The following is a 111,446-nucleotide window of genomic DNA, read 5'->3' on the forward strand; positions in this document are numbered from 1 at the left end:
CCCACCATGCCATCACACTGCCCCCACCATGCCATCACGCTGCCTCCACCATGCCATCACACTGCCTCCACCATGCCATCACACTGCCCCCACCATGCCATCACACTGCCCCCACCATGCCATCACACTGTCCCACCATGCCATCACACTGCCCCCACCATGCCATCACACTGCCTCCACCATGCCATCACACTGCCCCCACCATGCCATCACACTGCCTCCACCATGCCATCACACTGCCCCCACCATGCCATCACACTGCCTCCACCATGCCATCACACTGCCCCCACCATGCCATCACACTGCCCCCACCATGCCATCACACTGCCTCCACCATGCCATCACACTGCCCCCACCATGCCATCACACTGCCTCCACCATGCCATCACACTGCCTCCACCATGCCATCACGCTGCCTCCACCATGCCATCATACTGCCTCCACCATGCCATCACACTGCCTCCACCATGCCATCACACTGCCCCCACCATGCCATCACACTGCCCCCACCATGCCATCACACTGCCTCCACCATGCCATCACACTGCCCCACCATGCCATCACACTGCCCCCACCATGCCATCACACTGCCCCCACCATGCCATCACACTGCCCCCACCCTGCCATCACACTGCCCCCACCATGCCACCACACTGCCTCCACCATGCCATCACACTGCCCCCACCATGCCATCACACTGCCTCCACCATGCCATCACACTGCCATCACACTGCCTCCACCATGCCATCACACTGCCCCCACCATGCCATCACACTGCCCCCACCATGCCATCACACTGCCTCCACCATGCCATCACACTGCCCCACCATGCCATCACACTGCCCCCACCACGCCATCACACTGCCCCCACCATGCCATCACACTGCCTCCACCATGTTTTACAGAGGACGCGGTGTGCTTTGGATCATGAGCCGTTCCAAGCCTTCTCCATACTTTCTTCCTCCCATCATTCTGGTACAGGTTGATCTTAGTTTCATGCGGTTCCAGAACTGGGCGGCTTCTTTACATGTTGTTTGGCAAAGTCTAATCTGGCCTTTCTATTTTTGAGGCTGATTAATGGTTTGCACCTTGTGGTGAACCCTCTGTATTTCCTCTCATGAAGTCTTCTCTTTATGGTAGACTTAGCTACTGATCCACCTACTTCCAGGAGAGGTTCTTCACTTGGGATAAAATTTTGCGCAGAAGTAACTTCAGCTTTTTTATATATATATTGTATCCCTTCTATTATTCTAAGGCCTCATGCACACGACCATAGCCATGTGCACGGCCGTGATTTTCGGGTCGCCTGGCAGCGGAGTGTTACCCGCTAGCCGCACGCAAATTTCGGGCCGTGCACATGGCCGCGTCCATTATTTCCTATGAGCCTGGACCGCAGAACACGGCCGTAATAAGACAGTTCTTTCTGCGGTCCAGGCTCCTGGGTCATGCACGGACCGTGGAAACCACGGTCGTGTGCATGGCCCCATAGAAATGAATGGAGCCGCAATTCTCCCGTGGATTTTCGGGGGAATTACGGCCGCAAAAGCACGTTCGTGTGCATAGGGCCTTAGTTTAGAAAATCCATTTTCAAATGTTAGGAAATTCTGAGCTAATAAAGGGGGAGTCTGACAATTCAGGACCCTCCTTTTTTAGCCAGAGTAAAGAGTGTCTCTCGCCCTGGAGGACCCAGGATGTCGATGCATTACACAGATAGCCCATTGATTTCAATAATCACCATGTAATGCTTCATTTCTCCTGTGGAGGTGCTGCAGGAGATTTTAATAATTGCTGCCAGGTTCCTCCACGGATTACAGCTGATCGCTTGGGATCCCAGCAGCAGGACACCCTATGGACAACTCATTATTGCGGGACTCGTCTAACAAAAAAGGCATTTTCTAAAGTAGACAACCCCTTTCAGAACAGATTGAGCTGGAGAATACGACTATCTAGTGAAGCCTCAGTAAACCGCTAGTGAGATTGGCCTACAAGATATGGGAGCGGATATAACAAGACTTTCCATCAGACAGCCAGGGGGCCGGTGGGGGAGGGATAACATTTCTATAGACTTTTTAATGGAAACTGGCAGCAATTACATTTTGTGATTGCTGCCCTCTGGCTTCTTGCTTTTTATCCTCACATGTTCTATACGGATATCTCACCCTGCAGCTTCCTTCTTGGTGACTTGCAGAGGAATTATCTTTAGGTCAGGTCCATTTACTAACAAAGTGGGGGGGGGGGGGGCTCCGCGCTTTCTATGTTACCTCTGTGTTATTTCAAGCCTGACAGACAAGTCAATATGGAACAATTAATTCCTGCAAACCTAAAATCTAATTTTCCATTAATACGTGACAGCAACGTTCACGGTATAGAAAAGGTTTAAAGGGACTGTGATAACGCTTTTAGTGTGGGGGAAAACGCGCCGAACTAACAGCTGGTTTATCTTTTTATGGTGTAAGGATACGAAAACTCGCTACATTGCAATCGGACAGTCGCAGGTGGACAGTTGCAGGGCGGACCTTGCAGACTCAAGATTATGGTCTGGGATATCCGGGCCCTTGGGCAACCGAGTAAGGCCTCATACACATGACCGTAATTTTTATCCACAATTACGGACCCATTCATTTCTATCAGCCACAGACACCTTCTTGTATATTTACGGTTGTGTGTCCGGGCCATAGAAATGACCCACAAAAAATAGTACATGTCCTATTTTTTGCATTTACGGACCATGCTCCTATACTTTAGGTGATGTTCGCGTCGGCGGACCGCTGACTTCTCTTACCTTCCAGCGGGCGCGGCTACAGACCTTTAAAGGAACAGTGTCATCACATTTTTTTTTTTAATATGTTAAAGATGTTAGTGCTTTATTAAAAACGTTTATATTTATTTGTGTGTTTGTGTTTTACTTTTTCTTATTTTTACACTTTTTCTTCCCTATGGGGGCTGCCATTTTTTGTTCCATTTCTGTATGTGTCGATTAACGACACATACAGACATGGAATACGGCAGCCACAGTCCCATAGGGACTGCGAACGGGTCCCGTCCCATCCAGTTCTGTGTACGCCGTCTGTGTGGGAACTGCGCATGCGCCGCTCCCACACAGTCCAATTTGAAATGCGCGCCGTCCGGCGCCATTTTCCTGTGGACCGGAAGTCGCGGCCGGACAGTAAGATTACTACTTCCGGTCGCGGCTTCCGGACTTGTGCACTTGGACCAGCGGCAGCAGACGGAGCGGACGGGCCGGAGGGAGCCGCGGCGACAGGAGCAGGTAAGAGATTTCTATGTATGTTCGTGTTTGTGTGTGTTTACTACTGTATGTAAACCTACTACACTGTGTGTTAGCTCAAAAAATGGCGACACACAGTGTAGGAGGTTACACCGTTCGAAACCCCTCGTTTATCCCGGCACTAGCCAGGATAAAGGAGGGGGGGATGCTGAGAGCTCACTAGAGCGAGGGCTTTTTACCCAATTTTGCAATGCTGCAATTTTGGGAATAGCTCCATCTAGTGACCAGCAATGGGAAATATTATAAATTAGAATCTAATTTATAATATTTCCTGACTCGTGAAAAAAAATAAAAAAATGTGAACAATGTTTAATCACCTACACACTAATTGTTTAATTAAAAAAAAAAAAAAAATGTTTTTCTGGCAACACATTCCCTTTAAACTACTGAAGGCATCTCCCTTCTCAGAGATGCCAGAACACGCGGCTGCACTGCCCTGTAGTGTTTTCTAAGGTGCGCACGCGCCCTCGTCCCCCGGCCTTAAAGGAACAGCGCGCACCTGTAAATGTTTCCTACCCAATCCCAACAACACCCTGAATTATAAAAAGGGCTCTGCCCCTTCCTCCTTGCCTGAGCGTTGTTGTGACTGCCCATGTTCGTTATTGCAAATGGTCCCTTAGTTGTATCCTGTATCCTGTGTTCCTGTATCCCGTTTCCAGTAATTGTGTTTGTTCCTGTGAGAAGTCTAGTGTTGGAGTCAAGTGTCATCTGTGCCAAGTGTCATCTGTGCCAAGTGTCATCTGTGCCAAGCGTTTGCTATGCCAAGAGTCTGCTACGCCACGTGTCTGTCGAATCTTGTATATAGGTACTCTTGTCCTATAGACAATCATTGACTCTTGTTTGGCCAGCTGCAACTCTGCTACGGTGGAGTGGCCCGTGTGGGTCCAGATACCACGCAGTCGTTACATTTTATAATTTGAGCTCGGCGCGCAAATGCGGGTGACAGTCCGTGGCGCCTAAAAGTAGGCTCCTTGTCTACCTCACCTACTTGAAAATCATAGAGAATGCTGCCCCCAAGTTCTGTGGCCCCTGGCATCTGCCCACCTTTGCCTGCTGCTAATGCCAGCCTTGCCTTTGTAGAACCTCAGATAGTTTACATGTTATTACATTTGCTGTGGAGCGTGATGTGTGCTCATTTTTCCTGGTATCCGTCATATCCGTCATATCAATAGATAAACAAGGAATGTAATTCCGTAGTATCACAAAGAAATCATATGAGTGGACATAGAAACAAAGGGTTTTATTATCTGTTCAAACAACAACTCCATGTTTTCTACATTCCAGGCACAGTAGTCGCTTCCCCTTAAGGTGCCTGTACACATTAGATGAACGTTGGCCAATTTCAGCGGGACCGGCCAACCATCTGATGTGTATGGTGGTGTCTCGACCTTTCCTTGACGGCAGATGTCGGAGGAAAACAAGGATTTCAGTAAGTCCGATCCTTTGTTCCCGCAGGAGATAAGCCGCTGCCAGCGGAGTCTGACAACGGGGTACTCCCCTCCCCCCACTGAGAACACATGCACGCTCGGCCAACCTAGCGTGAATCTGTATGGTGGAGTTCGGAGGAATTGTTGTCGGCTGAACAAGCGTTTGACCAACAGCTATCTGAGGTGAATAGCCACCTTCATACTTTCTTCCACCCCCAGGCTGGATGAGGACTTTAGGTACATGTTGTCCAGCTACCTTTGAGCTGTATCTATAGGATTGCATGAGATTAGAAAACATGGCTGCTCACTTCATCACTCTTGTCCAAAGGCTGAATCTAATATTGCAAATCAGCCCCATTGCAAACAATGTATTTTGGGTTTCAATTCCTTATCATGGACACGAGAGACGGAGAGATTTGTGCTGCTGTATTTAGTTCATAGAGGATTGTCTAGACTGATACATTGTTACAAACAAATTTGAAAATGAAAACCAATATGGCTGCCAAGTCAGGATACATTGAAAACTAGGCTAAAAATCCTGTGAGATCTACAATGGTGTCCATATAAATTGTAATCCAGATATATTTGAACAGTAAAGAACTAATATAATTTTATGCAACCTGCGTTTCAAAAACAGTTAACCAAAAATATTCCATGTCGGGCATTGTTACATCCAACTAGGGGTGAACTCATAGGCTCCTCCATTGGCCCTAGGCCTTGATATAATAACTGATCTATGAGATTCAACAAGGGCCAAACCCATCTGAAGCAGGATTTGGAGAAGATCACTTTACCTCTAGGGCCAGTCATTTTACACACGTCAATTTGCACGTGCCGCTGTATGGTGCACCACATTATGGGGGAATTCTCCTGTAGAAGCAATGGTTATAGGGGAAAATACATCCATAGTACGACATCAATTGGAACATGGATTTTATTTTTCTTTTGGATACAGTATTAATCCCCTATGTTTGCCTCCATATGAAATCTGAGGTACAGTATGATGGCTCAATACATTTCTGGTATTGCAGCTGTACAACTTGTACGGAGACGTAACACCATACCTCCCAACTTTCAAGAATCACAAAGAGGGACAACCGATGCGGCGCGGGTAGCCTCACCTCTAATCCCCCCCCAATCCCCGCCCATACACACATGGTTCAGCCCACACAGTATCATGCCACCATAGTGCCTCCCACACAGTATAATGCCCCCACCCATACGGTATAATGCCCCCATAGCTGCCCCCACACCATATAATGCCCCCATAGCTGCCCCCACACAGTATAATGCCCTGTAGCTGCCACCATACAGTATAATGCCCCCATAGATGCACACATACAGTATAAAAACAACACAGATTCTCCCATGCAGTATAATGCCCAAACAGATGGTCCCATACTGTATAATCCCCACACAGATGCCCCCATACAGTATAAAACCCAAACAAATTCCCCCCATACAGCATAATGTCCCATAGCTGCCCCATGCAGCATAATGCCCCCATAGCTGCCCTATACAGTATAATGCCCCCATACAGTATATGCCCACACAGATGCCCCCATACAGTATAATGCCCCCATAGCTGCCCCATACAGCTTAATTCCCCAATACAGCATAATGCCCCCATAGCTGCCCCTTAAAGTATAATGACCCCTAGCTGCACTTATACAGTATAATGCCCCCAAAGCTGCCCCTAGTGCCAGAGCCCACATATAAAGTGCCAGTGCCCTTGTAGATAGTGCCACAGTGCCCATGCAGATAGTGCCCCTATATAGGGCAACAATGTCCATGTTGATAGTGCCGCACCCCCCCGCCCCTTTAAGATAGCACCCCCCCTGTAGATAGGGCCATTGGGACTCCCTCTAGGAGCGGAATCCCCAGCGAGCGCATAGGCCGGGGATTCCGCTCCTAGAGGGAAGCCCTGATGTCACTGTCCATATATGGACAGTGACGTCAGTGGCTACTGCTCGAGCAGAATCCCAGTTGCCGACTCTGGCCGGGGATTCCGCTCGAGGAGGAGCCCCTGACGTCAGTGTCCATATATGGACAGTGACCTCAGGGGTTTCCTCCAGGAGCGGAATCCACGGCCAGATCATCGGCAAAAGTGGATTCCGCTCATACAGTAGCCACTGATGTCACTGTCCATTTGTGGACAATGATGTCAAGGGCTTCCCCGAGCACAGCGCTAATAGTAACGCTGTGCCCGGGGAGTCCTCGGCGAGCGGAGGAGCTCCCTTTGCTCCTCCACTTTGAACTAATTCTGAAGCAAGGAGCTAATGATTCCCTGCTTCAGGATTGGGTTCAACTGTATCTGCGTCCTGTCGACATAGATACAGTTGACAGCGGGAGAAACCACCCAGAATCCGGGACTGTCCTGATGAACCTGGGACAGTTGGGAGGTATGTGTAACACAGCTATGTGCATAAGATCTAAAGGTGCCCATACACTTTAAATAAACGCCGGCCGATCATCTAATGTGTATGGTGGTCTCCAGACTCTCCACTGATGGCAGATGTCGGGGGGGAAAGAGGGATCGATCCTTTGTTCTCATGGAAGATAAGCTAGCTGCGGCTTATTCCCTCTCCCCATTGAGTTCACATGCACACTCAGCATGTTACCCGCTGTGCCACGCTGTTTCCATAACGTCTATTCAATTCTCTGGGGGTTACAGAAATAGTCAGAAATGCCCGCCTCACCAGGCGGAATGAAGTCAGGGGACCCCTGTTTAGGAGATCGGTGCGATCCCAGAGGTGGGACCTGCATCTATCAGACATTTATGCCATAATTAGTGGAATACCCTTTTAGTCTGGGGTATTTCATAACGGTATATTTCCGACCATGACAACTTGAACTGTTTCTTATTGGACAAATGACTTTGCAACTAACACAAACATTTCAACACAATAAGACATTTTGTCACAAGGTTGTTTGCAACTTTTTATACCATAGGCAACAACAGAAACCAAATCGTGACCATGACTTTACCGCACTGCGCACGTTACTGATTCATCGTGTAGCACTTGCCTTATTCCAGCGTGTTTGGCCGGGTGTGAATCTCTCCATTGCACATCTCCTCAGCTTGGTGTTATATATCTGCATGTAAACACCTACGTTCTTTAGAGTGTTAAATAGCGTGTCATTGTGTGACAAGTTGGATAATCAGATCATCGCTCAGATGAATCACAAAGTAAACTTTTCCTAAAAAACACTGCAAACCTTGTCACCCATGATTGCTGTATTCAACTGAACTTGAAACAATTCCTTTAAAATATTTTACTCTATTAAGGAATGGTTCCATAGAAGGAAGTATAACTGCAGGATCAGACTACAGACAGGGTTTATTTGTAGTCTGTAACTATGGAGACACATTGCTCTGCATAGGAGCTGTAGACACAAAACAGTAGGATATATTTTATCAGGACTATTTGCAAAGTTGCTTCATTTTTATTTATTTTAGATGCATTGGAAAAACTTGTCTCCCTCTCCTCATGTACGAGTGGCCGAGCTGAGGCATCATGTGTATGGGGAGGTCGGGGGAGCTAGCTGCAATCGGCCAGCAGCTATCTTATGTATAAGGTCAGCTTTACAATGGACTGTGAGGGTATGTTCGCACGACCTATTATCAGACGTTTTTTGGGCCGTAAGCGCCCGAAAAACGGCTGAGAATACGTAGGCTTAGTGCCTCCAAACATCTGCCCATTGATTTCAATGGGAAAAACGGTTTTCCATTCCCACGGGGCGTTTTTTTATGCACCGTTTTTAAAGAAGTAGAAAAGAAGTGCATGTCACTTCTTGAGCCGTTTCTTGGAGCCGTTTTTCATTGTCTCAATAGAAAAATAGCTCCAAAAACGCAGCAAAAAAAGCAAGTTGGTTAAAAAATAGGTTGAAAATCAGGAGCTGTTTGTCCTTGAATACAGCTCCGTATTTTCAGCCGTTTTTTGTTAAGCGTGTGAACATACCCTTATAATCACATGACATCAGGACAAATGAATATGAATCTTGGTTATTACATAACACATTTAAAGGCAATAATTTCTTTGCCCTCGAAAATCTTGTCTTGGAAAACAAAGAAAACTAGAGAGAAATATAAGAATCCACAGAAATGATCAAATCTAATTAACACAAGTTACGAGATACAAATTAATTTGTTCGAGCTGCATCATCAGTCATATCATGTAGCATATTCTTTCCATAAGTAATCCAAGTCAGTCGTTTTGGATTGAGTTTCACAAAGCCGCGTTGTCTGTAGGGAGCAACCACAAAGTGATTATCGGACATCTAACTTCATCCAGTACATTCTCCAAAATTAGTAAGAGACAAAGAGACAGTTCACTGAAGCCAACCGTTGTTATACGCCACGTCCGCCTTTAGGGTATGTTCACACGGCCTATTTACGGACGTAATTCGGGCGTTTTTGCCCCGAATTACGTCTGAAAATAGCGCCTCAATAGCGCTGACAAACATCTGCCCATTGAAAGCAATGGGCAGACGTTTGTCTGTTCACACGAGGCGTATATTTACGCGCCGCTGTCAAATGACGGCGCGTAAATAGACGCCCGCGTCAAAGAAGTGACCTGTCACTTCTTTGGCCGTAATTGGAGCCGTTATTCATTGACTCCAATGAATAGCAGCGCCAATTACGTCCGTAATTGACACGGCGTTCTAGCCGTTACGGCTGAAATTACGGGGATGTTTTCAGGCTGAAACATCCCCGTAATTTCAGCCGTAACGGACGCCCTCGTGTGAACATACCCTTACAACTAATGTTTTCTATTGCTCCAACGTATTTAAAAGAAAAAAATGAAACAACACTGTTTTGTGTATACAGCTCCTTTGCAGGTCTATGTGTTTCTTTGGTTGTAAACTACAAGCAAACAAAAGAGAATATCTCACCGTTTTGTGTATGCAGCGCCTATTCAGTCCTATGTGTCTCCATGGTAACAGACTAGAAACAAACGATGTATGTAGTTTGACTTTGCAGTCATGTGTTACTCCACCACCATGCCACCTCTACTTGTAAACCTGCAGACAGTAGAGGAGGAGTTACAGGGAGGGTAGTAACACATGACTATAGAATCCGACTACACACAGGGTTTGTATGCAGTCTGTAACCATGGAAACACATAGGTCTGCATAGGACATACTTACTAATTCTCCCAGAATGTCTGGGAGACTCTCATAAAAAAAAGCAAGACTTCCCAGACTCCCGGAAGAGCAGACATATCTCAAGGGTGCCACGTGTCCTTTAAAATATACTCACCTCTTCCCGTTCCTTTGGGAATTAAGGGACTGCAGGATCGGTAAGAGGTGGACATTTGCACTTTTGGTCCTAGGCGTGTATTTAGGGTGTCTAGTGTCTATATTTATTTAGGTGGCCTGGTCTGGGGATATAAAATTATTTAAGGTCAGTATTTAGGGGGCCTGGGGTGGTCTTTATTTATTTAGGGAGTCTGCTATCTGTATTTTGGGGACTGGGGCCTGTTTTTGTTTAGGAGTTCTGGTCTGGGGTTTGTATTTTTTTTAGGGGGTCTGTGTTAGTTTGGGGGGTCTATATTAAATTTGGGGTGTGATAAAGGTGGGTCATATGCACTATTTTTTAATGTAAATGCTGTCGTTTGGGGGCATATCTAAGATAAATGGGCGGGGCTTCGCATGGCGCTTTTTGAAATATTCCTGATGTCCCTTTTTAAAAGTTGGCAAGATTAAGGGCTCATTCAGACGAGCGTAATACTCGTCCATGTGCTGTGAGTTAATATAACGCACAGCACACGGACCCATTGATTTCAATGGGGCTATTCAGACATGCGTGAGTTTTCATGCAGCGAGAGTCCGTGGCGTGAAACTCACTGCATGTCCGATATTGCTGGGTTTTCACCATCCGTGTTTCACACAACAGATACATAGAAAAGCAGAGAAATAAATGTAAAAAAAAAAATGAAGCGCTTGCACGGACATGACGAACGCATGACACACGCAAAGCACACTGATGCCAATACGCAACGCACACGGATAAGAAATGTAGGAAAAACACTGCGTTTTTTTACGTGCGCAATTCAGACACGAGCCTGACATAAGAGCTGGAGGCACAAGCCCATTTGCAAAGTTGTTTCATTTTTATTTTTTTTAGATGCCTGGGAGGAATACATAAAATTGGTTGCATAGATGGACATATCCCATTTTACCTTTTCGTTGGACCCCTGGGTGCTTTACGTCCTCATCATTGTGTGTTTTATTCAGATGCGAATACAAAGGACTGAACATCAAGGGACATTCCCCAAACAATCAGATTCAATAATGAGATTTAATAGTTAATTTGTAAACAATCCAAACTCCCAATACTGAATATGTATATGAAGGGGAAACCACGGAGAAACTGGCAGAGCTGACACATAGAAAGTGGAAGGTAAAGGGGAGGGTAGAGATTGTCAGCGTGTGAATCACAACGTGACGTCAGCGTCTTCTTCATCATCATCATCATCATTATTATTATTATTATGGGTTTGTTATAGTTTGTTATAATTATTTAGGCTTGGCTATGTGCAGGTTTGTCGCCATAACATTGCACCCCCAGGCCGGCCGACTGAAATACATGTTTGGTGGCTCATCCTGTTCACATCATGTTTAGGGCCATACAATAATAACAGGTCATTGTCCCGAAACTAAAATACACGATGTGAACAAAGCTACAATGTAACGGCTGCTCAGATGTATAGTTGAGCGCAGGATTTGGACGTCAGTGACCCCATAACAGAACCCCCATAACAGTGCCGGAAACTCTCTACAGTATTATGAAAAGTTCTGCAACTTTCTATTAAACTGTGTTTAACACCATTGTAATATCTCTGCTTGTTGTCAATGGACGAGAACATCTTACCTATAGACCTAAGACTTCTCACGGCTGAGGGTTCGCGACAATTGTATCCAATCTGGGAAATATAAACATCAGCACAAATCTCTCTACTAGTTTGCTGCAATGTATCAGTGCAGGTAAAATGTATATTGTAGACTGGAGCAGGACTAGTTCTGTACAAATCTCCAGCCTTTTCATTCACTGATTACAAGCAGAGATCTTCAACATGCTGCAAATTGAGACATAAAGCAGATTAAGCAGCTGCAGATTTTTTTCTCTGTACAATAATTAAGATATCTATTTATAATGGAAAAACCACTTATTAATGGCAGAACATCATTTTAATAAATTATCTTTTTTGATATATAGTTCTAGACTACACTGTAGACTCAAGACGTCAGTTATGGTCTAGACTAGATAAAACATCAGTTCTAGACTACACTGCATACAAAACGCCTCAGATCTAGATTACACTGTAGCCATTACACGCCAGTTCTAGACTACTCTGTAGACATAAGATGTCGGTTCTAGACTAGACTGTAGATAAAACATCAGTTCTATACTATACTGTAGACATAAGACATCGGTTCTAGGCTATACTGCATACATAACGCCTCAGATCTAGATGACACTGTAGATATAACACGTCAGTTCTAGATTACACTATAGATATAAGACATCAGTTCCACACTAGACTGTAGGACTAAGACGTCGGTTATAGGCCTTGTTCACACAGTGCAGATTTGCTTCAGATTTTGCATGCATTTTTTTTAAGCCAAAACAAGAATAAAATCCAGGAGAACAGACCTATAAGGCCTTTCTTTATATATTTATTCTGTTTAGGTTCCGCTCCTGGCTTAAACAAATACATGCAAAAGCTGCATTAAATCTGCACTGTGTGAACACGGCCTTATACTCAGCGCTCCTCTCGTCACTCAGCGTCTTAACTCTGCCCCGCCTCCTCTCTTTTCATTGGTTCTCTGTCACGGACATTTCACAGCCCCCGTATCCCTGGTAACAGCTCTTCGAAGTCCTCCCACTGCGTGACGCAATGCATGCCGGGCACGTCACGCACCGACCAGGCGCCGCGGTGTATGCCGGGTACAGAGAGGCGGCCTGACCGAACCCGGACACCGAACAGGGGATCCCGTGCCCTGCTGCGCTCCACCCCTATACGGGACAGCAGGGAGCACCGGGGCCGGCGCAGGAAGTGTCTGTGGGATTCCCCTGCTCCCTCGGTGTACGGACCCCGGCATCCCCCCCTTCCCCAGCTCCTGTGTGCGGCCCCCGGGATCCCCCCCCCCTCCAATTCCACCGGCCCGGTACATGCAGAACACAGGTTAACACGTTAGTGGACGGATACCGGGAGGACACAGCAAGGTAAAAATCGCGAATGTCCCTACTTCTATGCGGTGTATGTATGATTGTGCGTTATATTACACGGATACCCATGACATGTATTATAATGCGGTTATTAATAGTCCCAGCACTATTATAAGGTTATTATTGTATACAGTCCTCAGGACTAGTCTGTGGTCAGCTCCAGCCTGTCATTGGTGTCTTTGTTATTTTACTATATGGCTTGTTATATGTTCTGATTTATTTCGCACTTTTTTGCCGTGTGCGTTCCGCTGATACGTGCGTCCTGTGTGTACGTGTCTGCGTTGTGTGGCTGGCGCACTGATCATAGTGATGGTTTATTGCACATTTTGTTACTTTTGCTATAAAACAAAGTTTACAAGTTGTTGTTAATGTTGCGTTTTACAACGTACGTTCATCGTGTCGGAGGATCTGTCCGCAAGAGATCATGTATCCGATGCCCCAATAATACCAGTCTAGGGGGTCACCCAGTAAATCACCCCACAGTCCTGATAATAAGGTGTAGAGCGCTGTTTGCAGAGCATCCTTCTGATCTTATTGGCTGATTGACGGGTACTGTGGCATCACACTTCTATAGGAGCCTGGCAGGTGATTCCTCCTGCCATTCCGCTGGGAGGAATGCATTGGTTTCCTGCACCTTCCGTTATTCTCTAAATCCTTGTCTTCCAGGACTACAACTCCGAGCATGCTCTGTAGATGGGCATGCTAAGAGTTGTAGATCGACATCACCGCTTTTGTATAGAATTGCATATAACGTTGCCACAGACGTGAGATAGTGCCTGGTCCCCCAAACAGGTGACATCAGTAGAGAACCCCACTATTTCCAACATTTAAAGAGGACCGGGCACCACTCCTGACATCTGTTTTAGTAAATAATTGTAAATAACAATTCGGGAGCGTCTGCTTAGAACTATGTTGTGCCGTTCCTCTGTTGTTCCTCCTAGAACTGTATGAATACATTGACAACTGGGTGTTACCAGTTGGGGGTGTGTCCCTACACAGACAGACCATGTCCAATCAGTGCTGACCGTGACTGTAGGAACACGCCCCTTTGACCAGGGGAATGGTAACACCCAGTTGTCAATTTATTCATAAATTTCAAGGCGGAATAACAGAGGAACGGCACAACGCAGAGTTCTTAGAAAAGATGTCCTAGAATTGTTGTTTCATGGGGAATACAAGTAAAACAGACATGTCAGGAGAAGTGAAGGGTCCTCTAAGTCTATGGGAGATGCCATGTGCCCCATTTTTGGGATTCTGGGGTTGCAACCCCCACCAGTAAGGCATTAACGGCCTATCGAGTCACGTTTATGACCCTGATGTGACCGTGTCGGTCTTGGGGACAGATCCCCCTTTATTCTGCACAGTACCTGTCAAATATTACCCTGCGGGATTGAAGACTTCTTACCATTGTACACCAGTCCTATATAAATGTCTTCTAGTCCTCCCCATATAATGACCCTATAGACTTCTCATATATAATGACGCAGGACTGTGTCTTGTATGTTTTTGCTCGGTGCCACTTTCCATGATATAATTTGTGTAGTGTGAGCTGGACTTTTATCCCTGTGTCTTCGTATCGGTCGTTTGCATCTCCTCACCATGCCATATAACCATATTGTAGGAATGGTCTGCTGTTTATGTGGATGTGCTGCGTACATTGATCTCCTTTGTATACGTGGTGTCGTCCATCTTCACGCTATTAGTAAATCCGGCCACATATCTTTACACTAATGGAAATCATCGAAAAATCCCCAAGTGGAAGTTACATGGTCAGAAGCGACATGATGCCAAGTGAGATGCCGACGTCACCTGTTGTAAATGCTTTTTCCTCTTCTAAGTCGTGAAATAGATAATGACCTATATTGTTATTGTAGTATTCTGATTTTATGAATGTTTTAAGAGTAGATCATGTATAGCTGCTGGTCATCTATTGTTCATTTGTGGTCTCAGCTTTTTGACTTAAAGGGGTTCTCCACTTTCCAGTCCCTACTTGTTACACTGTGGACAATAAGCTGATCACAAAGTATCCCCCTGCTGAGACCCCCAGCGATCAGCTGGAGCACCCGGGAAGTCCATGCATTACACGGATAGATCATTGATTTTAATAGGGACTATGTAGTGCTTCAATTCCCCTGCGGTGGCGCTGCAGGGGATTTGAGCACTTGCTGACAGGTCTCCACACAGATTACAGCTGATCACTGGGGGTCCAGGCAGGATTTATGGGTGACTCTTATTACAAAATGTGATTTTCATAGGTGGATACCCTCCTTTCTGTTCCCATTTTGTTACAGAGCTTAGTACTCTAGTTAAACTAAATGACAACCCCTGCGGAGCTGTATGGCATCCATAATGTTAGGCTGGGTTCACACAAGCACATTAACGTCCGTAATGGACGGACGTATTTCGGCCGGAAGTCCCGGACCGAACTCAGTGCAGGGAGCCGGGCTCCTAGCATCATAGTTATGTACGACGCTAGGAGTCCCTGCCTCTCTGCAGGACAACTGTCCCGTACTGTAATCATGTTTTCAGTACGAGTCAGGGACTCCTAGCGTCGTACATAACTATGATGCTAGGAGCCTGGCTCCCTGCACTGAGTTCGGTCCGGGACTTCCGGCCGAAATACGTCCGTCCATTACGGACGTTAATGTGCTCGTGTGAACCCAGCCTTACCCAGCATTCCCAGTAAAAGATTTTACTAAGGCTTTGTTCATATCTTCTCCGTTGCAGATCCTGTCACAATTAGCGCTATTCTCCCTATCAAATATAAGCCAATGGTGTCTGTCGTGCGCTGGTGATATGTCACACGACTAAATGGAAACCAGGACGCAGATGTGAACAGAGCCTAAAGCTGGCCATGCTTGTACGGCCGACAGCTATTCCTCCCAACTCCCCCCATACACGCGCACGCTCGGACCGGCCAAATGTGAATGTTTTCTTAATAGGGAGAAAGCCGCTGCCGAACTCCTGGTTATCTCCTAACAATCAAAAGGATCGGACATGTTTAAATCCAACGTGCCCGACTACGCTTTCCCCTGACACGTTAAATGGTCGGCCGGTCCTGCTGAAATTGGGTGGTTCAGCCGTCATTAAAGGGTAGCTAAACTTTTGACATGTCATAAGTGTTAATTGGTGGGGGTCTGAGCAATGGGACCCCCACCGATGGCTAAAACGAAGTGGCAGAAGCGCTCGGGCCGATTCATATCGGATCAGAAACTAAGAGGCACAGCTCTTCTGCTGCTACGTTTTTAGTGATTGGGTTGGGATCTCACTGCTCGGACCCCCACTGAACAAAACTTCTGACATGTCAAAAGTTTTTTAAAAGTTTAGTTACACTGTAATCTAATTTGTATGGCCACCTTAAGAGAGACCAATAGAAGTTTTAAACAGCAGAAGAGGACGGCGTTAGTTTTTTTTTTTGTTTTTTGAAGGAAGTGTTTTATGAATATTTAGCTTCACGTGTTTGATGAACGCCAGTAATCTTAATGCTGCCACTTTCTCTTTTTAGATGATGTGCGAAGTGATGCCAACCATCAGCGAGGCTGAGATGCCTTCGGGGGGGAATGGTAGCCATGGATCCGGCTCTCCCGTACAGACAGACTCTGATTCACACTTTGAGCAACTCATGGTTTCAATGCTGGAAGAAAGAGACCGGCTGCTGGACACACTACGAGAGACCCAGGAAACTCTGGCTTTAAATCAGGGCAAACTACAGGAAGTCACCCATGAACGGGACTCTTTACAAAGGCAACTCAACACAGCGCTGCCTCAGGTATATACATCTGATCTGTCCTTTTATTGCTCTGTAGGTCATTGAATCGTTTCTCTGTAGTGTGATAGAAGTTCTGACTATAAAATGATAGTCCTCGCTGTACTACTGTGGTCCTTCTTATGTTGAGCAGAAGGAATTGTGGTTACTATGAGGATTTCTTGCATAGTAACCTAAATAACGTTACACTGTATGTCAGCCTGTCTGTATGTTGCACCCTTTGATTAACCAGAAGAATTTGATATAGCACTTGGCTGTTTTTAGACATGCTATACAATCTTGGGGGACGAGTTTGACCACAAAGGGGCAGATTACGCACACAATACTGCAATGGGCAAGAAATCTGCCCACCTATGGTTGCCCTCCATGTAATATTGGGTGTAATAGTGAGTGGAAATCTCTTGAAATGCAAAGGAATTGTGGTGAAATACGCTATAATAAGTCTGTCATGTGATGTCACTAGGTGTCCGTCATGCTGTCATATGTCCTTCAGGTAGGAATAATGGCGGAAATATACTGAGGTTATAGTGCAAAACAAAAGTGGAGGTTCTGCACGTAGCAACCAGTCAGATTCGATTGCAGCTCTCATTTTGGCAAGTGAAAGCTTTGATCTGATTGGTTGCTGATATCAAACTTTTACCACCATATGCGATTTACTCCATTGTCTTTCTATAGGACTGTAGGGTTTTCTGGGTTGGGTACCTACTGCGTTTGTATCATAATATTGTCGATTATCGAATGTTTTCCACTGTTCATACTTAAAGGGGTTGTTTTGTGAAGATAACCCTTGTCCATGTGCCCTATTAGGACATATGGGCAGCATAAAAGTGGGTTTGGCTTAGGACCCCCTTCTATGAGACAAAACAAAGCGCCGCTCTGAACGAGCCCGAACCGTTCTGGTGGACTTGTTGCTCATCTGAATGGCTGCCATGTAATACTACATCTTCCCTGCTGTGGCCTCTACATGGACAATGCCTAGCTGGCCGTGGCTTCCCCTGGCAAAATCATCTGACCCGCGAGGGTCAGCTGATCACCCCAGTGGGCCATTTCTGAGAGGGTTTGTTTCCGATAAGAAAACACTTGAACAAATCTGGAACCAACTTTGGTCTGAACGTTTTACTACTAGGAAGAGTTGAATGGTAAGGGGGTACAATGGATGTTAAATTCCTGTTGACAGATTCTGTCAATTACACTAAGATCTGCCAACAGAACATCTTTGGAGCCTGTCAGTCACCCCCCCCCCCCCCCCCAATATCTGCAATTGAAGCAAATACATGTTTCTATGGCTGGATTTTTACCTGTGAAACCTGTTGTCTGGAGATAAATAAGGGGTGCCAGTGGTGACTGGCGGCCACTTATGCCTCCTAGTTGGTGTTAATGCTGTCGGCTGGGTGATAGTCAAGAGCTGTCTAATATCTTTGGCAAGTGTAAGGATCTGATTTGGAAACACAAGCTCCATTCTGGACTGAATACCATAGACTTTATAAACCAGTTATAAAACTTCTGGATCCAGTTTGACTTCTTTTTTTTTTTTTTTTTTTTAGCAACCAGGCAATAAAACTTTTATTAACCACCAGTAGCAAATCTGTAGTAGTCTTCGCTACCTGAGACCTGTTCTAAACTGATGACCTTGGGTGTGGGGAGCATCAGTGGAGGCATGGCGTGGGCAAGACGCTACCTAATAAAGATGGTGATTATTCAGGATGAGATCTAGGTTTACTGTACCCGAGTGTTTCATATTTGCCAAATACACCTTTGCTTTTTATCTGAACACTGGTGTGTTTCTACCTTTATAATTGGTGGGGGTCTGACTTATGGGACACCAGCCGATCCCTAGAATAAAGGGGCACAGAGCAGTTTTAACACGAAGGAGAAGTTGGGAAATACCTGATGTAATGAATTGTGGAGGTGGGGTTTAAAGGGTTTGTGTGTTTTTATAGACCATATTAGGGAATTCTGAGTTAATAGAGGGTGGGGGCCCTTGTTCAGCATCCTCATCTCTTGGTCAGAGGGGAGCGTGTTTACAGAGAGCGCGTTTACAGAGAGCGTCTCTCGCTCTGGAGGACTTGTCCGGTCCTGCATTACACAGACAATTGATATGAATGTGTAATGCTTAACTTGCCCTGTGGTGGCGCTGCAGGTAAATTGAACACTTACTGTCCGGTTTCCCCAAAGATCAGAGCTGATCGCTGGGGGTTACGTTGTGATCTGCTTACTGTCGAGGGTCCCTTGTAACATGTAAGGGATTGTCCAAAGCGTAGAACCTCTTTAAGTTTCAGAAAATAATCCATATAGCAGAGCTGGACTAATACCCGGAGTCAGGTATCGTCTGTGCGTGTTGTCTGTTTTTGGCTAGTCATGGACGTCTATGAGTGTTCTTGCAGTTGGGCCACCAGAAAGTTCAGATTGGCTCCTGGACTAGTATCAGATGTCTACAGTATGTTTCTGCTTTGGAGGACTTGATGACTTGTTGCTGCCGGTATCCTCCGTTGATTTGCTGGCACGGGTTTCTTGGAGACAATAGATTGTGCATGGGAATGTCTCAGCCGTCGTCTTCTGCAGAACTGGAATGCTGCGAGGGCTGTATACGGTTTTTCGTCTCGTATATACAGTATTAAGCTGAAGCAGTGCTGGCCTGGCATCTTTCCTCCGCAATGTAGAATTAGCAGCGAGGACGCCTCCTTAGAAGAGGAGGAGGAGGAGGTCGTCTTCAGCACTCGCTGCATATGTTCTAGTCTGAGTTTTTCCTTTGTTCAATTATCCAGGAGATTACAGTGTGGTTTAGTGAAGGAAAAAAAAAAAGTCAAGGTCCATGTCTATAATAAAAAGCGAGGAGAACAAGACCACTTCATAACGTTCCCGCTGTAGACCGCATGGATTTAGCTGGAAGATTATGCTTTTATTTTTGGAAAATTTCTCACCATCTCATTGGCTGCACGTGTACTTCATTGGGATCTTTTTGAGGTCTGTAGGAAATGTGTTAGGCAATTGCTTAAATAGCACCTCCCTCGTAATGGAAGCAATAGCAAGTCATCAAAAACAGTAGAGGAATTTGGGGAGGGGGCTTTATCCAGAACATCATAAAACATTGTGTAGTCTATGGGAAACCACAAGGAACTGGAAATTTTTCCTAGCGGCCCGGCTGTCGTTTTTAATCTCCCCATGCTGCTAAAAGGATCATTCCAGAATTCTGGTCTTATATATAATTTCATCCTGCTCCCCGAACACTGCGCCTAGAATATTGGTTATGATTTGATAGCTTAGATTCTGGGATTTCATATGATGCCAAGATCTGAGCTCTTGCCCCTATATTCTAGTGTAGAGCATTTAAAGTCATGCCGTATAACATAAGGGTTAGGAGCTGCAATACCAGACACCACCCACAGACAGGTGTGGTGCTGTTTCTAAAAGAAAGCTTTTCTAATCCTGTAGAGCACCTTTAGGCCATGTTCACACACACATTCAGTGTTTGGCTCAGTTGTTTTTTGTTTGTTTTTTAGCTAGAGCCAGTGGATTAAAAACGAAGGAAAGGTATGAAGAAAAAAACTGATGCATCTCCTTTCTTTTGTGTCCATCCATGTTTGGTCAAAAACTGCATCAAAACTGTGTGTGATCCTGGCCTGCAAGAAATATTCTAAGCAAAGCTTAAAGGGGTTGTCCATGATTAGGAAAACATGGCTGCTTTCTTTCAGAAACCGTGCCACACCTCTCCACAGGTTGTGTGTGGTACTGCAGCTCCGCCCCCTTCCCTTTATCGGAGCTGAGCTGCAATACCAGACTCCACCTATGGGCAGATGGGGTGCTGTTCCTGGAAGAAATCAGCCATGTTCTTCTAATCATGGACAGCGCTTTGCCTAGAGTCCTGCTGCGCCCCATTTCTGGTCTTCCTTGGTTCCACCAATTTGAAAGTAGGGGGTGTAGGCTGAATCTGAATGTGCAGGGCTAAAGAGGGAGGAGCATGACACAATGTATACTTCTTCCTTACCCAACTGAACCACTGGTTTTCCTATTTATCTTCTCTTTTTGAATATGGATTTCTGTACATGTAAGCCGGGCTGTAAAACGCAGGAGCGTTTGGGGTAATGATATTACGTGGCCCTCACCAACGGTTTCACGGTCCGGCGTTCTGTCTGCCTGCAACGTGCCTGATCATTTTTCATAGAATATTCCCTCTGCCGTCTGTAATCGTAACTCTGAAGGAAACCTGCGACTGCCGGAGTCTATTCTGGACAGAAGGCAGTGAGGTGTGATAAAGAAATCCTTTCAAGAGAAGATGGGAGATGTCTGGAGGAGAGAACGGGGAAGGACGGGGCCCGGGGCCGCTCTTCCACCACTATGTCAGGGCAATCAGCGGTTATGTTCAGTGACAGAAGTCTAGAGGCGGCTGAAGGGTTTTGTCAGATATTCCGCGCGTTGCTCCTGGGATTACACGCTGCTGTCATCACATTCTTATTCTGTCGGCTGTTTGTGAAGTGTAAGGTGCTTGATCATCCCTCAGCCATTATTTGTGATGCTGCTGAGCGGATCTTGGAACATTTTAAGTCACGTGTTAATGAAAATTAATTCTGAGTATGACTATATTGAGAGGTGATGATGTAATAGATGTGACGAGTCTTGAGTCATCCGCACATATTCCCAGTGAAGGAGTTTTTTTTTTTTATCAACATGATGTTTTTGTTTATTTTTCCCCGCAGAAATTGTACCACTCTTCTTCAAAGGCTGTTTCTGGTATTGCATTAATATAAATGGGACTGGGCTGCAATACCAGACACAACCATAGACTAGAGTGGTGCTGTTTTTCGATTGAAGCCCTTCTTTTTTTTTTTTTTTTTTCGTACTCTTCTTTTAAAATCCTAAAATACATTTTGAAGGAGATGATTGGGCAGAGTAGTCTTCCATTGCCCCACTCTGTAGGCAGCAGCACAGAGTATTTTTGGCCAGGTTGTCTATGACCGCTATCGCTCTTTTGTGACATGCACATTCAGCTCATCCACAGTGTCTACGGATGAGGGAAGAGGAGGGTCTGCTGGTTACCTCTGGCACCCAACTTCTGCAAAATATACTACCCCTGATTAGAGCTGTCACATTCCCTGACATGTCTGTTTTAGTAAATAATTGTATTCCCCATAAAATTACAATTCTTGAGCATCTTTTCTTAGTACTCTGCATTGTCGTTCCTCTGTTATTCCTCCTAGAAATCTATGAATAAATTGACAACTCAGTGTTACTATTCCCTTTGTCAAAGGGGCGTCGCCCTACAGTCTCACCTGTCGGCACCGATTGTACATTGTCCATCTGTGTAGGGACCCCCCCCCCCCCCCAAACTGGTAAAGCTCAGTTGTCCATTTTATTCCTTTCTTTTTTTAAGGGGAATAACAGGAGAACGGCACAACATAGAGTTCTAAGAAAAGATGCTCCAGAATTGTTATTTCATGGAGATTACAAGTATTTACTAAAATGGACGTGCCAGGAGCAGTGACGGGTCCTCTTTAACCCCTTAATGACCGGGCCATTTTGCACGTTAATGACCAAGGATTATTTTTTGTTTTTCCACGGTCGCATTCCAAGAGTCGTAACTCTTTTTTTATTCCGTCGACATAGCCGTATAAGGGCTTGTTTTTTGCGGGACGAGTTGTATTTTGTAATTGCACCATTTTTAGATGCTTATAATATATTGATTAACTTTTATTAACTTTATTTTAGGAGAGAATTGAAAATAAGCAGCTATTCCAGCATTAATTTTCACGTTATAAATTTACGCCGTTTACTATGCAGCGTGAATAACATGTTAACTTTATTCTATGGGTCGGCACGATTACAGGGATACCAAATATGTAAAGGTTTTATATGTTTTTTCTACGTTTGCACAATAAAAACCCTTTTAGAAAAAAATTACTTGTTTTTGCATCGCCGCGTTCCAAGAGGCGTAATTTTTTTATTTTTCCGTCGATGTGGCCGTACGTGGGATTGATTTTTGCGGGACAATGTGTAGTTTTCATTAGTACTATTTTGGGGTACATAGGACTTATAGATTAACTTTTATTTTATTTTTTATGGGGGGAATGGGAGAAAAGAGAGAATTTTGCCGTTGTTTTTTGCGTTTTCTTTGGACGCCGTTCATCCGGCGGTTTAATTAATGTGTTCATTTTATTGGTCAAGTTGTTACGATCGCGGGGATACCATATATGTGTATGTGTGATTTGTTTTGACCGTTTTATTAAATAAAACCACTTTTTGGGGCAAAAAAGTAGTTTTATTTGACTTTGACTGTAATTTTTTTTATTTTTTTTTTCACAAACTTTATTTAACGGTTTTACTTTTTTTTTTTTAGTCCCACCAGGGGACTTCACTATGCGATGTGCCGATCGCATATATAATGCTTTGGTATACTTAGTATACCAAAGCATTATTGCCTGTCAGTGTAAAACTGACAGGCAACCTGTTAGGTCATGCCTCTGGCATCGCCTAACAGGCAGATGCTGAAGACAGACCTGGGGGTCTTTGTTAGACCCCCGGCTGTCATGGAAACCCGACGGCGACCCGCGATTTGTTTGCGGGGGCGCCGATCGGGAGACAGAGGGAGTTCCCCCCTCTGTCAAACACATTAAATGCCGCTGTCACTGTTGACAGCGGCATTTAATGGGTTAAACTGCCGGAATCGGCGCGCGCTTCGATTCCGGCAGTTGCAGCAGGAGCCAGGCTGTGTATAACAGCCGTGCTCCTGCCGCTGATCGCGTGGGTAAACTGTCAGTACCCGCGCGATCACAGGACGGATATATCCGTCCTCCTGCGCGAACTAGCAGCTGCTGAGGACGGATATATCCGTCCTTCGGCGTTAAGGGGTTAAATGTGGCTTTGGGCTGTGTTCAGACATTCAGGTAATTTACAAAGAATCCGTTGCAGAAATCTGAGGCTGACACTCAGACTTCTGCCGCGGATGTGCCGGCAGATCCGCATGAGAATTGACCCCATTGAGGCTGAATTTGTGCCTTAAGTCATCAAATACTGAATACGTCAACGTAGCCTTTAAATGGGTATTTCAACCTCCAGCTTCTTTCACCTAGAAAAATGCTAGATCGGTGGGGGTCCGACTGCTGTGATCCCCACTGATCGCCAGAACGGGGGATCCTGATCTCCTATCCCCCCCCCCCTCAGCCGCAGGACAGAGGCTGGGAGGAGTTTGATTGGAGCTGGCCATGTGCGGTGCCGCTACATTTAAAATTAATAGGGCTGATGGAAATAGCCCTGGAGTAGCCCTTTAAGTCATGTGTATTTAAGGCTCTGTGCTGGATCTGTCAATGCCCCGATGCCTGATGGACCCCACTGACATAATAGGAACCATCGGGTTCCGTCCTGGCATCCATTGTTTTAGCGGAAACAATAGTGCTGCATGTTTTTCTATTCTTCCCGTCGAATCTGTGACAGAGACTTCAACACAAATGTGAACAGCGCCTCGGTCAATGATGTTACTCGTCTGGCTCCAAAATTCTTCTACAGTTTGGTGACCCCCGTTCTGGACATAGAGAGCTGTCTATGAGAGAGCAGGGATCCGCAGCTATCTGATAAGTATGGAGTGTTCTGCAGATGTGCCATAATTGTTTAAGTTGGGATAACCCTTTAAATCAGGAATTTTGGAGATCAGGTAACAACTACTGCCCATAGCGGCCAATCGCAGCGCAGCATTCATTTTTCCAGAGCAGCTTAAAGAATGAAAGCTGCGCTGTGATTGGTTGCTATGGGCAACAAGGCCTGTTTTTCTTTTTGGGGCATTTTGTGCAGGTTATTAGTGGCATTGACCACGTTTGGGCCGGTATTTGTCTGCCTGCGTAAAATTTCAGTGCTGAAATTCACCTGTGGTGCGTATTTTTAGTTCCTTGTTCCGCATCATGTCCATTCCTGCTGCGGAAGTGGATTGAATTCAAAATCTGCACCATTTTTGCAGTAAAAAAAAAACCACAGGAAATGGTGCGGTTTTTCCGCAGCCGACTGTCCGCTAGTTTTAGCGGAAATGCTGCAGAAATTTTCTTCAGCAATTCCGTTACGTCTGGACAAGCCCTTCGCATACAGGGACATAAAGGCTGGATCTGTTTAGTCAAGAATAACAAGAGGCGTGTGACGCAAATCAGGCTGACGGGTCCATGATGAAAATTAGGACGTGACTTTTTAATTTTACTGCCCCCCCTCCCCCGGTGTTATTGGCCCGGCCCTAAACATAAACCAGATTATCCTGAAATATGATTGTTTTTCCTGTTCTGGTAAAATGAAGGAAAAGTGTCCTCTACCTGTGGGATTATCACCTGCCATCCCCACATCAAAGATCTGAGGAGAATTTGTTATTGTTTGGCGTCTTTTTACCGTTTAGACTTCGTATTGTATTAATGGTTGGAGGGGCCGGGGGTGGGGACAGGGTTAAAATTCCCTGAAATGAGCAGACACCAGAAAATGATTAGTGAGGTCTGGGTGTTAAGTCGGCTTCAGAGACCATTTAATAGAGTCCATATGTTGCTGCAGCGGCCGAGTGAGACTGAGGTAAGCCCGTCTGTAAACCATTGCCATTTTTTTAAATATTTTGTTCCGTAAAAGAATTTCAGGACTCCCGTCTCTCGCCCCCTCCCGTTATTTTAGCTGCATTCACCGTTTTAGCTAAACATAATGTCTAGGCGGGTTAAACGCCACATATACGCTGTCGCGTTCAGACGTGGTGACGATATTTGCGGTTCACTATAGGAACTTGTAATGTTTTACTTCTGAATTGTAAACTTTTGTTTCTAGTGTGTGGTTTGCAACTTCAGTTCTGTTCCTGCCTCATGTTCTCCGCTTCATTTCCTGGAAGCCATGACGGCGGCCATATTCTACGATGGGAATGCAGGATTAATGACATTGCTGAGGTGTGAGGCACTTGGTGCCTTAGGGCTTATTCAGACGGATGTATAATAGGTTCTTGCAACGCGCGTGATTTTCACGCGCTTCGCACAGACCTATGTTAGTCTATGGGGCCGTTCAGACAGTCCATGATTTTCACTCACCGTGTGTCCGCTGCGTAAAACTCACGACATGTCCTATATTAGTGCGTTGTTCGCGCATCACGAACCCATTGATGTCAATGGGTGCGTGAAAATCACGCGCAGCACACGGAAGCAGTTCCGTGTGACGCGCGTGATTCGCGCAACAGCAGTAAAAAGTATGAATGAAAACAGAAAAGCACCACGTGCTACAAATATACAGTGTCATAATGATGGCGGCTGCGTGAAAATCACGCAGCCACGCATCATACGCGTCTGACACACGGAGCTGTTAAGTGCCTTTTGCGTGCGCAAAACACCGCGTTTTTTGCGCGCACAAAATGCACACGCTCGTGTAAATCCTTAGGGTGACACTCGTGCTGTTTGATACTAAGGGTGGATCTGGTCATTCAATGTAAGTTGCAGTTATTGGATGATCTGTTTTGTGAATATAAGTTAGGCGTCGTTCACATCTGCGTCATCGCTCCGTTTAGGCGTTCCGTCAGAGCTTTCCGTCAGAACTGAACCCTGACTGAAAGAAATGGAATCCATAGGTTTCCGTTTGCATCACCATTGATTTCAATGGTGATGGATCCGGTGCAAATGGTTTCCGTTGGTCACCGTTGTGACAAAACGACGGAACCCTTACACAACGGTGACAAACAGAAACCGTTTTCACCGGATCCATTGCCATTGATATCAATGGTGATGCAAACGGAAACTATGGTTTCCGTTTGTTAGTTTGGATTCCGTTCATGGGTTCCCCCGACAGAAAGCTTTGACGGAACCGATGAACGGAGTCCTGACGCAGATGAGAACGAAGCCTAAATGGTCTGAACAGATCTCTGTAGTCAGGAACGATTATTTTGTTATTGTATGTGCATGGATTACTGGTGTGTACGTTCGGATCAGTTAAGATGTCTGTTGTATCTGTGTTTTTTAGAGAGGTGGCTTTACTTTAAATTAAAGGGGTTGTCCTGGATTAGGGCCTGTTCACACCTGTGACAGTTTTTTTTTTTGTTTTTTTTGTTCTGCTTCGTCAGAGGAGCAGAACAGCGAAAATCCTGGAAGTGCTTCTTCTGTTGTGTGAGGGAAACGATTGGCGCCCGACACATCCCAATCACTTTATTGGTTTTGGTCGGGTTCCTGTCATGGTGTTAATGACTTTACCAGAATAACTTTAGCATTTTCAGCCAGATCTGTGATGAAGGTCCCAAGCGGAGCCTCCAACGGAAATGCCAGCAGGCTCTTTGGAAAAAATCCCCTCCCCCCCCCCCCCCCCCCCCGCCCTGTAAATCAGTGCCACTCCTGCTCATGGGTTCTTTCTGGTATTGCCGTTTTCAAGTGAATGGCGTGGAGCTGCAATACCAGAAACAGCCCATGTTCAAGAGCGGCGCTGTTTCGAGGTGGGAGAGAGGATAATTTTTTCCTAATCCTGGACGGCACCCTGTTTGACGCAATTGTCAAAATACTTGTTAGTAGCCGTGCATCGTCGTGGGTGAAACGTCTGTTTACCCACCAAATCTTGCGGTCATTAATGAATACGCCCTTTATACCTGCACGATTTTGCATTGCATTTCTGTCAATGCTGTTTTGTGGGGCCTCACACTTGGGGTATGTTCATACGCTGTTTTTTTCGGGACGAAAATGCCTCAAAGTATGCCTGAGAAATTTCTAGCTAAACGCCTACAAACATCTGCCCATTGAATTCAATGTGGAAAAACAGCGTTTCTTTCAGATGGGGCTTAAAATCAGAGGCTATTTTCTCTGAAAACAGCTCCGTAATTTTCAGAAGTTTTTGACTCTGCGTGTGAACATACCCTTAGATGGGAAGGGACATTGTTGGGGGTCCAGAAGTTTTTTTTTTTTTTTCACCAAGTGCTGGAACCCCTTTGTTTAGGGCAATGGTTTGTTTGTGGGGGGTCCTAGGTCCCTCACCCCCTCCAGTGTGGAGCACAGACCTAAGGATAAGCTACTAATATCACCTATGTATGTTGGGCTAGGGCTACAAAGCAAAGCGGCGGTAAAATTGTGAGACCACCACGACCGTGCCAAGTCGCAAGCAACCTCTCGGCAATTGCAAACAGAAAAGTGTAGGAATTTTTTGTTATACCCAAAAGGTCCCTTGTGACTTTTCCGCATCGGGAAACATTCAGGACTTGAAAATCCTGTGTTTTTAATTTTTTTTAAGCAGGAGATGCGTGGAGCCCTAGCCAAAATAATTTTCGTGTTCGGATGAAGACTTTTTTTTTTTTTTTTTTCCCCTCCCCCCATCAGTAATCCCAGTGAAGAACAAACACTATATAATCTTGTAATGGCTGATAACAGAGAACAAAAGATTGCATTTCACAGAAAAATAAATGTAGAGAAGTTAGACTTTAGCTTTAGCGTCCCTTTAAAACGATTTTGAAGTGTTTGTTGCCTGTATTTTGTGCGTGGGTGGGCGCTTCTATTTATACCAGTGGATGAACAATGCTGCGGCTACATGCGAGCTCTGCTGCATCGCTGCCGTGTGCGTCCGCTGCGCTGTTTGTGTCACATTGTGTAATACAGCGCTCAGCGACAAGACCTGAAACAATAGGGTGACCACAAAACTTTTGCTTTTTGTCGGAGTTGTTCTAACGCCTGCCGTAGTATTATCAGGATAGGTGTGTAAATTCCTACGTGACAGCCGGGTCATTTTATTGCCTGTAGTACAGACAGATAACAGGTTTTCTGCAGAATCCCGCAGCGCTCCCCATAGGTTATTAGAGGACTTGTACAGTAGTGCCTTTGTTTTGCTCTGCGGTAAAGTAAATTCTTTCCTGGACTCTGTGCCAGACGGCAGACAATTATATCTGGCAGAGTAGATTTGTCTGTGCGGTGACTGAGAATGCATTGGGTTTATTTTCTGTTTTTGTGCATTTGTGTGTTTTGTAAGAGAGTCTCCCACCAGCGAAGGGGCTAATCCCGTTATAACGGCGCGGTGTCCGGACGGCGTCAGGCCTTCTGCTGAACAGATGGTCACAGGATTGGCTACTGCAAGAATACAACTAGCCTTTTGAGTCTCCTGTAGATTCACGTATTGGAATAGGTGCTGCTTTTATACTCCGACATAACAGACTATATAAAACACTTGCTCATACATATAGGTAGAAGACGTAAATGACCCCCAGCCTCCAATCAAATCGCTGCAAAGATAAATTAGGGCTTATTTATATTTATTTATTTTTAAATTAATAAAGTTTAATCTTTGTGTGATGAAAAATTATACGGCTTTCTAATATACTGTTTCAATCCTGTCATTATTTTTAAGATCACTGCTTGCTGTCAGCGAACGGGGTCCTTGTGGAAGCTGTTTTCTCCCCACAATGAACATTTATTACGTATCCTCAGGCCAGGGGATAAATATTTAATCGCTGGAAGCCCCACTACTGGGACCCCCACTGATCACTTGAAGAAGAGTCCAGAGACCCCGATCGTTGTTGTTCTTCTTTTCTGCACAAACGCATTGAGGAGAACTTTGGATGCACCACGCATGTTCGACTACCGCGTCATTCAAAGTCTATAGGACTGATAGAAACAGCGCTGAACTCCGCTGTTTCTGTCAAACTCGTAGACCTTGAAAGCGGCTCAACTGCGTCTCCATTCAAGCTGCTCCTCACTGCGATCGTGCAGTTAGGAGAAGCGGGGGCTCGGGACCCTGCTCTAGTCATCAGTGGGGGTCCCAGCGATCGACTGTTGATAATGATAAAATCTCAGTCCTTAGAAATTGATGGCCTATCCTCAGTATAGACAATCAATACCTGATCGGTGGGGGTCCGACCCTTGGCACCCCCACCGATCAGCTGTTTTAAAAGGGACCTAGGTGCTCATACGAGCTCTGCTTCCTGTCATTCCTTATCTGCTCGCCCTGTGAATCACTGACACATTTGCAACAGCGGTTCACAGTATTTCAGACTTCTCCCATTTACTTGAATGGAAGAAGGCTGCAAAACTGAACCACCGCTACAAGTGTGACAGCGATACTCCGTACGAGCAGGTTTAAATGAAGGGGAAGCAGCGCTCCTACGAGTGCCCTTGGGCCCCTTCAAAACAGCTGATCGGTGGTGCTGTGGATCAGACCCCCAGCAATCATGTATTGATGGCCTATCCTCAGAATACCCCATAAATTTCTAAGGAATGGAAAACCCCTTTAATTCTGGGACAAAAAACACCCTTTAAAGGAGTTGTCCAAGATTTATAAACATAACTGCTATCTTTCAAAAACAGCGCCACACCTGTCTGTGGGTTGTATATGATAATGCAGCCCATCCCCATTCACTTTAACGGATCCCAGCTGCAATATCATACACAACCTGTAGACCGGTGTGTACGCTGTTTTTGAAAGAATGTTGTGTTTGATTTTTTTCAATTCTGAACAGCCCCTTTAAGGCCTGAGGCCCGCCACCTTGTGCGTCTAGGCTTGTAATGTAGCATGCGTTATGGAACTGTGTGTGAACATTGTGCACGTATAATTAGTCTCCGTAGGCAAGACCCCATTGAAGAGTATTACTATGTGGTACGGATCCGAAATACAGTTGTGCCTTACATCCAGTGGCTGACAACCTGTACGGATCTAATACTTCTCACATCTAAGCTACACTTGTACACTGTCTTGGCAATCCTCTGAGTCCATGCTGATATATTTTATTTACACCAATACATTATAGCAAATTCACGGAGGCTTGTGCCGTTAATCTATTTCGCTCATTGTAGCAAACCTTCATATGCGAGACGTTTAAGCTTTGTATGAGATTTTGGCCTCTTGAATTAAACAAGATTGTTCCCATTCACTGACATCAAGCAGAGATCTTGACAGTGCTGAGGAATTTAGGCTTTTGCAACCTGCTCGCTTTCCTTGCAGAGACTTGACCAACCTTCCACTCGATCTTGGAGACTGGAGATTACACTGGTATAGGGGAGATGGGGGAAGGTTGGAATAGATGCACAATGTTTTATTTAAAAAAATATTTTTGGCAGCAGTGCTCATAGAATCCAGTGGTCCCCAACCTGTGTCCCTCCAGCTCCAGTGAAACTACAATCCCCAGCATGCTCTGGCTTTGGCTTCTTGAGCCTGCACTTCCCGTTGAGTCGTGTTACTGGATCAGCTGTAAAACTTAGTACAGCGTATTTTTAGCTGTGGAGTTAGCAGACGGTAATCCAATCTGTTGTATTTGTGTCCCCAGCATTGTTTGCCAGCATGTAAAAAAACCAAATAAATTACATAAAATCTGTTGCAAGACAAGCATCTGGCTCTTGGGGAAGGGATCACCTCGTGCGACCCACACGGAACAGTCATTGGGTCAGACGAGGAGAGGACCACCCTCGGACAGATGATGTTGGGGCAGCCGGCTGCTCTCCGTTCTCATCGCTCCCCCAAGAGCCGAGTCTGTCAGTCACCGGCAGTAACACTTTCCTGTCTGTGGCGAGAAGTGAATGGGAAATGTTACTGCATGTAGCCCGGATGCAGGACGACTGGAATACATTATAATATATTCCGCTTTATTAGGAACAGGGCTGCACGTGGTGTTCACTCTTGGATCAGGATTGTTGTTTTTTTGGCACGCTTTTACTCCTGTTTTTTTCGGAAAGCTACATTAGGGAGAGTAGCCATATCTGCTAAACATCGAGCACCTCTGAGTTGGCTGTGATCTTGGTGATCGCTGAGAACATCCTGCAGGGTCCTAGTGCAGGAAAATATCACCTACGACATGGCTGCTCCGGCGCTGTCCAACACAAACCGAGGCCTTCGTTGTTCCCCAAAAAAATGTGTTCTCTTTGTACTGTTGGGTGTATTCTGTTGGCACAAGAAGTCCGATCATGAACGTATGAGATAACACAAAGCGCTAAACAGGTCCAAAATAAAATCCATGGGAACACGGAGCTTGTAATACTCAGACGTGGCCGATCTCTCACAGATTGTTGGTACAGATTTTGCAACGAAAATCCGCAATAGCTATACAGTACCATGTCAGTGAATGGGGATTTTACCAAAACCCATTATTTTCAGCTCCACAGAATGCCTGTTATGTCGTGGATTTGCAGCACATTTCGTCCTTTGCAAGTGTGAGACCACGGCAAATCCGAAGAAAAATCTGCCACGTCTGTATTTAGCCTAATGTTGTGCGGCGTGACTGACTGTATCCCAATTGTTATTTATAATGAAAATGCATGCAAATCCCTGTGTAATATCTTGATCTTCTACACCAATGTGGCCAGTGACTTACTGCCGGCAGTTTATTTTTTTTTTGGGGTTGTTTTCCATTGATGTCTGTAAGGGCTCGTCCACGCGTAGCGGAATTGCTGCGTATTTTCCTTCCAGAATTCCAGGAAATACACAGCAAATCCATTGTGTGGACATGCCCTAAAAGTTCTCGCCTCCAAGCCATGAAAAAAAAAAAAAAAAAGTGCACCTGGCTCTTTAGTACTTTGTCCGTCCCTTGACCTAAAGCCATGGAGTCTACATTTCGGCTGTCAAACTCCTTCACATGCTTGTTATTTTTATAACGGAAGCTATGATGCTGTGACTGATCCCTTGTCTGGCAGATCCAAACGCACACTGACGGACTCCATTGAATTTAATATAGTCTGTCTCGATTTCCAGTACTTTCTGCGACAAGGATAGTGCTGCAGACTGCTCTCTGCTTTGTCTACACTTGCATTGTGACTGCCAGAAGCTGCAATGCACTGCGGGATCTGATGTACAAGGGACCCCATTGACTAATGAGGTCCGTCTTTGCGACAGGAAGAATAGTTCTGCATGTAGCACTATTTTCCCCGTCAAATATGACAGAATATTGGACGGAGTCTCCAACCCAGATGTAAACAGAGCTGACACGTTTTGGGAGTACCTACTTCACTCATAGCGGTTGTTCATCTTCGCACCTAGATATATGGCACTTGGTCCGGGGTGACATCATTGTAAATTCAGATTCGCACTGTTTGATGTATAGAAGCTCTGGCGACCGAACTGTATTGCAACAAATAAATATAAAGTTGTATAGTCCCCCGAAGTTCACCAGAAACTGTACATATCCGTCATCAAAACAAACATAACAATAAGGGAAATCTATTTTAATACTCTTAAAGTGTCGCTAAAGGTTCGACAAACCTCTGACATGTCATAGTGACATGTCAGAAGTTTGGATCGGTGAGGGTCCGAGCACTGAGATCCCCACCAATCGCTAGAACGAAGCAGCTGAAGCGCTTATGTGAGCGCTGAGCTGCTTCGTGTCTATTCGGCTCTTTCCGCAAATAAATGTATCTGTGTACGGACTCAATTAAAAGTCTATGAGCCTGTACTCCGATACATCGGCTTTCCGGAAAAAGCCGAACAGAAACTAAGCAGCTGAGCGCTCACGCGACCGCTTCAGCTGCTTCGTTCTAGCGACTGGTGGGGGTTTCAGTGCTCGGACCCCCACCAATCCAAACTCCTGACATGTCACTATGGCATGTCAGAAGTTTGTAGTACATTTAGCTACACTTCCAGTCGTACTAAAGAAAACAAAATTGTTTTTTTTTTTTTTTTTGGGTAATTTTTTGCAAACTTTACAGGTTCTTGGCCTATTTTATTGAAAGGGCTCTGGATTATCTAGACCAGGGATCTCAAACTCGGCCGGGTAAGTGGGTCGCATATAGAAAAAATGGGTAGTTGACGGGCCGCATTACTTTCAAATATGATACAATACAAAATTATTGTTAATCAATTAGTTATTAGAACTACTATAACACTATATTACTAGAATAATAACACTACATTACTATAATAATAGCACTAGGTTTAAAATTTGAGATATTTCTCCACGTGCTTATTTCAACAATCCAGCTTTCCAGTTTAAGTGTCGCTAAATGCAGTCCGGCGGCTCAGTTAGCACACATGTCAAGATTGGGCAGCCCCTTTTTAGATAGTGCCGCAGTGCCCTCTGTGGATGCTGCCGCAGTGCCCTCTGTGGATGCTGCCGCAGTGCCCTCTGTGGATGCTGCCGCAGTGCCCTCTGTGGATGCTGCCGCAGTGCCCTCTGTGGATGCTGCCGCAGTGCCCTCTGTGGATGCTGCCGCAGTGCCCTCTGTGGATGCTGCCGCAGTGCCCTCTGTGGATGCTGCCGCAGTGCCCTCTGTGGATGCTGCCGCAGTGCCCTCTGTGGATGCTGCCGCAGTGCCCTCTGTGGATGCTGCCGCAGTGCCCTCTGTGGATGCTGCCGCAGTGCCCTCTGTGGATGCTGCCGCAGTGCCCTCTGTGGATGCTGCCGCAGTGCCCTCTGTGGATGCTGCCGCAGTGCCCTCTGTGGATGCTGCCGCAGTGCCCTCTGTGGATGCTGCCGCAGTGCCCTCTGTGGATGCTGCCGCAGTGCCCTCTGTGGATGCTGCCGCAGTGCCCTCTGTGGATGCTGCCGCAGTGCCCTCTGTGGATGCTGCCGCAGTGCCCTCTGTGGATGCTGCCGCAGTGCCCTCTGTGGATGCTGCCGCAGTGCCCTCTGTAGATAAGGCCACAGCGCCCTCTGTAGATAAGGCCACAGCGCCCTCTGTAGATAAGGCCACAGCGCCCTCTGTAGATAAGGCCACAGCGCCCTCTGTAGATAAGGCCACAGCGCCCTCTGTAGATAAGGCCACAGCGCCCTCTGTAGATAAGGCCACAGCGCCCTCTGTAGATAAGGCCACAGCGCCCTCTGTAGAGGCTGCCCCAGTGATGTCAGGGGCTTGCCCAGAACTGGAGTCCCAGGCAAAGCGCTAGAAGGCTCTTCCTGGGACTCCAGCTGTGCTCCTGACATCACTGGGACTCCTGCTCTGGGGAAGCCCCTGACATCATTGTGGATGTATGGATAGCGATGTCTGAGGCTTCCCCAGAGTCCCGGAGCAGAGCCGATAATAGCGCTCTGCCCGGGACTCCGCTCTGGGGAAGACCCTGACACAGCGATGTCAGGGTCTTCCCCAGAGCGGAGTCCCGGAGCAGAGCCGATACTAGCGCTCTGCCCGGGACTCCGGCTCTGGGGAAGCCCCAGACATCGCTGTTCATATGTGGACAGTGATGTCAGGGAATTCCACAGAGTCCCGGAGCAGAGCCGACACCAGCGCTCTGCTCGGGACTCCGGCTCTGGGGAAGCCCCAGACATCGCTGTTCATATGTGGACAGCGATGTCAGGGAATTCCACAGAGTCCCGGAGCAGAGCCGATACTAGCGCTCTGCCCGGGACTCTGCTCTGGGGAAGATCCTGACACACTGTCCATATATGGGCAGATATGTCAGGGAATTCCGCAGCGTCCCGGAGCAGAGCCTATACTAGCGCTCTGCCGGGACTCCGCTATGGGGAAGACCCTGACACACTGTCCACATATGGGCAGTAATGTCAGGGAATTCCACAGTCCCGGAGCAGAGCATGTACTAGCGCTCTGCCCGGGACTCCGGCTCTGGGGAAGCCCCAGACATCGCTGTTCATATGTGGACAGCGATGTCAGGGAATTCCACAGAGTCCAGGAGCAGAGCCGACACCAGCGCTCTGCTCCGCTCTGGGCAAGACCCTGACACACTGTCCATATATGGGCAGCGATGTCAGGGAATTCCACAGAGTCCCGGAGCAGAGCCGACACCTGCGCTCTGCTCGGGACTCCGGCTCTGGGGAAGCCCCAGACATCGCTGTTCATATGTGGACAGCGATGTTAGGGAATTCCAGAGTCTCGGAGCAGAGCCGATACTAGCGGCTCTGTGTCCCGCGGGCCGCAGATGACAGCCCCAGGGGCCGCATGCGGCCCGCGGGCCGCGTGCTTGAGACCCCTGATCTAGACATACAAAATGCAGGTTTGCTGTAAGATATTTGGGTGTTTAAAGAGCTTTTCAGGACAAGAAGCGTTTATTCTACCTTCAGTAGGGTCAGTTCACAGAGTTTTTTGATGCTGAAACCGTGTCGGAGAATGCGCCAAAAAACGTCCAAAATGACTCCCATTGATTTCAATGGGAGGCGGAGGCGTTTTTTTCCCGCTAGCGGAAAAACTGTCTCGCAGGAAAAAGAAGCGACATGCCCTATCTTCGGGCGTTTACGTCTCTGACCTCCCATTGACATCAATGGGAGGCAGAGAAAACGTATTTCGCAGTGTTTTTTGCCCGCGGCGCTCAATGGCCGCAGGTGAAAAACTTAGCGAGAATCAACATGCAGACAGAGCAAAATCTGCGTCAAAATGGCAAACTTAATTTTGAGGCAGATTTTCTGCCTGTAAAAAATCTGTGTAAACCCAGCCTTAAAGGGGCAGCTTAAAACTTGTCTCCTTTCATGGGTCGGGTCCAGCACTACGATGCAGGTTCACAGTTTGCGTCCTTTAGGATTCTCGTTTACCATATCGTGGGGTCGTGGTTAGAAGTTCATCCTCTATTTTAGAATCTCCATATCAGGGAGTTTGTTTGCTGTACCCGGGTGTAGGCGGTGCCAGCTGCTGCCTTCTCTTTGTACATAGGGCCTGGTGACCATAGGGTCAGTGACCGGCCTATTCTCCTGGAATTCCTCTCTCCTTGTTACCCTGCAGTTCGATCCTTTAGAAATAAGCGGAGACTGAAGACAAATTGTCATTCCTTTCTTGTGGTTACAGTTTGCCTAAATCACGTGTCGCGCAGACCCTCGGCCCTCCGTTCCTACATGTTCTTAGGAGGCCGTTTTCTCCCTCAAATGTGTAAGAAGCGAGGAAACATCTGCTGAATGCCCGTCCCCCGGACTTGATATTGATCTTTGTAATCATTAACCCCCGTCAGCGAGGAATTTACTGCCGCAGTGGAAAGGTGTACCGGTGAAACTTCTTGCAGATTATTATTGGAGGTTATACGAAAGTTTTTGCAGCTGTTTTTTGTTGTTGTGAGATTATATACTATAAGAGTGTATTTATCTGTTAGTGCCCATATATTCCTGTCCGTCATACGAATACCCCATTGGAGCTCACAATCTAGTTTCTCTAGGTCAAGTATAAACGCAGACCAGGACCAATTTCATGGGAGGTCCGTTGACCAGACATAATGTTTGTTATGTAGAAGGAAACCTCAAGGGTTAAGGGGAGAATTTCCACTCCATGGAGATGGTATCCTGGTTTGTGGTTTGGAAAATTCTTGTTTTTCTCCAGAGGCTGAGAACCAATACAGCGCTAAGGGCCTGTTCTCATCAGCGTTCGGTTCCGTTCATGGGTTCCGCTAGATCTTTCCATTGGAGGAACCCATCAATGGAAAGGCAAACGCAAACCATAGCTTCCGTTTGCATTGACCATTCGTTAGTCGCCTAGGCTATTGATTCAGTAAAAAAAACGGTAATCTTATGTAATGGAGACAAACCATTAGCAACGGAAGCGTTACGATTGAAATCAATGGTAATGCAAACGGAAGCTATGGTTTCCGTTTGGCTTTCCGTTCGTGTATTCCCGCGATGGAAAGGTCTAACGGAAGCCTCGCGCTGATGTGAACCAAGCCTTAGAAAGGTGTAGAACTTTTCTTTATACGATGATTAAGCTTTATTTACTTAAAACCAGAAGGCATTTATGGTGTATTCACACGGTGCGGCTGAAAAACGCCTGCATTTTTACCACAATTTGCAAAATGACATCAAATTGCTGTAAAAACGCATGCGTTTTTTTCAGTGCGATTTTTCTTTTAAAAAATGTTCAAAATGTGATAAAACGCAGTATTCGGTGTGGATTTTACCTACCGAATTACCTGCGTTTTATCTTTCGCTTTTGATGCAGATTTTCTGCACCAAATTCCGCCATGTGTGCATGTAGCCTTAGGCCGGGTACCCACGTAGCGTAAACACTGGAATTTCCGCAACGGAATTCTGTGCGAAAATTCTGCAGCATTTAGAGTACCAGCAAAGTGGATGATTTACAAAGCCTCATGCCCACGCAGCATAAATGTTAATAAATTGACCTGCAGTGCAAAATTTAATTCCGCAGCATGTCTATTTATGCTGCGTTTTTGTTGATTTCTCTTTTGCGGGTTTTCCCCATTGAATTCAATGGGGGTGCGAAACCCGCAACGGACAGCAAAAATCGCAACTCAAGTGAAAAATAAAATAAATAAAAATTAAATAAAATCATACTTACCCAGAAGTCCCCACTTCTTCCTGCAGTCAGGCCCCCTGGGATGACGTTTCATCCCATGTGACCGCTGCAGCCTATCACCGGCTGCAGCGGTCACATGGCCTGCAACGTAATCTTAGGAGGCCGGACTACGCACAGAAGAGAGGGAGGAGGTAGGTATAAACGTTTTGTTTTTTTCAGCACTGCTTTCCGCAGCAGAAATTCCTCCCGAAGAACGGATGGAATGTGCTGCGGGTTCCAGGTTAAATATGCTGCACAGGTTTAACGCCGCGTATCCGACCCGTGGGAACCCGGCCTTCGACCCCCTGAAAACACTTAAGATTTTGCTGTAGAAATCCATACGGAGCAGAAACCACGTACAGACGAATGGAGCAGATTTTCAGTCGCAGAAATTTCTTCAAGAAAAACTTTAAACATAGAATAGATGTTGAAAACTGTAACTTTTGGTCATGATTCTTCTTCCATTGAACATGTGTTTTTAGTCGAGCAGGAGGGATAAGCGGCTGACAATCACCCTTGGTGACGATTATCTCCAGAGGAACCAAAAGGATCGAGAAGGAAAAATCTGTTGGCTTCTTGTTTACCCCGACAGGCCCTATAAACATTAGAATGATGGATGATTGAGATCGGTGGTTGTCACCCCATGCACGCGTGAACTGTTGCTATGCAACGGACCAAGCAAATTTCACCGTATATTTAGCTGCGCAGAAAAGACAGTGGAAAAGTTTTGGTCCACATGCACACGATGCTTATTATGTGCAGATTTGCACGCCAAATTCGCAGCGTAATACAGCCCCGGCAAAGTCAATGAGACCTCAATTTCATGTACATGTTGCAGAATTTCTCCTCACGTAAATTCACCTGCATTGCAAATTTATAAATCTGCACAATGTCCATGTATCTCGCGTTTTCATCTCAGAATTGTATTTGATAAGTTTATAAAAAAAAAAAAAAACAACAAAATCTTCAGCAATTAATCCGCATCTGTTTCCGCATCAAATTCTAAAATCCACGTCTATAATCGCATTTAAAAAATGCAATATTAAGTGCAGATTTTACGTACGGAATTACCTGCGTTTCTCTGCGGTTATGATTTTCTGCATCAAATTCCGCGTGCATGTTGCCTTGAAGTTTCTTAATGCCATTCTCAGTGTGACTGCGTGCGCTATTCATATTCCAGATGATTCACTTATTCCTTGGGTCGTATGTAAAGCGCGTGTCGTCTATTCATGGCTTGCACGTTACAGCCTGTGTGGTTTCTTACATACTCAAAGGAAAGGACTTTCTACACAGTTTTAATGATTTATTATAATATAAATGGCCATTTTTTGGGTCGGCAGACAATCCGGCGTTACAGCTTTTCCATTTATTTCCACCTCACATTTTTATTTTTTTTTTTTTTTTACTGCAGAAGAGAAAAAAAAAAAACTATCCATAGCCTTATGCATACGTCCCAACAATTGCATCCTAAATTGTGGCCCATTTTAGGACTCTCTCCCAGTCCATATTGAAGAGTTAGGCTGTGTTCACACTGAGTTTTTTTGCAGGAGGAAAATTCCTCCTGCAAAAACTGCTCCAGACGGTTTTTGCACAGTGGTTTGACAAAAACTCGTCAAAACACTCGTCGAGGCGTTTTTTTTCCCCGTTTCTGACTGATTGAAATGGGGTTTTGGAGGCGGGAACCGCCTCAAGATAGGTCATGCCGCTTTTTACCGCGACGCGGTTTTTCCGCTCGCGGTAAAAAACCTTGTCCGCCTCCCATTGAAATCAATGGGAGGCATTTTCGGGCGGTTTTTGACGAGTTTTGCGGAGCGGTTTCCGCGCCAAAAAAATTGTCAAAAAAACTACGTGTGAACAGGGCCTACATTAATGTAAAACCGGAAACAACCCTTTATTGTATTGGTGTTAGTTCTCCCACCTTCACCTTCTATACTAGCGATGTATTTATCATTTATTTATGGGGCTAATAAATGAATGTTCTGTTTCTCTTAAAGGAGTTTGCGGCACTCACTAAAGAGCTGAATATCTGCCGGGAGCAACTTCTGGAGCGAGAGGAAGAAATTGCAGAGTTAAAGGCCGAGAGGAACAATACTCGGGTAAGAAGTACATGTGCTCCGGTGCTACATGACCGAGGTTTCGGGGGAAAGAGCGCAAGGAATGGGCAGCACAGCCTCTTGGGCAATTTTTCCCCATTCAACGGCTGAACGACTTCCCCATTCACTCTTGGCTCGGCCGAGCATACATGTCTAGTCAATGGGGAGAGGGGAGTAAGTCGCTGCCAGACCCCTCTGAAACCCAACATGTCCGATCCTCCTTTTCTCCAACATCTGTAGGGACACCCCCATACACATTAGATGGTGGGCCGTTCCCGCCGATATTGCCACGTTTGGCTGACGTGCATCTAATGGGCATGGGCGGCTCTAGTTGTGGTTACAAGAAAATGTCCAATTTGCTACAGATTTTTGTTGTATTTACATATAATCTTTGCAGCTACTTCTAGAGCATTTGGAGTGTCTCGTCTCCCGACATGAGCGCTCTCTCAGAATGACCGTGGTGAAGAGACAGGCTCAGTCACCAGCCGGAGTCTCGAGTGAAGTTGAAGTTTTGAAAGCACTGAAGTCTCTATTTGAACATCACAAAGCTTTAGATGAAAAGGTAATGTGTGTGACTGATCCTGACAAGCCGCCCGCATGTGACTGGCGCTGGATAATACTTTAATGGGGCTGGAACTGGTTTCTGAGAGCAGCGCGTTTCGGTTCCCTTATTGTGACGCTTTTGTTTGGCTTAGTTCCTGAATCTCAAAGGGTTCTTTCGAGAAGAGATATTGCCATGACTTCGGTTTTATTACTGCATACATAAGATTAAAAGACTCTACACCGTTGTAACCAATTATTATTATTATTCCAACGCATCTAATCTGAAAAATTATGCAACTTTTTTTTTTTATTATTGTCATTTAAAATTTTCACTGTGCCAAACTGCACTTAATCAGACCTATGTTTCCATAGCAACATACTACAAATAAGATCTGTGTAGTCTGGTCCTCCAGTCATTGTCCTTTCCATCTGTCCCCTAATTCTTACAAACATACATCAGTAAGTAGAGGATAGATGGCAGTGCGGCTGGAAGATCAGTCTAAACAGAAAGCGTCTTCAAAAGTTGAGTTTCCCCTGCCCAATCTGTAAAAATCACTGCGGGATGTGGGAGCATGTAAAGAATTGCTATACAGTAATGGAGGCTGCAAACACGTTTTGTAGACTTTAGCGCAGACTAATACAATTACTTGTTTGGTAACGGAGTCATGGCGTCATGTGACCGCCGCCTGCATCACCGCGCCACCATTTACATGTTACAGATCGGGCGGGGGAAGCACAATTTAGACCCCATTTGCATCACCTTTTTGCCCTATGATTACTTACATAAACGCTAAATGTGTCAATAGGGCTAAATTAGCCCGGCGGAGGCCAAAGAGTGTACGTTTGGCCTCTATCAGATATAACTTTATAACTCGATATAACTTTAAAAAAAAAAAAATTTGGGTTATGGAATAGCATAGCAGACTACACCATTTCATACAACAATATTTTTTTTTATTTTTATAACGCACGGGAGCCTATGGGTGATGTATGGCATACATCACAGGCATCCGTTAAGCATCCAGAAGACCGATCAGTGGTGGGGTTGGTGCCACCCATACAATACTTTTGTAAATTGTTATTATAGCTATTACATTAAATGTTTACAACTGACCTGCGCCTCCGTTCTGTAATATAATCTTTTCAGGTGAGGGAGCGCTTACGAGTTGCGTTGGAAAGATGTAGCTTATTGGAAGAAGAGCTGGCAGTAATGCACAAAGAGGTGAGTTGGACTTTCCAATACGTCCGTTTTCAGTTCACTCTGTAAAACCGTGTACGCTTATGTTATAACCGCCATAAAAATGATTACGCTAATGCGCACCTGTCATCCGTTCAGCTCATGATCTCTCGAGAGCAGAACAATCAGAAGAAAATCTATAATGATGGGACTGGCGATCACGAGCAGGACAATGCACCCAACACTAATGGCAAGGTGAGGATGTGTAGCAGGACACCAATACTATGACGCTCCCAAGGCTAGTTTCTCCTCCTTCTTACTACTATTCCTCCTCCTTCTTACTTCTATTCCTCATCCTCCTTACTACTATTCCTCATCCTTCTTACTACTAGTCCTCCTCCTTCTTACTACTATTCCTCATCCTTCTTACTACTAGTCCTCCTCCTCCTTACTACTATTCCCCCTCCTTCTTACTACTATTCCTCATCCTCCTTACTACTATTCCCCCTCCTTCTTACTACTATTCCTCATCCTTCTTACTACTATTGCCCCTCCTCCTTACTACTATTCCTCATCCTTCTTACTACTAGTCCTCCTCCTTCTTACTACTATTCCCCCTCCTTCTTACTACTATTCCTCCTCCTTCTTACTACTATTCCTCATCCTTCTTACTACTATTCCTCCTCCTTCTTACTACTATTCCTCATCCTCCTTACTACTATTCCTCATCCTCCTTACTACTAGTCCTCCTCCTTCTTACTACTATTCCTCATCCTTCTTACTACTAGTCCTCCTCCTTCTTACTACTATTCCTCCTCCTTCTTACTACTATTCCCCCTCCTTCTTACTACTAGTCCTCCTCCTTCTTACTTCTATTCCTCATCCTCCTTACTACTATTCCTCATCCTTCTTACTACTAGTCCTCCTCCTTCTTACTACTAGTCCTCCTCCTTCTTACTACTATTCCTCATCCTTCTTACTACTATTCCCCCTCCTTCTTACTACTAGTCCTCCTCCTTCTTACTTCTATTCCTCATCCTCCTTACTACTATTCCTCATCCTCCTTACTACTAGTCCTCCTCCTCCTTACTACTATTCCCCCTCCTTCTTACTACTATTCCTCCTCCTTCTTACTACTATTCCCCCTCCTCCTTACTACTATTCCTCATCCTCCTTACTACTATTCCTCATCCTTCTTACTACTATTCCTCATCCTCCTTACTACTATTCCTCATCCTCCTTACTACTATTCCTCATCCTTCTTACTACTATTCCTCATCCTTCTTACTACTATTCCTCCTCCTTCTTACTACTATTCCTCATCCTCCTTACTACTATTCCTCATCCTCCTTACTACTATTCCCCCTCCTTCTTACTACTATTCCTCCTCCTTCTTACTACTAGTCCTCCTCCTTCTTACTACTATTCCTCATCCTTCTTACTACTAGTCCTCCTCCTTCTTACTACTATTCCCCCTCCTTCTTACTACTAGTCCTCCTCCTTCTTACTACTATTCCTCCTCCTTCTTACTACTAGTCCTCCTCCTTCTTACTACTAGTCCTCCTCCTTCTTACTACTATTCCTCCTCCTTCTTACTACTATTCCTCCTCCTTCTTACTACTATTCCTCCTCCTTCTTACTACTATTCCTCCTCCTTCTTACTACTATTCCTCCTCCTTCTTACTACTATTCCTCCTCCTTCTTACTACTATTCCTCCTCCTTCTTACTACTATTCCTCCTCCTTCTTACTTCTATTCCTCATCCTCCTTACTACTATTCCTCATCCTTCTTACTACTAGTCCTCCTCCTTCTTACTACTATTCCTCATCCTTCTTACTACTAGTCCTCCTCCTCCTTACTACTATTCCCCCTCCTTCTTACTACTATTCCTCATCCTTCTTACTACTATTGCCCCTCCTCCTTACTACTATTCCTCATCCTTCTTACTACTATTCCTCATCCTTCTTACTACTATTCCTCCTCCTTCTTACTACTATTCCTCATCCTCCTTACTACTATTCCTCATCCTCCTTACTACTATTCCCCCTCCTTCTTACTACTATTCCTCATCCTTCTTACTACTAGTCCTCCTCCTTCTTACTACTAGTCCTCCTCCTTCTTACTACTAGTCCTCCTCCTTCTTACTACTATTCCCCCTCCTTCTTACTACTAGTCCTCCTCCTTCTTACTTCTATTCCTCATCCTCCTTACTACTATTCCTCATCCTTCTTACTACTAGTCCTCCTCCTTCTTACTACTATTCCTCATCCTTCTTACTACTATTCCCCCTCCTTCTTACTACTAGTCCTCCTCCTTCTTACTTCTATTCCTCATCCTCCTTACTACTATTCCTCATCCTCCTTACTACTAGTCCTCCTCCTCCTTACTACTATTCCCCCTCCTTCTTACTACTATTCCTCCTCCTTCTTACTACTATTCCCCCTCCTCCTTACTACTATTCCTCATCCTCCTTACTACTATTCCTCATCCTTCTTACTACTATTCCTCATCCTCCTTACTACTATTCCTCATCCTCCTTACTACTATTCCTCCTCCTTCTTACTACTAGTCCTCCTCCTCCTTACTACTATTCCCCCTCCTTCTTACTACTATTCCTCCTCCTTCTTACTACTATTCCCCCTCCTCCTTACTACTATTCCTCATCCTCCTTACTACTATTCCTCATCCTTCTTACTACTATTCCTCATCCTCCTTACTACTATTCCTCATCCTCCTTACTACTATTCCCCCTCCTTCTTACTACTATTCCCCCTCCTTCTTACTACTATTCCTCCTCCTTCTTACTACTAGTCCTCCTCCTTCTTACTACTATTCCTCATCCTTCTTACTACTATTCCTCCTCCTTCTTACTACTATTCCTCATCCTTCTTACTACTAGTCCTCCTCCTTCTTACTACTATTCCCCCTCCTTCTTACTACTAGTCCTCCTCCTTCTTACTACTATTCCTCCTCCTTCTTACTACTATTCCCCCTCCTTCTTACTACTAGTCCTCCTCCTTCTTACTACTAGTCCTCCTCCTTCTTACTACAAGTCCTCCTCCTCCTTACTACTATTCCTCCTCCTCCTTACTACTATTCCTCCTCCTTCTTACTACTATTCCTCCTCCTTCTTACTACTATTCCTCCTCCTTCTTACTACTATTCCTCCTCCTTCTTACTACTATTCCTCCTCCTTCTTACTTCTATTCCTCCTCCTTCTTACTACTATTCCTCCTCCTTCTTACTACTATTCCTCATCCTCCTTACTACTATTCCTCCTCCTTCTTACTACTATTCCTCCTCCTTCTTACTACTATTCCTCCTCCTTCTTACTACTAGTACTCCTCCTTCTTACTACTAGTCCTCCTCCTTCTTACTACTACTAGTCCTCCTCCTTCTTACTACTAGTCCTCCTCCTTCTTACTACTAGTCCTCCTCCTTCTTACTACAAGTCCTCCTCCTCCTTACTACTATTCCTCCTCCTCCTTACTACTATTCCTCCTCCTTCTTACTACTATTCCTCCTCCTTCTTACTACTATTCCTCCTCCTTCTTACTACTATTCCTCCTCCTTCTTACTACTAGTCCTCCTCCTTCTTACTACTAGTCCTCCTCCTTCTTACTACTAGTCCTCCTCCTTCTTTCTTACTACTAGTCCTCCTCCTTCTTTCTTACTACTAGTCCTCCTCCTTCTTTCTTACTACTAGTCCTCCTCCTTCTTACTACTAGTCCTCCTCCTTCTTACTACTAGTCCTCCTCCTTCTTACTACTACTAGTCCTCCTCCTTCTTACTACTAGTCTTCCTCCTTCTTACTACTAGTCCTCCTCCTTCTTACTACTAGTCCTCCTCCTTCTTACTACTAGTCCTCCTCCTTCTTATTACTATTCCTCGTCCTTCTTACTACTATTCCTCATCCTTCTTACTACTATTCCTCATCCTTCTTACTACTAGTCCTCCTCCTTCTTACTTCTATTCCTCATCCTTCTTACTACTATTCCTCCTCCTTCTTACTACTATTCCTCATCCTTCTTACTACTATTCCCCCTCCTTCTTACTACTATTCCTCCTCCTTCTTACTACTATTCCTCATCCTTCTTACTACTAGTCCTCCTCCTTACTACTAGTCCTCCTCCTTCTTCTTACTACTATTCCTCCTCCTTCTTCTTACTACTATTCCTCCTCCTTCTTACTACTATTCCTCCTCCTTCTTACTACTATTCCTCCTCCTTCTTACTACTATTCCTCCTCCTTCTTACTACTATTCCTCCTCCTTCTTACTACTATTCCTCCTCCTTCTTACTTCTATTCCTCCTCCTTCTTACTACTATTCCTCCTCCTTCTTACTTCTATTCCTCCTCCTTCTTACTACTATTCCTCCTCCTTCTTACTTCTATTCCTCCTCCTTCTTACTACTATTCCTCCTCCTTCTTACTTCTATTCCTCCTCCTTCTTACTACTATTCCTCCTCCTTCTTACTTCTATTCCTCCTCCTTCTTACTACTATTCCTCCTCCTTCTTACTTCTATTCCTCCTCCTTCTTACTACTATTCCTCCTCCTTCTTACTACTATTCCTCATCCTCCTTACTACTATTCCTCCTCCTTCTTACTACTATTCCTCCTCCTTCTTACTACTATTCCTCCTCCTTCTTACTACTATTCCTCCTCCTTCTTACTACTAGTACTCCTCCTTCTTACTACTAGTCCTCCTCCTTCTTACTACTACTAGTCCTCCTCCTTCTTACTACTAGTCCTCCTCCTTCTTACTACTAGTCCTCCTCCTTCTTACTACAAGTCCTCCTCCTTCTTACTACTAGTCCTCCTCCTTCTTACTACAAGTCCTCCTCCTCCTTACTACTATTCCTCCTCCTCCTTACTACTATTCCTCCTCCTTCTTACTACTATTCCTCCTCCTTCTTACTACTATTCCTCCTCCTTCTTACTTCTATTCCTCCTCCTTCTTACTACTATTCCTCCTCCTTCTTACTTCTATTCCTCCTCCTTCTTACTACTATTCCTCCTCCTTCTTACTACTATTCCTCCTCCTCCTTACTACTATTCCTCCTCCTTCTTACTACTATTCCTCCTCCTTCTTACTACTAGTACTCCTCCTTCTTACTACTAGTCCTCCTCCTTCTTACTACTAGTCCTCCTCCTTCTTACTACTACTAGTCCTCCTCCTTCTTACTACTAGTCCTCCTCCTTCTTACTACTAGTCCTCCTCCTTCTTACTACTAGTCCTCCTCCTTCTTACTACAATTCCTCCTCCTCCTTACTACTATTCCTCCTCCTTCTTACTACTATTCCTCCTCCTTCTTACTACTATTCCTCCTCCTTCTTACTACTATTCCTCCTCCTTCTTACTACTATTCCTCCTCCTTCTTACTACTAGTCCTCCTCCTTCTTACTACTAGTCCTCCTCCTTCTTACTACTAGTCCTCCTCCTTCTTTCTTACTACTAGTCCTCCTCCTTCTTTCTTACTACTAGTCCTCCTCCTTCTTACTACTAGTCCTCCTCCTTCTTACTACTAGTCCTCCTCCTTCTTACTACTAGTCCTCCTCCTTCTTACTACTACTAGTCCTCCTCCTTCTTACTACTACTAGTCCTCCTCCTTCTTACTACTAGTCTTCCTCCTTCTTACTACTAGTCCTCCTCCTTCTTATTACTATTCCTTCTCTGCCATTTTTTTTAAATACTATTCTACCTCCTTCTTACTACTTTTCCTTCACCACCACCACCACCACCACTGTCTCCTTACTACTATTCTTTCTCCGCCTACTTTTCCTCCACCTCTCCAACTTCTGATATTCTTCCTCTGTCTTACTACTATTTCCCCTACTTACAACGATTCATCCCTTACTTTCCTCTCCGTTTTCTTCAGAATGCCTTGTAAATCTGTGCTACCATCAGGCAATTTTTTTAAATTGACCCTTTTTCCCCCACATTTCTTGTTTTCCTCCTCCACTATTTTTTTTTTCTACTCCGCTCACTTCTTACCACTATTCCACCTCTCCTTCCCCTGCTTACTTCTATTTCTTTTCTTTACTACTATTTCTCCTCCTACTTACAACTGTTCCTCTTACTACTTTTTTAGTTTTTTTTTCTTATAGTGGCAGGAATTACAGGCTGTTTTGATAACTTGAAAATGCGTACTAAAGTGGAGACTTGCTGCACACAGCAAGTATGACAGGGAAAATAAATAAAATAGGTTAAACAAAGAAACTCCATGAAGCTGGGAATGCATTGTTTGGTCTCGCAGCTCAACAGTCACAAAGCGTAATGTTTAAAAGCTGAATACTTGTGTGCCGCTTCCTCATTTAAAGGGAAAAATCCTATTTTTGTCACTGCATCTGGGAATTCCCAGTGCCATGCAGACTAAGCCAGTGGAAAATGTCTTATCTTAGACTAAAGCTGGCCATTAACTTTAGATAGCTATTGCCTAGTGCAGGGCCTAAGGGGGCGGAGCATGACACAAGCAGCTTGCTTTTGTACTCTTTGAATCTTTGTCATGCTCCGCCCTCTCAGGCCCTGCACTAGGCATAACACTGTGTATTATATCTTTTTTTTCTTGGAGTGTTCCTTTTAGATGCATCAGACAGAATATACATGGCCATCGTGAATTTATTACGGTCTTGAATAGTTGGTGGCGGTTTGGGGGCCTAAATACACCAGACAGGTTCCCTTTTTAACCACTGAAAGGTGAATTTAATAACATTGATTGTTTTGTTACAATGGTGCCTGTCCAGGGCTAAAAGAAAAATATTGGACTACAAGTGAACCGAAGTTGATATTTTGGAAGATTTGAAAATGGGCAAGTGTAAGGATCTGAGCGACTCTGACCAGCGCCAAATTGTGATGGCTAGAATACTGGGTCAGAGCCTCTCCAAAACAGCAGGTCTTGTGGGGTGTTCCTGGTATGCAGTGGTTAGTACCTACCAAAAGTGGATTCAAGGAAGGACGACCGGTGAACTAGCGACAGGGTCATGGTCGCTGACGGCTCATTGAGAGCTTGGGAAGCAAAGGCTAGCACGTCCTGTCCGATTCAACAGAAGAGCTACCCTAGCACAAATTGCTGAAAAACTTACCGCTGACTATGATGGAAAGGTGTCAGATTACGCAGAGCATCGCAGCTTGCTGTATATGGGGCTGTGCAGCCGCAGACCAGTCATCATGCCCATGCTGATCCTGTCTACTGCCGAAAGCGCCTACAATGGGCAAATGAACATTCGAACTGGAGCATGAAGCAATGGAAGAGGGTGGAATGATCTGATAAATCTCGTATTATTTTTTTTTCATCATGTGAACGGCCGGATGCATTTGCGTCGCTTACCTGGGGAAGAGATGGCACCAGGATGCATTATGGGAAGAAGAGGCGGAGGCAGCGTGATACACTCAGCAATGTTCTGCTGGGAAACCTCTGCTCCTGGCATTCATGTGGATGTTACTTTGATGTGCATCACTAGGGCTGGGCAATTAATCGAAATTCAGCGCAATTCATTTTCCTCTTGAAAATGTAGTTTTTAGCAATTATTTCCTCCCAGTTTAAACTGTATCTGCAGCTTCAGGAGGCCGATATACTTGAATCCAATGGTAGAGCAGGGAACCACCAGGTCCCTGCTCTACCATTCACTATGTATCGCTGGGCGCGAGGCAGTGACGTCATCCCGCCTGTCTGCGCCGACCAGAGGAGCAGCGGGATCTCCACCATTCGCCATTGGAACGAGGTTAGGTGAGCATGTATATTATTATTTTTATCAGGCACTATTGAGGGCAGCTATGGGGGACTTTATACTATGTGGGATGCATATATGGGGCAGCAATAGGGGCATTATACTGCATGGAGGGCAACTATAGGGGCATTATACTGTGGGGGCAATTATAAGGGCATTATACTGCATGGAGGGCAACTATAGGGGCATTATACTGTGGGGGCAGTTATAGGGGCAGTATACTGTGGGGGCAGTTATAGGGGCATTATACAGTGGGGACAGTTATAGGGGCATTATACTGTGTGGGGGCTGCTATGGGGCATTATAGTGTGTGGAGGCAGTTATAGGGGCATTATAGTGTGTGGAGGCAGTTATAGGGGCATTATAGTGTGTGGAGGCAGTTATAGGGGCATTATAGTGTGTGGAGGCAGTTATAGGGGCATTATAATGTGTGGAGGCAGTTATAGGGGCATTATAGTGTGTGGAGGCAGTTATAGGGGCATTATAGTGTGTGGAGGCAGTTATAGGGGCATTATAATGTGTGGAGGCAGTTATAGGGGCATTATAATGTGTGGAGGCAGTTATAGGGGCATTATATGGTGTGTCGGGCATGTTTTATATACAGTAGTATAGGGCAGGCTCAGGGGATAAATACTAAATGGCGTGGCAAGGCAAAAAGGGGTGTGGCCTAAATAATAGTTTAATAATCGTAATTGAGGTTACATGTTCAATTAATGGTCATTTTTATTTAGGTCATAATTGCCCAGCCCTACGTGTCACCTACCTAAACATCACTGCAGACAAGTACTCCCTTCATGGTAACCGTTTTCCCTGATGGCAGTGCCCTGTTTCAGCAGGATAATGCCCCCGCCACACCGCAAACATTGTTCAGGAACGGACTGAGGAACATGACCACGAGTTCAAGGTGTAGACTTGTCCTCCAAATTCCCCAGATCTCAATGCGATCGATCATCTGTGGGATGTGCTGGAAAAACAAGTCCGATCCGCGGAGGCCGCACCTCACAACTTAAAGGATCTGCTGGTAACGTCTTGGTGCCAGATACCACAGGAACCTTCAGAGGTCTAGTGGAGTCCATGCCCTGACCGGTCACGGCTGTTTTGGGTGCTCGAAGGGGAACACAATATTAGGCAGGTGGTTTTAATGTTCTGGCTGATCGGTGTATATATCCTGAGTTGGCTATACAGTTTTTATGTACAGTCCTTTTTTTTCTTGTTCATGCATTTGTCAGGTCCCTTGAATTTGTGTATCCATCTATAATATCTACATGCAAAACTTTGCGATATGTTTTACAGCATGTGGTCCTCTTTTTATTGTCCGTATGTAGATTTGTATCCCCGCACTGTTCACATGGGCTTATCATGTGCTGTTCACTATTACTATAAAACGACAGACTGTCTTCTGACTTGTGATGATTTGATTTAATTTTCATATATTCCTAATGAGATCAGTTGAGTTCCTGCAGGCAAACGCCATATTAATTCTGCTTTTTATGACAGAGATTATCGGACGGCTCTTTAAATCACGATGAGGACCTGTCTAAAGTAATGGAGCTGCAGGATGTCATTGAGAAGCAGTCCAAGGAGCAGAGTCAGATGAAGGAACGCCTGGCCATCCTGTCTAACCGGGTTACAGAGCTGGAGGAAGATTTGGACACGGCAAGGAAAGATCTCATTAAATCTGAGGAGATGAACACTAAGCTGCAACGTGATGTACGAGAGGTGAGGAGAGACGGGTGCAATGTGATGGGTTTGAAGTTGATGGTTGCAGTAGCTAAACAGTGAGGGTTAGAAATGCGTCAGCAGAAGTGTGGATGCGCGTGGCCGGGGCCTTAGCTGTGCGCGTGCGGAACATCAGGGCATCTGCCAATGCGTGTCATTAGGATCACGTGATGTATTTGCACAGAAGGGGGCAATACTTTTTATTTTGAGAGATTGACATGTTTTTGGAATACTTAAAGGGAACCCATCACCAGCATTTCACCTATTGAGCTTTACTTATCCCTCACTGCCCGCTGCTATCAAAAGTTAATTGCCATTATCCCCTCCTCCTAAACTCTTCCTCCGACTGTAAATAACGGTCTGCAAACATTTTGCGCCTTTTATCGTAATAATTCGGTGTCCCGCTGTGCGCACACACCAGAATAGGACATCAATGCACAAGCGCGGGATTTTGTGTGCTGGGGGACGGCGAGGAGCTGTCAATCAAAAGTAAGGAGGCGGGGTAAACTCGGAAAGACTTGAGGAATGAATATATGACTTTTATGCTCATTAGCATACGGTGCGGGAACAATAAAAAACTGAATACTAAAGCTACAGAGCCGACTAAGAAGACAATTATAGGTTATATAGAAATGATTTTTCACCCACTACCACCAGGTATTGCTGGATAATAGGTGAAAAGCTGGTGACCGGTTCCCTTTAATGTTGCACAGATAAATGGAGGATGTGTTCTGCAGATTTTTCATCATCACAAGTGATAAATCTTGATGATGATACGTGTAGGGATGAGAAATCGAATATGAATAGGTAATAACATGTAGTAGAATAGAATAGTGTTTGTTGAATTCTGACCTGTATCTTGTCGCTGCATCATGAACAGGCCATGGCCCAGAAGGACGATATGGAAGAGAGGATTACAACTCTCGAAAAACGCTACCTCGCTGCACAGCGCGAAGCCACATCCGTGCACGACCTCAATGATAAACTTGAAAATGAAATTGCTAATAAGGAATCCGTACTCCGCCAGGTAATACTCCTGCTCTTATTCCGATTTTATGAAGAGATTTATAAATTATATAAAATGGGACGCTACAATTCATATACCTGAGTAATATGGTGAACATCTACTGCTTAACAAAACAATGTACTATTTATTTGTGGCCTTTAATATCAGAGTGAAGAAAAGAACCGGCAGATCCAGGAACGTCTCGAACTAGCAGAGCAGAAGCTTCAGCAGACCATACGGAAAGCGGAAACCCTGCCCGAGGTGGAAGCGGAGTTGGCGCAGAGAGTTGCTGCCCTCTCAAAGGTGAATGAGACGACCAATGTTTATGGTCATGTCATATGGCTGACGACTTCTAGACCATTAAGGCCTTATTCACATGAACGTATAATACGTCCGTGCTACGCGCGTGATTTTCACGCACCTATATTAATGAATGGGGCCGTTCAGACTGCCAGTGAATTTCACGCAGCATATGTGCGCTGTGTGAAACTCATGACATGTCCTATATTTGCCCGTGTTTCGCGCTACACGAACCCATTGAAGTCCATGGGTGCGTGCAAACCGCGCTTGGCACACGGAAGCACTTCCGGGTGATGCGCTCTACAGTAGTAAAAACTATGAATGAAAACAGAAAAGCACCACGTGCAAACATAAAACCAGAGTGTCGTCATGATGCCGGCTGCGCGAAAATCACACAGCCGCGCACCATATGCTGATGACACATGGACCTTTTGTGCGCGCAAAACGCAGCGTTTTTTTGCGCGCGCAAAACGGACATGTCCGTGTGAATAAGGCCTAAGGAAGTAGTCTGACAACCATAAGTTCTTCCACAGTCCTGTTGATGGTTGTTATTTTGTGAAACCCCTTTGTTAACTTTACACTCTCTTTTGACAGCTAGGAGACATTATCCACTTCATTCTGCCGCTCTTCTTAGAAAACGTATGGCTAAATGGGGAAAGTCCTGCTCGGAGGAGGGGAGGGGTGGGGTATAGTACCCAAAACAGCGGTGTAAAGGATAGCTCATCCTAGCACTCAAAGTTCAGGGTTTGATAGAGATTAATAAGAGGTATAAATCATTACCGTAACTTTTCGGCATCAAGCAATTCCTGCGTTATATTACTGAGCAGGTTCGCCCACGGGACGCAATAAATCAATAAAGTCCTTGTTGTTCTCAATCTTTTCCCAAGTAATACTATATCAATCTGCTCGGCTCCTACTCTATAACACGCTCTATCTGCAGGCAGCATGTTTAACATTAAAGGTTCACTTCAATTCTGTGGATTTTTGAGATAAATCCTGCCTGCACTTCAGTCATCTTTCAGGGATCTCGGAGAAATGGATCTTGTTGGAGCTGTTAAGAGATTTTCACTATTCTATTGGCTATTGATTTTACATGTTTATTTCTTAACAGAATCCTGCTCTGGATCCCTATATAAGAACGCTGGGACTTCCACCGATCGCCTCAACGGGGGACCCCGGTCCCCCTAGTCATAAGACTGAGGCTAGGAGGAGTTTGACTGGAGCGGAGGACGGGCATGCATGGTACCACTCCATTCAAAGTTTAGGAGGCTGATGGAAACAGCTGAGCGCTGAATTCAAACTCCTCCTAGCCGCTGTCTTGCCGACGGGGTGATGGATCAGTGGGGTCCCGGTGGTCAGACACTCACCCATCTAGCATTTTCCACCTATCCAGTTTATAGGTGAAAAATGTTGAAAGGCTGGAATACCCCTTTAAACCTGAAGGCAGACTGTTCTAACATAGCCTAGGTCTATGCAGGTAATGTAAATCCCACCCTGCAGCCCTGCATTTTATTATAAGATTGTCCCCACAGGTAAAGGTGCATGATTTCAGGGATTGCCCTAGATATTCTTTAAATTGGCTCTAAAGTTGACCCACTCACCACCCAAGATCCTGCCTTGAGTGCTAGTTTTTATGAGGACTTTGTGTCGTGTTCCTATGTCATGACAATGGACTCTCATATATAGAAAGTGAGAGTCTGGACAAACCAGTTGATGGGTCGATACATAGAGAGATCCCCACATCACTCTGCCCATTTCATAATTATTACTGGAGGAGAGAATTAGCCGACAGTCTTTATTGAATCCCAAGTTACTGTACGTTAAATTTGAGCAAAGAAGTTCTTCTAGTGCGGAGTTATGAGAAGTTGAAGCAGGGGTGTAGCTTTAAGCCCCTTGCAGAATCTATGCCGTGCCCAGCCACCCCCCAAAGTCGTGCATCCAGGGCCCAGCTGTGACTTGAAGTTGCAGGTGTTTTGTGACATGAGCTTCTATGTCCCTACGACACTACTTCCTGCTCTTGTGCTCTAGCAGTTTTATCATAGGAACACTGGATTTTTATTTGTTACCACAAATAAAAGAGCTCGGGGGCAGAGAATATCGGTTACTTCAACTTCTATCAGCTTAACACACTAAAGGGCGTTCTGGTAGTTCTTCTTTAAAGGGGTTCCCCCCATAGATAATGATGGTATGTCTGTTTCCGATGACTTGGGACCACCAATACCAAGAACCTAGGGTCCTTGGCTACTTCAGCTTTCTTCTGGCGCAGTGCTGCTCCCAACCAGGTAGTGTGCAGAGAATTGTAACGTGGCCCTTTTGCAAGTCACAGGGGCTTTGTTGCGGTTCTTGCACCTCTCCGGGTCAGACATTGGTAGCCTGTCCTATCGCCACCATCAATGTCTCCGCTGGGAAAACCCTTGTAGAAGTCAGAGAGCTTAGTGTTGAAGAGAAATAACAAGTTTATATACAGAACTTTATAAGATCTTGGAAAAGTCTTATATGATAGAAAACCATTCCAGGCCATATGCATTGTACTGCTATCCTATTCTTCGTCATTCTCACGAAAAATGTATATTTTTAAAGAGGACCTGTCAACTGTTCCGTCATGACTTTTTCTGCAAATGCTTCCATTTCCCATAAAATAATAATTCTGGAGAATCTTTTCCTAGTACTCTCTATTGTGCCGTACCTCTGTTATTCCTATTGGAAATGTATAAATTAATTGACAACTGGGTTTTACCAGTTCTCTTGTCAATGAGGTGTGTCTCTCTGCACAATGACACTGTCCAATCAGTGGTGATCGCGTCAGACTGTGTAGGGACGCACCTTATTGACAAGGGGAGTGGTAGCGCCCATTGTCTGTTCATTCACACATTTCCAGGAGGAGTAAATAAAGGAACTGCACAACACATAGTTCCAAGAAAAGATGCTCTATAATTATTCAGGATGCAAATATTTACTAGAACAGACACATCAGGAGAGATGACAGATCCTCTTTGTCGCGGCACAGATCGCTCGGCCAAGAATTGCTGTGTTGCGCTGCCTGTCTCACAGTAATGTTAGTGAATGCAGCCGTGTTGCGACTCGCAAGGTGCCTCGACCATGACTTGATGGTCGCAAGAAATTCAAAAAGTTTGGATTTCTTGCGATGGTCACAGCAACTTGCGGGTTGAAACGTGACCACATTACTAGGATGTACGCTGCACTTTTTGGACGCGCGACCTGTGTCGCAGTCAAAGTCGCCCAGAAGCCCCAGCCTGACTGTGTTGTCCAGCTCAATGTTCTTGTTGCACCACTTTTTCAGTGATATTGAAGTGGTGATGGGGCTGTGAACTAACTACCATTGTGAAAATCTCCGTCTCGCCTCTAGTGTCCTAATGTCTTCCTCCCAGTTTGTGCGTGCGTGTTTGTTTGTCACTTTTCTTGTCCTCTGACTCTGTAGTCTGAGCTTTTGCCTCCGGGAAAGCCTGCTGCTAAGGAAGCTAAGGTGTTTGGACTTGCGCCTGTGCCTAGGAAGGTAGACTTTGCTCACTGTTTTCTGCCATGCTTGTTCCATTGCTTTCTCTGATGAAGGGCAGTGAAAGGATCCCATGCACCCATCAGCGGCTATACCTAACAATCCATTCCATGGCTGGGATGTGTCCGCCATAATGAGTGAGCCTTTGCACTGCATTCATTGAGCACCTGCTTAACACTGTGCATGTTTTGCTTCTGCTAACACTACTAATTTAGTATACAAGCTTCTGTGACCCTTAAGGAACTGGTGTCTAGTGTCTTCCTCTTCCGGCCACATTCAAGAACTTATTTGATAATGCTTCACTTTTTTTTTTTTTTTAATGTGCTGATGTAGAGCAAAATATGGCTGCTTTCTTCCAAAAACAGCGCCACACCCGTCCATGGGTCATGTTTGGTATTGCAGCTCCGCCCTATTGAAGTCATTAGGGCTGAGCTGCAATGTGAGGAGTGGTGTAATGTTGTTTTAGGAAGAAAACAGCCATGTTTTTACACAAACTCTTTAAACTGCCTTTAATCCCGTATCAGATTGTCCAGAAATTCTAAAAAAGTAGCAAAAGATTTACCACATGACAGGTGATAAATGTCTGATTGGTGGGGGTCCGACAACTGGGACCCCCACCGATCACGAGAACAGGCTTACCTTGCCATTCATGGGGGCCCTATAGGATTGGAGCAGTAGTGGGCATGCTCATCCACCGCTCCATTCATTTTTATTGGGCTGCCGAGAGCGAACTTAGAATATATAGAAATGAATGAATGGAATGGGGGTCGAGCATCCGCAGGAACGGCAAGGTAAGCACATTTTTGTGATCGGTGGGGGTGCAAGCAGTCGGACGGACCCCAACCGATCAGATATTTATCACCTATACTGTGGATAGGTGATAAATATTACGTATGGGAATACCCCTTTAATTATAATTTAGATACTTTACTGCAGGGCATTTCAGCCTTTTTCTACTGGGGCCTCACCAACCAGAACATGGTGACGCTTGCGCCTCCCCAGTGGTTGCATCCATGCAAATGTTCGTAAAGTTATCTTTCATTTGTCTCCTGAATCCAATATAACATTAAAATAAGCAGAAAAGGAGTCAGTTCGGTGCAAGTAGAGAACGGCCTGTGCAGCGTTTGATCACATCTGCCTCCCCTGCGGAGCGTTGCCAACACCTATTGGGCACCTCACAGTTTAAGCACTGCTGATAATCCAACATGTACCAACTAAAGGAATTTTGACTGCGTTTTTATATTCTGGAGAATGCCGCTTATCCCTTCACTAGAACCGATTATCCTCACTAGTCAAATGTGCTCCAAACCGCAGCCTCCTGCTGTCCGGCTACATGATTTTAACAGTTTGCTTGGGTGTCCGTGGTACATGGAAAATTAAACACCTGTGGGGCGTTCTCTTAGCTGGCATCACTAGGGCACCTAGTTGCCCAGTGATGCGTATAGCTCCAAGTTAATTGATACTCTTTATTCTTATAAATACTGATTCAGATACCACTGAGCATGGCTTCACTTTCACTTGACCATAGGGGTGGTGCAGACATTGCAGGACACAAATGTTAACTCACACGAACCCCCCCCCCCCACCCCGCAACTTATGGCCAAATTGTTTTTAAAAGGCCATAAACTCCTTGCAATGTAAATAATTTTGCTCTCCATGAATGACACTTGACTGCATACGCTTCAAACAATCTTCCACAGCACAAGCAATTGCATGTTTTTCTTCAATCTGATTGCACCTGAGTAATGTCTGTACGTGAACAACTTAAAGGGCTTTTCCCATCAGGGACATTTATGACGTATCCACAGGATATGTCATAGATGTCAGATAGATGAGGGGTCCACCTCTTGGACCCGCACCTATCTCTAGTACGGGCCCCCCTAAACCCCACACTAGCTTTTTGTGCGCACGCGGACTCCTGGCCGCTTCCTGATTACATGATCGGGAGTTATGGAAACAGCTTAACTCGCTGAGCTAAGCTGTTTCCGTAACTCCCATTGTAGTGAATGGCAGTTAAGGAAGCAGCATAGCATGCGAGCTACGCTTTTTCCGTAACTACTATCCATTTCTATGGAAGTTACAGAAAGGGCATAGCTCAGCGAGTTACGCGGTTTCCGTAACTCCCGATCATGTAATCAGGAAGCGTCCGGGAGTTCGCGTGTGCACAAAATGCTAGAACCGGGTTTAGGGGGCCCCGTCCTAGAGATAGGTGCGGGTCCCAGAGGTGGAACCTGCATCTATCTAACATTTATGACCTATCCTGTGGATACATCCTAAATTTCCCTGATGGGAAAACCACTTGAAGAGCTAGATTGCTGAATGGGGCAATGGGTGCACACACCGAGCCACACACACACCAGTGTCTTTAATCCATGTAACATAATGCAAGAAGAAATCCCAGTATCCAGACCACCACCAATTTAATCGTCTGACATGAACAGCTCAATAGCGGTAGAACCGGGTTTAAGGTGCCCTGTTCTAGATATAACTGCGGGTCCCATAGGTGGGACCAGCATCTACCTGACATTTATGGCATATCCTGCAGATATGCCATAAATGTGTCTCATGGGAAAACCCCTTTAAGGTCCTTTTACACGGGCCGATGATCAGACAAACACTCGTTCATCAGCTGATCTAGTTTATGCAGCATTAAATATTATCGTTGTCGGCAGCACATCTCCGTGTGTAAACAATGTGCTTCCGACATGATGACAATGTATCGGGACGAGTCATCGTATTAACAATCGCTTGTCCCCATACGTAACCTATTGCTTGTGAAAGGAGCAAACGAGCGCCGATCAACTAGCTGTCTCGTTGATCGGCGCTCGTTTTCACGGCCCATATAGAGCCATGTAATAGGACCTCTTAGTTTTTATAAAAAAAATGTTGCCTCACCAAAATCTTCTAATCCTGGTTAAGCAGGCCTTCATTTGCATTCTCTACTTCTATAGTTTTTGTTAGGTGATCTTATCGTGATTGCTCATTGTTGGTTGTTTACATAAAATAATCTTTAAGGCTATGCCCACCTCAAAGCTGCCAATACCCGTACAACTGCTGTCGGCCCAGCGTGCGTGTGATTTCAATCGGGAGAAGGAAACAAAGTTAGGCTTATCTTCCTCGGGAAACGATAGAGGCAGCGGTGTGTATGTGAAACCCGCTTCTATCTTCTCTCCAGGGTACCGGCCAGTTTCTGACTGCTGGGCACCCGACATTTGGCTCCCTGATCGCTCTGGCAGCCAGTTTAAGGACAAGTCCCTACACAGACTGACCATGTCCAATCAGTGCTGACAGAGTGAGACTGTGGAGCGACGCGCCCCTTTGAAAAGGGGAATTACCATTCACCCAGTTGTTAATTTATGCCTAAATTTCCTGTAAGAACAACAGAGGAACTGCACATTACAGAGTTCTAAGAATAGATGCTCCATAATTGTTATTTAATGGGGAATACAAGTATTTAATACAACATGTCAGGAGAGGGGACAGGTCTTTTTTAAGACTATTTGCAAAACTGCTTCGTTTTTATTTAGATGTATGGGAACTGAAAAAAAAAAAAAAAAAAGTAGCTGTAAAGGACCTTACTTTTTGAAAGAGAAAATGGTGAATTTTTTGGTTATGCAGCATCCAATCTGTGTTGCTCATGACTTCAGGAAAACACTCCGTAAAGGTTCACGCGTTCCGCTAATGGTGCTGCACAAAGCGAATACATGTGATATTGTTAGTCTCAGAATAGAAGAGTAAATTCACAAACGGCTGTTCTGCCAGCTATTCCTATCCAGGACCTTCGGTGGTTCTCTTTTTATTATATTTAAATAAGACTTGTAAACGCCTGCGCTTATTCATCTCCTCACTGAAGCGCTGTATATTGTGCATTATATCATCTGCACCCGCCTCACGACGAGCTCATACGTTGAGGATTGGAATGACCGGTCACCGCTACGGCGCACAGTTGCTGTTTGCTTAAATTCACATTGCAAAATATCACCAATATCCGTGCGTTTGTGTTGCTGTTTCCTTATATGTGACTGCAGGACTCTAGACAACTGGAGTATGATGAGAAGCAGACATGACATTCTGTATCTCCCTGTATTTGACACAATAGGCCGAGGAGAGACATGGCAATATTGAAGAGCGGCTGCGTCAGATGGAATCTCAGCTGGAAGAGAAGAACCAGGAGCTACAGCGGGTGAGACATTATTAGGTTAAAAGTACAGTCTAAAATCCATGTACCGTATATTCCTATACTTTTTTTTTTTTTTTTTTTAAAGGGAATCGGTCATCCTCATCATTCAGCTCTCACTGAGGGCAGCATAATGTAGTGACGGTCACGCTGATTTCAGCGGTCTGTCGCTTATTTGCTAAAGTGAAGCCGTTTTGGAGTACTTACATGTAGAGCGCTACCAGTGCCGCCAGACAAGTCACGCTTATTCATGAGCTGCCGCTCCCTCTGCCCACTCGCCACTAATTGACAGATTTCTCGCTACGCACAGTTAGGGGTATGTTTACACGTAGCATAAACACTGCAGATTTTCCATAATTTCCGCCGATAATCCGCAGCATAATACAGCAGCAGCGTAGATGAGATTTGAACAAATGTCATCCACACGCTGCAGACAAAATCAGAAGAGAAACCGTTCAAATATTCACATGCGGTGTGTTTTTTTAAAATCCACAGCATGTCAACTTGTTCTGCGAAATCGCTGCCGTTTGGATACCCATTGAATTCAATAGTAGGTAAAACCCGTAACAAATAGCAAGTGTTGCGATTTTTGTGGTGGAAAAGCTGTGACTAAATCGCAAACAAGAAAAAAACAAAAGCGTTTTTTTTTTGGTTTCAAATCAATAGAAAGGTTAATACTTACCACCGGTCCATAGTTACATATAGTTACATATAGTTACACATAGTTCGTATGGTTGAAAAAAGACACATGTCCATCAAGTTCAACCAAGGGATGGGAAAAGGGAAATGAAAAAATTTCTACACATAGCTTATCTTGCATAGATGCTTCTGGTCTCTGTATTCCCATGTGACTGCTGTAGCCTATCACTGGCCGCAGCATCATCCCAGGCTGCACAGAGAACAGAGGGACACGTCACATTGACACTAGTCGGGGGTAAACTATTAGCTTTTTTTTTTTTTTTTTTTTTTTTTTCCAACTACCGCTTTCCGCAGGGAAGATTCTGCCCAATAAACTGCACCACAATTTGGAGCGTTGTCTCAGGCGGAATTCCCTGTGGGTTCCTCGATGGATACGCTGTTTACTGTCAATCAGCGGTGGGAGCGGCAGCTCATGAATAACCTTGACTCTTTTCTGGCGGCAGAAGTTTTGATAGGTGGGGATCCGAGCACTGAGACCCCCACCGATCGCTAAAAGGAAGCTGGAGAAGCGTTCGGGCGAGTGCTCTGCCGCTTAGTTTTTGATCGCTCGCTTGAATATCCGAGGAGAGCCGGTGTGCGGGCTCATAGACTTTGTATTGAGCCCGTACACCGCTCCGAGTAAAGCCGTTCAGAAACCAAGTGGCACAGTGCTCACCCAGGCGCTTCTGTCGATTTGTTTTAGCGATTGGTGGGGGTCTCTGTGCTCGGCCCCCCACTGATCAAAACTTCTGACATGTCAAAAGTTCGTTAAAAGTTTAGTTACCATTTAAGTTACCAAATTATCCTTTTGTGTTAAATAGTTTATTCAGCTGCTTCTGATTTATCTTGGTTTGGCAAATGCTGGGTTTCTATAGGTAATAATCTCCTATGGCAGCTGTTGCCGGTCCACAGAGCTTGTCATAAACGTTTACACACGCTATGAATCTCATTTCACTCAACGTAATTATAAACCACTGTTCTGGATCTGTGAAAAGCTGGATGACAAGACTCTCGGTAATGGTTGAATAGAACATAAAAGATGTCATGCGGGGTAGAAGATACATACGTACATACATACAACAGGAATGCTTGTAAATAATAAGGAACAGAAAAAAATAAATAAATAATCCATATATATATATATATATATATATATATATATATATATATATATATATAGATTATTTTTTTTTATGTGTGTGTGTATATATATATATATATATATATATATATATATATATATATATATATATAGCAAACAAGAAGGCAGCAGCACTCACATAAGAATGATCGACCAGGTGCCCAGCAAAACGTCCCGATCCTCGGACGTGTAATAATATAGAAGAAGAAAATTTGCAGCACTCCAACATGAAAAAAGTGGTGGTTTATTCAATCCAAAACAACAGCAACGTTTCAATCCTACAATAGGATCTTTATCAAGCCTAGTGACACATCTACTCAGCAAGCTTATATATGGTTGAGACTATTTTACATAATTGGCCTCATTATAAAACAATAAAGTGTAAAGTGTATGAAAGCATACATAATACATTGTGTACGGTATCATCATAAAAATAAACATGATACAGAAAATACAGGAGTGTGTATGTGACATCGTGAGTAACAATACATAATAACAAAAACATTAAAAACAACTGATTACATCATAATCATTTATGCAGCAGTGGTGTAAAATCTATCGTCATATCGTCACTCACCAATCAGAACTTCAGATTTAACTAGTCAGTCATTGGTATATATATTCGTAAGAGTGTGTTGCAGCAATCAGCTGCAGCCCTCGTGGTAATTGAAGTTTGACACATCAGTATAATCCCCCGAGGCGGAAGTGTATCATCATTCAGCAGCAGAGAGCATCGATCGCATCCATATAATATAATGCGTGTCAATGCGTTCCACTGAACTGACCCGTATGTAACGGCATCATAGGTTGCTAAGCAACTGTTGTAACTCTGCTATGGATACCTATTGACAAGGCTATGTCAGACAAAAAGTCAATGACTGTAAAACATACAGGTATATTAGTCAGTGCTCCTCATGGTAAGTGATGGAGATATTAAGGATATCTAAAAGTAACTTTATATCAGCTTTTTATAGACGATCCACACGTGGGTTCAAAGATCTCTGTTTACAATCAAGTATCCAGAACGATCTTGTACCCAGAGTTATGGGACCACATAGCCACGTCTTCACGTGTCTAGGATGTCCCATTACCCTAATACGTGTAACGGACCCATATTGTCACATCAGTGACATAATGTCTCATAGAGCATAAGTCATAAAAAATATATATGTGAATCCTTCTCACTTTTCTTGCAAAGACTTATAATATCTCTCTATCACTTTGAAACCTAATAGGAGACTAGAAACAATTCAACAAATAATAAACATATTTTATTGATACAATAAGACTTAATGAATTGAACACAGCCCTGTCAGATATCATAGCACAGTAACATTACAATTTGGAAAAAATCAATCAAAGAAGTTTCCGAAATTCTGTTGGGAGTGGTATTCCAATCTAAAAAAATACAAAACATAAAAATTTTTAGTATTTATCAAACATTGACAGTAAATACGAAATATAGATATTGATGTTAATGTGTCAACGATCATCATACCGAAGAGGACATCTAAAGAACCCAAGGAAAAAGAGCATGAGGACATCATAAGGCTATTCTATCTACAACGAATTCTATATTAAGCCCACAAGGTTTTAAGGTGTTCAATAAAAATATCCATCTCAATTCTTTTTTGTGTAAAGCCAGATGGCGATCACCGCCAAATTGTGATGGAGGAACATGGTCCAGAATCATGAATGTTAGATCCCTTTCATTGTGACCATGTTCCGAAAAATGTTTAGCTACAGGTAAGTCAAGTTTCTTTTTACGTATAGAGAAACGATGATTGTTTAGACGAGTTTTAAAGGCACAGGTGGTTTCACCCACATATAGGAGGCCACAGGGACACCATAGCACATATATGACCCAGTCTGAGTCACAGGTGAAATTGTGTTTAATTTTGAACTGTTGTCCAGTCAATGGATGTCTAAAAAATTCACCTTTGCACATCAAGGCACAATTGACACATCTGTAACATGGAATATTGCCCGGTTTTAGTGGTTTAAAGATAGGTTGTGTCGCTTTCTTATGTTCTGGCATTCTGGTTTTCACCAGTCTATCACGAAGATTTTGTGAGCGTCTATAAGACATAAGTGGACCATTATTCAATACATCTATGTGTCCAAAGCTATTACTGATTATTGGCCAATGTCTATTCATAATTCTGGAAATATCTCCACTTTTGTCATTATAAGTTGAGATAAATGGAATACGTTTCCGTTTTCCATGTACTGACGATTTTTTAGACTGTAGCAGACTGTCCCTCGCTACATTTTCAATCTTCTTTCTATGTGTCCACAGTAATGATTTAGGGTAACCTCTTTGTAGAAAGTTACCAATCATAGTGTCTAAAGATATATCAAGATCCTCCTGTCTGTCGGTGTTGCGTTTGGCCCTAATCATTTGGCTGTATGGCAAGGACCTTACCATACTTCTCGGATGGCAACTATCAAATCGTAGCATAGGAACACTATGATTGGTAACTTTCTACAAAGAGGTTACCCTAAATCATTACTGTGGACACATAGAAAGAAGATTGAAAATGTAGCGAGGGACAGTCTGCTACAGTCTAAAAAATCGTCAGTACATGGAAAACGGAAACGTATTCCATTTATCTCAACTTATAATGACAAAAGTGGAGATATTTCCAGAATTATGAATAGACATTGGCCAATAATCAGTAATAGCTTTGGACACATAGATGTATTGAATAATGGTCCACTTATGTCTTATAGACGCTCACAAAATCTTCGTGATAGACTGGTGAAAACCAGAATGCCAGAACATAAGAAAGCGACACAACCTATCTTTAAACCACTAAAACCGGGCAATATTCCATGTTACAGATGTGTCAATTGTGCCTTGATGTGCAAAGGTGAATTTTTTAGACATCCATTGACTGGACAACAGTTCAAAATTAAACACAATTTCACCTGTGACTCAGACTGGGTCATATATGTGCTATGGTGTCCCTGTGGCCTCCTATATGTGGGTGAAACCACCTGTGCCTTTAAAACTCGTCTAAACAATCATCGTTTCTCTATACGTAAAAAGAAACTTGACTTACCTGTAGCTAAACATTTTTCGGAACATGGTCACAATGAAAGGGATCTAACATTCATGATTCTGGACCATGTTCCTCCATCACAATTTGGCGGTGATCGCCATCTGGCTTTACACAAAAAAGAATTGAGATGGATATTTTTATTGAACACCTTAAAACCTTGTGGGCTTAATATAGAATTCGTTGTAGATAGAATAGCCTTATGATGTCCTCATGCTCTTTTTCCTTGGGTTCTTTAGATGTCCTCTTCGGTATGATGATCGTTGACACATTAACATCAATATCTATATTTCGTATTTACTGTCAATGTTTGATAAATACTAAAAATTTTTATGTTTTGTATTTTTTTAGATTGGAATACCACTCCCAACAGAATTTCGGAACTTCTTTGATTGATTTTTTCCAAATTGTAATGTTACTGTGCTATGATATCTGACAGGGCTGTGTTCAATTCATTAAGTCTTATTGTATCAATAAAATATGTTTATTATTTGTTGAATTGTTTCTAGTCTCCTATTAGGTTTCAAAGTGATAGAGAGATATTATAAGTCTTTGCAAGAAAAGTGAGAAGGATTCACATATATATTTTTTATGACTTATGCTCTATGAGACATTATGTCACTGATGTGACAATATGGGTCCGTTACACGTATTAGGGTAATGGGACATCCTAGACACGTGAAGACGTGGCTATGTGGTCCCATAACTCTGGGTACAAGATCGTTCTGGATACTTGATTGTAAACAGAGATCTTTGAACCCACGTGTGGATCGTCTATAAAAAGCTGATATAAAGTTACTTTTAGATATCCTTAATATCTCCATCACTTACCATGAGGAGCACTGACTAATATACCTGTATGTTTTACAGTCATTGACTTTTTGTCTGACATAGCCTTGTCAATAGGTATCCATAGCAGAGTTACAACAGTTGCTTAGCAACCTATGATGCCGTTACATACGGGTCAGTTCAGTGGAACGCATTGACACGCATTATATTATATGGATGCGATCGATGCTCTCTGCTGCTGAATGATGATACACTTCCGCCTCGGGGGATTATACTGATGTGTCAAACTTCAATTACCACGAGGGCTGCAGCTGATTGCTGCAACACACTCTTACGAATATATATACCAATGACTGACTAGTTAAATCTGAAGTTCTGATTGGTGAGTGACGATATGACGATAGATTTTACACCACTGCTGCATAAATGATTATGATGTAATCAGTTGTTTTTAATGTTTTTGTTATTATGTATTGTTACTCACGATGTCACATACACACTCCTGTATTTTCTGTATCATGTTTATTTTTATGATGATACCGTACACAATGTATTATGTATGCTTTCATACACTTTACACTTTATTGTTTTATAATGAGGCCAATTATGTAAAATAGTCTCAACCATATATAAGCTTGCTGAGTAGATGTGTCACTAGGCTTGATAAAGATCCTATTGTAGGATTGAAACGTTGCTGTTGTTTTGGATTGAATAAACCACCACTTTTTTCATGTTGGAGTGCTGCAAATTTTCTTCTTCTATATATATATATATATATATATATATATATATATATATATATATATATATATATATATATATATATATATATATATATATATGACATTTTTTTTTTTTTTTTCAGATTATTTTCCAGATTTGCTATATCTGTGTCTACAAAGTGTAAAGCAACTATTTTATTTCTTTAATCTGATGGAATGTGTGTAAATAATATGGAAAATTATAAATTAAAGATAAAGATTTTATTTTCCTTCAGATTAAATCTTCTTCGTCTGATTGCGAAGAGTAAAAAAAAATTTGACATGTTTTGTATGTTTGTGACTTGATCTCAAGCTCTTGACCACTGCTTATAACATATGGTAAGACTCAAAGGTCATTGAAAAAAAAACTCCAGTATTCTCCATTCCAGGCTAACCGTTAAATCCGACACTGCTGACATTCATTAGCACCATTGCTAAGATTAGAGGTCTAAGTATATCTGTGCCGAAGCTAAGCAGGCTGTAAAGAGGACAGTCTCGTCTGGACAACAGTCTTGCGTAACCAGTCGATGTGCAATGTTTTAGACTCGTTCCTTAATCTCCCCAATATCAGGCCCGGCAGAGAGAGAAGATGAATGAAGAACATAATAAGCGCCTGTCAGAGACTGTGGACAAACTTCTATCCGAGTCCAATGAACGATTACAGCTTCACCTGAAGGAGAGGATGGCGTCCCTGGAGGACAAGGTAGTGCCGGAGTATGCGGGTGGTCTTGCATTGCTTTTTAGAATATAAGGGCGGGGGGGGGTTATATGTAACGGCTTGAACGCTGTTGAGGTCCCTTTTCATATTTGAAACATTGAATAGCACTATAAAAAAAAAAAGCCAACAAATTATTATTAAACGTAAAACGTTCACTACCTTCAGATTGCTCTAGGAAGCTGAAGTATGAGGAGATGTTTGTTGGGGCTACACATGGCTTTAGTGGTCTCTGCCTGTTATATGGAGAGAGCACGGTGGTTACTGGTGATTTTACCAACCACGATTCTACAGCGTCCAAGAGTCAAAAATAGATCTACGTGACCCTGCAGAGCCGCTGCCTCTCCCTACATCTCACTGACAGCACAGCTCCTCATATCTCAGCTTCTTGGACTCCTGCAGGCTGGGTGTGAAGAAGAGAAATATTGAGGATGACTGCAGTCACTGTGTAATTTTTCAGGTTTTGTGTGCCCTCACTCCTCTTGCACGGTGAAGACAGTGTAGCTCCGCTTCCAGTTCAAAGATCATTATTTTCTTCGATGAACACTACCTTTTGAGTCTACGCTCCTTTATAAGCCGGACCCTCACTCCTTTTGGGTTGTGTAATTTTTGTACTATTTCTTCTTTTTTTTTTTTTATCTTCCACCCTTGAAAAGTTTTCACACATCATGGTCAACCCGCACAATTTTGCGTCAATTTTGCAAAAAATCACAGCAAAAATAAAAGGAAGCAAATTTGACAGTGACGTGTGAACACAGCCTTATTGCATAGAGCTGCAGAACGTGTTCCAAGTATGTAAGGTATCAGCGGGACAGATATCGGCTTTATCTGTAGGATAGAAGGACCTAACTGCTGTGTGTACAGATTCATGAGGTGCACTTTATTCACTGCATAACAAGTAAATCATATTTAAAGTGCGTTTTTGATAGAAGTTGAATTAATCTGAAATATTTTCAATATTCAAGAATGCCCTCATCAGAGATGTCGAATCTGCTAAGAAGCTTATTGAAGAAATTCAGCACGAGAAGGTAGGTTTGGTGCCACGATTTCTGTAGGATACAATGCGTGGCACAAGTAACATGAATATGGAAACAACTTCATTCACGTTACTAATTTACTTAAAGGGAACTAAACTTTTAAAAAACTTTTGACGTGTCGTAGTGACATGTCAGAAGTTTTGACTGGTGGGGGACGGAGCATTGAGACCCCCCACCGATCGCTAAAACGAAGCAGCAGCGCTCGGGTGAGCACTGTGCCGCTTAGTTTCTGATTGGCTTTCCTCGGAAATCCGATCGAGCGGTGTACGGACCCATAGGCTTTCTATTGAGCCCATACACCCCTCGCTCGGCTTTCACAGGAGGGCCAATCAGAAACGAGGCGGCACAGCGCTTACACGAGTGCTTCTCCTGCTTCCTTTTACCAAACGGTGCGGGTCTCAGTGCACGGACCTCCGCCGATCAAAACTTCTGTCACTATGACATATCAGAATTTTTTTTTTAAATATTAGTTATCCTTTAACAAAACTTAATCACTGTATAATGAAAAGTTCTGCAACCTTCTAATATGTATTTTAAGTCCAATTTCAAAACCCCTGCTTTCTGTCAGTGAATGGGAACATCCCAGAGGCTGAAAACCAGTCTTTATTTTAAACAATTTAGGCACTCTTGCAACGAGCCATGCACCTGTGTCAGTTGGATAAGATCAGAACCAGTTTTCAGCTTCTAAACAAGAATGTTACCGTTTACTGAAATGTTGAAACGCGTGTGTATTATAATGTATCAAAACTCTCCTTATTATGCATTGAATAAGCTTCATTTCCTTACACTGGAAAGTTGTCCTGTTTTTCATGTCTGAAGACTTTACAGGTAGTTACAGATTGTCTTTCTTATCACATTTTTATTGAGTTTTATAGAGTTCTGCCCTTGTGGGACATTGTCCAATTGTACACACCTAGGTTAACCCTGCGATTGTTTTATAATCGATTGCTGCTGCCTGAAAGTCTTTCCACATTGCAACTGACATTGTACATCATAATAGCGGTTGTCAAGGATTAAAAAAACATGGCTTCTTTCTTCTAAACACAGCACCACACTTAACAGATAAAAACAAGGACATTTATGCAAAAACACCGAAAAAGGCCATACTTACAAATGGACACAGCCAGGTCTGAAACGCTGATGAAGGCGAGTGAGCAGGTGCTTTAAATAATAATAGCCACTCCCACTAGTCTTGAGGGGAGTGGTATGTGGTGCATGGGATGTGTAGTAAGAAATAATAAATGAATAGTGTATGTGCAAGTGTAATAATGTAAGTGAAATATAGGGGGCAGTAATGAGTGAAGTGCCTAAAAAATAAATGAATAATGGGATGCAAGTGTGTGAAACATGGAGGGATAGTGTGTACGTCATGAGGCGCAACGTGACTAGCCAGGTAGAAGCCTATTTGTGACGCCTTGATAATTCATAGAGCGGGCTACCCTGCTTGCTAGGCCAAACAACAACACACCATGCTCTCCCAGCATCAAAGACCTGGCTGTGTCCAAAAGAAGCGAATACAGCACCACACTTGTCCACATGTCGTTTGCGGTGTTGCAGCTCAGACCCAATCACTGCAATGGAGCTGAGCTGCAATACCTGACACAACCCATGCACAGGTGTGGTGCTGTTTTTGAAAGAAGGCAGCCATCATTTTGTAATCCCTGGATAACCCCTTAATCTGGCCATCAACCGGACAATTAACTTGATGCTTGACACCTACAAAGTACCATTCATAATTTGTACAGGGCACAATGACAGATAAGACTAAAAACCCTATTTGATTGACTGTATTATTATTTAAGGGTCATAAATTTGATTTAGGAAATGGTGCCCATTGAGCCCCAAATGTCTAAAAATAACAAAATCTAGTATTCTACGATGTGTCACACATGGACATGTGACTGCGCGGCCTTTTGATACCTGCAACTGTAACGCCAGTATGTGCTGCGGTCACGGGTCAATGTGCGACACGTCATTGCACTGCCAATGTAATCCAGATACAGCGGGGTACCAAGGCTTCAGTAGCCGGGGAGAGTGCAGAATTTAAATGGCAAGTATATTACATTTTGCTATGTTTAGACATCTGGGCACAATGGACATTCTCTTGTTGTATTTCTGTTTTATTAGGAGCAGCTACTGCTTGATATAGAAACCCTCAGATCCGAAAATGAGCAAGTCCGGATACGGGCAGCCTCACTTCACCACAGGTATTGCGAGACACTCCTCCCCCTATTTATTTTTAAAATGCATAACCCATTGTAAGTTATCGAGATCAGCATGTTTTAAGGAAAAAATTTTACAACTCTTTATCTGCCTCGTTACATTAGGTGGGGGATGTGCACCCCATGTTTAGATGGGATTTATTTGAAAATAAACAAATTATCATAGAGCAACCAAACTACTATGGGGGGGGGGGGGGGATCTTTTTAGACTTTACTGCGGTTAACTGTAATAATCTGTCTGGGTAATTCAAGCCCCAGCTCCTTCTATGAAGCTACTGTGCAGGAGTACTTTAAGGGGTTATTTTCTTTCAAGCTCTCTTTATTATAAGGTTCCCCTAAAAATAAATTGATGATGGGGTGTCCTGCTGCTGAGGCCCCCAGCGATCCGCTGTAATCTGTGGGATGACCTGGTAGCACGTGTTTTAATTCTCCTGCAGCGCCACCACGGGTGAAATGAAGTATTACACAGTTCTTATTAAAAACAATAGGCTTTCTGTGTAATGCATAGTCGTTTGATTGTTTCAGTGCTTCTTTTTGTAGCCAGCCATTGAAAAGGACTCCAGCAAAACATGGAGAGATGAATGACTCACATAAAATTGATCTAGTCTGTATATTCTTTTTCAGCCGGCCTCACCTGGGCAGTGTTCCCGACTTCCGATATGCTCTTGCTCCATCTTCGTTGTCTGATGGCCATCCCGACTCTTACAGTTCTTCACTTGTCCTACGCAGGCCGCAGAAGGGACGGCTAGCTGCTTTGCGTGATGAGCCCTCTAAGGTTGGTCCTTTTTTCTTTGGCTCGGCTATTTTGAATGTCGTTTAAAGTAAATCTGTCAGGTCTCTTATATGAGAGCAGCATTTAATATAAAAGGGGGAGATGCTGACCTCTGGAATATATAGTTTTCTATGATTGCTGCTTCTCCCACACACCGAGTGATTGACAGCTCTCTCTATCCAAACTCATACTGGAAAAGCTGTCAATCAATCTATGTGGGTGGGGGGAAGCAGGACTCACAGGCTTTCTCTATTAGTGGGCGGGGACAGCAGGACTCACAGGCTTTCTCTATTAGTGGGCGGGGTAGCAGGGCTCAAAGGCTTTCTCTATTAGGCGGGAAAGCAGGACTCACAGGCTTTCTCCTTTTTAAATAAAAATACGGAATTAAATCATGGAAAACTATATATTCCATCTATATACACGTATGTGCATATGTGCAAGTATAATGTATAACACAGTTTTCCATTGGCCGCGATGTGAGGCGTTCATTATCCACGGCCAATATCCGGCACAGATATGATATAGTCACAGATCTTGTATATTGAATAAGATGAAGCATTGGATCCTCACTACATGGGTGTCATGGAAAATGCATAGAGGGGTCTGAGATCGAGCTAGGTTTTGCTCATGTATAGGTGACTCAAGTGAGTTGATCAGCTCAATATGGGGATTATATTAAAGGGGTTGTCCGGAATTGTTTCTGGAAAAGAAACATATCCGTTTTTCTAATTCTGAACAATAAGTTTTGAATACAGAAAAAAAAATGAAAAGTAGATGGCGGAAGTATAGAAAAGAACATACCTAAATCACAGCTTCTAGTCTCCTTCCAGAATGTCGGTGTCCCTGCTGTGAAATGCTTACATATATGTGAGTGTTATACACGAGCGAGTGTCCATACATGAGTGCAGCAGTTTTGTCTCTTCTATGTACCCCCGCTCTGTGCCGTGTGTGGATGAACCTCGCAGCTTTTCCTGTTGCAGTTCTCATCACTGTATCTAAAAGCCTTGTTTTCTTTTTCTCTCCCTTACTATCTGGATCTGCATTCTCAGCACGTAAGTGTCTCTCTCTGCAGTGTGATTGTGTGTATTGCGGTTTTCATTCCATCTCCTGCTCTGTTTTTATCCAAAAGCAAAGCCCCTTCACCTTTTAATCATTTGGCTTGTTCTCTGCTTTCGCAGGTACAGACTCTCAATGAGCAGGACTGGGAACGAGCCCAGCAGGCTAGTGTTCTGGCTAATGTCGCCCAAGCTTTTGAAAGTGACGTGGATATTTCTGACATGGAGGACGACAGAGACACTATTTTCAGCTCTGTAGATCTCCTTTCCCCGTGCGGCCAGGCAGATGCTCAGACCCTCGCTGTTATGTTGCAAGAACAATTGGACGCCATCAATAAAGAAATCCGGTACATAAGAAATAATTTTGCTGTAGGAACTCAGACCCTGCATAAAATCTCCAGGCTCCTGTATGCCATATTCAGAATTGCAATTTTTATGGTCATTTGTAGTGAGAGAGATGAGGTTAAAGGGATTGTCCGTGCATTTTATATTGATGGCCTATCCTTTGGATAGGTCATCAATATTAGATTAGTGGGGGTCAGACTCCCAGCACCCCCACCAATTAGCCGACTGAAGGGGCCGCGGCATTCGTCGATGGGCCTCCTCCGTGTTTGTCAGGCATAGCGCCGTACACTTCTTCAGCGGCTGTGCATGGGATTGCATCTCAGTCTCATTCACTGGATTGGGATCGGAACTGCAATCCCAGGCGTAGCCGCTACAGAAATGTACGGCGCTGTGCCTGAAAACTGGGAAGAGGTCGCAGCGCTGACCATAAGCCCCATCCTAATACTACTGCTCTTGCTGTGGAGGACCCAACAGGTCTGTGCATTACAAGGACAGCTCATTGATTACAATACCTTATTTCTCCTGTGGGGGCGCTGTAGGGGATTTGAAAACCTGAATGTCAGTGTTTTCTCACCAGAAAACACCGCTGATCAGAGTGCCCTGTTGCTTCAACACCCAGCAATCATTGGAGGCCCCTTCTAACATAAAGGAGTGCTCCAAAGCGAACAACTCCTTTAAAGTAATGAGCATACTTAATATGTTCAATGGAACAAAATATACATGGAACTGAACTCGTTTTTTTTAGTAATACTTGAATACATCCCTAAAACTGTTCTTTCTGTTACTATGTATTCATGTATTTTTTTTTTCATGAACAGGTTAATACAAGAGGAGAAGGAGAACACAGAGCAGCGAGCCGAGGAAATCGAGTCTCGGGTGGGCAGTGGAAGTTTAGACAACGTTGGCCGCTTCAAGTCGATGACTTCGATTCCTCCCTCATTCACGGGCTCATCCCTCGCAGGGTCGTCCCCACCTGGCAGTGGCCGGTCAACCCCCAGAAGAATCCCACACAGCCCCGCGCGCGAAGTGGACAGGCTAGGTGTCATGACTTTGGTACGTTTTCTGTCTAGTGTACATGTGAATGCCGGGCTGTATAGGGCACACCGTCCAGCATGTGTCCTGTTAATTATTTGCCCTATTGAGGAGCATTTGTCTGCATTGTGTCTACTGTGGTGTTAATTTGCATGCAAACACTATAGGGATTGCTGCCTATTGGAGACATTAATATCATTGTCCATGTAGATCTTTTGCAAAAGCAACCACAGTGTCCTATATTTTCTTGGAGGTATCCACCTTATTTCCCCTTCCTTCCGTTCCCATGGTCAGCTTACATGGTGTGTATTACAGTTTTGGGGAAAGGAACAAGGCTAAGGCCTCATGCACACGACCGTAAAAACACCCGTTATTGCGGGTCGTAATTACGACCCGCAATAACGGGCCCATAGACTTCTGTTAGTCACGGGTACCTTCTCGTTTTCTCATGGGAAGGTGCCCGTGCCGTTAAAAAAATAGAACATGTTCTATTTTTTCATTTTACGGGCCGTGCTGCTATACTTTATAATGGCAGCACGGCTTGCAAAAGCGGCCGGCTGCCCGTGGCCGCCCGTACTCGTAATTACGAGCACGGTCGTGTGCATGAGGCCTTAGGCTGCTTTTTCTCTGACTTGAAAGTAGTAATATTCCCCTAATAACTGCTTTTGGCATTAAAGAGGCTCTGTCACCACATTATAAGTGCCCTGTCTCCTATATAAGGAGACCGGCGCTGTAATGTAGGTGACAGAAATGCTTTTTATTTTTAAAAAAAACGATCTATTTTCACAACGTTAGGAGCGATTTTGGTTTATGCTAATGAGTTTCTTAATGCCCAAGTCGGCGTTGTACAGAGGAGTGTATGACGCTGACCAATCGGCATCATGCACTCCTCCATTCATTTAGACAGAAGAATCGCGTTCTTACTAGAACATGATCTGCAGCCACATACACAGCGATTCTGCTTGATTAACGTTAATCCAGTGTCCTGATAATGAATACACATGACCATCCAGCCTGGACGTCATGTGTATTCAGAATCCTGACACTTCTGACTCTTTCCCTGATTGTCATAGACACTACCTGCATCCACCAATAGGGGAGCTCACTGCATACAAATTTTTACATTTGCCATTGAGTTTAACACTAGCTGTATAAATCCATTTTCCGTTAGCGCCCCCAAGTGGTGGCTGCATGCAGCTAAAATTATATTATTTATAAAGTCAGAAATGGCACGTGAACCTGAATAATGAACCTACCTAAGTATATTCGGCAGAGTTGTCAGAGCCCCTGCCCTGCACACACAGGTGGAGATTTCTGCTTCTAATTTGTATTGAGGGGGTTTGTAGGGGTTCAGTCACAGGGGGGCAGGTCTCAGTCAATGTGATTTCTGCTGCTGTGTTTATTTCAGACTTTACATGTGGATTTACACAAATCCATTTATTTCTTATCTGATGTCTGCGCTTTGCATGTCCGTCATACAGACCTTTACCTTCTATCGCACTGTTTCTGTCATTGATGTGACCTTTGCTTTGAATACCTTTCTGGAGATCATTCCTTGTTGATGTCCATTGACCTTTTACAATAGTCGAAAAAATTGAATATTCTGCAAGTTCACAACACGTTCTTCAATTTGTCATTTTCAAAAAGAACTTTTTAAAATTTTACAAATAGAAGATTATTCTTCCTGACATTGATCTAGGTACTGACCTACATATAATAGTCCACTTGTGAGCTTATATTTGCAGGAGTTTCACAGCTCCCATAAACATCAGATTTCTTAACAATTCATCTAGTAAGCAACATTGTAAACACATTGCATTACTTGTTCTGATCCCGAGTTACACGTATTATACGCCAGAGTTGCATTCACAATTCTGCTGGTTGCTATTGGAAACTGTCAACAAACTTGTCGTCAGACACACCTCTGACCGTTTAACCTAAACACCTATAATCCAGTGGGACAGTACGTTATTCCAGATTACTGAACAGTGCCTGATATAAATCACCAAAGTAAACTCTGTGCAGATATTGAGCCAGCAAGGAATGCTGGGAGATTTCAGCTCTGAAGCCTGGCAGATATGTCAATGCAGTTCTGGAGTATAATACAGGCTGTGACTCAGGATCAGTACAAGATAAGTAATGCAATGGATTTACAAAGTCCTTCAACTGTTTTTGTAGATTGATTAAAAGCTTACATATAGAATTAAAGGAACATTGCTCTTTGCACAGGGACGATCGAACTATGACCACATAGTAACTGAACTACTACTGCATTATACCACTGCCCTCTAGTGGCTGGGTATTCATAATACTGTATAACACTGACAGGACTTGTATTGTTGGGTAACGTTGCACTCTCTATTGGCGGTTATATTCCCGGCAAAGTTTTCATGGGGCTTTTAACACTGAGCTTGTGGTATTGGGTTTTACTGACGGTTTCCCTTGCTTCCTCCTACTAACTTCTCTCTTTGCACATCTTCATTAGCCTAGCGATTTAAGGAAATATCGTAGAAAGGTAATATTAAATTATTTTTTTCCTGACAAATGTGCTGTGCTTTTGCGTGCCTGCATTACCGCTGAATCAGAAGTTAATGTCACAATTTTTTTTTATTTTTGGTTTTTATATGCAATTTTTTTTTTTTTTAATCATTTTTGGCATCTGTGTGAATGTACTTTGAAAAAAGCGCAAAGAATTCACCCCGCCATCTAATTTTATATATTGTTCACCACCTTTAAAAAGGTCATTCAGGACTTTTAAATAATGGCCAAAAATCTGTGTTAGCAGATTTTATACTTTGTGGCTATTGGAACGTTATATTTTTTTTTTGACCAGCTAATAATATAGAAACTTTCCTAATCCGGCATTTATCATTCCTCAGTGATGCTGGATTACTGGATTACAGGAAATTCTTTAGACCATCTCACTTAACAAATCGATTTCACTGTTACTTGTTTTTCCAAAATCTTGTACAGGGGGTTAAAAAAATCTTAAAGTGAATGTCCTAAGATTAGCATTTATGACCTATGCACAGGATAGGTGAAACCTATATCATCGCTGTGGGCCACAGGGACACGCACCGATGACGAAGCCTGAGGTCCTGAACACCCCGTTTCTCCTCACTGCATGATTCCATTTAGGAGGCGCTTGAATAGAGCGGAAGTCAAGCATGTTCCCTGCCACTCCATGCAATGTCTATGGGTCCGAGCGCTGTTCACAGCTGTCTCCGCCAGTCCCATAGACAGGGTGCATTCTAGACCGCCACTCCTTTCAGGCGTTCTAGTGATCGTGGGGGCCCAGCGATCAGACACTTGTTACCGATCTTGTTGATAGTTTATAAAAATGTTAAACTTGGGACAGCCACTTTAATTTACTGTACATAATATTGCTCCATACATATTGTTTTTTATTTATTTACAATGCAGTATTACTGGGACATAACGTAATTTCTTTTTTTTCCGATTTTTATTTATTTATTTAAATTTTTTTTTTTTTTCCCATTCTCATATTCTACACGTTCTCTGTTGATAAATTGCAGTCACCTTCACCTTTTAAGACCTGTTTTTAGTTCAGCAGCTTGTACGTTGTATTTCACCGAGAACAATAAGTGATACCTGGAGAAATTCAGCATATTGTAGCGCTGACTTGTGTTTTTCTGGGTCCAGCCTCCAGGTACTAGAGACGATTCTCGAGATGACAAAACTACAATACGGTGCGAGACGTCCCCTCCTTCCTCACCCAGATCTTTGCGGTTAGGTTCGCTTCATAAAGGAGCATTGCACACCATGAGCCACGAAGACATCCGTGACATTAGAAAGTACGTATTCACACTTAGTACACTTATAAAAGGTGTTCAGAATGATCCGAATGATGCAAATAATGATGGCGGTGTCCTGCTGTTTTATCCAAGGTATTTCAGCACTTTCCTAGGTCACGATACATGGCTGTTTTGCAAAGTTGAACACGTATTGACTACAGCACAGTGCAGAAAGAGTAGTAGGGACCACCCTCTCCCTCTATGAGCCGGAGCAGAAAGCTAAGCCTGTCTATGTATTACACGTCTGCCATTCATTTGAGTGACTGGTATGTAACAATGCATTTCCCTTGCAGCTGTCACTGCAGGGGACATGTGTGGTCAGACCCTAGTGATATTGACCAATCACCAGGGATTAGAGGAGCCGGACCTGTAGCCATCAGCTGATCACCCGGCCATCTTCTATTTAAAAAGATGTTGTCTTCATTAAACAACCCCTTAGGCTACATTCACACGAGCGTGTCAGATTCACGCGTGTGAAAAACGCACATAAATCTGGTCTGTGTGCGTTGCGAGTGGAATGCGTTTTTCGCGCACTTGCAATATAGGACATGCAGTGAGTTTAATGCAGCGGACTCTCGCTGCGTGAAACTCAAGCATGTGTGAACTGCCCCATTGAAATCAATGGGTCCGTGTGCTGTGCGTGATTTCCTTGCGCAGCACACGGACGAGATTCACGCTCGTGTGAATGTGCCCTTAAACTCCCTGTGCCCTTTGACTCCATACACTAAAGGAAGGACCCTGGATAAGATGATATATGACATCTTGGATCACCTTCTTGTTCATGTTAAGGTGACCATACGCATTAAATAACGGTCTGTTCGGCCGACCGTTATTTCTAGTGACTCCACCATATGAATGGATGCTCGGCCAAGCATGCATGTATATTTCAATAGGAAGAGAGGGGAATAAGTTGCTGCCAGACCCCTATCCCTCATGGAAACATGAATTCCAACATTCTAGATCGTCCTTTGCCCCTAAATCTGTCGTCATAGGAGAGTCTGGAATCCTCCCCACACATTAGATCATCGTCCAGCTCGGCTGAGTTTCCTCTAATGTGTATGGGTGGGTGGCTCTAGTCTCGGTTTGTGAGTTTCAGCCATTTCTTTATGTTAATAGGCAGATTAGGTGTTTCTGCTTCTGATGTTTTTAGTGGATTAATACGCTGCACGCTATTGGTACACAACGTAGCAATGTGATCTAGTATTGATAGAAGTGATATTAGAGTCGACCTGCTGCTAAATGTATATTGTGTGTTTTTTAATCCCGTTACTGAACCATCTCTTACAGCTCCACAGGGTCGCAGGACGGTCAGGTCAGCAATCCGAGCAGCAGTAACAGCAGCCAGGACTCCCTCAACAAAGCCACGAAGAAGAAAGGAATCAAGTCATCCATTGGACGATTGTTTGGCAAAAAAGAAAAGGGTCGTCCTGGACAAATGGGCAAAGAGTCTCTCGGACCAGGTGAGCTGTCGGACTGAATTCTCACATTACATTAGTTTTATTTAAAGGGGTATTCCAGCTTAATAAACCTTTAACAATTTTCGAATCAACAATTTATTACCCATTGCAGTGTTTCGGCTCACTGTGGAGCCTCTCAGGCAGTGTAACAGTACAAGTGTATGTGTATGTGTGTATATCTACAGTAGTATTCAATAAAATAGCAGTCCAATATCATTAACCATATAAATCAATGTTTTTGGTAGAAGAGATATTTCTACATAGCAAATAATTTACTTGTAAGTTTAGTAGAAGGAAAAAAACAGACCCAACATTTAGAACATTCATGCCGCTCATTCTGAGTAATTGAAAGGGGCTTATTAAGTGAAGCCAAGTTACCAGCAAGAACTCGTTTGAACTACGGGACTCCGCAAAGTCCCGTTGTTGAAAAAAAAGACATGTGTTTGTGCATTAACCCCTTCCCGCAAACCGCAGTACAGTTACATCCCGGTGATGGTGCAGGCTCAGATGCAGAGCCTGCACCATCACCGCAGGGTGACAGCTGTATTATAGAGCTGGCACCCCTCCTGTAACTGCCAGGACCGGAGCTATTCTCCGATAAACCCATCATATGGCAATCGGAGGCCAAATAATGTCGTCCTTTTCTGCCGTGTACGGGAGCCGATGAGGATCCGCCTGTGGTGTGTCCTCATAGGCTTGCTGTCAGTGAATAACTGACAGCGCTAATACACTGCACTACGTATGTAGTGCAGTGTATTAGAGTAACGATCGGGGCATCAGGCCCTTAAGTGCCCTAGTGGGACAAGTCAAAAAAGTAAAAAAAAAATATTGTAAAAAAAAAAGCGAAACTACCTTTTTTCCCATAAGAAGCCTTTTATTATGGGAAAAAACATGGAAAATGTAAAAAAATAAATAATTATACATAATTGGTATCGCCACGTCCGTAACGACCCAAACTGTAAAACTATTATGTCATTTGTCTCGCACGGTGAACGCCGTAAAAATGAAAAACATCGCCAGAATCTTTGTTTTTAGGTCACATCTCCCAAAAAATGCTATAAAAAGTAATCAAAAAGTCAGATTTACTCCAAAATAGTACCAATAAAAACGACAATCCGTCCCGCTAAAAGTAACCCCTGACACCGCTTTAGCCACGCAAAAATAAAAAAGTTATGGGTCTTAGAATATGGCAACACAGAAAACAAATTATTTTATTGTGCAAAAGCTGCAATACATAAAAAAACTATGTAAATTTGGTATCGCCGTAATCGTATCGACCCGCAGAATAAAGTTCACATGTAATTCATGGCGCACTGTGGATGCCGGAAAAAAAACCAATAAAACACTGCTTGTCTTTGGTAATTTCCTATACCAAAAAATTAAATAAAAAGTGATCAAAAAGTCGTATGTGTTCCAAAATGGTACCAATAAAATCTACAGCCCGTCTCGCAACAAAACGAGCCCACACACAGCTCCATCAACCGAAAAATAAAGTTATGGCACTAGTAATGCGGTGATGAACATTCCTTCAGTTTCAGGACCCCAGTATTGAGGAACTAGGAAACGAGACCTATGATAACTGTACTGTAACGAGCAGTGCCCCTGTGTGTCCATCACATGACCAGGACAAGTTTTCATTATCTGGAAGTAAACAATAAAGTTTTATTCAAAGACTGCAAGCAGAAATCTTGAACTGAGGAATAGAAACAAAGTATATTAGAAAATTGTATAATATTTCATTATAAAATGAATAAGCTCTTTTTTTTGCAGAAGCCAGATCACTCCTTTAAATTTCAACATTTGGACCTTGTTCACACATTCTGTGAGGTTAAAAAGACGCATTGGATTCATATAAAAACTTGCGATATAATCTGATGATTTACCACAGATTTCTATAGCTATAACGATAATCTGAATATAACACAGCTGGTCACATCGTCTTTTTGCAAAATGCATAATCTGCAGAGATAAATCATACAATAGTCTGGGCTGGTGTCGGCATCAGGCTAACCAGGACAGAGTCTGGGGTCCACTGGGGACCCCTGGTGATCTAGATTTATCTGTTCTATGCTTGTCAAGCCAAAAGTCAGGTAGACAGGGGCCTACGACCGCTGTCGCCCAAGGGCCCTTATACACCTGGAGCTCACCTTCAAAAACGAGTGATTTACTAGTATGATTTATTTTGTTTGTAGGTGGAATTCCAGAATTTGAGAGCAACTCCCAAGAATCCCTTGGACTTGCGAAGCTGGGAGGACCGGTAGAGAAAAATCGAAAGCTCCAGAAGAAGTAAGAACGATTAGTATCTGCAGAAAAATAGATCTGCATCTGTGGCTAGAAGTTTTATACTTACGGCTCGTTCTTCCCTCATGATTTAAAGGGATTTTCCCACTATAGACAATTGTGGCGTATTCACAGGCTTCGTCATAAAAGTCTGATGGTTACATCTGACTTCTATTCCACCTGGTTAGGTGGCCACCGTTCTAGAAAGATGTGCATTTCCCACCACTTAGGCCCTTAAGCTGGGCCAGACACGAGATTTGTCAGCCGAATCTGCTGATGTGTATGGCGGTGTCCCGACTCTCCCCTGAAGGCAGATGTCGGGGAACAGAAGGTTTGGGCATGTTGTATTTCAACTTACCCAATCCTTTTGTTTGTTTCGAGATAAGCCGCTGCCAGAGGAGACTATTAGCTCCGCCGAGCCAAGCATGCATATGTATGGAGGAGTCGTTAGAAATAGCTGGCGGCCGAACGATCGTTAGGTGTAAGGTCAATCTTACCGATCACACATTTGTAGCATATCCTGTGGATATACCTTAAAGTGGTTTTCCCATGAGGGGAATGTCATAAATGTCAGATAGATGCAGGTCCCTACGCTGCTTCGGTAGCTGCCGTTCACTACTATGGGAGTTTCGGAAACGACGTAGCCCAGCGAGCTATGCGGTTTCCGTAACTCCCGACCATGTAATCAGGAAGTGGCCGGGAGTCAGCGTGAGATTAGGGGGCCCTGTTCTAGAGATAGGTGGGGGTCCCAGTGGTGGGAATTGCATAATTCGTTGGTCAGGATGATAGTGGAAAGAGAAGGGCGATAGACAGGTTCTGGCAGAGTGTATTTAAAACCACCCCCCCCCCCCCAAATTTCTCCGCTATGTCATCGCTCACATGTCAAACACAACCACATTTTGAGGAGTTCGTTCTTTTTTTTTTTTTTTTTTTTTTTTTTTTTTTTTTTTTTTTTAATGGTAAGGAATATATTTTTGGTTATCATAGAACATGAGTGCAAGTGTTGGACGGGCTCACGTGTTCAGGACGTCAGAAATCATGGACAAAACTGTATTAAAAAGGGAAAAAGTGGTTTTGCCCCAAGCAACAGCACCAGCACCAGTTCTTTAAAGTTAGAGAGGGTTTTAGTTTTACGTAATAAAGCGTAAATGTTCTTTCAAACAGGAGATCGTAGAAGGGGGGGGGGGTGCGCTCACCACTTGGGACGCCTCTATGATCGCCAGAGCAGAGACCCTTTGTCAGCTAATGCATAAACACAAATCTCTCGTATCCTGGTAGTTTGTTACAATGTATCAGGATGCAATTGGAGCAAGAAGAATGAGGTCCATGTGGGGTTTTCAGCCTCTGATTCTAAACAAGACTGTTTCCATTCACCAACAACAAGCCGAGATCTTGAAAATAGTGAGAATTCGAAAGTATATCTACAAATATTTTATTTTTTATACGTAAATGTTTAGAGTTTTCTTCGCTACAAGGTAACATTGCAGTGAACAGAACACAGCCAGTCCGTCAGTGTGAATCCAGCCGTATACCATATTTTACTGGTTTTTTTGTGGACCCACATTGTGTATATAGTCGGCTGGCCGCATTGGGTTTGTATTTATGTTTGTTTTGTTTGTCTTCCCTGTATCTTGTGGCTAGCATATATTCCGGGTGAGTATGAGAACTCGCTGAGTGGCAGATGCTCTTCTATTCTGGTTCTGTTTGCATGCGTGTCGTGGCTTCTAAACCGGGACCAGGATCTTCCACTATTCTACTTCTTGATGCTTTCTATTTGTGTGGTGGTTTTATTTTAGAAAATCTCTTCTGATATATAATATGGCATGTGAAGTCCGGGTGCCAAGCAAGTAATCCTGATCCTACGGATTATATAGATACATGAAGAAGATCTTGCAGCACCCCGAAATCAAAGTATAAAACTGTGGTTTATTCAGACAACATCAAAAAGGTGCAACGTTGCTAATATATATATATAGCGTGAAGACCTGCTCTTCTTTTTTTTCCATGCAAGGGATGACTTTACCCCCAGAAACCATTAATTTTGACATGTTATCTTAAAAGGGATGGGGTAAAAAAGAAAAGGGGGAGGAGGGGAGTGCAGTGAGGAAAACGTGTCTACTCATTTGGCCGCCAGTCATTTATCTGTAATCAAGGGACCAACCTCCACCCACTTATTGACGAGTTAGGACACCAGTCATTTTTCCTCGGCGACTCATTATACTGTTCCTTTAAAATTCTTGTAGCCAGCGCCTATGTTAAAGAGAGACCCCCTGCGATAGGGGCAGAGTATCTGAATGTCCTTGGAAGGGCGAGATCGAGTCTCCCAAGTGACATCATCCAGGGAGCACCTGTAATAGCAGTTGTCTAGGATACTTCGTAGTCACTCGGTGGTCGTTTACCTGCTTTGGATAGTTGTTACTTTTTATGAGGGTTCGAACCAAGGTCCCTGGGTGGAATCTTATGTCGGTCGAATCTTCTACATTCATGGGACCACTCCTCACTCTTCTCTCTGGTTCTGCCACTTCTCTCCGGTGTCTACTCTTGCCTCAGTTTGCGGTCCGCAGCTCTGGTTTAAGTACTTGGCGCTTCCTCTGCTGCCATCGAGGATGTATACGTTTTGGTTGTACCAACCGGTCGAAAAACATATTGTTTTGCTACCTCTGCTGAGTAGCCATCAAAAAGCAAAACTGGCAGCGCTTTAAATTCTAGAGGATTTTTTTCTTCGAATCATTAAAATCTAGGAAGCTCATTATGACTTGTCTAGCTGGAGAGCGGTTTTGCTTTGTGGGCCCTGATAACGTCCAGGCCTCGCTCTACTCCGCCGCAGTGTCTCGGTCCTGGAGCTGCCGGTAAATCTTCCTTATGTTTATCTGTTGAAGATCTGCTGATTTTCTGAGCCCCGATATTCCTAAGATTATCCCTTCTCGATCGGTTCGATATCATCTAATGTTGCAGACCAGCGCTTGTTTTCAGCAAGAGCAGCGATTGTGTTTTGGATGATTTCGATTTCATCTTCCAACAAAAAGAGCTGTTGCTGAACTTCCTCTAAGCGGGAGACGTGCTGATTAATGTGCATTTCCAGACGCATTAGTGGGACCTGGATAGTTGTCTCCAGCGTTCTTTGGAAATTTGGAGTAATTTGCCTCGCTACCTCTATGATCAGCAGCTTGAGGAGTCTGCATCTCTGGCCTCTAATAGCCTCCAGGGTGGGGATTCATTTTCTTCAGCTTTTGCAACATTTGCAGTAGCCACCTTATTTATATCTGTTTGCCTGCGATCCCCACGGGAAAGTCTGTTTCTTGGTGCTCGGTATTAGGTACCTGTCCATCAACCAGGAGGGTGAAGAGCGCTGTTGCTGATTCAGAGACATTTTTGTTTTTAATAAAATGCCGTGTTTAAGATCAGTCTTTCAGGTCTGTATCTCTGGGAGCGGTAGCGCACTCCCGAGGCGTCCTCCCGAGCCAGCGCCGGAACCGGATGTCCGTTATATCCTGTTTTGGTTGACGACCAGTACAACCTACATAACAGGGTCCTTTGTGGGGTCACACTACTTTCCTAAAGTCCTGAACTCCAAATCTTTCTGATCATGCCGTGCCACATTCCCTTTTCTATATTGATGCATAACTAGGACGGCTTGTCATTCAGTAGTCTGGGAAAGCTGAGCGACACCCTACATGGGGGATATAATGATCCCCATTAGTACTTGGCTTGTTTGGACAACACAGATGGAAGAATCAGATGTAGATAAGAAACACCTGCGTAGAATTTAAATTTTTTCCACCATACATTTTTCTGCCGTAAATGTATGGCGCTGGGAGCTTGTAGTTAAAATTTGCTGCGTCCTCAAGGACAAAAACCAACCGTGTCCTTAAGCTTTTAACAATGTGACAAAATAAGATGTCCCCAGCACTGAGGTTTACTTCAATGTTTTGTTTTTTCCCATTTTTATGTAGGTGCTCTCTATACATTAGCATATACAGAGTAATTGACCCTTGTAATTCAAAAAAGCATGGAAGCAGGAAAAATAGCTTTTCTGCTAGAGGCCAGTAGGCCTGTGTAATATATGAGGTTCTTTAAAGGGTTGTTCGCTTTAGACTACTTGCTAGAAGGGTCTCTTGACCATAAGCTGATCACAAAGTGTCTCACTGCTGGGACCCCCAGCGATCAGCAGTAATCTGTGGGGAAACCTGGCAGTAAGTCTTCCGTTTTCCTGCAGCGCCACCACAGGAGAGATTATATGAATGGACATTGATATGAATGGACAGTGTCCATTCATATCAATGAGTTGTCTGTGTAATATAGGACTGGACAGGTCCTCCATAGAGAGAGGTGATCTTTGGAACCGCTCTCCACTTTGGCAAGAGAGGAGGGTCCTGAACAGAGGAGCCCCTCTATTAATTCCAAATTTCCTAAAAGGGTATATGACTGGACAATCCCTTTGTGACCTAGTCAGTCTGGCTCCTTTTAGATGGTCTTCTAGATGGACAGTATGTGTTCTAGATTAGGTTTGCAGTCTGAAGAGTAATCACCAAGCTGTCTCGTTGATCGGCGCTTATTTACACTGCCCAGGACGGGCTGTTTAAGAGAACCTTAAATGCCCCTTTACACAGGCCAATTATTGGGCAAACGCTCATTCATAGAACGCTCGTTGACGATAATTGCCCTGTTAAACAGAGCACGATAAGCAGATAAACCAGCAAATGCTCGTTCATCAGCTGATCGTATAGTTTAAAAATGAAAAGTATTATCGTGGTCTGTAGCACATGTGTAAACAGGGAGACACGCTGCCGACATGATAATAATGTATGGGGACGAGCGATCGGAGTAATGAGCGCTCGTCTCCAACCATAGCTCCGTGTGAAAGGAACAAATGAGCGCCGATCACCAAGCTGTCTCGTTGATTGGTACTTGATTACACTGCCCAGGACGGGCCGTGTAGGAGGACCTTATGAGCTGGGATCTGATTGGTGCAAATGAAAGAGGAGGAGGAGCCCATAGCAACCAGTTTTGATAAATCTCCATTAAGTTTTGATAGCACTATTGATGTCCTTCATATTCTCTTTCGTTCAGGTTTTGGTTTTTCATACCTAGGTAATAATGGGTTACAGTGCAGTAGTGATGCTGTTCTGTTACTATATTAGTGAAGCAGTGAGGGTGTATACAGAGGTTATGTTTAAGGGGTGTTACGTTTGATCCCTAATTGTGTATTTCCGGCTTCTGTTATTGTAGTTAGACTTGTGATGATGTAAATCAGGACTGTCCAGATTGAATTATGTGTCTTCAGAAGTCATCATGTTATTTTTATTTGATACCTAGAAGAGTCCCTGGAAGGAGCCATATATTTTATTGGTCCAGGTTAGAGCAAATTTAGTCTAGGAACAGGCACGAGATTTGTACTGTTCTGTACCCTTTATTTTGCAGGGGAAATGTTGCATTACATGGCAGCTATTCATATAAATGGCTGTCCATATAATGCATTGATTCACCTGATCTGCCAGAGTAACTGTTTGTTATCCACAGGATAGGGGATAAATATCTGATTGCTGGGGGCCCGACCGCTGGGACACCCAGCAATCATGAGAATGCGGGTACCCCCATGACTGCGCTCTGCTATCTCTGTCAGTCCCATAAACTAGGAATGGAGCGATGGCCATGCATGCGCACTACCCGTCATACGGAGCACTCGGGAACCCGTGTTCTCGTTATCGCTTGGGGTCTCTGAGTTCACGCCACCAGACATTTATCACTTATCCTGGGGATAGGTGATACATGTTGTTTATCAGAAAACCAAACCTAGGCTATGTGTAAGAGATTTCCCTTACTCATATTGACGTTTTTTTTTTCGTTTTTCTTTTTTTTTTTCAACTTGGTTGCTATCAGGAAACCATCAAGTTGGTGTTGATGGATCTTATTTATTTTTATTTTGGTTATGGATTGTGTGAATACCTCTGTACAGTTCAGCTCATGAATATCCAAGGTGACTGATTAAAATATAAATTCCAAATCCTTGAATTCACACAAGCCAATAAAACCCGTATCCCATTCATTACATGCAATACAAAAACATAACAGATCTGTCAACAGCAGCTTGTTGCCGGTTTTCAAGTAGAAAAAGGAAAAATTTTTGGGTAATAAAGATATATTACAAAATTCTATAGAATACATTGACCATTAATAATTGAGAATCAAATGTGGAATTGTTTAGTGCAACATGAGAGGTTCTTATATGTGCGTCATGAACATTTATCATCTTCCTAACATAAGCTGTGATTACAGGCATGAGCTGCTGGAAGAAGCTCGGCGACAGGGGCTGCCATTTGCACAATGGGATGGTCCAACCGTGGTTGTATGGTTGGAGGTAAGGCTCTGTCTTTCCCAGCCATGACTTCTCTACACACTTCTATGTGAATATTAACGGCCGCGTCTTCTTTCTACAGCTCTGGGTCGGGATGCCCGCCTGGTACGTGGCTGCATGTCGAGCCAATGTGAAGAGTGGGGCGATAATGTCGGCTCTTTCTGACACAGAAATCCAGAGAGAAATCGGTATTAGTAACCCTCTGCACAGGTTAAAATTACGACTCGCCATCCAGGAGATCATGTCCCTAACTAGTCCTTCTGCTCCTCCTACATCGAGAACGGTAAGAATATTATACAGACATTTTAGTTGTTTTGCATCCTGAAAGAAATAAATGTAGTAACTTTCCCTATTGGAATTAAATTATTCATATTTCTTATTAGGAGGTTATATAAGTAGGGCCCCCCTAACACCTGCTCACCCAGAGCCGAAAACCTCTGCAGGAAGCTGACCACTCATCAAGCTTCTCTCCCAATAATACCATATGGGGGGGGGGGGGGATTAGCTACTCGCCAGGGTCCTGAATAATGAGAAAAAATATATCCTATTTAAAAGGTTGAATTAGAAAACTTATTTTGTGTTGTCATCATTCTAGAAATACGTTCGGAACTGTTCACATCAGCGTGGTCTTTCTGTTGAGGGGTTCCCTCTGAGCTTTTCATCGGGGGAACCCCTCAACGGAAAGGCAAACGGAAACCATAGCTTCCGTTTGCATCACCATTGATCTCAATGGTGACGGATACTTTGCTATTGGTTTCCGCTTGTGACCGCTGTGAAAGGGTTCCGTTTTTTTTACAGAATCAATAGCGCAGTTGACTACGGTATTGATTCCGTCAAAACGACTGAACCCTTATACAACGGTGACAAACAGAAACCATAGGCATTACCATTGAAATCAGTGTCCATGCAAACGGAACCTATGGTTTCCGTTTGCCTTTCCGTTGAGGGGTTTCTCCGGCGGAAAGGTCAGACGGAACCCCTCAGCGGAAAGCAACGCTGATGTGAACACAGCCTTCGTATATCTTTAGGGCAAAGCTCCCCCTAGTGGCAGCCAGAATTTTATCATATCCCCTGTGTATATAAAAATGGTGTTTTTAATCTGGACGTTCACGTTAAGATTTTAGTTACTAGTCTCTCCATTATCTATTTTAAGCATGAAGAGTATTGTAACTGCCCCACCAGCGTAGAACTGTGAAGCAGATCTCTACATGGTACAGTGATTCTGCACATAGAACCCATATGGTTTAAAGAGGTTGTCCCATCAGGACACCCCTTGTCTATATGTAATATTAGGGCATATGGATGTCATATAGGAGGATCCCCCCCACCCCCGCTTGGGGCCCCCCTCTACGTGTCAGACAAGAGCTGCTCTGTAAGGGCTCATTCAGACGAGCGTGTATCTCGTCCGTGTGACGGTCGTTAAAACAACGGCCTTCACAAGGAGTCACGTATTACAATGGGGCCGTTCACACGACCGTTGTTTCAATGGAGCATGTGAAGGGTCCATGAAAAAATGTCCTATTTTTTTGGACTTCACGCATCCCTCTATAGACTCTAGTCTATGGGGGATGCGTGACAACGCGTCCCGCACGGGTGCACTTTGGACGTGAGAAACTGCAGTTTTCCACTTCCGAGGTTGGCCACGTTCGTGTGAATGTAGTCTGAGTGGCTCCTGCTCTGGTGGACCTGGCGCTGCCTTGCTTTACATAGACAGCTAGCTGTTCATGTGAGTGGCCGACATGTAATGCTGCATTTCCACTGCAGCAGTAGGAGGGGAAATGTGTGGCTGGTGGTAATTTTCCCTGGCAAAAACAACTGATCGCCGGGGTTAAAGAAGCCGGACCCGCCGGCTACTTTTTGAAAAGTGGTTCATAAGACTGAAACCTTTTATTAATGTCTTATTGGGCATCTCAATATAGTGAATTAAGCCTGGGTCCCCAGGGTCGGGGTGTCATTGTTTTGTGAACCCGCACAGCAGCGTGACTTTTTTTTTATTTTGGTAATTCAAATAAAAAAAACTTTTTAATACCATGCACTGTATTCAGTTTATTTATTGATCTATGATCGATTCTATACCACCTCCAGTGGGGCTCCTAATCTATGCACCCGGTCTCATATACACACGACGGGCAATCATTAAAAGAATATTGAAAGAGCAATTGGTTTTCTCAGTATGGAAGGACCGGGACCACGTTCGATCTTCATGAGATTTTGCCTGTGGGCTGATTCCAACCCAAGACCACAGTTTTATAAAGCCGAGCTCCCCTGAGCTACATATCTGATAATAATAATGTGTGAGATTAGAGAGTAAAGGGTCACCCTCCACCCCGGAAACCGCGCCACCTTGTCCATGGGCTGTGTCTGCTATTGCATTCACTTGAATGAGGCGGAGCTGCAATACCGGACGGAGCCCATGGAGAAGAGTGGTGCTGTTTTCTTTTTTTTACAGTTTTTTGTTTGTTTTTTTAAATCCTAGACAACCCCTTTAAATTTAACCTGGTCAATGTTTTTCTCCACAACTGAGACTAGATACTGAAGGTGCCGAATAGCTGCCGTAGACATTAGTTCGTGACCAGACCCCGTCGTTGTAAAACAGTCTAGAGACTATTGAATGCTTCACCCCCTGTAGTCCAGTACGAGTAACCCTTTACTGTAAGCATACTTTGGGTATAGGTGAGAGGTGGTTGGGTACCTATTGCCAGGGCTGGGGGATGAGGTCACGTTTCCAGCTGTTCTCCTGTGTGGACCTTTAGTCTGGTCAAACCTGAATGCCTTCTTAGACTCTTAGCATTTGCTCGTCTCCTTCTCCATGTACCTGTTGCTTATATATTGTGCCACCTTCCCTCTCTGTTACTGCTTCCCTCTCACTGGATGTGCTTGTATTAGTCCACGGGAAATGTCTGGGTTACACACGAAGAGATGGAAACTCTCACAGCCTCACCACAAACGGTTAGTTTTCGGCACCACTGCTTGTCTGTGTAGCACCTCTCCCCGTCCGGACGCCTCATCCTTCTCTGTGTAGTTTTACAATGAGTGGATTTGTAGAAGCTCAGATGTTCTTGTTTTAGTTTTTTTTAGGTTTGGGGATATTTTATTTTAACCCTTGAAGTGCCTGGCCGAGTTGACACTGTTACCTACCCCTCTGCCGGGTACTGAAAGGGTTATTTTGAGAAATTAATAGAAACCAGAGAACCTCTAGTTAATCGCTGGCAGGATGTGGGGTCCTCGAGCTTTGGCAAAGTGACAACTCTGGGTGCTTTGCAGAATGTCCTGGGGCAGGAGATCCCGCATTTGCCTGGGAATGTCAGCGTTTTGTAATGGGATGTAATGTAGAGCTATAAAAGTTCAGAAGTGACTGGCAGTATGGTGCAGGTCAATGGGCGGTTAGCCCCCTACAACCAGCAGTCCATGAATCAGAGGTTCCTGACCGTTTCTATGTGTTTCCAAATTGCATGTGCATCTTGTGTGCTGCATGGAGTGACTGTTAATCTCATTCGTCCGGCTGACTAACTTTCTGTATTCTTTTGCTTTCCTAACCCCACGTAACACCAGGACGATGAGGAGGGGAGCTGGGCTCAGGTTTGAGCATTTTCACTAATATGCCTTTTCATTTAGTTCTTTGCTAATCAATATTTAGTGAGCTTAGAGGGGTTGTCCACTTTCAGCAAGTTTAATATTATTTTATTTGTATTATTAGAAGTTATACACTTTTCCTATATACTTTTAGTATTAATTCCTTAAAATTTTTAAGATCTATGCTTGTTATTCAGAAGGAACATTCATTGTTTACTTCCAGTGGATGGAATTCTATCCATGGTCGTGTGATGGACACACAGGTGCTGGGATTGTTACATGGTCATGTGATCAACACACAGGTGCTGGGATTGTTACATGGTCATGTGATGGACACACAGGTGCTGGGATTGTTACATGGTCATGTGATGGGATTGTTACATGGTCATGTGATGGACACACAGGTGCTGGGATCGTTACATGTCATGTGATCAACACACAGGTGCTGGGATCGTTACAAGGTCATGTGATGGAAGCACAGGTGCTGGGATCATTACAGGGTCATGTGATGGAAGCACAGGTGCTGGGATCATTACAGGGTCATGTGATGGAAGCACAGGTGCTGGGATCATTACAGGGTCATGTGATGGACACGTGCACGGCTTGTTATGTGGTCATGTGATGGACACACAGGTGCTGGGATTGTTACATGGTCATGTGATGGACACACAGGTGCTGGGATCGTTACATGTCATGTGATCAACACACAGGTGCTGGGATCGTTACAAGGTCATGTGATTGACACACAGGTGCTGGGATCATTACAGGGTCATGTGATGGAAGCACAGGTGCTGGGATCATTACAGGGTCATGTGATGGAAGCACAGGTGCTGGGATCATTACAGGGTCATGTGATGGAAGCACAGGTGCTGGGATCATTACAGGGTCATGTGATGGAAGCACAGGTGCTGGGATCATTACAGGGTCATGTGATGGACACGTGCACGGCTTGTTATGTGGTCATGTGATGGACACAGGTGCACGGCTCGTTGCAGTATGTGTATCAGCTGTGTCTTCTAATGATCCCAGCACCTGTGTGATCATCACATGACCATGGACAGAATTATATCTACTGGAAGTAAACAATGAATGTTCCTTCTGATTAACAACAAGCACAGATCTTGAAAACCGTGAGGAATGAACACAAAGTATATTGGGAAATTGTATAACTTTTAATTATACAAAAAAAAATAAAACAAATTTGCTGAAAGCAAACGACCCCTTTAAGTTCGTTGTAATTTCCTTTTAATTTCTCCAGTTTTGATTAACTTCAAGGTTGAAATGCATTTAGCCTGATTGCGGGTTGTCTTATGCACTGTTACTTTTCCTGACATGTCACAAGCATTTATACACAAAGGTAACCTCACACCAGACGTGCATTTAGGACCCATCAACTCTCCTGACATGTTTTATTTAGTCAATTTTTCGATCCCTATAAAATAAAGATTCTGCAGCATCTTTTCTTAGAACTCTGCATTATTCGGTTCCTCTGTTATTCTTCCTGGAAATGTTTTTATATATTGACAACTGGGTGTTACTATTTCCTTTGTCAGTAGGGTGTGTCCTTACAGTCTGATACTATCCGCACTGATTGGGCAGTCTCAGACTGTTTAGGGACATATCCCATTGTCAAGGGGAATTGTAACATTCAGCTGTCCATTTACTGATATATTTTAAGGAGGAATAACAGAGGAACTGCATAACACAGAGTTCCAAGATAAGATTCTTCAGCATTATTGAATATGGATGGAAGCATTGACTAAAATGGACACGAAACCAACAGTGCTCCGAGAGCGGCAATTGGGGAGCAAACTTTAACATGTGTGGCTCTGTTCACATTTGTATGTTTTTGCTTTTTCTTCAGATTACAATATTTTGTCGCCAAGAACACCGTAGTCTGCTGTCATAAATACCAGAAAAACTAGGGATACCTAACAGGCCCCATGATAAGTCAATCGGATCCATCAGGATTCACCTAGATCTTTTTCGAAAATGGATCCGGCGCAGCTGTCATGACCCTGTTGTGAAGGAAACCATGACGCTAAAGTGAACAGAGCCTTAGTTTAGATAGTTGGAACATGAGATTCCTCCTGTTACTTTATGATTATTTACTTAAAGCTATACAACCCCTATTTAAGGCCTCCATAGAAAACATACACACCTAAGACAGACTTGGGATATGGCAGGAATGGGAATAAATCCATACACGTGCTTGTGTTGATTTGTAGCCCCTCAATTCATAAGGGGTCTAATTAATTATTAGTTAAGGGCTCCACAGAGTCACAGGAGTAAAATCGTGGCATTACTGCGGTTCATTGGCGGCTTCAACGTTTCCCTATGGGAAAGAAAGTTGCAAACGACCTCGTCTGACCTTGCTGGATTTTTTGCAGTTTTTATAAGGTCGCTTAGGCCTTGTTCACACGGTGTGTATTCAACGTGTTTTTGCAACATTTTATGCGGCGAAAACGCGGCAAAAACGCATGCTTTAAACTTCCCATTGACATCCATGGGAAACCGCATTGTAGTGCATACGTCGCATTTTTTATTTTTTTTACACGGGAGTTTTTAAAAAAGCGCGTTGTGTAAAAAAACACGCCTAATTCCCATAGTCGATGGGAGTCTTAATTTCACGCGTCAAAACCCCTGCACTTTAAGAAGCGCTTTGCAAAAGCCGTGTTAACAAGGCCTTAGAAACTCTCCCCCCCCCCCCCCCACAGAGAAACATTTGAAGTTGGTAATGGCGCGTTTTTACCGTGTATTGTTGGCACCGTCATATCGTGGTGGAGCCCCAGCCTTAGGCCTCATGCACATGGCCGTGCTCATAATCCCGGTCCGCGATCATGGACACTGGCGGCCGCGGACAGCCACCCGCATTATCGGCCCGTGCTCCCATACAAAGTATGGGAGCACGGGCCGTAAACAGCAAAAGATAGGACATGTCCTATCTTCCTATCGTCCTATCTTTTGCGGGTCATTTCTACGGCCCGGACACCTTCCCGTAAATATACTAAGGTATCCGCGGTCAATAGAAACAAATGGGTCCGCAACTACGGACGAATTCTACGGTCGTGTACATGGTGCCTAACTGTAGTATCTGCAGCACATAATCATTCAATGTTGCTTTTTAGTCGACATGATTGGCGTTCACACATTTCAATTAATATATAAAACAAAAGGAAGGAAATTTCTATTCTAACACCCCCTCACTGTCCTCCTAGACATTGGCATACGGGGACATGAATCACGAGTGGATTGGTAACGAGTGGCTGCCCAGCCTCGGGCTGCCTCAGTATCGCAGTTATTTCATGGAGTGCCTTGTTGATGCCAGGATGCTGGACCATTTAACAAAGAAGGACCTCCGCGGGCAGTTAAAAATGGTGGACAGTTTTCATAGGTAAAACCCAAAATTAAATTTAGTGGCCTTGGTGGCGATTTATGGCAACGCCATTCATTTATGAAATACGGAAATAAAATGTAATAATAATAATTAAGGAATTCTTCTTTTCTACAAATAGGAACAGTTTCCAGTGTGGCATCATGTGCTTGCGGAGGCTGAACTACGACCGGAAAGAGCTGGAGAGGAAAAGGGAGGAAAGTCAAAATGAAAGTCAAGGTAAAATGTAACATCCCGCCAGTGCATCTGCTGCCCCCGAGGACGGAGTCCCCGGTAGTATTACTTAGGTATTGTATGGCGGTATTTTGCGGGCTGTATACGTAGTATTATCTGGACACCATATAGGAAGAGAATTTAGGCATTGTATGCGGTATTATGCGGGCTGTATGTGTAGTTTTATATGGACAATATGTAGCAGTATTAAGCATTGTATGGCGGTATTATGCGGGCTGTATATGTAGTATTATCTGGACACTGTATAGGATTATTTAGGCAAAGTATGGTGGGATTATGCGGGTTGTATACGTAGTATTATATGGACAATGTATAGGAGGAGTATTTAGGCATTGTTTGGCAGTTTTATGCGGGCTGTATACGTAGTATTTGGACACTGTATAGGAGGAGTATTTAGGCATTGTATGGCAGTTTTATGCGGGCTGTATACGTAGTATTATCTGGATACTGTATAGGAGGAGTATTTAGGCATTGTATGGCAGTTTTATGCGGGCTGTATACGTAGTATTATTTGGACACTGTATAGGAGGAGTATTTAGGCATTGTATGGCGGTATTATCTGGACACTGTATAGAAGGAGTATTTAGGCATGGTATGGCGGTATTATGCGGGCTGTATATGTAGTATTATATGGACACTATATATAGGAGTATTACTTAAGCATTGTATGGCGGTATTTTTGGGCTGTATGTGTAGTATTATATGGACACTGTATAGGAGGAGTATTTAGGCATTTTATGGCGGTATTATCTGGACACTGTATAGGAGGAGTATTTAGGCATTGTATGGCGGTATTATGCGGGCTGTATATGTAGTATTATATGGACACTATATATAGGAGTATTACTTAAGCATTGTATGGCGGTATTTTTGGGCTGTATGTGTAGTATTATCTGGACACTGTATAGGAGGAGTATTTAGGCATTGTATGGCGCTATTATTTTGACACTGAATGGCAGTTTTGTGTAGACAGTATAGAGGTGTTATGAGGGCACTATATGGTACAATTATTTGGATACTGTGTAAAGGAAATTGCCCAGAGCCCCCACTTCCTAGGGGCCCTTGAGGATGGAAACCCTAGGCGCATTATTTAGGCGTTGCATGGTGGTATAGGAATATTTTTAGACTTTGTATGACGGTATTATTTGGACACTCAATGGACATTTTTTGGACATAAAAGGGAAATATTATATGGTCGTATTATTTGGATACTGTATGGAGGTATTATTTAGGCATTGTATGGCAGTATTCTTTTATACACGCTTTTGAAATTGCAATATAAACGGTCTAAAACATAGATGTTGTATTTATGTATTCTTCACACCCTGAACTTTTCGTGTGTATGTAAATTTGGCATTGTATATATACATGAAGTAATATATAGATCTTTACATAATCTTCATCAAACGCGTTTGCTTTTTACTTCTAATACTGTAACACGGCCTGCCCAGTGTCCATGCTGCATGTCGCTCATAAAATGAAGAAAATGAGATGCAGCGCAGGTTCTGTCTCCAAGGTTCCCATATGCAATACGGGATCATCTGCTGCAAAGCTGCTATTCATTATAATTAGGAGCCACAAAGCGAGGTTCCCTATGAAGTCCAATCCAAAAATAAATGACATCGCATCTCGCTGCTTCTTCTTCCAGATGTCCTTGTTTGGAGCAACGATCGCGTCATCAACTGGGTTTTATCCATTGGACTTAAAGAATATGCAAATAACCTTCTAGAAAGTGGTGTTCACGGTGCTCTGGTTGCCTTAGATGAGACTTTTGATCATAACACGATGGCTCTGCTGCTACAAATTCCCACTCAGAACACACAGGTAAATGGGATTTTACAGTGGCAGTCTACGTAATCCTAATGTCAGGGCCTGTGACAACAAGTTTTATTTGTTTTATTTCAGGCACGTTCAGTGTTGGAGCGGGAATACAACAACCTTCTCATAAGAGGAACAGATAGAAGATTCGATGATGTATGCTATATCATTTTTTTTTTTTTATATTTTGGTAGGGGGGTTATAACAATTTTATGTTGACCATCACATTACAGCTACCATATTAAAGGGGTTTTTCCACTATAGCAAGTGATGGCGTGTCTCTAGGATATGCCGTCCTTAAAGGGAAGGTGTCATGAAATTATTTTATTTTTTTATCATATTGCTTTTAATATGATAGTAACATAAATTTTTATTCGTGTTCTCATGTTGTACTTTTTTGTTATTTTTACTTCTCTATGGGGGCTGCCATATTTTTTTTCATCTCTGTATGTATCAATTAACGACACATACAGAGATGGAATACGGCACATACAACCCCATAGAGAATGCGAACGGGAGCCGTTCCATTCTCTGAAGCGTACGCCGTCTGTATGGGAACGGCGCATGCGCCGCTCCCACACAGACCAAAACGAAGCTCGTTCGCAGAGAGAAATCTGGCTTTTCATGTGGACCGGAAGCCGCTGCCGGCCAGTAAGATGACGACTTCCGGCCGCGGCTTCCGGCCATATGTTCAAGGAAGCGAAGGCGCAAGGAATAGGAACGGAGGCGGCAGGAGCAGGTAAGTTATGTTCGTGTATGTGATGTGTGTATTATGTTCGTGTTATACTGTCTGCTGGGCCCTGTATCTAATCCTCCTACACTGTGCAGTCACTCAGAAAATGGCGGCACACGGAGTAGGAGGTTTTAAGATTCAAACCCCTCCTTCTCCTGGCACTAGCCTGAAGAAGGAAGGGGGGATTGTGTGAGGACACTAGAGGAGAGTGTGTCCACCCCAAATTTGCAGCATAAATCAATGAGGTTGCTTTACCACATTGACCATGCTGCACTTTTGGGAACTGCTCCCTCTAGTGGCCAGCAAATGGAAATGTTATAAATTGGAATCTAATTTATAATATTTCCTGACTTGTGAAAAATTAAAACAACGTGTAATCACTTAAATACTAATTGTTTAACTGAAAAAAATATATATATATATTTCTAGTGGCACATTCCCTTTAATGATCGGAGGGGGTCCAACTGCTGGGACTCCATCAATCCTTAAAATGAAGGAGCTGCAGTGCTTGCTAAGCACTGAGGCTCCATCACAGTGTTTCCCTGCACAGCAACGTGCACGGCCATCCGCTGAGCAGGGAAGACAGCGGACATACAGCCGGTCGCTGTGTGGGAAAAGCGCCAAAGAGATCTCCGTTCTTTAGATCAGCAAGGGTCCAGAGGTCGTACTCCCACAAATTATAATATTATGGCATGTCCTAACGAAATGCCATATCATTCTAACATGGGAATATTTATTTAACCTACCATCTTATTTAAAGGGTAACCAAACTTTTAAAACACATTTGACATGTCAGAAGTTTGATCCGTAGAGGTCTGAGCACTGAGACCCCCACGAATCGCTAAAATGAGGCGTTCACCTGAGTGATTCTGCCCATTCATTTTAGTGATCGGTGGGGGAGGGGTGTCTTAGTGCGGGGACCACCACCGGTCAAAACTTATGACATGTCAGAAGTTTTTTTTAAAAGTTTTTAGTTACCCTTTAACCCCTTCCCGCTCCTTGACGTACTATTACGTCATGGCAGCTGTATCGTTCGCGCTCCATGCCGTAATAGTACGTCTCGGGAGTAACGGCCGTTTCGGCCGTCCTCCCGACACATACAGGAGCTGTGACGCTGCTGTCTTGTTCAGCAGCTGTCACAGCTCCTACAGCGGGGACCGATCGCTGTGTCCCCGCTGATTAACCCCTTAAAAGCCGCGTTCTATAGAGATCGCGGCTTTTTAGGGGTTAAGCTGCCATCGCCGGCCTGCTACGCGATAGCGGCCGGCGATGGTGACTATGGCAACCGGACACCAAACAATGGCGTCCGGCTATGCCATAGACGGAAGCCTAGTGGGTCCTGACAACGTCAGGACCCACTATGCTTGCTGTCAGTGAGTAGCTGACAGTTCTAATACACTGCACTACGCATGTAGTGCAGTGTATTAGAATAGCGATCAGGGCCTCCTGCCCTCATGTCCCCTAGTGGGACAAAGTAATAAAGTAAAAAAAAAGTTAAAAAAAGATGTGTAAAAATAAGAAAATAAAAGTTTTAAAAGTAATAAAAGTAAAAGTCCCACTTTTTCCCTTATCAGGCCTTTATTATTAATAAAAATATATAAACAAACAAATAAACTATACATAATTGGTATCGCCGCGTCCGTAACGGCCTGAACTACAAAATTATTTTGTTATTTATCCCGCACGGTGAACGCCGTAAAAAAAAATATTAATAAACCGTACCACAATCACAATTGTTTGGTCACTTCACCTCCCAAAAAATGGAATAAAAAGAGATCAAAAAGTCGCCTGTACCTAAAAATGGTACTGATCGAAACTACAGTTCGTTACGCAAAAAATAAGTCCTCGCACCGCTTTATTGATTGAAAAATAAAAACGTTATGGCTCTTAGAATAAGGCAACACAAAAAGTGAATGATTGTTTACAAAACGTATTTTATTGTGCAAACGCCATAAGACATAAAAAAAAACTATAAACATCTGGTATCGCCGTGATCGTATCGCCCCGCAGAATAAAGTTAATATATCATTTATAGCGCACGGTGAACGCTTTAAAAAAAAAAGTATACAAAAACAATAGTAGAATTGCTGTTTATTAGTCACCACGCCACCTAAAAATGGAATAAAAACTGATCAAAAAGCCGCATGCACCCCATGAAAACTACAATGGATTCCTCAAGGGGTCTAGTTTCCAAATTGGGGTCACTTTTGGGGGGTTTCCAATGTTTTGGCACCACAAGACCTCTTCAAACCGGACATGGTGCCTAATAAAAAAGAGGGCTCAAAATCCGCTAGGTGCTCCTTTGCTTCGGAGGCCGGTGCTTCAGTCCATTACCGCCCGAGGGCAACATGTGGGATATTTCTCTAAACTGCAGAATCTGGGCAATAAGTATTGAGTTGCGTTTCTCTGATAAATCCTTTTGTGTTATAAAAAAAATGGTATAAAAAGAGTAAATTTCACCTCTACTTTGCTCTAAATTTCTGTGAAACACCTAAAGGGTTCATAAACTTTCTAAATGCTGTTGTGAATACTTTGAGGGGTCTAGTTTCTAAAATGGGGTGTTTGATAGGGGTTTCTAATATATGGGCCCCTCAAAGCAACTTCAGAAATGAACTGGAACCTAAAAAAATAAATAAATGAGGCAATACTTCGCTTCTTACATTATACTGATAATGAGCCGTGCCCACTCCGAGATGACCCCATTTTTGACCGTTTGTATAAACGGAGACCCCTATTAGACCGTTCCAGTGCCCGGTTTTCCCAAGCATACACCCCCGAGAAGTGTTTTTCTATTGATGAGTCCCTGGTACATTTTAAAGGGAGGGTTCAATTCCGCCAGTACCTGCCAGGTAAGAGGGCAAGGTATGGCGTGAAGATGTATAAGCTGTGCGAGAGTGCATCAGGGTATACCTACAGGTTTAGGATATATGAAGGAAAGGCCACCCCCAAACCAGACTGCATCCTGGACTACAATAGGTACATGGGAGGGATGGACTTGTCAAATCAAGTCCTGAAGCCCTACAGCGCCATGCGGTGAGGTATAAGAAGCTGGCCGGGCACATCATACAGATGGCTTTGTACAATGCGTATGTGCTACGTCGATGTGCAGGCCAGAGGGGAACTTTCCTGGAATTTCAAGATCTAATCTTTAGGGACCAGGAAGGGGGGGCGCATCGTACCAGGGCAACACTTTCCAGGAGAAGGTCCCCAAACCGGTGGAAAGGGAAAGAGTCAAAAGAGGTGCAGAGTCTGCTATAAGAGGGGGATAAGGAAGAACACAATATACCAATGTGACACGTGTCCCGAAAAACCAGGGCTCTGTATAAAAGATTGTTTTAAAATGTATCATACATCCCTTGATTTTTAATTTACCCTGATGTACTCCGCACAGCTTACCCCCCTCATCTTTCCCTTCTGAGCCCTGCCGTATGCCCAGGCAGCTGATAACAGCCACATGTAGGGTATTGTCGTACCCAGGAGAACCCACATTACAATTTAAGGGGTGTATATCTCCGGTGGCGCATGCTGGGCACACTATATTGGACACTGAAATGGCATATACATATATAAAATTGCAAATCTCACACTGCACCATCTGCTGCGCATTATCTTTTACACAGTACCTGTGGGGTCAAAATGCTCACTACACCTCTAGATGAATGTCTTAAGGGGTGTAGTTTTTAAAATGGGGTCACTTCTCGGGGGTTTCAACTGTACTGGTACCTCAGGGGCTTCTGCACACATGACTTAGCACCAGAAAAGCTCCAGTAGGCCAAATGGTGGTCCTTTCCTTCTGAGCCCTCCCATGGGCCCAAAGGGCAGTTTATCACCACAAATGGGGTATTGCCGCACTAAGGACAAATTGGGCAACAAAATGGGGTATGTTGTTCCCTGTGAAAATAAGAAATTTTGATCAAAAATGACATCTTATTGGAAAAAATATAATTTTTTTCATTTCACAGCCCAATTCAAATAGGTGCTGTGAAAAACCTGTGCGGTCAAAATGATAACAAAAACCATAAATGAATTCCTTGAGGGGTGTAGTTTCCAAAATGGGGTCACTTCTGGTGGGTTTCCATTGCTTTGATACCTCTGGGGCTCTGCAAATGCGACATGGCACCCGAAAACCAATCCAGCAAAATCTGGACTCCAACAAACACATAGCGCTCCTTTCCTTCTGAGCCCTCCCATGGGCCCAAACGGCAGTTTATCACCACAAATGGGGTATTGCCGCACTAAGGACAAATTGGGCAACAAAATGGGGTATGTTGTTCCCTGTGAAAATAAGAAAATTTGATCAAAAATGACATTTTATTGGAAAAAATATAATTTTTTTCATTTCACAGCCCAATTCAAATAGGTGCTGTGAAAAAACTGTGCGGTCAAAATGATAACAAAAACCATAAATGAATTCCTTGAGGGGTGTAATTTCCAAAATGGGGTCACTTCTGGTGGGTTTCCATTGTTTTGATACCTCAACGCCTCTTCAAACCTGGCATGCTGCCTAAAATATATTCTAATAAAAAAGAGGCCTCAAAATGCACTAGGTGCTTCTTTGCTTCTAGGGCTTGTGTTTTAGTCCACGAGCGCAGTAGGGCCACATGTGGGACATTTCTAAAAACTGCAGAATCTGGACAATACATATTTAGTAGTGTTTCTCTGGTAAAACCTTCTCTGTTACTAAAAAAAAATTGAATAAAATTGAAATTCAGCAGAAAAAATGAAATTTGCAAATTTAATTTCCACTTTGCTTTAATTCCTGTGAAATGCCTGAAGGGTTAAAAAACTTTCTATATGCTGTTTTGAATACTTTGAGGGGTCTAGTTTTTAAAATGGGGTGTTTTATGGGGGTTTCTAATACATAGTCTCCTCAAATCCACTTCAGAACTGAACTGGCACCTTCAAAAAAAGGCTTTTGAAATTTTCTTAAGAATATGAGAAATTGCTGTTTATGTTCTAAGCCTTGTAACGTCCAAGAAAAATAAAAGAATGTTCAAAAAACGATGCCAATCTAAAGTAGACATATGGGAAATGTGAACTAGTAACTATTTTGGGTGGTATAACCGTCTGTTTTTCAAGCAGATGCATTTAAATTCTGAAAAATGCTATTTTTTGTACATTTTCTCTAAATTTTGCAATTTTTCACAAATAAAGACTGAATATATCGACCAAATTTTACCACGAACATGAAGCCCAAAGTGTCACGAGAAAACAATCTCAGAATCGCTTGGATAGGTTTAAGCATTCCGACGTTATTACCACATAAAGTGAAATATGTCAGATTTGAAAAATGGGCTCTGAGCCTTAAGGCCCAAACTAGGCTGCGTCCTTAAGGGGTTAAAGAAAACCAGGGAAACCATTTGTCTCCATGCTGTACCAATAAAGCATAAAATTATTTTTTACCTAATGTTCCCTGCCTTAGTAGTAAGCACCAGCAATCCTCTACTCCTGCAAAATGGGGGCAGAAGAACAGGTGGAGTCTGAAGGACTTTCTAAAGTCTGATTGGTGGGGTCCATCCACCGAGAACTCAACTGGTGTTTTGTGCTTCGTCCCCATTCCTGAGAAATGTGGCCACACACACGAGTCAGTGGGAGATGGAAAACACTTAGAGGTTGGCCGCTATCAGCGTAAAATTTAGAAAGTTCCGCAGACGATAAAGAAAGCCCTTCTAAATAATAATGAGGGCAAATAAAGTCAATACATGATTTATGTAGGCTCCCCACCTTACCATAGTCCAGTAGCAGCGCTCTATATATTTGTCTGCACAGTATGTGTATGTGTGTGTGTATATGTATGTATATATATATATATATATATATATATATATATATTTATATTATAGAATGAAGAAGCGCTCAGAGGCAGTGTAAAGAAAAAGAAAAGAAAAAATCGGCTTCATATTGTTACATAGGTGAGAGCCATGCTATATATAGTGCAACACAGTATATATGTGTTTATATATACATATCTCTCCCTCCCCCCCCCCCACCAAGGGTCTTCTATTGTTATATAGATGAGAGCCCTATTATATATAGATATGATACTATATGTATAGCTATATGTATGTACGTGTGTGTGTGTGTGTATGTATGTATATATATATATATATATATACACACACACACACACACACACTGTATTACACTATATATAACATGGCTCACACCTATATATCAATATAAAGACCACTTAAAGAAAAACTTTTATTGAAAATATATTTTTTCTTCTTTACACTGAGCGCTTTTTCATTCTATATTATTCCTGTTGCATGTGCAATCATCCTGAACTGACACTAAGATCGCACATGCACGTTATGTATATGAAAGAGTACTCAGCGCTTGCGCTGTTCCCGGATGAGTCGGAAACCAGCGCAAGCGCAGAACAGGGGCCGGAAGTTCAGGCATGGATGAGCTCAGTCTTCTACCTCTTCATGTCGCAAGCTGCCATTGACGAGGGCGGCGTGACAGCGGGGATAGCATTTTCTTCACCTGGGGGCGTGGCTTGCCGCAATTGGAGAAAGAGGCAGAATGCCTGAAGACATTATATTAGTAAGTATCTTGTTTTGCCTCAAGCCACATATTAAAAGCATTTACTTGTAAACTGGCCAACCCCTTTAAATACACTGGACTCTTTCCTCATCCCCCATTGACTGTACTTGAGTGGCTGCACATATATGTCCCCTGTGAATGAGGACCGGAAGCCCCGTTTTCTGGATCGGTAGGAATCTCTGATCTGACTATGACATATCTTGACCATGTATCATAAGTCTTTAATGGTAAAACCCCCTTCAAGCCATTCTGTCTCGCACTAATGTCAACTCCCCACTTTCAATTCATAGGATGATGATAAAGGTTTTAGACGGGCCCCGTCATGGCGAAAGAAATTCCGACCAAAGGATGTGCGAGGACTAAGTGCTGGCTCTGCAGAGACACTACCCGCCAACTTCAGAGTCAACTCCTCAATGTCTTCACCTTCTATGCAGCCAAAGAAAATGCAAATGGATGGTAGGACCACATCTTATTGACCCGTGTGATTGCTAAGCATGATGGAATGTGTGCGGTTGGTGCATGAGTATTCCGTAATGACTTACCGTGTTCCTTTTGGATTTTTTTAACCCTCCGAGACCTCTAGGACAGGGACCAAGCTGCCAGTGTATATCACGAGACCCCAGTGCCTACCCCTTAACTGTCACTTAATCTGTCAATACAACTGCCCTATGTATAGAATATACAGTGGTACAAATATAAAATTGCTCTAGTGGAGGATACCACAAGTCCGTGCTATAAGTTGTCTTGGGGCTCCTTGTGAGAGGACATGAACACTACATGGCATCTGACATTAATATTGTTACAGCATCTACAGCAGTATTCCCCAACCTGTGGCTCTCTTGCTTATGCAAAACTACAACTCCCAACTGCTGGGAGTTGTAGTTTTCCCACAGGTTGGAGAATTCTAAGAAATTATCCAATATCCGATATAGAAGTATCATACTGACTTTTCTATATGAGTTTCTACAATGATCACTACAAGGGTGTTAATATTGGTTATAAATACTCTTCATTCAGGCATCTTTCAGACGGGTGTATTGTACCCGAATTTAACTTTTTAAATTCCGGATGTATCAGCTGCACTATTTATTACACGGCTTTTCTGGACCAGATTTATCTAACCTTAGGGATCTATATACGATATGCCTGTCTGAACTAGGTCTGAATACTCCAATGATGTCACCCTGTAACAGGTGAGTGTAAGATGCGCCTCTTTATGAGTTTAGAGAGCACCTCTGCCGTTGCACTGTGCCTGCTTGTTTAATGTCAGAGAGTTTCTTACACTTTGTGACGTAACACTAACTGCATGTTGTGTTTTTTGCATGTCTCTTATGGTTATTAATAGGCAATGTGTCTGGAATACAAAGACTGGATTCAGCCACAATTAGGACATACTCCTGTTAACGGTATCTGTCGGTAAGTGCCGCCGCTAGGGTGACTCTTTAGAGTGTTTACATGGGTATTTCACTTTTATTTTGAATTACAGTCAATAATTTCTTGGGAGTATTCAGAATCTTTGAGATAGATAGCGATATATATATATATAGTCCAATTGTAGATGAACGCAGCTATAAATTAGGACATGTGCACGTTACCAGAGGATGAATCAATTCCCCAACTTGAATTCATAAAAACCATAGGACAGAATAACGGCACCAGGACTTCCAGATAGATGAGAAAAGGGTGGATTTATTCACCTCAAGTGAGCAGCGACGTTTCGGTTCGTCACAGAACCTCTCTCAAGCTGTGCACAGCGTGCTGCGCTATTTTCGGTAATCTCTGCCAGGTCTGCGACTGAGGCCCCTAACTGAGATGTAAAGACAGCCTAACCTGCTTGTAAGTTTGTGGACTATTTAGTAAACTTACAGACTCCATGCGGCAGGTTACGTGGTTGATGTCAATCCTACGGGTGCCCTCTGTAACACAACCACCACCCAGGTTTATCCTAATGCACAGTGGGATTGTTAAGGGTATGTATACTTTTCAACCCAAAAAATGCTTCCATGCATCCAAAAGTAAAAAACCAAGCAACTTTACAAATGTGTTAGTTACTCCATGCCCCTTGCCCCCCCCCCCCCCTATTCATGAAGATTTACAGACAGACTGTATAGGAGGAGGCAGATGAAAGTAAGACACGACTGCAGGATTTGACTACACGTGGGTCTGTTTGTAGTCTGTAACCATGGAAACACAAGTTTTTATAGGAGCTGTAGACACAGAACGATGCAATATTTTTAAACCATTTTAATTTCAAAGTTGCCTTTTTATTTTCGAGGCAGTGAAGCAATAAAAAATGGTAGCAAAAGTATACATACCCCTTTTAATAACTAGCGTTCTTGGCACTTTTGCCCTTTTCCAAAGGCCTAATTATTTTTTTTTCTTCCCTGCAGTTTACCCTCATTACTTCTACAGATGAATATGCAACATCTGAATCCATCTTGATTCCACATTTCCAGACCTGGCCGAGTTCTCCGTACAAATCAAGCTGTTCAGACACTTTTGAGATATTTTAATACAGAGTTTTTAAATTAGTGAGTAAAATTATAGATAGGAGAAATATATTAGAATTTTAACCGTGTTGTCATATTTCTGTTCACTTCCGTAGTTCATTTTCCATGTATCCTCGTTCATCCTTCTGTCAGCTGTCCCTCCTCCCCCCCTTACTGAATGTACTGTAACCCGCTCGAGTCCTTGCTAATCACCAGGGGGGCTTTGTAAATTATTCTAGTATTGTAATTTATGGGTATATTTCATAACGAGCCTGACAGAAAAGCGTTTTTGTTTTGTGTAATTTTTTTGTTTTTTTTATTGTATTTGTACAGTCTTAGAACATCAAGGAAAACTATTAATAATTAACTGGTACAAGATTGTGAAGTGTCCCCAGCCTTCCACAATCCTTAGAATGATTTACTCTGTCTACATCGGTTCCTTTTTCTCCTGGTTGGACTTTAAGGCATTAAGGGGGGCGTTGTACATTTTTCTTACATTAGGTTAACGGTTTTAACGTTACAGTTTTTTATGTCCTGTTATATCACATAAAAGCCATAACAGCAAAAAAATTAAAGGTGTTGACTTGATCGAAAAAAGGGTCCAATTTTATAATAAAAACAGCGCCACTCTTATCCCTGGGCTATGGTTGATATTGCAGATTAGCTCTATTGACTTTGAATAGGGCTAAAGCTGTAATACCAGACACAGCCTATGGACAAGAGTGGCGCTGTTTCTAGTAAAAATTGTAGACCCTTTTTCATCTAAAAAAAACAAAACCCTTTAAGGATATACCATGTTCCCTGGACTAGTCTGCCCGGCCCTAAGAACACTATATTATATAAAGCGGCGCTTTGCAGCAGTCCAGAGAGCCTTTAAGGACCAATCAAAATTCTCCTGACAGATATTGTAGGCTGTCATGGCACAGCCTGTTTTATACAAAAGGCCTTATCTTTTTCATTGTCCTCTTAAGTCATGTGTTTCTTCCTGAAGGAAATGATCGGGACGAGACTAGGGCTGAACGTCGACATTTAGTAGCTCGGGTTACGGTATAATCACAGGAATATTGAAAACCTTGATTTCCCTACGGGAAACCAGGTTTAGAGTGGCCATTGCAAAAACGTCTGATCAGGTCCAGATTTTTTTTCAATGGTCAGAAGGTCGCCCTAGACCTTGATTCCTATAGTGAAACATTACGTTTGTGTCACGGTAATACTACGATTCGTGCGCAACCAAATGTCACCCCCAAAGTCATGAGCCTGTTGATTTCTTTCCCCTGGATGAAATATTAAAAATAAAAAAAAAAGTTTAAAAAAAAAAGACACAAATCGGTTCTGTTTGAAATCATGATGTATTATTTATTGCAGTTGACGTTATATAAACTGTCTTTTATTGTTTAAACTTTTACTTTTTCATGTATAAATTTGGATTCCTTGTTACATTTTTTTTTTTGTTTTCTAATCCTGTTTGTGTACTTTCTGATTATGTAACAATATATGTACAGTCTATGTACTTTTTTGGACTATTTTTATCACAGTATTATTTATTGCTTTCTTTCAATAAAATACTGAAGCATTTTCCACTGCCAATAAATATGTTGTGAAAATTATCTTTCGTGTATACAGTGAGTTTAAAATAAATAAATAAAAATCTGCCATCTGATAATACAGAAAATGTGATCATCCAGCACCGAACTGGAATAGGATGATGAAGACTGAGCAGATCTAACAATCCGTAAATTCCTCTGACGTAAAGGAGTTTTCCGGTTTTAATAAGTATTGACGACTAATTTTCTCCTCCCCTGCACTCCTCTCACATTACGCTGTTCCCATCAGAATGCAGGACTTCTGATGACGTCCCGACGGTTCAGCAGTTTTTCTTCCAGACAGATGAATGAACGGCGTGTCATCAATGGCGTCCATTCAGTAAGTTGTCCCAGGCGGCCAAGCATCATCCGGGCGCATGTGCGGTTCAAAGAATGTCTCTTTTGATCCACGCGTGCTCAGCAGTGAGAACTGCATGCTGGGAGCAGAATCTGAAGCGATCATGCAGTGGACAGGAGTGAGGTAAACAAAGGGCAGCGTGAAAATAAGAGAAGAAAATCGGAGAAGAACTTGAAACGGAAAAAAAAAAAAGTATTTGGGAGGGAGGGCTTATATGGGGCAAAGTAAGGCGGCCACAAGTGGTTCGGGAACAGGATTTAGCGATGCATACAGCTGCTCTGTATACAGAGTATACAAAGCAGCTATACCTCTAAAAATAAAACAAATTTTTAATAAAAATGAATTGTAAAGTTACACTAATCGCACTAGTCGACTACGCTATTGCTTCTGGCAAAACGACTGATCCGGTGCACCAAAGAGAGAAACGGACACCAGGGGCACCGGCTCCGTCACCATTGAAATCAATGGTGATAGAGACACAACCCTCTGGTTTCCGTCGGTGTCAGTTTGTCTCTGCTCGGGGTCCCGTTCTGACTGAAACCTCAGAATGGGACCTTAATGCAGATGTGAACAGAGCCTGAGTTCACACTACTGTTAGTGTAAGTTTACCTCTATTCCATCAGAGGAAGAGCGGATCAAAACATTAAACAGAAAGCAACTGTTCCATTAGAATTACCATTGATTTCAATGGTTATTATTATGTTTCAGTTGCTTTCCATTTGTCTCCGTTCGCTAGCTTTCCTTTTATTTTGAAGGAAGCAAAAAGTGCCGTCTGCAGAACGTTTGTTTCTGTGAAAAAAAAAAAACAGAAACCTAGCGAACGGAGACAAATGGAAAGCAACTGAAGCAAAAGAATTACCGTTGAAATCAATGGTAATTCTAACGGAACCGTTGCTTTCCGTTTAATCTTTCAATCCTCTCTTCCTCTGATGGAAGAGATTTGTTTTTCGGGATATAGAAAAAAGCTCCTTGTGTCGGGCGCTTCTGTGTTTTTCGTTCACTCCAGACCCGTTTTTTCTAATAAAAATGTTTTTATTTTTGCATAACGTGAGTAAAAAACATATGGAACACAAAAGGATAAAATATACGTGGACTACAAAACTTTTTTATCTGCCTGACTAAGACGCCGGACCGGCGTTGAAACGCGTTGCAGTCCACGTATACTTTATCCTTTTGTGTTCCATATATTTTTTACTCACGTTATGCAAAAATAAAAACATTTTTATTCGAAAAAACGGGTCTGGAGTGAACAAAAAACACAGAAGCGCCCGACACAAGGAGCTTTTTTTCCTATATCCCGAAAAACAAATCAAAAGACCACGTCGAGGAAACTCCAGGCTTGGAGGCATCCACCGTGGGTCCGCTCCTGAGGCTTGCACAGTGTACCGGAAAGTTTACCAGACGAACAATTAAAGAGGCTCTGTCACCAGATTCTCAAACCCCTATCTCCTATTGCATGTGATCGGTGCTGCAATGTAGAGAACAGTAACGTTTTTGTTTTGTTTTTAAAAACGATAATTTTTGGCCAAGTTATGAGCAATTTTATATTTATGCAAATGAGCCTTTCTAATGGACAACTGGGCGTGTCTTGTGTTTGTAACATCTGGGCGTGTTTACTTGTTTTACTAGCTGGGCGTTGTGAATAGAAGTGGATGTCAGCATCATATGACAGCATCATACACTTCTATTCACAACGCCCAGCTAGTAAAACAAGTAAACACGCCCAGATGTCCATTAGAAAGGCTCATTTGCATAAATAAAATTGCTCATAACTTGGACAAAAATGATCATTTTTATAAAAAAAACAACACTTTACTGTTCTCTACATTGCAGCGCTGATCACATGCAATAGGAGATAGAGGCTCTGTCACCAGATTATCAAACCCCTATGTCAAGTTGTGCTGATGATCCTGCACAACCAAACCAGGTGAGTCAATTACAACTTCACCGTAAAGAGACATTTTAAGAGTAAATACATCACCCCAGAGGAGCGCCCTTTCTCCCTCTTTTTTTTTTTTTTTTAATACCCTTTTCCAAACATCTGATGGAAAAGGGGTAAACGTATACTAATGGTAGTGCGAAAGAAGCCTGAGGGTATGTTCACACGGGCTATTTTCAACCGTTTTTGGGCTGTAAACACCCCAAAAAAACAGGTAAAAATGCAGGGGGCTGTAAACGCCTCCAAACATCCGCCCATTGATTTCAATGGGAAAAACGGCGTTCCGTTCCCACGGGGCGTTTTTTAAGTGCATGTCACTTCCTGAGCCGTTTTTCATTGACTCAATAGAAAAACAGCTCCAAAAACGTCCGTAAAAACGCTGCAGAAAATGCAAGTTGCTTAAAAAACTTCTTCCCTTGAAAACCGCCCCGTTTTTTAAGCATGTGAACATAGCCTAAGGCTACATTCACACGAGCGTATAAGATAATGTTAAACACTGCCAGTTTTGTACGGACACGTAATAGGGCTGCCATTGTACCTCCCTTAGGCCTCATGCCCACTTCAATCCTTTCCGTCAGGATGCGATCCGTTTTTTTTTAACTGATAGCACCCTGGCACATTTATAAATAAGGCAGGTCCTACTTCTGCCTGTTTTTGAAGGAACAGTCTCGGCCTTTGCATTGATGCGGTCCGTGATTCACAGAACCGTCATTAACGGCCGTTCAACGGCACACGCAAGTGTGCATGAGGCCTTAGCCTCCGATTTCATATGGAAGCAGTTTCCTCTAAAAAAAAAATAGTTCTGCTCCATCAGATGCCGCCGCATGTACAGAGCTATAAGAATTATTTCTAGGAGACAATAACGTTGCCCTTAAACATAAATAATTGTATCCTTTTTCTGACAGGTGGCGCTTAATAAAAAATAGTAATAATTAGTACCTTTTTTTTTTTTTTACACATTATTTGGGTATTTTCTTATTTTTGGAATTTGTTTGGGTCCATCTGGTTATATCTGATTGTATAACATATCCTAGTTAGAATTTGCCCCCTTCCAACTATCTGTATAGCTCAATTAGGGGCCCTTATTTTTTATTGGATATTTCTAGTATTTTTTTTCCACTGCGTTCACCAAGAAATCAGAAAGACTATTATTTTACGATAATTTATATTAAAGAGGCTCTGTCACCAGATTTTGCAGCC

The 111,446-nt window shown here is 43.5% G+C and overlaps 1 protein-coding gene across 13 annotated transcripts; it reads left to right on the top strand.

Annotated features, from left to right (window-relative positions):
- Positions 1-12,590: 12,590 nt before the first annotated feature.
- Positions 12,591-107,919, top strand: PPFIA1 (PPFI scaffold protein A1). Of its 13 annotated transcripts, XM_075837963.1 has the most exons (32): positions 12,591-12,946; positions 16,455-16,718; positions 39,796-39,897; positions 40,292-40,456; positions 41,585-41,659; positions 41,774-41,869; positions 50,842-51,063; positions 51,944-52,090; positions 52,238-52,372; positions 55,809-55,883; positions 59,983-60,066; positions 67,063-67,194; positions 68,172-68,234; positions 70,371-70,450; positions 71,090-71,240; positions 72,416-72,639; positions 73,456-73,690; positions 76,155-76,184; positions 77,333-77,484; positions 78,772-78,944; positions 81,134-81,227; positions 87,498-87,579; positions 87,659-87,859; positions 90,463-90,525; positions 91,129-91,155; positions 94,368-94,543; positions 94,665-94,762; positions 96,426-96,601; positions 96,683-96,751; positions 104,168-104,333; positions 105,223-105,293; positions 106,268-107,919. In XM_075837963.1, exons 2-31 carry the CDS (start codon positions 16,455-16,457, stop codon positions 105,279-105,281), a joined length of 3,816 nt encoding a protein of 1,271 aa, XP_075694078.1. In that variant the 5' UTR covers positions 12,591-12,946; the 3' UTR covers positions 105,282-105,293; positions 106,268-107,919. The 13 variants fall into 13 exon arrangements, with proteins under 13 accessions (XP_075694078.1, XP_075694080.1, XP_075694082.1 ...); XM_075837965.1 differs by lacking the exon at positions 91,129-91,155; XM_075837967.1 differs by lacking the exon at positions 90,463-90,525.
- Positions 107,920-111,446: the final 3,527 nt, after the last annotated feature.

This window comes from Rhinoderma darwinii, chromosome 9 (genome assembly GCF_050947455.1).
Source record: "Rhinoderma darwinii isolate aRhiDar2 chromosome 9, aRhiDar2.hap1, whole genome shotgun sequence".
NCBI lineage: Eukaryota > Metazoa > Chordata > Amphibia > Anura > Rhinodermatidae > Rhinoderma > Rhinoderma darwinii.

Excerpts from the sequence above, each read along its gene's own strand:
- PPFIA1 (XM_075837963.1), top strand. The coding sequence starts at position 16,455 with ATGATGTGCGAAGTGATGCCAACCATCAGCGAGGCTGAGATGCCTTCG. Across the intron at positions 76,185-77,332 it reads TAAGGAAATATCGTAGAAAG|CCTCCAGGTACTAGAGACGA; the intron begins GTAATATTAAAT and ends TTCTGGGTCCAG. Across the intron at positions 87,860-90,462 it reads CTCCTCCTACATCGAGAACG|TCCACGGGAAATGTCTGGGT; the intron begins GTAAGAATATTA and ends TGCTTGTATTAG.